This window comes from Choloepus didactylus, chromosome 5 (assembly GCF_015220235.1).
Source record: "Choloepus didactylus isolate mChoDid1 chromosome 5, mChoDid1.pri, whole genome shotgun sequence".
In the NCBI taxonomy this organism is placed as follows: Eukaryota; Metazoa; Chordata; class Mammalia; order Pilosa; family Megalonychidae; genus Choloepus; species Choloepus didactylus.
In genome coordinates this window covers 55,089,446-55,233,624 of record NC_051311.1, presented here as the reverse complement: position 1 = coordinate 55,233,624, position 144,179 = coordinate 55,089,446, and the positions used below count along the sequence as shown (strand labels likewise).

Sequence of the window (144,179 nt, the reverse complement as noted above, 5' to 3'; positions counted from 1 at the left end):
ACATTCTATATTTCCTTTTCCTTATGTCTCAACTGTGTCCCTTTGAGCCACCTGTCCTCTATCCTCCAATCCCATCCAAGTTCATCCTTGGCATTCAATTGTCATCTATTTAGACTGTCCTTTTTTTTTTTTTTTTTTTTTTTCAATTGTGGAGACATATATACAGCCTAAATCTTCCCATTCCACCCCTTCCCTAGCCTTCCATTAGTGGGATTAATCACATTTAGAATGTTGTAATGCTCTTTCCCATCATCCATTACTAGAAATTTCCCTTCACCTCAAACAGCAACCCTACACTCATTTCTTAACTCCCCATTGCCCCTTCCCCCATTTCTCTTAACCCAAACTCTACTTTTCATCTCTATGGTTATATTCTCTGATAATTTCTTTGTGTTTACTGTGGGGCTTAAAATTAACCTCTTAAATCCATATCAATCTTGTTTTTCTTTGATACCACCTTCCTCTATCCTCCAATCCCATCCAAGTTCATCCATGGTGGCTGCTGAGTAGTCACAACTTAGTCTTATGTTGTTTCCTTTGTATGTGGTGAATTGCTTTCCTCTTGCTGCTTTCAGAACTTGCTCCTTCTCTTCAGTATTTGAGAGTCTGATCAGAATATGTCTCAGAGTGGGTTTATTTGGATTTATTCTATTTGGAGTTCGCTGGGCATTTATGCTTTGTGTATTTATATTGTGTAGAAGGTTGGGGAAGTTTTCCCGAACAATTTCTTTGAATACTTTTTCCAGACCTTTACCCTTCTCTTCCCCTTCTGGGACACCAGTGAGTCTTAAGTTTGGACGTTTTATTTTATCTATCGTATCCCTGAGATCCATTTCGATTTTTTCGATTTTTTTCTCCATTCTTTCTTTTGTTCTTTCATTTTCTGTTCTGTGGACTTCTAGGACACTGAGACTTTGTTCAGCTTCCTCTAGTCTTGTATTGTGAATATCCAGAGTCTTTTTAATTTGGCCAACAGTTTCTTTTATTTCCATAAGATCTTCTGTTTTTTTTTAATTTACTCTTGCAATGTCTTCTTTATGCTCTTCTAGGGTCTTCTTTATGTCACTTATATCCTGGGCCATGGTCTTCTTGATGTCCTTTAAATCCTTTGCCATGTTTTCATTCCTCGATTGTAGTTGATTAATTGTGCGAGGTACTCTGTCTCTTCTGATATCTTGACTTGTGTGTTTGGAGTTGGATTCTCCATGTCGTCTGGTTTTATCATATGCATTAAGATTTTCTGTTGTTTTTGGCCTCTTGGCATTTGCTTTGCTTGATAGGGTTCTTTCAAGTTGTAAAAAAAAAAAAATACCTATCTAATTTTTCAGAAACACAGTTTCTCTAACTACCCAGCAGATGGTGTCTGTGAGTCACCTACACCCCTCAAGTCAGTTCTCCACCTTGTCCCCATGGTGTGTGGGAAAATGATTCTTGTGGGGTTCAGTTGGAGAACTCAGTTTGGGTGTGTTGCTGGAGCCGTCCGCCCTGAATGTGGGGCATGTGTATGGGTGGCCAGGGAGGAAGGGCAGCTTTAATATTCAGATCCCCCCGGTTCCTGGAGATTCAAGGCTGCTGCAAGAGTCTAAGCCTTCATTTCATTTCAGCCCCAGACCCTCTCTCTCGCTGTCCCACAAACCACCGGACTTGGCCTAGTGTCCCTGGGTTCTCCGAGTGGGTCCCCCCACCCAGCTGCAATCCTCCAGGACCTCTGCTGAGGGAATGCTGTGCTACACCACCAGTGTGCGCCGTCACTCAAGGGAAGCCCCGGGCCGCTGGTCCCTGCCGGGGCACTTTCAGCCTGATGCAAAGATGGCCAAATGGGGTGTCTCCACATCCCTCTCCTCGCACAGTTCCTCCTTCCCAGCTCCAGGACAAGTGGCGGGGCTCTGGGCTGTGGGCACGGCCCTGGGCAGGAGTTTATCCAGCCCTCCGGGGAGCCAGCTGCTAGCCGTGGGGTTTCTTTCTGCTTCTGGCTCTCCCCTCCGGTCCCCCAGCCCCAAGGGTATCTGCAGCAGGCTATCTTCCAGCCAGACACCGAGAGGCCAGCCCAGCCCCCTCTTGCTGTGTTTTACTGCGTGGTTCCCACTATCGCAGCTGCAGCCGCTCCTGGGTTTTTCCCTTTTTTTTTTTTTTTTTTTAAAAGAGCCCGTCAGTCTCCAAACGCCAAACCCTGGCTTTCACAGACCACCGCATGGCTGCGGGTCTTCCAGCCAGCTTACTCGTTTCAGAATGCAGACTCCCGGTTTCACCAAGAATACAGCCTCTGTAGAACTAGAAGACCTCGTCCAGCTGGTGCATCGCTGTAACTGGTATTCTGGGTCACTTTCTAGTTTTTATCTAGTGTTTTTCATGGGGGTGTATTTTTGCCCTGTCTCACCTAGCCACCATTTTAGTTTTTCCTCCTATATTAACTCTTTTCTACATAGACCACTACTTTGAAATATTGAGATAAGTAAGGGGAAAAGAATGATAGGATAAGACACAAAGTCAAGGGTTATTTTATGTATGATTTGAGTCTTCCTGTTACAATGGTTTACCTGTCTCAGTGGGAGGCTGATGTGGTGCTGCACTCTACCTCCCACACAGCGTCATGCCGTCCGGTTTTTATTCACCACTGCTCATGCTGATCTGATAATCTCTTCCAAGGCCTTCCTACCTCCAGTCCACTTGCTGCAGTACATTCTGCAAAGGCTACCAGGATATTCTCAGCATCCGTTTTTCTTATGTTTCTTCTATGTTTAAAAATGTAAACTGCCCATCTATATCCTATTTTATTGATAAAATTGGGGCCATTATATTTATTTAATCTTATTCACCACCTTTCCCTTCTTTTCTCTTGACTCAGAGAATGACGTGTCCTCTCTCTGATGAAGGCTGATAACCACCACCTGCACCCTAGATCCCTTCCTCCATTCCCCCCTCCTATTTACTCTAGGATATTGCCCCATCATTTATCTCTCCTGGCCTTTATTCAACTCTCTCCCTCTCTACTGGCTTTTTACCCTCAGCAATAACCATATTGTATTTAAGTCTCTTCTATAATTAAAAAATTCCTCAAACAAAATCTTCCTGTGACCTGTTTAGGTCCTGTTTGTTCTCCTTCTATTCTCATTCAGACTTCTTGGAGGAATTTTTTTTCATCACCTCATCTCTAATTCAGTCTCATTATACTGCAATATGACTTCTGTATACACAGTTCTATTGAATGGTTGGAGCTGATGAGTTCCTAATTACCAAATCCAATGGACACTTTCTAATCATTATCTTCTTTTCTGTCAAATTTAACACTATTAATTACTCCTACCTCTTAGAAACTTTTATGTTCCTTTGGCTTCCATGACACATAGAAAATTGTCCTAATTCTTCTCATCTCTATTTGACTACTTCTTTATAGGCTCTATGTTCTCCACCTACCATCTAATTTTTTGTGTACCTCAAGGTTTTGTCTGTCACACGTTCATATTCTCATTATATAAATTCTCTCTGAGCAATCTAACCACTATATGGATAGTGATAACTCCAAAGTTATATCTTCAACACAGACATCTCTCCCAAGCTCCAGGCCCAAATATTCATCTCCTTCTGGATGTCCCTCTGACCTCATCATTTCCTACCTCTGGGATTTCCCGCCTCATTTACTAGATGTTCATGATAGAAGGCATTGAGTCACCTTTATTTCTTCCTTCATTCACATGCTCTATTTTTCTTTAATCATCAAGTCCTATTGATTCTACTTCCTAAATATTTCTCAGCTGATTACTTCTTTATCTCTGTTACTGATACTCTACTTTAGACTGTATCTATTCTTGCCTGGATATCTTCAAAAGGTTTCTAAATACGTCTCCCTGAAAACAATCTTACCTCCAACAAACACATCCATTCAAAAAAATATTTGTAGAGTACCTACCACATGCAATATTCTAGAGACTAGGTATACAATGGTGAACAAAATAGATAAGGTCTCTGCTGTCACTGATCTTGTATTATGGGGAGAAAGAGAGAAAGAGAGAGAGAGAGAGAGAGGACAAATGACTAGAAAAGTAATTTCAGATACCACTAAGTGCTCCAAAGCCTGGATAATGGGATAGAAGTTGATTAAGGGGGTAGACTAAATTTGGATATTCAGGCCTGTCTGAGTAGAGACCTGAATGATGAAAATGAGATGAGCTCACCTTTGGAAGATCTGAAGGAAGAACATTCTCAGCAGGGAGAGCAGGAAGTAGAATGGCTCTGAGGCAGGTCTAAGTTTGATGTGTTTGCAGACCAGATAAAAGGCCCATGTGGCTGGAGAACGTCTCATGAAGGGAAGAATGGTCTGAGATGAAGTAGCATCATTTGGGCTTCATAGGCCGTGGAATAGGTTTGGGAATTTAGAAGTTAATGGGGAGCCATTGGAGGGTTTTCATCAGGAGAGTGGTACGATCTGATCAAACAGATTACTCCAGCTGCAATATGGAGAATGGACTATAGAGGCCAGATTGGAAGTAAGGAAACTAGTTAGGAAATGATTAGAAATTGTTTCCAGGTAAGTAATGATAGTAGATGGGCCTAATGGGGCAGCACTAGAGATGGAAAGAAGTGGACTAATTTGGAGTATAATTTGGTTGCAGAATTAATAAGACTTGAAAAGGAAGGAATCAAGGATGACTCCTCCATCCTCTATTAGTGGCTCCAGAATGATTTTCTAAACATAAATCAAGCCATATCCCTTCCCTATTTCAACAATAAACCCTCAGTGGTTTCTCTTTGCTTATCAAACAAATTCTAAACTCTGTAGTCAGACATACAAGGCTATCTCTGATTTGTTCCTGCTTATCACTCCAGAAGATTTCTTTGGCAGCCCTCTTTCCTCAGCTATTAGGTGCCTTTGTGTGCCCAGCAGCCTGTGCATATGTTAACTCTATCATATCACCAGCCTTATACTAAAATTACCTGTGTATGTATCTATAAGCTCCTCAGGGGCAAGGCCTTTGTCTTGTTCATCAATTTATTTCCACTAGCTAGCTCCTTGCTACTTGAAGTTTGGTGCATAGGCATCATCTGAGAGTTTGTTTGAAATGCAGTGTCTCAGGCCCCTCCCCAGATCCAGTAAACCAAAAGTCTGCATTTTAGCAGCAAGATGCCCAGGGGACTCGTATGCACATCATGGTTTGAGAGGCTGGCTCATTTCCTGGCAGTTATTGAAAGTTGACTGGAATAGGACCAGCAAACCAACAGACAGATTCTCTGAGTTCAGTTATGACTGTTTTTCACCAAAATAGATCTAAGTAACAAATTTAGATCATTGAGGTGAATTAAACCCCACTAGATGCTATGAATACATTTAAAGTGTCTGCCATGACATGACTTGTGACACCTGTTTAAAGTAACATAGGATCAGTGGTTATACTTACTAAGATGGGAACTAAGAATATCAAAGATTTCAGACTGGATTGGCTAAAATGTAACTTTCTTATAGAATACTCTGCAGTTTTTTGAAAAGTCACACATATAATCTAACACCTCATATTTTCTTTTGAATAGTTAATACTCTAGTTAATTAAATGTCATGAACAAACTTCTAATTGCCAAAGGCAGATACTCAGTTCATATATGAACTATTAGCAAACAATGCACAAGTGCTAATTAGCTCATTAACACTTCATCACTTTTCTCTGAGATGCTCTCAATTATTTTCAGCCTAAGTAAATGTATAAGGTCAAAAGTTTCCAGTTTTGCATTATCTTTCTTATAAAGTAGGACAAGTTGCTGCCCCTCTTCTGCCACAAACCATAAAATGGGAGTAACAGTCCATTTGCCACTCATCTCCCCAGAGCCTTCAGGGTGGAGAAGGTTTAGAGATCTCAGATGCAGGAATTTTGATGTGCTTTCCAGACCCCAGTCACCATGGGTCACTCATTGTCCCTGAGGCATGAGTGCTAAAGACCAGAGCACCAGGTAGCTGGGCCAGATCAGCCTGTAGCAGAAGAAGGGGCAGAGACCTTATCTTCCCCGCACCTGAAGGTGCTCAGAGAATTTTGTGCTGCTTGATAGCCAGAGATGTCTCTTTGATATTGATAACCTAAGACTCCAGAAATCTTAACTGGCCTGTTGCCTGGAGGCAGAGGCCTCATCTTGATCAAAGGCTTCCTGCCCAGAACAGCTCTCATTCCCAACCCAGAAATCTCAAGAGAAGCAGGGATATGGCTCTTTCCCATAAAAGCTTTGGGAAATTCTTGAGTTAACTGCTTCTCCAGTTGAGGAAAATTATGGTGAAAATCAAATGTTTTGTTTTTGAGATGGGAAAAGTTACTCCCAGTCCAACAGAGTGAAGGCAGTTACTCTCTTTTGCTTGTTATTGTTTTTGTAGTGTCTGTGTGGGACATTGCAAAGAACAGTGAACTGAAACAAGGGATCTGGCTTTTGTGCTTTTTGCCAGAATCTGGCAGTGTGAAATTCTTGTCACTCCACTTCACAGCGTATCACCTCATGGTATGTCACTAGGTGACTTCCAGCATCCTTTCTAATTCAACATTTTAGGACTCTGTTTCTGTCTTCCCTGTTCTTTTCTTGCGGAGAATTTCACAGTGAAACAGCTCAAGGTTTGACCTTCTCTTAGTGTCTATAAAATTCCAGGGATTCAGTAAACAAGCAGTGATGTGTGCTGGAAAAATTTTAATAACTGCCTCTGATTTGTAGTATTTACCAATTTCTCTGGTGTAAATAATCCCACCATGGCCAATTTCAAGCTATCAAAGTGATGTCTACTGGCTCACAAAATTCCTTAAAATTTAACAATCAGCTCTTGTGAATTGGTACGAGCTGGCTCCAGCACACCAGTGTGAACAAGCCTCCTCCTCCTTGTACGTTATTCCGAGAGGAGCAGGACTTACATGGTAAGGGACAGGCAGGCTCATTTGTCATCTTGGCTCTATGCCTGGCTATGGGGAAAAGTCAGTATGGACATCGGAAAATTGTAGGTTGGCATTGAGATGTGCGGTCAAACACTGAGAATAGGGATGATTCCTATTTATCAGGATGTCTGACAACTCTCCCAGGGCTTCCTGCCAGAAAGTCATCTTTCCTTTATGCTTGTAGAAGGGCATACAATGACACACAGAAATTGGATTGCCAATAAGAATTGTTCCAAGTAGAGAGATGGCATCTTTTCCCATATGCCAGATGGAAGAATGTTTGGGGGTGGGGTGGGACTCAATATTATGTTCAGTGCAGCCTCTTTTATTTAGTCTTGTGCTCATTAACTGACATGAACTTCTAGGCTGGCATCTTTCTTCTAAGTACTCAGTCATCTCTTACTGCTATTTCTGAGGTTAATGTCTCTGCCTTTAAAAATAAATAAATAAATAAATAAATAAATAAATAAATAAATAAATAAAACCCTCTAGTACCCAGGACATGTTCATAGAGGACCTCATATTTCACTCTTATTTAACCATAATGAAAGCATAATGGAAGGTCATAGGTTCAGTTCTGCACAGTCAGGGAGATCTACTGGGAGTAATCTTGTGCCCTGCACATGGGCTAGAGGACTTCAAGGAGAAAAGGTGCTCTGAACACTTTCTGTCTCTTAAGGGGTGTCAGATGAGATCTGGTCCTCGGGTGGAAATGTCAGTGGACCCAGAGTTTTGCAAACCTGTAACGTCAGGACAGAGCTTGGTGTGCAGAAGCCAGACCTTGACATGCATGCTGAGGTGAGGACTGGGTGGGAAGTCTGGGATCATGCACAGCCCTGCAGTTCTCTGTCCCCTTCCCATTAAGGTTCATGGTCAGGGCAGACTGGGAAACTAGGCAGGTGAATTATGGGTCCATCCAAAACTGATTAGCAGGCAAGAGACAGGCACCAAGACTCAAAGGTGAGGAAACCTTGACAAAGCCTCAACCATCTATCCAATAAATCAGTATTGTTGGGTTTGAGGGAGATATGGCAAGACAAGGTGAACAGGCTCAATGAAACCTATCTTCTTACTGGATAGATGCTCCCCTGCCCCCCAAAGGAAAAACACAAAACAAAACACTCATCCTGTCTTTTCTGGAATGTGGTGAGGACCCCAGTAATAATCTTCACATGAAGGATAGCACATTTATGAGGATTTGCCTGAAACAGGGACATGAAAATCAGTTTTTGTGTGAAGAGCTGTTTTAATGAGAAGGGGATTCTACAAAATGGTGCCTATGTTGGGATTATAATTATTGCAAGCTATTTATGAATATGGATAAAATTTGGAAGGAGATGCAGAAAAATGAAAATCCAGGTAGGCTGGGAGGATTAGTCACAATTTTTTTAAACAAACTTTCCTTTCCTAATTTTGTAATGTTGCTTGAATATATTTAAATATTTTGCAAATACGTTTTTCCATCTTCACTGAGCACCAAATGAGCTGGAATTTTCCTGGAGGAATTAAAGTCATACATGAGGAAGAATTTTATGTTGTGGGCTCATTAGATCCCAGAAAGCATTGGAGGAGAGCTGAGAAATCACCACTAGGGAAGGGGTAGCTCCTTTACCTTGTGGAAAGTATTGGCGGCCCATGGTATGGGGGATAAGCCAGATTGCTGGGGGACAACTTTCCCATCTGGAGATTCTTATATTATTCCCATTTTCACAGATGGGGATCCTGTTACATAGTGTTAACTAGATGCATATGTGACTTGATATACTGATAGGAGGGCTGTAGATGGGCAAATTTATGAAGTAGCGAAAGATTAACTTAGGTGACTGCTTCCGATCGCCCTGACACATTCCCCTCATTCCTGTCAGTGATCTGTGTCCTATCAGTGGCCACAGCAGTTAGGCACCAGATTCATTAATCCCTGTCCAGAGGTCAGTCTAACGAGAAATCTGCAGAGGTTCCTGCAGCTGGAAAAATCTTGAACATTCTAAAGGAACACTTCCTGGATGCAGGGAAAGACATTAGGAACACATTTCTAGAGAAGGAAAGAGTCTTCTTGATACCATAGAAGGGGCACCACTTCTATACCACCACCCCCACCTCACCCCAACCAGCCATTCTTCTGCTCCCAGTTCAGTATTCTCCAAAACAACTCCCTTTCTCCAGATGGGGGTTTTTCTTTTGGAAATTGAATTTCTCCATGGACATATCTGGTAAGAAATATGTTACTTTCCTGAGATAGGAGTTTCACCTAGAATTAAAGATCCCTTCTATTCCTATAAGGCAGATTGGGGGCGGGAGGGCGGGAATCCACATCTGGGCTTAGGAAACAGGCAGATTTGGTTTGAAGCTGAGTTTGCAAACTCTGAGCCTCAGTTTCCTCATTTGTAAAGTGAGGATATCAACACCAACTTCACAGGGCTATGAAAATGAAGTGCTCTGATAAAGTGTCTGGCATATAGTAGGCTCTCATTAAACATTAATCCCTTTTTCAGTTTTAAGAGAAAATGGGTACTATACAAGTTTTGTCCTCCTGCATTGTTTCCTGCACCTAGCCATGACTCATTTTCACTGGAGACCAGAACACAGAAGGTGTCAAACAACAGACCTCACTAGCTCTGTAAAAGCCACCTGTGTTGGTGACAGGCACCTGTGGCATGACACTTTGGTTTAGCCAAATATCTCACTAAAGACAGTTACAAGGGAATTGTGAGGGCCTTCTCCCCCAGAGCCACTGTGAAATCCTGCAAATCTAGTTGTTCCTGGCCCTCAGTCAGAGACTACTTGGGGGCATGGTGTTGGCTCTGGGTGCTTGGTACAACCCTTGGGGCAAGATGGCTGCTCTGACTTCAGCACAGGAGTTCCCAGGCTGTGCTGGTAGCAGATGAGGACTGGCAGCAGGAGTGCTGCTCACCCTGCCCAGGGAGCAAACAGTGTGGAGACTGGCAAGCAGGAGAGAGTGGGACACCACAGTTCCTGGAATTGAAGTGCAGTTGGATCTGCAACTTGTTAGGCTGGAAAGGACAAAAGAGTCTATCAGAGCAGAATACCCAAGGTCACCCAAGGAGGAATCAGACTATCCCAGGTTGAGACAAGACCCCAAGATGACAGTTGTGTCTTTCTGGAGTAGTGGGTTAAGAGTGCAGGCTTTGGCACCAAATGACTTCCAGTTTGATATTTGACTTGGCCATTTCCTAGATATGTGACTGTCCTAGTTTGTCAGGCTGTTTTGACAAATGCCACATACTGGTTGGCTTACAACAGAAATTTCTTGGTTCATGGTTTTGAATGCTAGAGGTCCAAAATCAAGATGTTAGCAAGGTCAGGCTTTCTCCTGGAGCTGGTAGCATTCTGGTGATGGTGGGCCTCCATCAGCCACGTGGTGATCTGTCTTCTCTGACTTCTCCTACTTCTGGCGAGAATCTCTGACTACGTAGGAATTTCCTCTCTTTATAAGTCATATGGATCAAGACCCACCCTGACTCAATTTGGCCACCCCTTAACTAATAACATTTTCAAAAGGTCCTGGTTACAAGTGAGTTCACACCCATGGGAACAAAGATTAAAATTTGAACGTGTCCTTTGTGGGGTACATGATTCAGTCCCCAGTAGTGACCTTGGACAAGCTACTTATCCTCCCTCTCTAAGAATGGCTCCTTCTGTATAAAGGGGAATAATAAAAATAGTATTTACCTCATGAAGAGATAACAAGGATCTATGAGGTAACATCCAGCACGCAGTACAGCATATGGCACACTGTAGCAAGCTCTCAATAGATGTTATGTATTCCCATCAGAATCCAGAGACTGAGCTATTTCTATGTTAATAACAATTTGCTTGATATGCTGCTTCATTTTCTTCACCAAACCATGGCTATCTTCTACTTTAATGTTCAGTTTAAAGTACCCATCTTCTAGAAAGTAGTTATGGGGATGGTGGGAAGTGGTCAGATTCTGGATGTATTTTAAAGGCAAAACTGACTGGATTTGCTGCTGGATCAGAAGAGGGGGTTGTTAGTGTGAAAGAAAAGAAAACTCAAGGATGACTACATGGTTTTTGGGTTGAGCAAAATGGAAGTAAGGAGTGGTCATTTGTTTTTTTTTTTTTTTGAGATGGAGAAAACCACAGGAGAGTTAGTGTTTTTGGGAAAATCAGGAGCTCAGTTTAGGACACATTAAGTTTGAGATGCTTATTAAAAATACAAATGGAGATATTGAGTAGACAAGTGAATATTCAAGTCTGGAGTTTAGGTGAAAAGTTCTGGTTTGAGATATTAATTTGACAGTCATCACCATATTTATGTCATTTAAGCCATGAGACTGGATGAGATAACAAAGGAAAAGGGATAAATAGAAAAAATGAAGAAGGGATAAATAGAAAAAATGAAGATTGTCTAAGGATGTGCCCCAAGGCTCTCCAAAATTTTGAGAAAATTCAAATTAAAGAGGGATCTAGGTACCACTCCTGGTTTCAGTTATAATCATTAGCTGAGGTGGTTATTGGTATTAGTCAGGCCAGCAGTACTTTTTGTTTGTCTGTTTGTTTCTTGACTTAGTTCTGGAACTTCTCCTTGGTCTCTTGGCCACTAGATCTTGCTCATCGTGTTCCACTGCTGGGGTAGCTCATAGAGGGCAGACAGTGGAGGCAGCATAGGGTCTTGGAGTCTGAGACCTGACTTAGCCTCAGCAGAGGGGATGCTGAACACAGGATTAATAATCATGTAGTTGCCCTCCTCAGTCAGGGACCAGCAAGTCTTTAGTTTCTGGAGACCAGCCCCGGTGGTTGTGTTAACAAAAGGAGAACCTCAAGTGTTACCAGAGGCCTGGTGACGACCATGAAGTGACCATTTACATGTAAGTCAACCCTGCATGGAGAGGGCATGAGGAGGCCACTCTGTGAGTTGGCAAATTGAGCTGATGTAGGTAAACCTGAAGATGGAGGTCGGGGACTGGCTGAAGGAAACCCTCAGCTGTGGTCCAGAAGAAGAAACCTGCCGTTTTGCATAAAGGACCTCTTTGCTCCTTTAGCTTTGAAAAGCAGAGATAAGCAGTATTTTAAAACCAAAACAGGGTTTACAGCCCTGTCTGGTCCTAGCTGCTGAGTCGGTTGGGGTTCCAGGCTACCTTGTATTCCTGAGTCTTGCCAGAGAGTGGGATGTGGCCTTTGTGTGTCCCTTCAGTGAAGCATTTTCAAGACAAGGAGTCGGTGGAATGGCGGGGGTGTGGGGGTGTAGGTGGTGAACTGAGGTGGCGTTATATCATGTTGACTCACATAGACAATTGGTCCTTTCAATTCACTTTCAATCTTTTCTGTTATATCAAAAGATATATCCGGTGGTGCTGGGGCTGGTCTTTAGCACCTCTCTTATCCTTGCTAATCTTCCTTATAGTAAAAAGAAAGCAGACACTGGGCTCAGAGCCTTAAGAAGCCAACTGGAGCCAGCCAGAACTTGATATCATTACTTTTATTCTATTTATCTTTGCAGTTACCTTCTATTTATCACAAGTGATAACTAGTTTTCCATAATGAATTTACTTAAGTTAAAAAGATGACAATTTAAGAAAAATTTTAAAAAATAGTACAAGTGGGCTGTGGTTTTGTCAGAAATCATCAAGGTAATATATAAATGACTGAAGTTTTGGAAAAACTGCCATAATGAAATGTCACAACTCGTTGCATGGAGTGCAAATGTCTTTAATAATTGTAGAGATTGCTAGGTTGGAAACTATAGTCTCAAAAGACTTTTGCCAACATTGCTCCATTATCTTCTAACTTCCGGAGTTGCTATGGGGAATTTATAAGTCATCCTGGTTCCTGACCCTTTATAAGCAATTTTATTTTCTTCTCTTTGGAAATACATAGTATCTTCTGTTAGTCCTCAGTGTTCTGAAGTTTCATGATTATGCTCCTTGGCGTGGGCCTTTCATCCTTTGTGTTGGGCACTTGGTGTACCCTTTCTCATGTGTGTCTCTGTTCTGGGAAATTTTCTTGAATATGATAATTTATTTTCCATTCTGTTATTATTATGATTATTTCATTATTTTGTCATTATTTTTTGTTATCTTATTCTGTTTTCTCTCTTCTCTATGCCCCCCAACCCCCCCTTTCATTTCTTTTGCCTTCCTTTACATTTTCTGGGTGATTTCCTCAACTTTAACCCTTCTATATGTTGGGCTTCTTATTTATGTTCTCATAATTTTATTTTCCAAGAGCTCCTTTTTTTCCTCTCAATGTTCCATTTCTAGTTTCTAGTACATCCTGTTTTTATTTCATGGATGCTCTATCTTCTTTTTGTCTTTCTTAGGATATACTTTTTTTGTTTGTTTGTTTGTTTGTTTTTTAGTTTTTTCTTCCTAGATAATCTGTTTCCTCCAAGTTGATTTTTTTTTTTCTGTTTTTGTTTGTCTTTATTATAAATGCTTTCCTCAAGTATCTGGTGATCTTCAATTGTTGTCTGTTGATTTGTGAAGAATTAAAAAGTGTTTGGATGCGCTGCGCCCATGAGTGGGGCTTCATGACTATGAAGGTCACTGTAAGGAGCTCTGGTGGGGCCATCTCTCTATGGAACCCTTATTCAGAATCCTTAGATTGAGATTCTTCAGTGAAAAGCCTTCCAAGGTCTTGCTGAAGCATACAAACCTGGCTGCCTATGTTCTAAAAAGCATGTCAGGAAAGAAAGTGGGGAGAAGGAGAGGCTCAATATTCATTGTAAGTTTCCACTGAAACTTCTATTTTCAATATGGCTAACACCTTCAGCCGTGCCTGCTGGACCGTGGTCCAGGGACTCTGTGCCTTACCCTCTCCAGAAAATACACATCCAGTCTGCCACCAGGGGAGGTGAGCAGCAGTCATCTGGCTGGGCAGTCGGGGGAGGCAACTGGAGATGTAAGTGTTTCTTAAACAGATTTCCGTCCAATCCTTCTATTTTTCAGACCTATCTCTATTCTCATTTACAGAGGTTCCTGTTTCTTATAATGTCCAGACCTTTTGGGGAGTCCCGAAGTAAAAAGTAGACTTCTTTTCAGCTTTACCCTCTACAGCTAGGGATTCAGACTTTGTGTGTTGTTTTAATGAGACTTACTTCCTTTAACCCATGCCTGATTTAGAAGCACATCAAGTTTAAAGCAAATTTTAACCATCTTTATGGTTTATTTCTGATTTAACTGCATCATGGTCAAAGAGGCGACTTTATATAGAATCTCTGAAATTTTGGAGAACTTCCTTTGTGATCTAATATATGTTCAACTTTTGTTAAGTGTTCCCTGGTAAACTTTACTTGACCGTTCAAAGTAGGTAAGATGTGACTATTATCCCAGTTTTATAGGCAGGTAAACAGGGGCTCAGAGAATTTTATAGACTTGCCCCAAATCCAACAGTAAAGCTGGACCAAAACTGAAGAATATGAAAGGAAGTAGAGCACAATGGTTAAGAGCATCAACTCCATTCCAGATGCCTGGCTTGGCATCTAGGCCATGCTGTTTTCTAGGCCATCTGCCAACTGGGGATTATAATAGTTCCCACTTCATAGGTTGTTGGAGGTTTACATACATGGTGTATAGTAAATACTCAATAAAAGCTGGCAATTATTATTGCTATTTTTACTCTCCATCCAAGGTTCATGTCCTATCTTACATAGAGGAGTCATGTCTTTAAAGACTATGTCTGTAGAAAATTTGCAGGTACTCCTCACTGCAGCAATTCATAGACTATTCTGGTAAGAGACTATTGTGGTAAGAGAGATTATGACCATAATGCCATAATCTAAGCATAGAAAAGCTCCCTAGACATAATCCATAGAAATGAGACTTAATTCAATTCAGCAAGCTCTTTATCATGAGCCTACAGTGTGTTAGTGCTCCATTATCCTTCAAGAGTTATTTGCTGTCTTCATATATACCTTAAACAAGGTGGGAGCTCAAAAAAAAAAAAAAAAAAAAAAAAAAGTAGCTATCACCAACAGCAACAACAACAAAAGCTTGGAGCTGAAATGTTGAAAGGTTGAAAAGGAGAGGAAGGGGTAAGCCATCCATTTTATGGTGGATCTTCCTAAATAAGAGGAATTATCCAGGCTGCCCAGCCTGTCGGGTGCTAATCCTTACAATAATTAGCCTCAAAGCTCCCAGAGCCACCGAGTCCACAGCTGGGAGGGAGAGAAGCCAGCAGTAGACGTCCATTGGGATACTGATACTAGAATTGTGTCCCCTCTTTCTCTTTTGTGGACACAAACAGCTGACAGTCTTAAAATAAAGGCTCTTGGCCTGCCTCTGAGCTGGGATCTGGAACGAGGCCAATCCACGTTCTCCCCTATTGGGGAGCCTGTGCTCCTCCGCATGTCTGCTTCACTTTAAATCATCCCAACTTCCGGTTTTGCTTTCTTCTTGTAGGGTGGAGAAATTGTGTAGTCACTCCCTTCTGCACGCCTTTCCCACACCCTAAAAAAGAAAATCAGCTCATGATTTACTTCCCTATTCCCACCACTATTGCAGGGAGGGTAATATGAAGGGACATTCAAGAAAATCTTTTTATTTGGAAATAATTGTAGACTTACAGAAAAGTGACAAAATTAGCACAGAGCATCTTCACCCAGCTTCCCTAATGTTAACATCTCAACCATAGTACAGTGATCAAAACCAAGAAATTAACATTGGTACAATACTATTAACTAAACTATGGACTTTATTCAGATTTCACTGGTTTTCTCATGAATGTCCTTTTTCTGTTACAGGATCTTATCCAGGATCCCACATTGCATTTAGCTATCATGTTTTCTTAGTCTCCTTCAATCTATGACAGTTCCTCCGTCTTTCCTTGTCTTTTGTAACCTAAACACATTTGAAGAGTACAGGCCAGTTGTTTTATAAAATATCCCTCAATTTGGGTTTGTCTAATTTTTTTCATGACTAGATTGTGGTTGTGTATTTTTGGCAAGAGTATCTCAGAAATAATGTGTCCTTCTCAGTGCATCAGGCCAAGGGGAACAAGATGTCAATATGTCTTACTACTAGTGCTTTTACCTCCATCGCTGGGTTAAGGTATGTCTCCAAGGATTTTCCACTATAAAGTTGCTGCGTTTCGCTTTGTAATTAATATCTTGAGGGAGAAACTTTTATATTATGTAAATATTCTGTTTCCCCTCAAACTTTTGCCCCATAATTTTAGCATCCAACTGTGTTAAACAATAATTGCACAAAATAATTATTAGTATGGGGTTCTAATGGTGATTTTATATTTCCTTTCTTCCTTCTACATTTATTAATTGGAATTCTTTTGTAAGGAAGAGCTGTACCTTATTGCTAATTTATTTATTTATTCAATTACTCATATCAAAATTGACTCAAGTTTATTTTATTCTATGGGTTACAGTCTAATAATTACTTTTTTATTTACTTTTTTGCTCAAATTGTCCCAGCTTTGGCTATTGGGTGCTCTTTCAGGTTGGTTCTTGTGCCCTTTCAAGATACTGTCAAGATTTCCAGAGCACTTCCTTACTTTCTGGCCCCACAAGATGTTCCAGGATCATCTTGTATGTTTCACGCCATGACCTGGAATCAACCACTTCTTGAAGGAACATGGTTTCTTTTGTTGGAGAATGGTACTTAGAAGCAAAGATCCAGGTGCTGGATGTGCTTGTTGCTCCTGGGGTGTCAGTGATGAAGGGACATGTTTTCCCCTCCAAAAATATTTTTTCTTTTCTCCCACCTGTCATAGTGACTGGAATTCTGGGAATCCTAGAAACCTGTGTTACCCCAAACAACTTACACTCCTGCCATGCTCCAGATAGCTTAGAGATGGGTGTGTGGGTCTGGAAGGTTATTCAGTTCCCTGGTAGAATGAAGCATCCTTGGATTATAGGATGATGTGATGATGGAACAGTAGGTGAAAGCTGGTTCCCTGGGAAGGATGTCCAGGAACAGCTCATGGCTGAAGACAACCATGATATCAGGGACAAGGGAGGAACATTGAAGAGGAAGGGGGTGGTCACCAGGGGCTGTCATAGCTTACTCACACACTTTCCTAAGGCCACATCCATCCTTCATCCTATTTTTTCACATTCTCCAAATAGAAAGTAGGTCTCTTATACTCTCTCGTGGGACTGGGCAAAGTGTTTTGGGTATCTGAGGTCTGAAATAACCTTAGAAGAGAATACTGGCAAAACTAACTAATTAGAGAACTCCTAAATAACTTACGTTGAGCCATTATAGGCCTAGATGTCCACTTTCTAAAGTGTATTCCCTTGTGAAATTCCTTCCCTTACTTGCTCTACTCCTATAATTCTGGTCCTTCAATTGATCTCTGCTCCTCTCATTTCTCTCAAGTGCTTTTGATCAACTATAAATTTCTGACAATCTATCCAAGGTTGGAGACTCCCAAACCACACCCGTATCTCCCACCCACATCCTCTTAGTGGATGGTCAGAGGATCTGTATTCTGAGAGTCAAGGTCAAGGCCAAGGAAGTTCCTATAAGTCCATGAGTGAAGCAAATTCCCAGCTTTTGAGAATGGGGTAGGGGAGGTGAGGTGGGTGAGGGTAGGGGAAAGAAGGGACAATGGCAGGCAGGCAAAGTGGGACCACCATAACCATCCTTTGGGCTCCTAACTCTATGAATGTCCATGAAAACCCCAGAGTCACATCCTCCCCTCCCCATGTCATGCTGTGGCCCCTTAGGAAGTGGTATGCAGAAAAGGTCTATTTCTTGTTGCCCTAAAATTCTTGTTTCCGAGAATCCTCACTTGCTGGGATTGGAAACAGGATGGTTTTAGCTTGCCTAAAACCTAGTATCTCTGGGTACTGGCATCTTGAGGATCTGAATTACTTACCTGCTGAGCAAAGGTCTTCCACCCTGCTAAGGCTCAGGGCATATAAGAGCAAATGGCACAGCTCTCTTGCCTGGAGACTTGTGACAGCACGTTAGCATCTGACCCTATTGGGAAGAGTTGGCACTCTGAATTACCAAGCATCTCTATGAACAGGAAAGGAGAAGAGCTCCCCCAACCTGGCATTTGTAGTGGCAAATCATGCCTTGGAAAAGCTGTCAAGATTCTCAGCATTGACAAAATCCTAGGGAAGGAGACTGGCTAGCTATCATTTATTTATGCTTTCAAAGGACTCTGGAACATGGGTAACAATGGGAGTGGAAGCACAAGCCCTGTCATGTATTAATAAACAAGAAGCCTGACAGCTGGAAGGAGAGCTCTGCCTCCCAATGCTCCCAGAGAACTAATAAAGCTCCCTAGGGCTCTGGCTTGGGGCAGTTCTAATGACTCATTAATGAAGCTATCAAAGAAAGAGAATGGTACTTTTTTTTTTTTTCCTCCTTGCTTATCTTTCTCTGAAGAACTTTAAGGTATTTCATTAGCAAGTTCTCTAAAAGAAGGCAGATATTGCTTTACCTGGGATGGATTCAGACCAGATATGCCTGGAGCCTGGATTTTAAAAATGAATTACTTAACTAAAATATTTATTGAACGGATATGAAATGCCAGGCACTGTGCTAGGCAGTATGGACAAAAAGGTTAAAAAAATACAGTACTTTGCATGTGGCTCACAGCCTACTGGGCTATTCCAGGTCAAGGGTGAAGCAGGTGCAAAAGCTACTGGACCAATTAAGTACTGGTAGAGTATTTATGTGCTCGGGGCGATACAAAAGAAAAATAAGTCACAATCCATTTCTCAAGGGGCTTGTGGACTGATAGGGGAGGTAGAAATAAGCACACTTGTAGGAAGACAGGACATTTTAGTAGAAAAAAGGACAGCAGGATTTTTATGGAAGAAATGATTGCAGGAGGAAATGAAGCTAAGAGAGTAGTCAAAGGTGAAATATAGGTTTTAAACCTACTTGATTAAAACAGTGACATTGCGACACTTACCCAGTTACTTAAATTCAATGAGCATTTCATTTGGAAGGCAAGAAATGTTTCCTTTTTATGCGTGGGTGGGTTGGCAGTGAAGATTATGAGTTTAGTTTTGGGTGTAGATGGTAGTTGGAGGTAAGGGACCAGAGCTTGGGTGAGATTGCAAGAAAGGTGCGGAATTGGAAGTCCTTAACCCAGAGGTGACTGTTAAGTCCGGTTGTGAGAAGATAACTCATTGCCTGAATCCCTGACCTTTCTCTTGGGGTGCTGTTTCTTAGATATTAAGTCTCTTCCAGTTGTGCGCAATTTCTCTCTCCAATAGGGTTGTTTGTTCCTTAAATACAGACACTAGAGATTCTACTTCTGTCATAACACAATGCTTGTAGTGTTTATCTTTTGGTGGCATGACAGTTTTTTGTTTTGTTTTGTTTTGATTGTTTTTTTGTGGGATTGTCTCCTTAAGAGTTGGGATGCAGAAAAGTTCTATTTCCGGCTGGCCTAAAATTCTTGTTTCCTAGAATCCTCACTTGCTGGGATTGGAAAGCAGGATGGTTTTAGCTTTCCTAAAATCTAGTGCAATGGCTTATGCAAAATACATTTTGTGTCTTTAAATATCTTGAAATCATTTCATAACCTTTCTGTGCTCTAAAACTGGCATTATGTCAGGGTTCTTGGTGCTTTCTTCTTGCTTGATTATCCTTAAATATTTTTCACTCCAGTAGTAAATTTGAGTTTAAATCTGGCTAGCTTGTGCTGTTAATCAAAATATTCAGGTTATTCCCTGGAAGCCTGGATGGTCTTAATTGTACCTGTTTAGATCAGTTAAGCATCATTAGGGGAGGGAAGCCGGGTTGGGCAATGAGGGCCTTTTTATTAAATCTTCATTGGTTGGATATGTTTGTGGATACGAAGTGCTTGGTAATTGGTGTCAGAATTGTTTCTTAGCCTCTGGGAAATACTTTTCAACTCAGCCAGCTGAGCACAAGAAACCTGGATAAGTTTCTTTAGGATGCTAGTTCGTCTACGTGCTGAGGACGGACATCTCTCAGAGCGTGCAGGGAAGAACAAGGCAGCACGTAAAAGAGGAAGTTCTGCCTGCTCCGCAGTGGTCAGCGTTAGTTAAACCTGAGGCGGTTCATCATGTCATGTTTGATTTGCAACCCCTCCCTTCTCTCGGACACCGTTAGCCCATCAGCTTATGAAAACGTGTAATTCTTTTTCCTTAACAAGGACACCACAGCACCAAAGAGAAAGAGTGGAGCTAAAAGTATAGAAGTGAATTTTGGCAAAAAGATTGTCAAGTGGCTTCATGAAATGGCCGAACTCTGAACATAATCCTTTTCTAAAAATATATCAAGACGGTCAAGGCAATCTTTAACTCAAACAAATAACTGTGGCTACAGAAAAATAATAGCATACAAAGATATCTTGCTTTTGTTCTACATGTTATAATTTAGCAGACATGTTAAATATGTATTTGACTATTATAATAAGATAGTAAGGGATCAGAACATCTCATCAAAACAAATTTCATCAAATGAAAATGTTTTGGGCTGACTTTAAATATATTTACTCTCTAGTATTCAGTCAATAAGATCTCTTTTTAAAGTATCACACCCTTTAAACTTCTGAAGCAAAAGACTTTTAACTTTTGAAGGATAACGTAGTTCTGTTACACAACTAAAATATTATGCATTTGGTTTCATTATCCTCAGAGAAGAATTCCCTTTTTTCTCAAACCGTCAAGCTATAGCAATACTTCCCGAAAGAACTTTAATTGCCTGTGGCAACTGGGTGGCAGAAGTCCAGGTTTTAATTGGGATTTTTATTTATTATTATATTATTTTACTTATTATTATGATTATGAAAATGATTTCTCATAATGACCAAACAAGAGGTGAGACAGAATAGGATACATGATATGGTACATTCAAAAAGCAAAGGAAGCTGTATAAAAAAGATGAAAAACAGCTCTCCAGTGCCTCTGTGTTTAATGGGAAGAGCAGATATTAAAAAGCACATCTTCCCTCGTTTGATGAAAGCTGGGGACTAGGTTCCTTTTTTTTTTTTTTTTTTTAAATAGCAAATGAGGCCCTGGTCGTCCTCTCCCAGGACCTGGAAACATTATTATCTCCCTACGGAGAGAACCAGGCTCCTGTCCCCTGTGTGATCCCTTTAGAACAATCTAGTTAGAGTGCTCCGACGCAGAACCCATCAGGGTAGGGACCCACTGCTGCTCTTTGATTAATGAGTGCACAGCAGTGTGGAGAGATGGTGTGGAAGCGCTGCTGCCTGCCCCCCCTGCAGGCAGGGTCATTAGCAGGGTGCCAGGCAATTCCCCCGGAGAACCTGTCTGGGCTCAGTGCTGCTGCCACCCTTCACCTCCTGTCCCCTGACTTAGGCTGCGCCAATGTTACACAACACCATAACCCAAAATGTGGGAAAAGTCCAAATGCCAGGAGCTTAGCATACCCGAGGTGAAAACATTTAATTCAAACCCACAAACAGCATGAGAGGCACAAACCTGAATAAGACATAAGCCCTTGGCCTCCGTGAGCAGATTCCTCCTTGCCACGTCACTGTGTGTTTTCTAGCCCAGCTCCTTGTTTATTTCCTTCCCAGTGCTCAATAGGATTTGCAATTATTTTATTTATGAGTATATTTGTGTTTCTGTCTCTCTCTCCCACTAGGATATAAGCCCTATTTGAGCAAGAGCCATGTCAGTGGCGTGTGCCATTATACTTACAGTGTCCACAGCACTGCCTAACACGTACTCTGATGACAATGAATGTTTGTTGAATGACTGAATGAGCTTACTATTTAGATGACTGACTGTTCTCATGGTCCCTTTCTGTTAAATGGATGATGAGCTGAAATGGCCTCAATTTATTCTGAGATTGGATTTTCAGGCATCTAGCAGATATTTTGGCTTGCTTTAATATTTACGCCCCACATCAGCAGGTCTCTCCTTCCCCTGAACTTTATCTTTCCTTTCCTTTATTGTGCCTGCATTTGGAGGTATTTTGGGGCTTTGTGGAGTCACTGTAGGCTGCTCTGAACTGACTCCTAGGGTAGTGGTTGAGAGAGGCCGCTTAGGGATGAAGTGAAAACAGCCCTCCTGTCCCCACCCCTTTGACCTCTCCTTCTCCGGCAGAAAGACCGATGTGGTTGCCCAGCAGTTAGTGTGGGAATCTCCGGTGAGCGTCTTAGCCCTTATGGCTCCCCTTTGCTCCATGCTCTTACTACTTCTCAATTGCTATTAAGCCATAACTTTTCCTCATTATTGTGATGTTCTACCTTAAAGCCAACAGCTTGTCACAGTTATTTGTTTTATTCCACCAGCAGGCAAAAAAGAAGAAAAAAAAAAACCCATCAAGGATGATAGAGATTCTATTCAGTCTGGGCAGATAGAAAGGGACAAAAAAGGGATTCTACAGAAACACAAGACTGCATTATTTATAGCATCTAATCATTTCTAGACAGAAAGGGAAAGGTTTTTGATCTGCTTTTCTTTCCTTCAAGAGTTTAAAGAAAAGGAAATCCTGGGCCCTTAATGGTATTTGCTCAGTATCTCACAGGTATCATTTTTGTTGGGTGGTTTTGCTTTTGATATCCAGATACAATTTCTTGTCCCTGGGTAATGCTATTGTTCCGTTATCAGTAGCCATCCTTCAGTTAGGGTTTTGGGTCAGTTATCAGTTGCAACTTAAAAATCCACCCTCAAGCCTGTTTATTTCCTCATGATTCTGCCATCTGGATTGGGTTCAGTTGGTAGTTCTTCTGCTGGTCTTGCCTGGTATGATTTATGCAACTGCAGTTATCTGAGACGTGCCACGATGGCCTCACTCACACGTTTGGCAGTTAGCTGGGGCTGTCAGCTGGGACACCCAGTACATCATGCAGCCTCTCCTGCTATCAGGATAACCCTGGACTTCTTTACAGGTGGAGTTCCAACAGGGCAAGTCCCACTGAGGAAGCACTTAATCATGTTTTTGCCAGCTTCATGTTTGCTGATGTCCCACTTGGCCTAAGCAAGTCACATGGCCAAAGCCCAAGAGTCAGTGTGGGAAGAGATTACACAAGGGCATAGATCTCAGTAAGCATGATTCATTGGGGACCATTACTATAAGAATCTACCACAGGTATAAAAAGGGGGCATTATTTATGTGCTTGGTTTTTCATTTGCTTCAGCGAACTCGTTACATTCTCCCATGGCTTTACACATCACCCTAGGACTAGTGGCTGGCCAATCCTGGTGGGTATTTCTCAACCTGTATTCCAGTTTGCTAATGCTGCCAGAATGCAAAATACTAGAAATGGATTGGCTTTTATAAAGGGGGTGTACTTGGTTACACAGTTATAGTCTTAAGGCCATAAAGTGTCCAAGGCAAGGCATCAACAATAGGGTACCTTCACTGGAGAAAGGCCACTGACATCTGGAAAACCTCTGTTGGCTGGGAAAGCACGTGGCTGGTGTCTGCCTGCTCCCAGAGTACATTTCCAAATGGCGTTCTCCAAAATGTCTGTGTCGGATTCCAACGGCTGTCTTCAAAATGTCTGTCTCAGCTGCAGCTCTGAGTTCCTTCTGTTTGTCAGCTGTTTTATATGGCTCCAGTGATTTAATTAAGACACACCCTGAATGGGTGGGGTAACACCTTCATGGAAATTATCCAATCAAATGTCTTGCCCACGGTTGATTGAGTCACATCTCCTTGGAAACACTCAATCAATAGGTTCCAACCTAATCAACACAAATACGTCTGCCCCAACAAGATTGCATTAAAGAACATGGCTTTTTCCGGAGGTCATAAAATATCCAAATTGGCACAACCTGTCTCATCCAAACACCAAATCAGGGATTAGCACACTTTTTCTGTACAGGCCCAGAGAGTAAATATGCTTGGCTTTGTGAGCCATAGAGTCTCTATTGAAACTATTCACCTCTGCTGCTAAAGAGTAGAAGCAGACAGACAATACCCAAATGAATGGGTATGGTTATGTTCCAATAAACTCTTGTTTACAAAAACAGGCAGTGATCAAATTTAGCCTGCAGGCCATTGTTTGCCAACTCTTTAATCTATATCATAATTTTCTCAACTGGCAAAAATTGTACATTATAAACAAGTGTTGCTATTTCTTAAATCTGAAAATTAAATGCTACACTTATAGAATCTGATTTCATTATCACAGGGGATTGGTGAAAACATGTCACATCAGATTTTCCACCTAATTGCTTAAAATCATAAATCCATAAGATGTCTTAGTTTGCCAGAGCAAACTCCCAGCCACAATGGGTGGCCTAAAGCAACAGGCATTTCTTGTCTCATTATCTTGAAGGCTAGAAGTCCAAAATCAACATGTCAGCAAGGCCAGGCTTTCTCTGGGGGTCAGTGGCCTTTTGGTGATGGCAGTCCTCTGTCACAGGGTGAAATCTTTGGTCTCCTCCTTGGCTTTTTATGACTTCTGGCTTCTACTCATAAAGCTTTCAGTATTATGGGTTAAGAACCACCTTCATTCAGTCAGCCACACTTAAATATGATTTTCAAGATCCTATTCACAAATGAGTCCACATCCTCACTCATCTCAACATATTTGAAGATACTATTTACAAATGGGCTCACATCCACAGGAACTTAGATTAATAGCTCAGCATGTCTTTTGTGGGGTACATGATTCATTCCCCAACAGATGTTTTCATTTTTTTTAAATGCAATTTTATTGAGATATATTAACACACCATATGATCCATCCAAAGTATACAGTGTCATCATATAGTTGTGCATTCATTGCCATAATAAATTTTAGAACATTTTCATTACTCCAAAATAAAGAAAAAAATAGAAAAGGACACCCAAAACATCCCATACCCCTTATCTGCCCCTATAATTTATATATATGTTTTGTCTTTATTTTTATTACTCATCTGCCCATACACTGGGTAAAAGGTTTTTGCAATCACATGGTCATACAATAAAAGCTGTGTAGTTATACAATCATCATCAAGAATCAAATCTACTGGATTATAGTTCAGCAAATTCAGGTATTACCTTCTATCTATTCTAACACACTAGAAACTAAAAAGAAATATCTATATAATGGATAAGAATAACCTCCAGAATGACCTCTTGACTCCATTTGAAATCTGTTAGCCACTGAAACTTTATTTTGTTTCATTTCTTTTCCTTCTTTTGACCAAGAAGGCTTTATCAATCCCATGATGCCAGGGCCAGGCTCATCCCTGGGAGTCATGTCCCATGTTGCCAGGGAGACTTATACCCCTGGGGGTCATGTCCCACATAGCGGGGAGGGTAGTGAGTTTATTTACAAAGTTGGCTTAGAGAGAGAGCAACGCATCTGAGCAAAAAAAGAAGTTCTCTGGGGATGACCCATAGGCACAATTATAAATAGGCTTAGCTTTTCCTTTGCAGGAATAAATTTCATAAGGGAAAGCCCCAAGCTCAAGGGTTGGACCTATTAAATTGGAAGTCCCTAATGCTTGAGAGACTATCAGGAATTCCCCAGGTGGGAAAGTTTAATATTTCCACATTTCCCTCCCAGTCCCTGAAGGGGATTTTGCAAATACTTTTTTTATTTGCTGCCCAAAATACTCTGGGATTTATTAGGGTATTACATTAATCTGTACAGAATAACAAGATCTCATTCCCTATTCTAGGTTCCATGTAATTAGGTTGTTTAAATAAACTGACCATACAGGTTAAATTAGCTAGTGTGCTGTAGAGAATATAAATTTTGTACCAAATAAACATCTCTTAAATAACAGTTAAAACTCAGGAATAGATGTGATTGCTCTAAGAGCCTACAATCTAGGAACCTTTACAAAAAGCCTTATTGAGTATTCTGTACTCCTGCATCATCAATTGCCCAATCTCTGCCCATGTTATATCCCCTAATAACCTATGTTCCCAAATTCAATTCTCAGTGTTTGCTCATTATAGTTAGTTTACATTAGAGAGGTTTTATAATATTTGTCCTTTTGTTTCTGGCTTATTTCACTCAATTTAACATCCTCAAGTTTCATTCACCTAGTTGCATTCCTTACTACTTCATTCCTTATTGCAGCTGCTCAGTATTCTGTTGTATGTTTACACCACAGTTCACCCTTCTGTTTACACATTGATGTACTCTTAGGCCACCCCTAATAATTGCAAATCATGAATATTGGGGCAATAAACACCAGTGTGCAAATGCCCATTCATGCACTGTTTTCAGTTCTTTCAAGTATATACCAAATAACGGGGTTGCAGGATCATATGGCAACTCTTTACTTAGTCTCCTGTGGAACCACCACACTGCCCTCCAGAGGGGCTGCACCATTTTTCTTCCCTACCAAAAGTGAATATGTATACATCTCTCTCCACTTTTTCTCCAGCATTTGTATATTTTCTGTTTATTCACACACCATATAATCCATCCTAAGTGAATAATCAATAGCTCCTGGTATAATCACATAGTTAGGCATTCACCCACCAGAATCTATAGGAGAACATTTCCATTTATTCTGCATAGAAAGAAGAGGAAAAAATAAAAGAATAAAGAAAAAAAAATTAGAAAGGAGAAACACCACCACCACCACCACCACCACCACCAAGAATCCCATACCTCTCCATTATATCCCCCTCTATTGACATTTAGTTTTGGTATATTGCATTTGTTAAAATTAATGGAGAAATATTACAATCCACTTTTAACTGTAGATGCTAGTTTGCTTTGATTGAATTTTTTCTCATATACCATTCCATTTTCAATTCCTTGCAATGTTAACCTTGACTTGTTTGTTCTCATGTAAAAACTTTCTTACACTTCTACATTTAAACACCATCATTGTCCACTCTAGGTTTTGCTGTTATGCAGTCCCAGTTTTTATCCTCTATCTTTCCTTCTGGTGTCAAAACATGCCCCTAGCCTTCCTCTTTTAACTGTACTCACACTCATCAGAGTACTTACAATATTGTGCTACCATCACACAGTATTGTGCTATTCATTTCTGGATCTATACAATCAATCCTGTTGAACATTCTCTCAGCCTTCAGCATCAGATGCTTGATCCCTACCCTCTTTCTGTCTCCTGATAATCTGTGTTCCCAACTTTAACTTTCAAGGTTCACTCATTAATGTTAACTCATATTAGTGAGGCCATACAGTATCTGTCCTTTTTTTTCTGGCTAATTTCACTCAACATACTGTCAAATGACTACCAGTTTGTCTTTTGGATTTTATATGTCATATCTTACTTTATTTTTTCCCCCCTCTCTCTTTTTTTATCCCTACTGATAGTCTTCATTTCTATACTCTTCTCTAAACCTCTCTCTCTTGTCTTATCTGCCTGTAGTGCTCCCTTTAGTATTTCTTGTAGAGCATGTGTCTTGTTCACAAACTCTCTCTGTGTCTGTCTGAAAATATTTTAAACTCTCCCTCATTTTTCAATGACAGTTTTGCTTGGTTGGCAGTTTTTCTCTTTCAGTATCTTAAATATATTGTACCTCTGTGTTCTTGTCTTCATGGTTTCTACTGAGAACTTTGCTTATAATCTTATTGAGCTTCCCTTTTATGTGATGGATTTCTTTCCTCTTGTTGCTTTCAGAATTCTCTTTTTGTCTTTGACATTTGATAATCTTAGTATTAAGTGTCTTTCAGTAGGTCTATTTGGATCTATTCTGTTTGTGCTATGCTGCCCTTCTTGGACCTGTATTTTGTCTTTCATAAGAGATGGGAAATTTTCAGTGATTATTTCCTCCATTATTCCCACTGTTCCCTTTCTCTTTCTTCTCCTTCTGACACATATATTTATGCACTTCGTGTTGTCCTTCAATTCTCTGAGAACCTGCTCATATTTTTCCGTTCTTTTCCCTATATGTTCTTTTGTATGTAGGATTTCAATTGTCCTGTCCTCTCATTCACTAATCCTTTCTTCTGCCTCTTCAAATCCAAAGTTGTATGTTTCCATTGTGTTTTTCATCTCTTCTATTTTGTCTTTCATTCCTATAATTCTGATTATTGGTTTTTCTATTTCTGCAAAGGAATTGGGATTTTCATTGGTATTGCTTTGAATTTATAAATCAATTTGGGTAGAATTGACATCTTAACTATATTTAGTGTTCCAGTCCATGAACACAGTATGTTTATTTAGGTCTTCTTTGATTTCTTTTAGCATTTTTTGGTAGTTTTCTGGGGATAGGACTTTTATGTCTTGGTTAAATTTATTCCTAAATATTTGATTCTTTTGGTTGCTACTGTAAATGGAACTTTTTTCTTGATTTCCACCTCATATTGCTCTTTACTAGCATATAGAAACACTACTGATTGTTCTATGTTGTTCTTGTATCCTGCCACTTTTTTGCACTGATTTCTTATAGTTTTGCTGTAGATTTTTCAGGATTTTCTACATATCATGTCATCTGCAAAGAATGAAATTTTTACTTCTTCCTTTCCAAGATGGATGGCTTTTATTTCTTTTTCTTGACTAATTGCTCTAGCTAGAACTTCCAGCACAATGTTGAATAACAGTGGCAGCACCAGGCATCCTTTTCTTGTTTCTGATCTTAGATAGAGGGAAAGCATTCAGCCTTTCCCCATTAAATTTGATATTGGCTCTGGGGTTTTCATATGATTCCCTTTATCATGTTGATGAAGCTTCCTTCTATTCCTATCCTTTGAAGTGTTTTCATCAAGAAAGGATGTTGAATTTTGTCAAATGTATTTTTTGCAACAATCAAGATGATCATGTGTTTTTTTCCCTTTGATTTATTGATGTGGTATATTACATTAATTGATTTTTTGTGCATATTGAACCACCCTCACATATCTGGAATAAAACACACTTGGTCATAGTGTATAATTCTTTTAATGTGCTACTGGTTTTGTTTTGCAAGTATTTTGTGGAGGATTTTGCATCTATATTCACTAAAGAGATTAGTCTGTAATTTTCTTTTCTTGAGGTATCTTTGTCTGGGTTTGGTATTAGGATGATGCTGGTTTCATAGAATGAGTTAAGTAGCTTTCCATTTTCAGTTTTTTTGAAGAGTTTGAGCAGGATTTGTACTAATTCTTTCTTGAATGCTTTGTATAATTCACATGTGAAGCCATCTGACCATGGACTTTTCTTTTTTGGGAGGTTTTTGATGCCTGATTCAATCTCTTTACTTGTGATTGGTTTGCTGATGTCTTCTATTTCTTCTTGAGTCGATGTTGGTTGTTTGTGCTTTTCTAGGAAGTTGCCAATTTCACCTAAGTTGTCTAGTTCATTAATATCTCCTTTCTGTCTTCTCAATATCTCCTTTATGTCTTCAGGGTCAGTAATTATGTCCCCATCCCATTTCTGATTTTATTGATTTTCACCCTCGTTTTTTCTTTGTCAGCCTATCTAAGGGTCAATTGATTTTATTGATTATCTCAAAGAAACAACTTCTGGTTTTGTTGATTCTCTCTATTGTTTTCATGTCCTCAATTTCATTTATTTCTGCTCTAATCCTTATTATTTCTTTCATTCTGTTTGCATTGGGGTTAGTTTGCTGTTCTTTCTCTAGTTACTCAAGGTGAGCTGTTAAGTCATCTAATTTTGCTCTTTCTTCTTTCTTAATATAAACTTTCATGGCAATAAATTTCCAGCCCAGCCCTGCCTTTGTTGCGTCCCTTAAGTTTTGATATGTTGTGTTCTCATTTTCATTTGCCTTGAGATATTTGCTAATTTCACTTGCAATTTCTTCCTTAACTCACTGGTTGTTTAGCTTCCATATATTAGTGAATTTTCCAGCCTTCTGCCTGTTATTGATTTCCAACTTTATTCCATTATGATTTGACAAAGTGTTTTATATAATTTCAATCTTTTAAATATATTGAGACTTGCTTTGTGTCCCAAGATGTGGTCTATCCTTGAGAATGATCTATAAGCACTTGAGAAAAATGTATATCCTGCTGTTTTGGGGTACAATGTTCTGTAAATGTCTTGTAAGTCTAGTTCATTTATTGCAATATTCAAAACCTCTGCTTCCTTATTGATCTTCTGTTTAGATGTTCTATCTATTGATGAAAGTGGTGTATTGAAGTCTTCAAATGTTATTATAGAGGTGTCTACTTCTCCCTTCAGTGTTTTCAGTGTTCACCTCATGTATTTTTGGGCACTCTGGCTTGGTGCATAAATATTTAGGATTATTATGTCTTCTTAATGAATTGTTCCTTTTATTAATACATAGTCCCCTTCTTTGTCTCTTTTAATTGCTGTACATTTGATGTCCAATTTGTCTGATATTAGTATCACTACCCCTGCTGTTTTCTAGTTGTTTGTGTGAAATATCTTTTTCCAGCCTTTCACTTTCAGCCTATTTTTATCCTTGGGTTTAAAGTGTGTCTCTTGTGTACGGCATATAGATGGGTCCATTTTTTAATCCATTCTACCAGCTATGTCTTTTGATCAGAGTGTTTAACCCATTAACATTTAATGTTATTACTGCAAAGGCAGTACTTTCTTCTACCATTTTGCCTTTTGGATTTTATATGTCATATACCATATCTTATTTTTTCTCCTCTTTTTATCCTTACTTATATGCTTTATTTCTACACTCTTCTCCAAACCTCTTTCTCCTGTCTTTTCCTATCTGCTTGTAGTGCTCTCTTTAGAATTTCTTGTAGGGTTGGTCTCTTGTTCACAATCTCTTTCAGTGTCTGTTTGTCTGAAAGTATTTTAAACTTTCCCTCATATTTGAAGGACAGTTTTTCCAGATATAGAATTCTTGGTTGGCAATTTTACTCTTTCAGTATCTTATATATGTGCTACCCCACCTTCTCACCTCCATAGTTTATGCTGAGTAATTCACACATAGTCTTATTGAACTTCCCTTATATGTGATGGATTGCTTTTCTCTTGCTGCTTTCAGAATTCTCTCATTGTCTTTGACATTTGATAATTTGATTAGTAAGTGTCTTGGAGTAGTTCTTTTTGGAACTATTCTGTTTGTGGTAGGTATGCTGCACTTCTTGGATCTGTAATTTTATGTCTTTCATAAGAGATGGGAAATTCCAAGTGATTATTTCTGCCGTTATTCTTTTGACCTCTTTTTCCTTCTCTTCTACTTCTGGGACATTGATAACATGTATATTTATGTGCTTCATGTTGTAATTCAATTCCCTGAATCCCTGTACATATTTTTCCATTCTTTTCCCTATCTGTTCTTTTGTGTATAGGATTTCAGATGTCTTGTCCTCTAGGTCACTAATCCTTTCTTCTGCCTCTTTAAATCTGCTACTGTATGTCTCCATTGTGTTTTCATCTCTTTTATTGTGACTTTCATTCCCATAAGTTCTGCCATTTGTTTTTCAAGCTTTCAAGTTCTTCTGTATGGTCCCTCAGTGTCTTCTTTATATCCTTCATCTCTTTTTGCCACATTTTCCTTCAACTCATTGATTTGCTTTAGATTTGTTTGAACATCTTTAATTAGCTGTTTCAACTCTTGTGTCTCATTTGGAGTGTCAGTTTGTTCCTTTGAGCCATATCTTTGTGCTTCCTGGTGTGACTTGTGATTTTTTGCTGGTGTCTTAGCCTCTGATTTCCTTGATTTGTTTTCCTGGAGGTCATTTTCTCTTTTGCCTTGGGTTTTCTTATTGTCTGGCTTTGTTCTCTATCTATTCTTTGACATTCAGTTCAACTTATTACTGGGCTCTAGGACAACTTGTTTAACTGATCAAATTTTTTCAGCTTTTAATTTTATGGTTCTTGCCCTGTCTATATGGAAGTGTTTTTTTGTTTTTTTTTTTTTTTTTTTTAATTTCTTTTTGAGGAGGGTCTCCCCAGATAGAATTGACCCCAATCAGATTTCCCCGGACAAGACAGACCCAGGACTCAGGAAGAGTGTGTAATCAGTATTAAGTTTCCTTGGGAATGAGACCCAGCATGTTGCCAGTCTTTCCTGTGAAGCCTCTTGATTCTGTGCATGCTTTTGCTATTCTGCCCAGCAGGTGGCACTTGTCAGCCTGCAGCTCCCCATTGGTGTAAAGTTGGCATGGTGCCTTTAATTCTCAGCAGACCCAGCCTGTGTCAGTGGCATGGTTGGAACAGAGGCTGAGGCAGAGGGTGGGCTTAAACTGTTTCTGTTTTCCGGTGCCTGGGACCTGAATTCTCTGAATGATAGCTGCCACTTTAACTTGGCTCTGCCTGCCCCCCCACCCCCTTTCTTGGGGAAGATATGCCCTTCAGGGAATTATCTACTTCACCTGCCTAGTTACTTTGTCTCTCAGATATTCCTTAACTCTGCCCTTGCCTGAGGCAGTGTGAAAACTGGAAAAAGCCTGCTGCTTTCTTTATGTTAAAAAGTAAAAAAAAAAGAAAAAAAAGAAAAAAAAAGAAAAAGTCATTTTCAGAGCTGGTCCCCAGACCCCCGTTTGCCAGTTAAGAGCCGGAGTTGGTACGTGGTTCTATGTACCCCTTTTCTTGGGGCACAAACTTTTTCTAGTAATTCTGCACCCAGTCAACTCCAAATACCTGTTTTTTTGTTTTGTTTTGTTTTGTTTTCCCCATCATCCCCACCTCCTCTCTACAGCAGGAGTTATGGGTTCCTTTCATGCTTTCTCTGGGTTTATCTGTGCTCAGAACCTGTATTCAGCAGTCTGAATTTGTTAATTAAATCCAGAATTGGGAGCTTGGTTGAGCTACCTTCCTTTTCACCTAGTGGAGACTACTTCTTTTTCCCACAGGGAAGTGATTCCACACCAACCTTCCATGTTAATGGGGGAGGGGTGCCAGCCTCCAAGCTTGGGAGACTTACAGTTCTGCACTGTGATATTGGCCCTTCCATCCATTCCAGACTGGTGTACAATGTGTGACTGGTCATGGAAGTCCCCCAAATAGTTGTACCAGACAGCTCCTGGCTGTTTACTAGCTTCCCTTGAGGACAAACAAAATTTCACACCTCCCTACCCTACCATCTACCCAACAGATGCTTTATAAGTGTCTTTTTAAGAACCTTAGAAAAAGCTGTGTTCATAAAATAAAATGAGTTGTGTCTTAGTTTTCCAGTTCTCTATGACAAATACTATACAATGGTTTGGCTTAACAATAGGAATTTATTTGGCTCATGATTCCAGAGGCTAGGAGCCTTGCCTCCTCCCAGTGTTGGTAGAGTTCTGGATGGCAGCAATCCTTGGGTTCCTTGACTTTGCTGTCACATGGTGATGTCATCTCCTTTCTCTCGTGGGTTCCCACCAACTTCTGGCTCCCCCCTGTGGCTCTCTTTGTAAGGCCTTCGGCAACAGGATTAAGACTCACCCTGATTCAGTTGGCCACCTCTTAACTAAAAATAATGTCTTAAAAAGTCCTATTTACAATTGGTTCACACCCACAGGAATGGGATTAAAAACTTTTTTTTTCCCCCTTTCTGGTCTACATAATTCAAACTGCTACAAATTGGTTCAGTTGGAGAGGCAATAGAATATAGGTATAAAGAACACACACTTTACAGCCAGATAGCCTGAGTTGAGAACCTGGGTTCTACCACTAACTAGCTGTGTGACCACAGGCAAGTTACTTAAATTACCTGAAATTCAGTTTCATCTGAAAATAGGGATGGCAATAGTCCTGTCTCATAAAGTTATTCTGAAAATTGAATCAATTTATATAAAATGATTAGAATATTGCCCAGATCATAGTAAATACTTGTTAAAATGGTGGAATATCAAAATATCAAAAAAAAAAAAAAAAAAAAAGAAAAAAAAGAAAAAAACCTCTCCCTTCTTTAAATAATTTTTGACAAGCACAGCTATAGGTAGAATTCCCAGGTCCATAGTATGGTGGTACTTTCAGAAACTTTTAATTGTAAAATTGGTATAAATTGGCTTAGGTATGAGTACTTTCAAAATGAATGAAATCTGACTAGTGAATTGTAAGTGGTGGTAAGAAAGCTAGATTTTGTTCACGTTGCAGGGGACATGCATAAGCATATAGAACATATGTACAGAATGTAGAATTAGATATTGGGAAGAGGACATGTAGAATACATAATGAATTTTCAGATGTTAGTAAGACCTTGTGCTGGTTTGGATGTATTATGTCCCCCAAAACGCCATTATCTTTGATGCAGTCTTGTGTGGGCAGGAAACTATTGGTGTTGATTGGGTTGGAGACTTTTGATTGGATGTTTCTGTGGAGATGTGATCACTCAACTGTGGGCGAGATCTTTCAATGGATAATTTCCATGGAGGTGTGGCCCCCCCACTCAGCATGGGCTTTGATTAGTTTACTGGAGCACTGTATAAGCTCAGACAGAAGGAGCGAGCATGCTACAGGCTAGAGGGACACTTTGAAGAATGCACAGGAGCTGAGAGACGAACTGCAGTTTACAGAGACATTTTGGAGATGGCCTTTGAAAGCAGACTTTTGCTCCGGAGAAGCTAAGAGATGACAAACACCCCAAGAGCAACTGAGAGTGACATTTAGGAGGGAGGTTGAAGCCTAGAGAGGAACGTCCTGGGAGAAAGCCATTTTGAAACCAGAACTCCGGAGCAGATGCCAGCCACCTGCCTTCCCAGCTAACAGAGGTTTTCCGGACACCACTGGCCATCCTCCAGTGAAGGTACCCGATTGTTGATGTGTTACCTTGGACACTTTATGGCCTTAAGACTGTAACTGTGTAACCAAATAAACCACCTTTTATAAAACCCAATGCATTTCTGGTGTTTTGCATTTTGGCAGCATTAGCAAACTAGAACAAACCTTAAGAAAAAATATGGTTTCTTTAAAAAATTATTTTGATTTTGTAGTAGTATCCTCAAAACAGTATCTGGTGGCTAGGAGCCATCTATGTATTATTTTCCTTCATTTGACAAGATGCCGTTGCTAACAACATTGCCAGATGTGTGACCCATTATTCTATCTAAATAATGTAATGAGACAATCCTTGCTGCTACATCTGCTGAGTGCATGAAGTAGCCAGGGTAGCCAGACAATCCTTTGTTCTACCCCATTTACAGCTCTTATTTAATAGCTTTCACAATGGCTCAAAGTGACCCCCATTTGCCCTCATGATCAGCATTTCCTCAATTAATCATTGTACCCCAGTGTCTTTACCTCATTAATTTGGGTTTGCAGTATCAGTAGTGCTTATGAGGCTATTTGGCCAATATTTGGGTCCTCTTAGGTTGCCTCATGGTCCTATGAGCTGGTCTTCTCTTAAGCAGGATTTACTGTACAGTGGATTGACATCAGTAGTTCAGAACAAATATGGTGAATGTCTACTATGTTCCAGGTGCTGTTCAAGCTGCTGGCCAATTTTATTCTTAATGAATAATTACATTACAATGAAGTAAAAGCCCTGAAGACAAACATACTTTGGCTGTGGTATGTTTACCTGGCTGGTTAACTGGAAACGATAGCTGACCTGAAACAGGAAATGTTTAGATGGATTAGGTGACATCTGTACAGAGAAGGGAAGAAAAAGGGGGTGGCGGGAAGGGCCACCCAGCTAGGTGGAGAAAGTGGGGATACTCTCTCCCAAGGAGCCTGGCACAAAGGCTGTTGTTTCTGAGCCAGTGTCACTGGAGGGCAGGGGAGTTGAGAACAGCATCCAGTCTCCCAGACAGCAGCTCTCTCCTGGTGAAGGACTTGGAGGCAGAGGCCACCAGGGACAGGGAGAAGTGACTGGAGCAATCCTACATGACCTGCAATGTGGAAAACATGAGATAAGGAGACTGTAGTTCATGACAGTCCCCTTTGGAATTCAAGGGAACGACTTGGGTAAGGCTTATGTCTCAGCAATTCAGCTAGAGGGACTGTAACCCTGGGCTACTGTGGATTAGAGAAATATTCTCCACAGCAATTGATATGATACATTTTAGGGGAAAAAACTAAAATCAACTAAGAATAATACAGGGCCCTATTCTCACCACTGTTACATCTTACCCTGATTTCCTTTGCCCAGAACATAATTTTGAAGCTCATTTTCAGATTTTCTTGGTGTCCAGAGCTCAGAACTCTCAGAGTGTTGTCTTACGTGCTACAGGCTTCCATTTACTTCCTTCTCTAGGGAGCCAAACCTAATGGCATCCCATTTATAAGACTTTTAACTTTATTTCTGTCTTTCCTTATGGTCTTGTATAATGGCCCTCACACTTTAAACTTTGTTAGAACATATTGCTGGGTCTACTCCTGGAGTTTCTGACCTCAGTAGGTCTGGGCTGGTATTGAGAATTTGTACTTCTATCAAGTTTCCAGGTTATGTTGATGATGCTGGTCCAGGTATCATACTTTGAGAATCACTGGTTTTGCAGAAAGAGGGGGATAAAATCTTATGGTGGTCTGAAATACTGTGCTTCATTAAAGTTCTGCAATAGTTCTCTAATCAGAAAAGATTTTTACAGTAATTTGCTTTCCTCCATACGCATGTTTTGCATTTACATACACTAGTCTGCTCTTCAATTATTATATAAAACGGGCTGTTTCCTTTTAAAACATATTTAACTACACTTAGAACAATTTCTTTATAGACCCCAGTTCTTAAAAACCATTCCCATCTAAAACCACACCCCACCCCACATTTATATTTCAGTTAACATGAAAGTTCTAAAAGAAAGTCTTTGCAGTAACTTAGCATCTGTATATATTTTTCTATCATCAATGTACCATTTCAAAAGTAAACTATGCAAGAGTCTTACACTATTGGTAAGATTACAACAAAATCAAACTAATTTTATATATAATCTTGTTCAGATTTGAGGTTCACGGTGACAAAATGTTTTAGAGATCATTAAGCAGGAAAATTTGTTTTGAAAAGTACACCCTAAAAAAGCATTCATGGTCAATTGACTTCTGGAAAATATGGATCTCCAAATAACATGCAGCAACTCAAACGAACATATTAATTAAAGGATCAAAGAGGCTTACCATGACCTAGTAAGATCCTGATGTTTTTGGATATGCTGGTTTAACTACACCATGCTCTCATTTAAATTGGAAGGGTTATTAAACAATTACAGTGAAACAATCAAAATCAAAACCTTTCAATAACTAGTAAGTACAGTTTACTTCAATTATATCTTTGGTATATGTTTATTTTCTTTCCATTAATTTTTTTTTTCTAGAAGTGGAATACATGGGAAAAGTTAGATTAATTAAAAGTTTGAGTCAATCAAAATTCTGGTATGGTTGTAGAGAAGACTGGAAAAGGGAGGTGATAATAACTGAGGGAGAAAAATGCAGCTGACACATAAGCTGTAGCACAATTCAAGTTTATTCCATTTGTTCTTGCAACACAAAACTTAAACACAGTATTATTTAGCATTCGGATGTACATGAACTGGGATAATATGAGAAACCCAATTATGTCAAAAGTATTATACTGTGGAAAAAATGAACTCAAATATATCAAAATGCACAAAGCACTAGTTTTCTTCCGTTACTGCTTAGAAAGATATGATTGTTTCTCCATTTACAAAATAGAATCAGGACAATTTAATTTCTTAAAATTTTGCATGCAAAACACTGCAACTGCTTATGTAGGAGGGTGCTCTCACCAGTTTCTCCTAAACACAATTGAGTATATAATATTGCATGGAAGAAAACAGCAGCTCAGTTGAAGTATTAATTGTAATAAAGAAATTTCAACTAGGTATATAGAGATTTAAAATCCATTATCTGGGGAAAGAAATCAACGAACAAAGAGCCTACTACTTGTTTGCAGCTTCTGTACAATGCCACCTACCTACCTGTCCTCTGTGCCCAACTGGTTTAAGAAAGGTGTGCTATGCATACAACTACTTGGATATATTCAGGTGCTGAATTTGCACTATAAGTCTACAGATACCAGTGTGAAGCTGCAAGGGGTAAATTTGTTAGTATACTAATGTAAACAGGTAAATCACCCTGTTTTTACTTGATATAATGCATATGAAATGACTGATTTAGTACAAAACTACAGAACATGCAAGATTTTTCTGAGATGTTAAATATTACTTCAATGAACAAAACTTACTTGACCTTTCACTAATGCATTGATTACCAAAAAGCAGACATGGTTTTAGCTTCCTCTACTCAAAGTATGAACATTAAGTGTTGTGACTTTTCTCTGCCAAGTGGTTCAAAAATACATTATAAATAACCTAGTTAAAAAAAAACAAAAACAGAAACAAATGTTAAAACCATCTTGGTCAGTCTATTCTATTCTATGTTCTATATGTTATTTTCTCAAGCAATCGCTTCATAATTATGGGGTTTACAAAATGGCTGAGAAAGAAGAGGAGGGCAAAATAGCCTCTACTGCATTATAAGGAACATCAGGAAAAACTGTACAAAGAATCACATGGTTTGTATACCACAATGACTGTAGAAAGCAGACCAGGTTTAGGAATGATGAGACAATGCACTCTCTGCAATAGCCAACTACAACAAAACACTTTGAAAGTAAAGGTGGAAATCATGTAAAGGGCAAAATTCAAGCTTTTTAAATAACATTATGTTAAGAGGTGAAAACAAAGATAAGAAAATACCTTGTTGCCTACCGTGATAATTACAGACTGACAGAGTGCCCTCCATTTCCAATGAGGATGTCTCCATAGTTTGGTTCAGTGATGTAACAAAGTACTGATTACTGACTTTTAATCCAATTCTAATAGGCAGCAGAATTAGCCAGGTATGTGAAAGTATTTACACCACTATTTTGTGATTTTCTTGGACTCTGAAAAATTACAGGTTTAGGCTAGTTTTGAGTGAAAAAGCCATGGGTTAAGAAAAGGATTCCTGAAGAAAAACACACAACACATAAACCCATATGCCAACCAGTGAATCAGCAACTGATCAGTAAGATTTGTCATTAGCTAGGCTGATGGTAAGTTTAACCCTGCTGTAGAATGCTACATTGCCTGAAAAAATGATTATTAATTCCTCATTATCCACAATCTGAATACAATTTCCTAACCCACCGTTTTCCCCCTGTTCAAGAATTTGAAGTATATTCAATTACTGCAGGACCTGGCTAAGGAAAAACCCTAATATTTTTAATAAGCTTATATGGATGGCAAGTCAAAGGAATCTTAATGTTTTAAAAGCGATGTATCAAATTTAAGGGTATATGTATTAATAATTAAGTTACACTACTTATGAAATAAACATTTGGATGTGTCCAAATATTTTCTGTTTCGTAAGAACATCATTTTAGGGCATTATATTCTAAGAATGCAGAATACAATTTGAAGGCATCACATTTTATGCAATGCAAGATTTATAGAAGAAATAAAAATATATTATGAGAGGGGTTGACATAGGATCAGCAGAAGTCTATCAACAACTCAGGAAAACCTGGTTAACAAGCATCGTTTCTGAAGGGATGAGGTTAAATTTGTCCAAATAGTAAATCTCACCCTAGTGAAGGCTTTGGTGCAGTAAGTAATCAGCATCCAAGATGGGTCTGAGAGGCATTTCAAAGAATGTTCCTTGATTCTCCAAACACAAGTGAGTTCAATCCACTCAAACAGCAAATGAAGAAAATCCATAGGTACTAAGACAACTGCTCTCTTTTTATGAAACAAACAAGCGTATGGCTATGATTCTATTTTTAAATCCCCTTTTACTACCAGCAGGAGTTTGCAAGTGTTTCAATGTTACATAGATGTCTGAATCTAGAGGAGAAAAAAAATACTCATCCTGGAATGATTTCTCCTTTAGACTTCCAAAATTTAAGATTTTTTAAAAATAAAACTAGTCAGTATTATCTAAAGATACATGAAATCCATGTGAAAGGGGAGAGGAAATCCAAGGTTCAGTCATCCAGCAATTTGGGAGTGTGCCCCTCCTCATCTTAAGTGAGCTTTCACATAAAGCTTAAAGTCACTGAGGAAAGATTTGGTCACCAACCACAGGTAGTGTTCTTAACTACGCCAAGAAATCTCCACTTGAGTGCATTCTTAAGGCAGAAGGCTGTAGCTAATTGCTTATCTCAGCACCCTAAGTTTACATCACAGCAGCCACTACTGCTTGCACAGTTAGGGCTACTAAATATGTATAGTTGGCCTTTGTATAATCGGACCTTCAACACAATCTAATTAATAAATTAGCCAGGGAGCTGAAAAGGTCAAATGTCAATGGTGTATTTTGTCTTTGCTCTCCCTTGGGTATAAGCTGTATATTTTATTAGAAATGGAAGAGGCAGACTTGATCAGGAATCCTGGTAAAAGCCCGATCGTGTTTTTTCCCCCTCTTCCAAAACATTTTCTTTTCTGGTAGCCTGATTTGTTATGAATTTCTCTCTCCCCTCACCCCTCTTAAAGTATTTAGCTGAAGAAGCTGGCAGATAGAGAGTGACAGACAGACAGGCAGCAGTGTGAGGCCACAGGAGAGTCATTCCTCAAGAGTTATCAGTCCATTCATCCATCACTGAAGAAGAGCTTTGATTGCCTGGTTGTCAGTGGCTTCAAAGGCAGTTAATCCATCTGGACCTTTCACAGTCTTATCAGCACCCTGGAAAAGAGAGGTAAGAGCCTTCATCATTAAATGAGCCCACAACTGGGAGTCGAGAAAATAAGACTACATTGCTTGGTTTAGGCTAATGTATAAATCAAGAATTAAAAACTCCTTTACTAATGGAGTCCATTCTATTAAGGAAAAAAATTGGAAGTGTTATGGATTAAGTTATAAAGTGCCATACTCTCTTTCAGACACCAGAAATCACAGGCTACAAACACACACTTTTCATGAACATAAGCAATGACTCTGGATTGCCTATCACGTATCTACCTGATGTACTCAGCTTTAAAAGAGAATTTCCCTACGTAGCATGAAGTTGGGGGGAAAATCACTTTTGCTAAAGAAGAAATACTCCCCTGACAAAATTATTCACGTTTCTTCTTTCCACCACTTTCCAGAAAGTGCAGAAGTATTCAGACCTCCTTACAAACTTAATTTTAGACCGATTTCCTAAGAACATGTACAATATTGGTCATATTACTTGTGAAAATTTAGCTGAAATGACTGGGATTTGGGTTCTGAAAGGAAGTTGCTCGAACACTTAACCCAGAGTACTGTCCTGGAACATTTTATTTGGAATCTGGCATTCGACATTTGACAACATGTGTATGTACTTTGTGTCTCTATATTGTTTTATCTGTCTTTCCCTTCTAGAATGAAAGCTCCATGGAAGAAGGACTTATGTTTCCACATTATTCACCATTGTATCTCCAGCACTAGAAACGCGCCTAGAACATTGTAGGTGTTCCGTAAATATAAGCTGAAAGAAATAATATTTATCAGTGCTTTGCTCCCAAACTACAACTTACCTCTTAACTCCCAGAGACAACCATGTGCCACCACCTGAGGGTTCTGTTAGCTAGCTCTAGCCCCAACCAATATTTACATATCACATAGACTCTAGTGTTCCCTTCTCCCTTTGCCAAATCTCATTCCTTTTTCTGTTAGTTCCTAAGGTCGACAGAATTAAGTATCAACTTGGCATATATGGTCCTTTAGAGACTAACTGTAGTCAAACTCACAGTCTCTTCTCCCATTAATCTTTCTGTTTTCTAATCATATGGAATTTCTCACCAATTCCTGAACATGCTTTAAACATCCTGGGCTTTATATAGAATGCCTTAGCCCTTTTCTTTGGCAAATTCATTAATTCATTCAAGAAATACTTACTCAATGTTTGATGTGTAGACAATATATTAGCGCAGCAGATCAAAGAAAAACAACAGAGGATCTGCCAGTCTGGCTAGTGTGAAAGATAGAGAAACCATACAGCAGAGTAGGATGAGTGCAATAATACAGATGTGTAGAGGGACTAGTGCCATGTAAACCAGAAAGGGATGTGGCAGGAGGGTACCAGAGAGAAAGTCTTCCTGAGTGAGGAAATGCTTGAGCTGAGTCTTAATGAATAAGTAAAAGTTGGTGAGGTGAACCAGAGAGATGAAAGACAAGCTAGAAAGTGTGAAATTATCAAAAAGTCCTCAGTATCACTATAAAAGTCTCTATTTCCTAATTTTCTAATTAAATTTAACTGCTTTACTCACTCACAAATTAGATACTGAAGTTACCTCATGGAAAACAAGGGGTGCACAGATGGTGGGAGAGAAATCTGTGAGAATTTCAATTCAAAGTGTTAAGTGCTGCAACATAGGTTAAGTGAGAATAATTGAGATCACTGCATTAAAAATAAATGATTTCTTATTCATTTAGATGCTCTTCTTTATGCCTAGGATTGTAAACTATAATTCTGCATTAATGAAAAATTAAATATTATAGTGAATATCTGTTACTTTTTAGTTGCCAGACTTCATTTCCTTTCTTTTGATAACAGCATCCTAATTTCATTTTGGGTTCATTTCTTCCCAATCTATGGAGTCCTGGAACTATAAATCAAGGTGCCACTTTCCTTGCCAAGTATCAAAGATTTATTTGATCAAGCTAGACAATGTGGAGAGATGCTCACCACTGGATTTTGAATCTTGACTTAAAAGAGACAAAGAAAGAAGGAAAAAGAAGTTACAGCTAATTTATTCCCATGACATAAACCAAATGAGACGGCTGAGAAGTTCTTGCTACCTAGAGCCCTGTAGGTGCTGTAGTTCTGGCCCTTTCTCAACCTGGTCCTCCAGTTTTCTTATTGATTCTATGATTAGTCCTGCAGCTTTCCAAAGATTTCTTTTCTATTTGTTAGAATCAATTTCTGTCATTTGCAACCAAAATCACCTAGTTGATAAAAAATTTTAAGAATTTACATGAATCATGTTTTTTCTTTTTATAATACAAATTTATCACAGAAAATTCAGAATACACAGATAAACATAAAACTCATAATTCTATAAGCCAGAGATAACTAGAATAAACATTTTAGTGTTTCCTTCTACTCTTTTGTTCTAAATACGGATACATGTGTATTACTTTTGGAAATAGATGAGTAAGCATAAAAGAGTGGCCATATATAAATCAGACAAAAGTGACTTTAAAAATTATTATTAGAGACAAAGTGGGACATTTCATAATGATAAAAGGGTCAGTATGAGGAAGATAGATTAATGAGAAATGCATACACATCTAAGAACAGGCCCCAAAATACATGAAGCAAAAGGTGACAGAACTGAAAAGCGGAATAAAAAATTCAACAATAGTTGCTGATTTCAATACCCCTCTCAATAAGTGATAGACAGAAATTGAGAAGGATATTGAAGACTTGAACAACACCATCAACCAGCTTGAACTAAGTGACATTAATAGAACACTCCAACCAAAGACCGCAAAATAAACTTTCTTTTTAAAGAGCACATGGAAAATTCTTCAAGATAGACCCTAAGCTGGGACCCAAAACAAGTCTCAGTACGTTATGGAATGTAGTTAACACAGCATTTAAGAGGGAAATTTACAGTTTTAAACGTCCATACCAGAAAAGAAAGTTTCAAGTCAATGATCTAAGCAATCATTGTAAGAAACTAGAGAAAAAGAGCAAACTAAACCAAAGAAAGCAGAAGGAAGAAAAGAACAAAGATTAGAACAGAAATGTACTTATGATTTTACATATTGGTTTCCTTTTACACTAAATATGTTGATGGCAGGAACCAAGCTTAATAGTTTTTCCATTCCCAAGGTCTTGTACAGGGCTAATAACAGGCAATACATATTTAAATTAATTGATATAGACAAGTACTACACACACAGCAGGGGCCGGACAAAACAATTAAAATAGTATTAATCTGTGACAAATCACTGATATTGGCGTTGCTGCCCAAGAACCAAATACTGTCCTGAGATTGCAGCTCTTACAGGCGCCTGTGTTGTCTCATTTAATTGAGCAGCCACCGCCACAGCACCACACCACCACTGCCACAACAACTGCAAAAAAGGTGAACAGCCTTTGCCACTGCCAGCCAGTCTCAACAGTTCCTGGGCGGAGCTACCGATGAACAGCAGCAATGGCAATGACAATGGCAACAGGAAAAATGGGGGCTTGAACATGTACCTTCCTCATCCTCTATCCACAGTGGAGACATGGAGAAGATTCTTTTGGATGCACAACATGAATCAGGACAGAGTGGTTCAAGGCGCAGTTCTCATTAAGACAGCCCTTCCCCACAAAAAGATGGATAGATGGTGTTTGATGTGGAAATGCACACCAGCAGGGACCACAGCTCTCAGACAGAATAAACTGGAGAAGTACAGAAAAAAAACTGAGGGTTTGAAGAAAAGTGAAGACTGGGTATCCAACTGGTCCAGCAGACCTGAAAACATTCCATCTAAGGAGTTCCACTTCAGGCATCCTAAACGTTGTGCTTCTTTAAGCATGAGAATAAGTGGAGCCATGAAGAAAGGGGGTGATTTCCCTGCAGAATTTCTTACGGTGTTCATTCCATCTCTCTTCAGTTCTCATGTTTTGGCTTTGCAGCTAGGCATCTATATTTGAAAACGACTGAGCACACCTTCTGCCAGCACTTACTGAGGGAAAGTTCCTGGAAATGCATGACCTGTGAAGTGGTGCTACTGTTAAATTAGTTTATTTGAACCTCACTGAGACTACTGTAAGCATGACCCAATCTACCGCCCTATTTTTACATATCCAAGTTCCAGTATTTTATTCACTGTACTGAGGCCTTTTACTAAGTGTGCCAGTTTGGATGTATTGTGTCCCCCGACACGCCATTATGTTTGATGCAATTTTGTGGGGCAGAAGTATTAGTGTTGATTAGCTTGGAATTTGATTGAGTGCTTCCATGGAGCTGTGACTCAATCAACTATGGGTGAGATCTTTCATTGGATTACTTCTACGGAGGTGTTGCCCCACCCATTCAGGGTGGGTCTTTATTGGATCACTGGAGTATTTTAAAAAAAGCCACACAGGCCTAGACTCAGAGCAACTGAGAGTGTCATTTTGAAGAGCACCATTTTGAAATGCCACCTGGGAGCAAGCAGACGCTAGCCACGTGCCTTCCGAGCTAACACAGGTTTCTGGACGCCGATGGCCATCCTTCAGTGAAGGTACCTAATTGTTGAGCCTTACCTTGGGCACTTTATGGCGTTCATCAAAGCCAATCCATTTCTGGCATTTTGCTTAACAGCAGCATTAGCAAACGAGAACACTAACCTCATTCCCTTTTTGGCCTGTAAGACACTTTAGAATTTCCCAACAGAGTTTAATATTGCTTAGAAATTTGCAAGGGCTTCTTTTCTGCGAATGCCACCAGCAGATTATAATTTTGGCAACAATGCTATTGTCTCCATTTAGTATCACCAGACCTAAACCTGAATCATTCATGGTATAAAGTTTACTCTTGCAAGGTAACTACCATCCCTCTCTTAAAACGAGATGAGGTTAGGAGTGGGGAGTTGGAGTCTGTGCCCCACTTTTGGGGCACGATTTACGGGAGGCTGGAGTACAGTCATTGCTGTAGTTACACCTCCGTGCCCAGTGGAGTCAGCCGTAGCGCAAGGTGTGTCAAGGCTAGGGCTACTTGGGACTCTCCACTCTGCGAATCCCACCGGGCCTGCCGCTGAGTGAAAAGGCCCAGTCTGCGCCCGTGTGGCTTGAGTTTGGGATGTATGTGGCTCCCAGAGGCCAGCAGCCCTGTTAGGGGAAAGAAGGAATTTAAACCTTCTTTCAGAAGTGTATGGTAGAACTAAAGAAGACAACCAAGAGTCATCTGAATTTGTGATTGGCTTTCTAATAATCCCAGGACAAAGTCAGAGATCACGACTCAAGCCTAAATTTTCCTAAGACTGCTACAAAGATGTTTGATATAAAGGCTTGGGCTGAGTAGGTTGTGGAATGGGCTGCAAAGGACCCACATGGCTTCCTTATAACAGTGATTTTGGACCTTACTCCCCTGTTCCTAGCAAGTGCTGCACTGTCCTGGAAATTGACCAAGATGATTGAGGCCAGGGAAAAGAAGAAAAACAAAAATGTCAAGAAAATACTGCAAAAGCCAAACGACTAAAGGATTGGAAGAAAACGATAGGCTCTGAAACCAGAGGAAAAATCATTTGGAAAATTATGCAGCTTTGGAAGGACTCACTAAGCTTTCTTCTTTGGATTTTATGACAGTATTATATAGTGAACAAAGTCTGACCATATGGAAGAATTATGTTAGTTAAGACTTCAGTACTGTAGTAACTTTTAGGTTTGGATATAGAAATATGTTGTTATCTGTTGACAGTTATTGGGTAAATTAGCATTTATTCTACAAAATCTTTATAACTGACTTAGTCATTTGCCATTTTGTAGCCTACCTATTGAAATAAAAATATCCTATGGGGAAAAAAATAGAGATTATGAACTCTATTCAAATTATAGCTTCAAATGAGTTCTATTCTGGACAAAGAAAGTAAAAGTCAGAATTGTCCCCTGTAAGATGAAAAGTATGTTTGAGTTTTAAAAAGATAGAGTGTATCAATCACATCTTTTGTCATTATTGCTTGTTTCTTGGAATATAATCACTTTTGGTTTCTCAAAGCAAATATTAATCATTTAAATATTTTCTATATAGTTTGATTTTTTAGCCTTTATACTGGTAAGATAAATATCAGACATTCTGCATTTTTTTAACCTAATTTTATAAAGAGTTCTCTTGACAAGTAGAATACTACCTGCTGGATATAACAATTTTTTTATTTACGAGCACAGCCATTTTCTTCGACATGACTAGTTGGGCAGAATAAAATTATAATTTAAAGCTTGCAGTACAAATGCCAAACACTGTAGTACCTTGGAACCTCTTTCTTTTTGCTTGTGCTAAGTAGAAATTTGAAACAGTTAAAATTCGTATAAGGTAATTTGCTTATTAGATACCACTTTTGTTTTTCACTCCATTTTTTGTTTAACTCGTGGTAGCGATGGTCTATACTTTTTGATCAAACAACAGAGTTCTTGTAAAGAACTCATAAGATGAATAGTTAAGTCATACTTCTTAAGTGGTAAGGAAAGCTTGGAAAAATTTTGTTGGGCATAGTAGTAATTGGGATGAAAATAGATAAATTATGTCAAAATGAGAATGTTACATTTAGAAGTCAAGAGCTAAAGAATATTTCTCAGTAAGTAGCATAACTGGAATTTTTCCTATTAAAAATTGCTTTTGTAAATATGTGGTCCAAAAAACTTTTTCTTGGTCAGTCTTTAATAGCTTACTAATGTTTTCCCCACTTTCTTATACGAATTTTAAGTTACAAAAAATTGCCCAACAGGTCTAATTTAAAAATGAAACTAGATATTAAAATAAATTTGATATTTTTATTAAAAAAAAAGACACGAGGTTAGTTGTTTTTTGTCAAGACAAAAGCAAGCTTCCCTAAGTTTGATTTAACAGTTATTTAAAAAGAACACAAAAACAAAACAAACAAAAAAACAAGACATAAGAAAAAAAAAATCACTGTGAGATCAACAAAGCATTTCCACTGTGAACAGGTTGTCCAATAGCAAGTGGAAATAGCTTCACTGTAAAAAACACTCCATTCAACTGTTAAGCTGAAAAGGAGTTCAGACTTCAATTAGAGATATGAATAAAGTGGATCTGGCTAGGACTAAAGCAAATCAGGCCATAAGGTAAAGGACAATACTGACTGTGTTTTAAAACTTCAACTTCTGTTTGAGACCAAGGGAAGAGATGTTTATTTGGTACAGGATCTATATTTTCTGTAGCACACTAAATAATTTAACTCGTATGGTCAGTTTTACTCAAACACCTATTCAAATTACATGGAACTTTGAATAGGAAGTGAGATCTAGTAGGTTTATACAGGTTAGAGTGAAATTCCAATACATCCCAAAGTAATTTAGGCAGAGAATAAAAATGTATTTGCAGGTGTTGTCCCCACCCCCAACCTCCCCCGGAGGAACTGGGAAAAAATGCGGAAATGTTGGACTTCCCCATCCGGGTTATTACTGATCTTCTCACAAACACTGAGGACTACCAATTTAGTAGGTTGAGCTCTCGATCTAGGGGCTTTCCCTTATGAAGCTTATTACTGCAAAGGAGAGCCTAAGTCTCCTTATAATTGTACCTAAGAGTCTCCCCCAGAGAGTCTCTTCATTATTCAGATGTGGCCTCTCTCTCTAAGCTGACGTGGCAGGTAAACTCACTCCCCTCCCCACTACATGGGACATGACTCCCAGGGGTGTAAATCCTCCTGGCAACATGGGACATGACTCCATGGGATTGAGAAAATCTTCTTGACCAAAATGGGGAAGACAATGAAACAAAATAAGGTTTCAGTGGCTGAGAGATTTCACATGGAGTTGAGAGGTCACTCTGGAGGGTATTCTCATATGCTCTATAGATAACCCTTTTTAGTTTTTAGTGTGTTGGAATGGCTTCAGGGAAATATCTGAAGCTGTCAAACTGTAACCCAGTGGCCTTGATTCTTGAAGATGACTGTATAACTATGCAGCTTACGCGGTGTGACTGTGTGATTGTGAAAACCTAGTGTCTCACACTCCCTTTATCCAGTGTATGGACAGATGAGTAGAAAAATGTGGACAAAAATTAAATGAAAAATAGGGTAGGATAGAATGTTTTAGCTGTTCTTTTTTAATTTTAATTTTTTTTTGTAGTAAGAGGATAATGTTCAAAAATTGACTGTGGCGATGAATGCACAACTATATGATGGTACTGTGAATGACTGTACACTGTGATGACTGTAGGGTATGTGAATATATCTCAATAAAACTGTGTTAAAAAAAATATGCTATTACTCTTCGGGTAATGGGAAGACCCTTCAGTTCTGACATCTCATTAGGATCAGGACTAGGTTCATTTGCCTATATTTAGACAGCAAGACTCAGGAGTTAAAAAGTTTTCTAGGGGTTGTTATGGCCAAGTAAATAAGAACAAGTGAAGTGGCCCTAGCTGTTGTCATTCTAGGGAGTAACGGCTTTAAGGTATTACAAGTAATTTACTGATCTTCAAAAGTCACACTTTTAGATAATCAAGTATTATTTGATAATACGAGCTAGAATATGGGGAATGTGAAAAAATTTCAAGTCATGCTATGCCTGCCCTTGATAGTTTAAATGTAGCTGGAAAGACAAGATACATAGGCATGAAACAACAAACTTATAATCTTTAATTCTTAGGTCAGGTAGCCTAATTCTGCTTTATCACCAGTACATGTTCATACAGGCCAAGAAAACTGGATTAGTAACATTTAAAAAATGAAACTCTTAAACTTCTAATGAAATTATTTAACATTATCTTGACAAAAGGCTTTTGTAGTGAAGATGCTGATTATTACTATGATAATTAATTGCCAATATAACAAGCAGCTTTTATCAATGCAAGTTTGTAAGTTCAATTAAAAAATTAGCACTTGAATATATATTATCTAGCATTTAAAACTCTAAATCCTCAATTCACACCAAACGGGACTTTTTTTTTTTTTTTTTGGCACTGTATTAAACACTTTAATTCCAATGACTTTACTTGGAGTCACTTTGTCAGCATAATCACTGTATATATTGTAATTTTCATTCTAGTAACTTAGATACAACCTAAAATTTCCACTTTTAACCACATCCAAATATATAATTCAGCGCTGTTAATTACGTTCACAATGTCACGGTACCATCACCACCATCCTTTACCAAAACTTTATAATCAATCAACCCAAATAGAAACTGGACAATTTAAGCATTAATTCCCCATTCCCTAATTCCACTCTGACCCCTGGAAAAATATATTCTAGGTTCTGACTCTGAGCTTACTTATTCTAATTAGTTCACATCAGTGAGATCTTATAATATTTGTTCTTTGTGTCTGGCTTATTTCACTCAAGAGGATGTCTTCAAGGTTCATTCATGTTGTCACATGTATCAGAACTTCATTCCTTTTCATAGCTCAATAATATTCCATTGTACGTATACACCACCCTTTATTTATCTATTCATTGTTTGATGGACACATGTTGCTTCCACCTTTTGGCAACAGTGAATAACGACACTATGGACACTGATAATGCAAATATGCTTGAGTTCCTGCTTTCAAGTCTTTTTGGTATACACCTATAAGTGGGATTGCTAGCTCATATTAAGTCTATATTTAACTTTCTGAGGAACTGCCAAACTGTCTTCCACAGCAGCTACATTATTTCACATTCCCACCAACAATGAATGAGAGTTTCAGCTTATCCACATCCTTTCCAACACATGCAATTTTCTATGTGTTTCTTTTAATATTAATAGTAGCCATTTAGTGGGTGTGAAATGGTATCTCACTGTGCTTTTTTATTCATTCGGACCATCTGCGTATTTTGATTGGGAAGTTTAATCCTTTAACATGCAGTGTTATTATGTAAAGGCAGTACTTACTTCAGCCATTTTGTCCTTTGTTTTTTATATGTCCTATCTTTTTGGTCTCTTCCTTTATTGTAGCTTCTTTTTGTATATAGTTGATCTTTTGTGAGGTATCTGATCGATTCCTTTCTCATTTCCTTTTCTGTATATATTTTAATTACTTTCTTTGCTGTTTCCCTGGGATTTGTATTATACAATCTAAGTCTATAACTTACTAATTTGAAAAGATCAACTTAGCTTCAATAGCATACATATTCTCTGCTTCCATATCTCTCAGTTTTCCCTCTTCACGTTGTCTTCATCCCACATTACCTCTTTATATTTTGCATTGTCCATTATCAGAAAATATGACTATTTCTTATTCAGTGTATTCTATTATAGGAATTAAAAAGCAGAGTTATATATTGAGGATACAGTGCTCTTCCTGCCCCAAACACAAACCCAATGCCTGGACAATCAGCAGTCATCTACTGAATTTTTCAATTCAATTATTATACTTCTGAGTTACAGAATTTCCATTTGGTTCTTCTTTATAATTTGTATCTCATTATTAAAACTCTCATTTTGTTCATGAATTGTTTTCCTGATTTTTAGTTCTTTGCCCATGTTTTTCTTTAGCTCATTGATCCTATTTATGAGAGCTGTTCCAAGATTTCTGATTAGTAATTTCAGAAACTGCATTTTCTTTGGAATATTTTCCATTGAATTCCTTTTTTCCTGTGTCTGGGCCATACTTTCCTATCTCCTTATATGCTTTGTAATTTTTGGTTGAGAAGTGGACATTCTGAGCATTATGTTGTGGTCACTCTGGAAATGTAGCTCCTGCTCTTCAGTCTGCCAGAGTAAGAACAAGATGACAAAAAAGAAAGAAAAAAGAAAAGGAAAAACAGGCATATTGGCTCTTTATGTTCCTGGTAGATTCTGGTGTTAGGACAGAAGATACTGCTTCTGAGAGAAACAGAGGCTAGCATCTCACTGGGACCTCAGGAATCCACCAGACTAAACAACCCAAGAAAAAGAAGAAACCCAACCAATGAAAAAATGCACTGGATCCTTGGTAGATGTTAATGTGAGGCCAGAAGCAAAGTCTATGCTTTGCCCTCAGCCATCTGCCAGACCAGGAAACAATCACACACAGCTGGAAAAAAAAAAAAAGAAATAACCACTAGCTCTTTATGTCCAGGTGGATGCTGCCAGGAGGCTAGAAGTGCTGCTGCACAGTGGGCCAAAACTGAGGTCTATTTCCACATTGGTCCCTCATGGATCCCCTAGACCAACCTCAACCCTCTCAACTCCAACTTTTAGTGGAGGTTTCCCCTGCCAGCCCTGGCCCCAGCTGGCCACTTCTGGAATCCAGGCTGCGCTGCTCCAACTTCAGCTGTTTCTGTAGCCACTACCATGAATTGAGCAATGGGGACTAGTCGCTGGTTCATGTGTTCGCTTACAAAAGCCAAACTCACGGCAGCTTCTGATTTCCTCTGGTATTCGTATAGTTGTTCTAAATATCTACTCTGGTTCCAGGGTTAATTCCAGTTTCTTTTTCTGTCATTATTCTAGAGGAGGCAACGATTTGTAAAACTTTCTACTCTTATCATTTTGTGTCTGGACACTCTATCTTAAATTTTTTGAAGCCAGACTTGCCGATATTATATGGACTAGAACCCTGGGGGTCCTAAGTAATTATAAAATGCATGGTTGACAATATGTGAAGGTTTTACGTTTTATTGGGGAAGGGGAAGTGAATAATGCAGGAAAAATATGTTGGTTCGATCTGCAGCATACCAACTTGCTTATGCTGAAAGCCCTTATATCTTAACCATTTGGTTCTCAATTCAAGAAGCGAAATCTTCACCAGAATTTGAGAGGTTTTCAAGTTTTATCATGAACTGGTTGCTTAAGTAAAATAATATATATATCACAGAAAATACATTATCAGATAAAATAATTCCCTATATTTCTCTTAGTAGACCTGTTAGCAGCTGAAATTTTTAGCATTTTTACATAAACAATTCTAACGGGACATTAAACCTTTTCACTTCCTTTTTATAAAATGAAGGCAATGGAGTAAGCCTTTCCTTTTTATCAAACTCATTTATCCTACTCAACAAACCAGGAGCAGTTAACTCTCTAAATGATCTGAAATAGTTGTGAATCACTAAAAATAGTGTTGTAGGATAACTGGTATTTATATTTGATTTTTTTTTTCCTTGCAAGGTTACAGTTGACTTACAGAAGAGATATTCTTTGACAGAGAACTGTCAAATGAAGCAGAGGTGAAAGAAAATAGAAAAGCGAAATTTCTTTCGGACTTTTTTTCTCTCACATAAAGCTTGGTATGGTAACATCATTAATATTAGCATGAGAGTTTATAATAGTGATTTTGCAATGTAAGTATAAAACAGTAATTATAATGTTTTTAAACTTTCATTAAGTTTTAAATTAGTGATGTTGATTCTCACATGCTGAGGTATAACTTTTCCTATTAAAGAATTCCTGTTCCTATAGAAGGCTGTATATATCATGCATGGGGAAGGGGCAGAGTGTAAACACAAACTAGGGTAAATGACTGAAAGTTTATCTGATTATAGCATATAGAATATCTAAAAAAAAACTGATAATAGAAGTAAACATTTAAATACACTCCCCTCCCCCAACAATATCCTGTAGTGTTTTCCTTATGATTAGGAAACAAGAATACTTCTGAAGATCCTTTATTATCAATTATATAAATTATAAGGAATTTTAAAAAGTTGAACTTTAATATTAAAGATATTTTGATATTTATTACATATTTTGATAATATTAACATTACAGGAAATGTTCAACACGATGGTTTATTAATGCTATGTGAAAACTACTAGTATTCGTCCTAAGAATTACATTTTTAACCACAGAAAATAGAGTAAGATATCAAATTATATATAAGTATGAAAAATAAATGAGTTTTGGAGTTATGAAAGTCCTTCAGCTAACAATATGATAACTCAAGATTACCATTTCATTATTGATTAACCCTCTTCTTAATAATGTTTTCAACTTATATTGTGCTGTAAAGTCAAGATTAAACTGGGCTGCGAAATTCAGGTTACTGTTTCATGCAACATTGCTTCTATTCAGGTACTAGAGATTTTAATCAGAAAGACCAGTTCAGTAGAGGACAATGAAGAAAACCCCAGATCACCGTCCCATAAACTCCTGCTTGGCTAAATTAATTGATAATAAAACTTTTCAACAAATAACCACTAGTATGGTCTAATAAAAGCATCCAGAATGATGCATGGTCACCTTGTATCATTTAGGAAGGCTTATCTTACCACTAAGGGTTAGGGTTTTAAAATTATGTGTGATAAATTCCAAACTATTCATGACCATGAGCAGGGGAGGGAAAACTATAGCCCATATGCTTGTTTTTGTAAATCAAGTTTTACTGGAGTGCAGCCACACCCATTCATTCATATACTGTCTCCAATGACCGAGTTATGACACAGAATGTTAGCCCATAAAGCCTAAACTATTTATTGTCTGGCCCTTTAAAAAAAGTTTGCGATCTCCTCAAATTAGAGGATATTTTATACTACATTTTAAGTATCTCCTTTACTCCAGAAATTTCTGCGTAACACTTCTTAGGGCTGTAAAAGTAACCTAATTTGCTCTTAACTGATATAATTTAGATAGTACAATTTTAAATGACATTGGTTGCACAGTCTGTTCTTGCTGTGATAAAAACAGGCTGAAGTGTACTGGGTTTGGCCTTTTTACTGACTGTTGAGCTGTTCAGTTGGCACTTTTTCCCTATCATGGACATCTGTTTCGCACTTCACTTTGGCTGCTTCTTACTCCTCTGCTACTGCTAAACTTCCCAGGATCCTTCTTGAGACTGCATTTTTACCTGTTTCATTTGCCTGTTTTCTCTTGTTTCTCCTCACTACTTTCATTAATGTTCCTCATATATTCTGGATTTGGTGAAAGCAGCAAGAGCTTTGATCAACCCCTTTCCATCTTACATATTATTATTTACTAATTCTGTAGTTCTATCTTATTTTTAAAACATCGTTTGCTTTAAATTTTAATATTTGCTTATATTTATTCACATACTAATTTTTTGCTTACTATTTCTTTTGCATCTCAGTCTTTCTGGGTTCAATTTGCTTCTTCCGGAAGTGTATGCTACTCATCACCCATTTGCTGCTCAAGGATACTGACCACCTCAGGGCTTGGAGCAGCCTTAGATCAGTGTCTACATTTTACAATACTTGATTGCTCATGTTTGAGAATATTTGCTTCTTCAATATTTTCCTGCCTGCTTTCTCTCAAGGATCCACTGCAATTCCTCATCTAACGAAACCCTTCTTGTGGGCCAAAGCAGATTTTAAAAACATCTTTTCTGTTATTGTAGGAAAAAAAGAGGATACCACTGCATGTGCTTTGACCTCAATCTTGAAATGGATGTCCCACATCTGTTGATCTCTACAGTTTTAAATATTAGGCCAAATGTCTTTTACCTGAAGAATGTATATGTTCCATCTCTAATAACTTTTAGAGTAGAAGCCCCTGACAGCAATTCTAAAAGGCAGTCTCAAGTACTAGAAAGAAAATGGACTTTCGAGTCACAGATCTTAGAAGAAATCTTGATTCCATTAAAATAACCTCCCTGAGACAATGTTTTCCTTTTCCATAAAATGAAGATGACAATACCTATGCAGCTGTGTTGAGAATAAATTAAAGGAGATAACACAAACATATTAGATTTTCTATAGATGTTTCTTCTTTGCTTAAAAGGACAACCAAGAATTGAACATTCTAAAATTCCTATTTATGTCAGAAACTTCACCTTTCATTGCATTAAGTTAAAAAAACAAAAAAAACCAAAAAACTAGTCTAGCAAGCAATATAGCATATCACTTAGTCTGATCTCAAGTATTTTAACAATCTTCTTTCGTTTTTGTGATTTTTCTTTTTTTCCATTTTAGTTAAGATCATACTGAGTTTCTAAATTCCTGTTCATCATTTTATTTTTTTCTGTGATGATACTTCAGATAGCTAAAATATTAGCAATGGCAATATAAATCTGGAAAAGTTCTTAAACTAAATACTTTAAGAATGAATTCATAATAATCCACAGGGATTCTACTTCTAATAGAAGGTAGAACAAGCCTGACTTCACAATGCAAACACCGATTCTAACTTTTAAAAAGTGTACTAGAATAGCTCAATTTTAGCAATTAAGGATCTTTGAAAAAGAATAATCAATTTCCAAAAAAATCTGACTAACAAAACTACAGGGTATAAATATTGAAGGAGTTTATGCAGTAATAAAATCAAAACAATTAATTTTGAAAAAGCAGGACTCAATTTTACTGAGCTGCTTTTGAAAAGGTCAAAACAATCCTTTTTTCTCATCTAAAATAAACAACTCAACATGCTTAGAATTGATCCATCAACAACATAGCTATCTCTGAATGTCAGTTATTTGGCTACAAAAATCAAGGCTTAGACACAAATAAAAGAAAAACATTATGTGTACAAGTAAAAGAAAAATCAAACTGGATAAATGCCAGACAATTCAATTCCCAAACAATAATTTAGTAAAAGAGTACATATTTATAGAGAACCTTCTAGGATATATTTAAGCATAATAAACACACATATCAAACCAGATTTTCAGGAGCTCATTTAATGTAGAAGAGTACTTTTTCAACTAACAATAAATCCTACAACCACAAGGTGTCAATGACCTGGAATATCATGTTTTGGGGATAAGGAGTATAGAACAATGGTTCAGGACCTCCCTAGCATAATACATATATATATATATGTTTTCTCCCTAGGAGGAAGGAGAAGCCTAACACAAAAGGAATATTGTTCTGATCTGCAGTTCAAGATATGGCTAATAAGAATGAGCAAGCTTAGGGGCATTTCCTTTAGTAAGTGACTGGAGGCTTAGGCAAAAAAGGATCCCATAGAGGTTTTTATTTTCAGAGAACAAAATCCTAAGTAGAAAATGTTAGGGAAAGAAGGGAAGGAAGGAATCGTTCCTTTTACTGTACATTTAGCTACTTTCCATAAAGGCAGGATCTAGATCTTATGGCTGAGATAACAAAGAGGGAAATAGAGAAGGCTCAAGTTCATAAGAGGTGAACCCAAGCAACTGGAGTCTTCATTATCTTGCTTGGTTCTGATATGTGTTTTCAAATGGTAAATATACTGCAATCCGAAAAGTATTTAAATTTTCTACCACAGCTAGGTAAAACTATCAATGACCAGGGTAAATGTAAAGGCATGGATTTCCCAGGGTGGGAGAAAACAACTGGATGGCTGTTGTAGTGGATTCAATGGATGGCTTACTAAGGAAGCTTACTATAGCAGGCTTAAGAAGGTGTTGATTCCACCACTCTGCCACACAGACCTATAAAACAAGCTCACTCCTCACCCACTGATTAATGTTTTGGATCTTATGTATCAGTCCATACTGTTCAATACCACTTAGCATCTCGATGAGAAGGAGAAAGAGGGGTTGGGGTGGGAATAAGAGTGGACTGGGGAGTCCCGAATAGGGAGACAGATGTGTCATTAGCTTCCAATTTTCCCTAAATATTACCACTCTGGCTTGTTCCCCCTAGTGATCCCACCCATAGGTAAAAATAGCTGGGCAAGGGGACAGGAAACAGCTTTAAAGTTGATAGGTTTTATAAAAGTAAAGCATTTCAAAATAAAATAATTTGTAAAGCATTTCAAAATAAAATAATTTAAATACCACTGGTTTTGAGAGGCCCTTAAAAAAGATGAAGAAAATCCCAATGGCAAAAGTGACCCTCTCTGTGATGATAAAGTAAAAGCCAAAATTTAAGTGACAGATGTTGCATTCTGCCATACAATTTGGTCATAAAAAATTATGCCAAAAATGTTACTGTTTAAGAATTATAACTTAAAACTTTGATAAATAAGATTTTAAAAACTTAATTGATGTCTAGTTTAACTTTTCAGAGACACAGTTTTAAAGCTTTCTCTAACCCTAATTAATTTTACTTGTTACTGATTTCAAGTCAACATGCTTAATAACTTATCATATCTGCCTTGAAATTCAAAGACCAATTTCTAAGCTGTAGGGCATGAATAATTGATCATTCTTATTCATTCAGACTCTTTACAAATTTGTCATTCTGTTTTACATTAGCTATTTCTATTCTTAGATTCAGTTGCATGTTATGGCCAAATAATTCTGTTAAATTAAAAAAATGATATCTTCATTCTCCTTTTACCCCCAAATATAAAACTTACATCTTATATGAAACTGAGGATAGCCTGGTGGAATCAACACTATTTTATATATGATCTTAAATGTAAAATAATAATAGAGAATACAGTCAAGCTAATTTATGGGGGGTGGGGGGTAGAGACAATAAGCCTAGATGAATCTATTTTAGTCAAAATTACACACTATTTTCTCTTCAAGTATCACTTCTTGGTTAGAAGTTGTATTAGACATTTGTCCAATCAATCAACAAATGATTGCCTCTATCTTCCTGACCTTGTCTCTTGCTAATAGAACCCTGATTTCTTGTTGGAGAATTCAGTCATTTCCCTCATGCTATTAGGGAAATTAACCCCAACCCCAGATCCAAGGTAGAGCCCAGGTTGGCTTATTTAATAGCCACAGTAACTATTTCAGGGATAAGCCCACAACTAATTAGAACCAATGAGGTACAAGGAGATATTTGCAGGGGACAAGGAAAAACAGCCTGATTCAAATATCTGACATGAATAATGAAGACTTCAGAAGCAGGAATATAGTATCTGTGTAGTTTCTGGATATTCTTGATACATACTGAACTAAAAAATCACACATCTAAAAAAAACCTAGTAATTGTGTTCAATATGAAGCTCAGAAAAGAAAAATTCAGGTCCACTAAGAATAGGGTTAACTGCTTTTAGAATTGTATCTTTAAAAAGTAGTCAATAAAGGGAAGGCTGGGCAAGATGGCAGCATAGGGAGGTGTGGGATTTGGTTAGTCCCCTAGAACAACTAGTAAATAGCCAGGAACAACTAGTAAATAGTCTGGAACAACTGTTGGGGGACATCCATGACCGGACACACATCATACACCAGCTTGGAATGGGTGGAATGGCTGCTATCACAGCTTAGAAATGTAAGTAAAACTCCCCAAACTGTGGAGCTGGCACCCTTCCCCACTGGCATGGCAGGCTGAGCTGTAATACTTCCCTGTGGGAAAAAACAGCAGTCTACTAGGTGCAAGGGAAAGTAACTCAACCAAGCTCCAGTTATGGTTTTAATTAACAAATCTGAACTACTGAATACAAGCTATGAGCACAGAAAAAACCAGAGCAAGCAGGAAAGGAAACCTGAAGTCTCCTGGTAGAGAGGAGGCGGAACTGACAGAAAAAATAATAATAAATAAAAACAGAGGCTTTTGGAGACAGCTGAGCTCAGAATACTGGAAAATGGCTGTGTCCCAAGAAAAAGGGCACAAAGAATCGGGTACCAATTCCAGACAACTGGTGAAACTGGGGGATTGGGGACTGGCCTTGAAAATGGGATTTCTTTCTTTTTTCTTTTTTTTCTCTCATTCTAAGGAGCTCATTGGAGAAAGCCTCAGGCATTTTCAGTTAGCCCTGAAGCAGGCAAGGGTGGAGTTGAGATAGACAAAGGAAGAAGTTAAGTGTGGGAGATAATTCCCTAAAGGGCTTATTTTCCCTAAGAAAGGGGGGGGCACGCAGGACCCAGCTCAAGTGGCCGAACTTCCTCAAAGAATTCAGACCCAAGGGCCCTGGGAATAAAGAAAAACAAACAAACAAACAAACAACAACAACAAAAAAACAGAAAAAAACTTAAGATTGGCTTCTGACACCCTTGGCCCTTAGCCGGGAGAGGGTCTGCTGAGAATTAAAGGCACCACACCTCTTTACGCCAGTGGGGAGCTGTGGGCTGACAAGCGCCCACCTGCTAGGCAAGATAGGAAAATCACAGAGTCTAGAGGCCTCAAAGGAAAGTCTGACAACCTGCTAGGTCTCATCCTCAGGGAAACTTGATACTGATTATACCCTTCTCCTGAGACCTGGGTCCGTCTGGTGTGGGAAAATCTGACTGGGGTAATGAAGGAAACTAGATGCCTACACAACAAAAAATGACAACTGACATTAGGAAAAATGAAGATATGGCCCAGTCAAAGGAAAAAAACTTTCACTTTAAATGAGATACAAGAATTGAAACAACTTATGAAAGATGTTAAAACAAACCTTATAAATCAAATCAACAAGCTGAAGGAAAATGTGGCATAAGAGATGAAGGATATAAAGAAGACACTGAGTGACCATAAGGAAGAATTCGTAAGCTTGAAAAAACAAATGGCAGAACTTATCAGAATGAAAGGCACAACAGAAGAGATGAAAAACACAATGGAGACATACAACAGCAGATTTGAAGAGGCAGAAGAAAGGATTCATGAACTGGAGGATAGGACATCTGAAATCCTACACACAAAAGAACAGATAGGGAAAAGAATGAAAAAATCTGAGCAGGGTTCCAGGGAACTGAATGACCACATGAAGCAGTTGAGAATTCTGAAAGCAGCAAGACAAAAGCAATCCATCACATACAAGGGAAGCTCGATAAGACTGTGCAGATTTCTCAGTAGAAACCATGGAGGTGAGAAGGCAGTGGTGTGATGTATTTAAGATACTGAAAGAGAAAACTTGCCAAACAAGAATTCTATATCTGGCAAAACTGTCCTTCAAAAATGAGGGAGTGACCCTGGCAACATAGGATATGACTCCTGGGGAAGAATCTGGACCCGGGATGGTGGGATTGAGAACAGCTTTTTGACCAAAACGGGGATGCAAAATGAAACAAAATAAAGCTTCAGTGGCTGAGAGATTTCAAATGGAGTCGAGAGATTACTCTGGTGGACATTCTTACATACTATATAGATAACACTTTTTAGGTTTTAATATATTGGAATAGCTAGAAGTAAATACCTAAAACTACCAAACTCCAACCCACTAGCCTTGATTCTTGAAGATGTCAATGTAGCTATAACAATGTAGCTTAGAATGGGTGACAGTAAGTGTGACTGTGAAAACCCTGTGGATCACACTCCCTTTATTCAGTGTATGGATGGATGAGTAGAAAAATGGGGACAAAACCTAAACGAAAAATAGGGTGGGATGGGGGGGGTGATCTGGGAGGGTTTTTTTTTTAATTTAATTTTTTATTTTTTATCCTGATTCTGATTCTTTCTGGTGTAAGGAAAATGTTCAAAAATAGACTGGGGTGATGAATGCACAACTATAAGATGGTACTGTGAACAGATGATTGTACACCATGGATGACTGTATGGTATGTGCATATTTCTCAACAAAACTGAATTAAAAAAAAAATGAGGGAGTGAGAGACGTCATCAACATGGTGACGTAAAAGCTACTGAAAATTTCTCTCCAGAGATTCAACGAAAAAATGGACAATGCTGAATTGTTTGAAACTCTGGAGGAGGATATACACTGGGGAAAGACCTTGCAAATGCCATACTGAAGAAAGAGAAGAAGTATCAGGTAGGAATCTTCCGTCCCAGACCAGCCAGTCCTCTGCCTTCCCCCTAACTCGGTCTCTGTATGGGAAAGGCAAAGAATCAGCAAATGGGATGCCTCCCACCAGGGACACAGATTTTAAAATCTCTCACAGCACTGAAAAATACTTTTACTTCTTGAAGACCCAGTGGACAGGGGAGGACATTTCAAGGCCCAGATCAGTGAGGGACAAAGAGACTGAGAAACATGAATAGAGACTTTTCTCAGCCCTGGGTCTGAAAGCCCTTCCTCTACCCTTGAGGGAAGCAGCAGACAGCTGGGAATGCTGGGTTGGCTATGAGCGTACTTTGCCACAGGTGGAGCCCCACATCAAGCCAGGTTTTGGCTAGCTAAGTGAGGGCATAGGAATCCTGCAGTTTCAGCCCTGCTGGTCAGACACAGCCTATGCTCAGAGGCAGAGCGGCCTTTGAGGACAATCAAGTTACTAAACAGTGCCTTCTGCTGGACAGTCCAGAAAGTGCAAGGGAAGTAAGCTACTTTTTAAAAGATGCCTCAGACCCTTTCTTAGGAACACAGGAGCTGGTTTACAAGCCCTGTATGGAAACCTGGCCCTGATCTGGCTGAGAAAACAACTGGTAAGCACGGCTCCAAAACAAACCCAGGTCATGCTAGCCAGTGGAAAACAGAGCACCACCAGAAGCCAGCAGATCTGTATTACCACATACAGTGAACTTTCTGGGGTGCCCAGTGCCTACCTCCCAACCCTATGGCAGGCTATGGTGTGTGCCTGATTATGGGGGAAAAACTGGGGGGCAGAGCCAATCTGACAACTGGCCAGGGAGAGAAACAAAAAAAAAAAAATAGAGATCAAAGACCACCAACAAGAAAACTTTGGGGAAAAGAGAGAAAACAAACTCCAGAATAAACCAATCAAGAAAATCAGATGCCTAGACAGCAAAAAAATCATGGGCCACATCTGGAAATGGTACAATACGGCCCAGTCAAAGAAAGGAACTAACACCTCAGTTGAGATTCAGGAGTTGAAACAACTAATTATAGATGTTCAAACAAATCTTTGAAATCAAATCAACAAGTTGAGAGAGAATGTGATGAAAGATATGAGGGAAATAAAGACTGGGTGATCATAAGGAAGAATTCGTAAGCTGGAAAAAACAAATGGCAGAAGTTGTGGGAATGAAAGGCATAACAGAAGAGATGAAAAACACAATGAAGACCTACAGCAGCAGACTTGGAGAGGCAGAAGAAAGAACAGTGAGCTGGAGGACAGAACACCTGAAATCCTGCACACAAAGGAACAGATAGGGAAAAGAATGGAAAAATATGAGCAGGGTCTCAGGCAACTGAATGACAACATGAAGTGCACAAATATACATGTTACAGATGTCCCAGAAGGAGAATGGACAAGTGGCAGAAAGAATAGAGGAAATAATCAAGAGAATTTTCCAACTCTTATGAAAGGCATAAAATTACAGGTCCAACAAGCACAGTGTACCCCAAACAGAAGTGATCCAAATAGACCTACTCCAAGATACTCACTAATCAGACTGTCAAATGTCAAAGACAAAGAGAGAATCTGAAAGCTTCAAGAGAAAAGCAATCCATCAGATACAAGGAAGCCTGATAAGACTAAGTGCAGATCTCTCAGCAGAAACCATGGAGGTGAGAAGGCAGCTGTATCAGCTAGGGTTCTCTAGGGAAACAGAATCAACAAGAGACATCTATAAATATAAGATTTTATTAAAGTGTCTCATGCAACTGTGGGTATGCATGAATCCAAATTCCATAGGGCAGGCAGCAAACTGGCAACTCCAATGAAGATGTTTGATGAACTCCTCAGGAAGCGAACTGGCAACTTCAACGAACATGTTTGATGAACTACTCAGGAACAAACTGGCAACTTTGATGAACTCCTCAGGAAATGCTTTGCTGGTTAGCCGAAGAAGTAGTGAAGATCCTCTATCTGTCTCATTTACAAGTCTTCAACTGATTTAATTAAATCCAGCTGATTGAATTCTCTCATTGTGGAAGTCACACCTTTCTTTGATGTAATCAGTCACAGCTGCAGCCAACTGACTGCTGATTTAATAAACTAGCCTTCTGGTTTATTAACCAGCCACAAATGTCCTTACAGTAACAGTTAGGCCAGTGCTTATTTGACCAGAAACCTGGACACCATCACCTGGCCAAGTTGACACATGAACCTAACCATCACAGTCCACCTCTTGTCAACTTGGCAGTTATACACATCACCTTAAACCATACTTTATCTCTAAGTAGAGAACAATAACAGACATATATTTTGCCTAACAATAGTCTGCTGTCCTGTGTACAACTCGAAAGGCACTAAATCTCTCCAGAATAGGGTGCAAGTCCTTCGGTGACATTAACTCTTAAAATTGATTTCTTTTAACTTAAATACAGCAAAATGAACAACACAGCTTATGTCATATGATAAGATGATAAGATAGAGAAGAAAGCAAAGATATTTGCTTTATAGACAAACACAAACATAACAAAACAAGGAGGAAATATTCATGCTATCAGAGTCCTTGTTTCTGTAACTGGTTACATGGTCGCAGTTCATATTTATCACTACCTTCTTCCACTACCCATTCCATGTTCCCTTTACCCTCAGCAAGCACTTCAGCTGACCATGGTTCTTTGCCTGGTAGGGTAATGCAAATCTTCATTCCTGAAGCTTCTTGGACATTGGTAGTCCTGTCTGGATTGGGTTGTTGCAGTTTTCCACTGACTTTAATCACAATGCATGGTGGTACTAAGAGATGCCCTAGGGGATCCACTGTATTCCAGGAAAACTCTTCTTTACCTCCATTGTGTAGCTGCAGTGCTATTTCCCCCTGATAGTCAGGATCAATCACCCCAGCCAGTACAGTAATCCCCTTCGTTGCCTGTTGATTCAGAGGCATTAAGAAGCCCAAAGTGGCCAGGTGGCAGTCTTAACTTCCAGCTCAATGGAATTATTGTTTTGTTTTCTGGTGGAAGCACTCCTCTTTTTGGAATTAAGACTTGTAAACCAGTAGAGCTTAAGCTTGCACGGACAGGAAGCAAAAATTTTCCTAGTGGATCACTAGGAAGCAAAAATTTTCCTAGTGGATCACTAGTGACACTCCTGTTTCCACCCCTTGATTCCTGGGACCTGCAAATCCTGGCTATGGGAGAAACAGTACCCTAGAGTGGATGCTGATTCAGAGCATACATAGCCTCCTGGAGAACACTGCCCCAGCCTTGCAAGGTATTGCCGCCTATTTGGTGCCGTAATTGAGTCTTCAACAGGCCATTCCACCGTTCTACAAATCCAGCTGCCTCTGGATGATGGGTAACATGGTAAGACCATAGAATTCCATGAGCATGTGCAGATTTCCACACTTCATTTACTGTGAAGTGGGTTCCTTGGTCAGAAGCAATGTTGTGTAGGATAACATGACAGTGGGTAAGGCACTCCGTAAATCCACGGATGGTAGTTTTGGCAGAAGCACTGCGTGCAGGGAATGTGTCTATTCCAGTAAGAACAAATCGCTACCCCTTCCATGACAGAAGTGGTCCACTGCAATCAACCTGCCACCAGGTAGCAGGCTGATCACCTCGGGGAATGGTGCCATATTGGGGACTGAGTGTTGGTCTCAGCTGCTAGCAGATTGGACACTCAGCAGTGGCTGTGGCCTGGTCAGCCTTGGTGAAGTAGAAGTCCATGTTGCTAAGCCCATGCATAACCTCCATCCCTACCATGACCACTGTGTTCATGAGCCCATTGGGCAATGACAGGAATGGCTGGAGAAAGAGGCTGAATGGTACCCACCAAATGGGTCATCTTAACCACTTGATCATTAAAATTGTTTTCTGCTGAAGTCACCCTCTGGTGAGCATTCACATGGGACACAAATATCTTTGTTTTTTGCCCACTCAGAAAGGTCTATCCACATACCTCTTCCCCAGACTTCTTTGTCACCAGTTTTCCAATCATGTTCCTTTCAAGTCCCTGACCATCCAGCCAAACCATTAGCAATAGCCCATGAATCAGTATACAAATGCACCTCGGGCCAGTTCTCCTTCCAAGCAAAATGAACAACCAGGTGTACTGCTCGAAGTTCTGCCCACTGGGAGGATTTCCCCTCACCACTGTCTTCAGGGACATCCCAGAAAGAGGCTGCAGTGCTGCAGCTCTCCATTTTCAGGTGGTGCTTACATATCGTGCAGAACCATAAGTAAACCAGGCCAGAGTTTTCTCTTCCTCAGTCAACTGATTGTAAGGAACTCCCCAAGATGCCATAGCTGTGGGCTGTGAAAGAGAAGGTAAGGTGGAAGGAGTGGGGGCCATGGGCATTTGGGCCACTTCTTCATGTAACTTACTTGTGCCTTCAGGACCCGATCAAGTTTTATCTCATGTATACCATCTCTATTTTATGATGGAGTGCTGCTGTGCATACTCAATTTTATGGTTTGGTGGACAGACAACACCCAGCTCATGATAGGTAACTCAGGTTTCATGGTAACTTGGTGGCCCATGGTTAAGCATTCTGTCTCTACTAAGGCCCAACAGCAGGTCAACAGCTGTTTCTCAAATGGAGAGTAGCTATCTGCAGATGATGGTAAAGCTTTACTTCAAAATCCTAAGGGCCTGCATTGTTATTCTCCTATAGGAGCCTGCCAAAGGCTCCAAACAGCATCTCTATTTGCCACTGACACTTCCAGCACCATTGGATCAGCTGCATCATATGGTCCAAGTGGCAAAGCAGCTTGCACAACAGCCTGGACCTGCTGCAGAGCCTCATCTTGTTCAGGTCCCCACTCCAAACTAGACGCTTTTCTGGTCACTCGGTAAATGGGCCGGAGTAGCACACCCAAATGAGGAATATGTTGTCTCCAAAATCCAAAGAAGCCAACTAAGCATTGTGCCTCTTTTTTGGTTGTAGGAGGGGCCAGATGCAACAGCTTATCCTTCACCTTAGAAGGGATATCTTGACATGCCCCACACCACTGGACACCTAGAAATTTTACTGAGGTGGAACCTAACCATCACAGCAGTGGTATGATAAATTCAAGACACTGAAAGAGAAAAACTGCCAACCAAGAATCCTATATCTGGAAAAACTATCCTTCAAAAATGAGGGAGAGTTTAAAATATTTATAGATAAACAGACAGTGTTTGTAAACAGAAGACCTCCTGTACAAGGAATACTAAAGGGAGTGCTACAAATAGATAGGAAAAGATAGGAAAGAGACATTTGGAGAAGAGTGTAAAAATGAAGATATCAGAAGACAGAAAGAGGGTAGAGATGGGGCATTTGATGATGAAAGAGTATAGAATATTCTAGAGGATTGGTTGTATGGACCCAGAAATGGATAGCGCAATACTGTGTGATGGTAGCACAATACTGTAAATATACTGCAAAAAAAATGACTGTGAATATGGCTGAAAGAGGAATGTTAGGGGTATGTATGACACCAGAAGGCTGAAAGAGGAATGTTAGGGATATGTATGACACCAGAAGGAAAGATAAAAGATAAGTAACTTAGTGAAACCCAGAGTGGTCAATAAGTATGATTAAATGTAAAAATATAAGAATGTTTTTGCATAAGGGAGCAGCAAGAAGGAATGCAGTTGTGAAGAACCCAACTAGGTGAATGGAATGGGAGGACAGCAGGCTGAGTGAAATAGGCCACTAATTTGTACTAATATGTACCAATAATTATGTGTAAACTCAGAATTGAACCTGGGAGCATGAGTTATCATGAGAAGGCTTATGTAAAGGTTCCTAGATTGTAAGCTCTTACAGCAGTCACATCTGTTCATAAGTTGTAACAGTTATTTCTAAATTTTGAGATGTTGAGCTATTTGTGTGTGATGTGGTCAGTCCCTGGAGCTTTGGGTGTCTGTGTAGTGCCTGGGACTCAGAGCCAGACTTCAGCAGCTTGTGAGTGTTGGCACTGCCCAATGAACCAACTGTTAAAGAGGCTGAAAAAGAGACCAGACTTTGATTGGAGATATGAACGACATGGACTTGATTGAGATTGGGGTAGATCAGACTAAAGGGCAGAGGGTGATATTACCTGTATTTTAAATCTTTGGCTTCTGTGTGGGACCAAAGGAAGGGATGCAAAATCTGTATTTTCTGTAGCACACCATATAATTTAACTTGTGTGGTCAGTTTACTCAAATACCATAATTACATAGAACCTTGAATAGGGAGTGAGATCTTATTGGTTTGTACAGGTTAGCATGAAGCCCCGATACAACCTAGAGTCATTTGGGAAGAAAACAAAAAGTATTTGCAAAGCCCCCTTGAGGGACTGGGGAAGAATGTGGAAATATTAAACTTTCGCAGCTGGGGAACTCCTGATATTCTCCCAAGCATTGGTATCTACCAACTTAGTAGGCCAAGGCTTAATCTTGTGGCTTGCCCTTATGAAGCTTGTTACTGCAAAGATAAGGCTAAGCCTACTCATAATTGCACCTGTGAGTCATTCCCAGAGAACTTCTTTTGTTGCTCAGATGTGGCCTCTCTCTCTAAGCCAACTTGACAGGTAAACTCACAGCTCTCCCCTCTACTTAGCACATGACTCCCAGGGGTATAAATCTCCCTGGCAATGTGGGATAGGACTCCCAAGGATGAGCCTTGCCCCTGCACTGAGTGACTGAGAAAGCCTTCTGGATCAAAAGGGGGAAGAGAAATGAAACAAAATAGTTTCAGTGGCTAAGAGATTCCAAATGGAGTCAAGAGATCATTCTGGAGGTAACTCTTATGAGTTATATAGATACCCTTTTTAGTTTCTAATTTATTTGAATAGTTAGAAGGAAATATCTGAAACTGTTGAATTGCAATCCAGTATTCTTGATTCTTGAAGGCGAGCATATAACTATATAGGTTATATGGTGGGATCACGTGATTGTGAAAACCTTATGTTACCCACTTCCTTTAACTAGTGTATGGACAATGTGTATAAAAATGGGGAGAAAAAGTAAATGAATAATATGGGGGAGGAGGGGTATGGGATGTTTTGAGTTTTTATTTTTATTTTTATTCCTAGTTTTATTTTTTTGGAGTAATGAAAATGTTCAAAAATTGTGGTGATGAATGTACAACTATATGATACCGGGAATAATTGTTTTCACTTTGGATGACTGTATGGTATGTGAATGTATTTCAATAAAACAGAAAAAAGCATAAAAAAAGCAAAAATGAGGGAGTTTAAAATATTTTCAGACAGACATGGACCAAGTTTGTGAACAAGATACCTGCTCTACAAGAAATACTAAAGGGAGCACTACAGGCAGATACAAAAAGACAGGAGAGGTTTGGAGAAGAGTATAGAAATGAAGACTATCAGTAAGGGTAAAAGCAGAGAGAAAAAAAATTAAAATTAAGATATGACACATAGAATCCAAAAGAGAAAGTGGTAGATAGTAGACATTACGTTGAGTGAAATTAGAAACAAAAGGACAAATACTACTATATGGTCTCACTAATATGAGTTAACATTAAGAATGAACTTTGAAAGATAAAGATGAGAACACAGGTTATCAGGAGATAGAAAGAGAGTAGAGATCAAGCATCTGATGATGAAGGGATACAGACTGTTCAACAGGATTGATTCCATAGATCCAGAAATAGATAGTACAATATGTGTGATGGTAGCACAATATTGTAAGTACACTGAACAAAGATGAGTGTCAGTATGGACGAAAGAGGAAGGCTAGGTGCATTTATGATATCAGAAAGAAAGAGGATAAAGACTGGGACTGTATAACTTAGCGAAACCTAGAGTGGTCAATAATGGTGATATAGTGCACTAATATAAGACTGTTTTTACATGAGGAAGAACAAATGAATGTCAACATTGTAAGAGTGTTGGAAAACTGGATGGTAGAGGGGAAAAAATACAATCAATGCAAATTAGAGTCTATAGTTAATAGTAAAATTGTAATATGCTTCCATTAATTGTTAGAAAGGCAATATACCAAAGTTAAATGTCTATTAGAGGGGAATATAAGGGAGGAGTATGGGATTCTTGGTGCTGCTGCCGAATGACCTTTTTCACTGTATTTCATTTTTTTTCTTCTTCCTCTTTTCATTGCGGAAGAAATGGAAATGTCCTCATATAGATTTTGGTGGTAAACGCATAACTATGTGATTATGCTGGGAATTATTGATTGTTTACTTAGGATGGATTGCATGTGTGTGAGTAAAACTGTTTAAAAACATAAACAGAGGGATACAAGTGCTGCAGAAAATCTGGGGAGAGGGATGTACCTATTCAATGTTGGCGGGAAAGCAGAATGGTGCAGCCCATCTGAAGGGCAGTGTGGTGGTCTAACAGGAAGCTAAGTATGAGGTTGCCATATGGTCCTGCAACTCTGTTACTGGTTGTATATTTGGAGGAACTGAGAGCAAGGATATGTTTGGACATTTGCACACTGGTGTTTGTGGCAGCAGTATTCATGATTTGTAATGGATGGAGGTGGCCTAAGGGTACACTGACTGATACACAGAATGGTGAACTGTGGTGTACATATACAATGAAATATTGAGCATGAAGTTTTGAAGTAAGCAACTAGGTGAATGGACCTTGAGGTAGGTTGAGTGCAATAAGCCAGAAATGAAAAAGACAAACAGAATAATGCCTCACTAATATGGACTAACAATAATGTGCGAACTCTTGAGAATTGAATCTGGGAGCATGGGTTATCAGGGGAAGGATTATGCAGTGGTTCCCAGATTGTAAGCTCTTACAGCAGTCACACTATTCATAAGGTGTAACAGTCATTTCTAAATTCTGAGATGCTGAGCTGTTTGTGTGTGACCTGGTTGGTTCCTGGAGCTTTGGGTGTCTCTGTGACACCTGGGACTCAGAGCCAGAGTTCAGTAGCTGTGAGTGGTGGCGTTGCCCCATGCAGCAACTGTTAAAGAGGCTGAAAAACAGATCAGACTTGGACTGGAGTTATGAATGAAATGGACTTGGTTGAGACTTGGTGTTCCAGTTTGGATGTCTTATGTCCCCCAAAAAGCCATGTTCTTTGATACAATCTTGTGGCGGCAGATTGATTAATCCTTTTGATTAGGGTGTGACCTTTTGATTGGATGTTTCTATGGAGATATGACCCACTCAACTGTGGGTGATGACTTTGATTGGATAATTTCCATGGAGGTGTTAGCTCGCCCATTCAGGGTGGGTCTGAATTAAATCATTGGAGCCATATAAAAAACTGACAAACAGAAGGAACTCACAGCAGCTAAGAGTGACATTTTGGAAAGCAACTGAGAATGACATTTTGAAGAGGAGCTGCAGCTAAGAGAGGACATAACACCCCAAGAGCAACATTTTGGAAAATGCCATTTTGAATGCAACCTGGGAGCAAGCGGACACCAGCCACATGCCTTCTGAGCTAACAGGTTTTCTGGATGTTCTGTGAAGGTATCCTATGGGTAACGCCTTAGCTTGGACACTTTTATGGCCTTAAGACTGGAACTTTGTAACAAATAAACCCCCTTTATAACAGCCAATCCATTTCTGGTATTTTGCATTCTGGCAACATTAGCAAACTGAAACACTTTGGTAGATCAGACTGAAGGGTAGAGGACAGTATTAACTGTGTTTTAAAACTTTGGGTTCTGCATGGGACCAAAGAAAGAGATGTTTATTTGGTGCAAAATCTATATTTTCTGTAGTATACTATATAATTTAACTTCTATGGTCAGTTTACTCAAATACCATAATTACATGGAACCTTGAATAGGGAGTGAGAGCTTACTGGTTTGCACAGGTTAGTATGAAGCCCTGATACAACCCAGAGTAATATGGGTAGAGAATAAAAAGTATTTGCAAAGCCCCTTTGAGGGACTGGGCAAAAATGTGGAAATATTAAACTTCTGCAGCTGGGGAATTCCTGGTATTCCTGCAAGCACTGGGGACTACCAGTTTAGTAAGGTGAGCCCTTTATCTTGGGGCTTGCCCTTATGAAGCTTGTTACTGCAAAGGAGGGACTAAGCCTACTACTTATAATTGTGCCTGAGAGTCACCCCTAGAGAACCTCTTTTGTTCGTCAGATGTGGCCTCTCTCTCTAAGCCAACTTGACAGGTAAACTCACTGACCTCCCCTCTATGGGGACAGGACTCCCTGGAGTGTAAATCTCCCTTGCAGCGTGGGACATGACTACTGGGGATGAGTCTGAACCTGGCATCGTAGGATTGAGAAAGCCTTCCTGACCAATAGAGAGAAGAGAAATGAAATAAAATAAAGTTTCAGTGGCTGAGAGATTTTAAATGGAGTCGAGAAGTCATTCTGGAGGTAACTCTTACATGTTATATAGATATCCCTTTTTAGTTTCTAATTTATTAGAATTGCTAGAAGGAAATATCTGAAACTGTTGAACTGTAATCTGGTATCCTCGATTCCTGAAGACAACTGTATAATAATATAGCTTATATGGTGTGATCATGTGATTGTGAAAACCTTATGGCTCGCAGTCCCTTTACTCAGTGGATGGACAAATGTGTAGAAAAATGGGGACAAAAAGTAAGTGAATAATGGGGGTGGTGATGGTGGTGGTGGAGGGGTATGGGATGTTTTGGGTGTTCCGTTTTACTTTGATTTTTATTCTTATTTTAATTTTTTCGAGTAATGAAGATGTTCAAAAACTGATTGTGGTGATGAATGCACAACTATATGATGATGTGGTAAACAACTGTTTTACACTTTGGATGACTGTGTGGTATGTGAATATATTTCAATAAAATTGCATTAAAAGAAGTAGTCAATAAATTATTGAAACAAATGCTATCTTCTTTCCCAATTTTCCTCATACCCTATAAAGAAATATCCTTTTCATTCTCAGTTATGATAAAAGGTACTAATTATTGGGCACTTATTTGTCAGGTACTGTGCCAAATGGTTTATATACATTCACTTATTTAATTTCTATTTTTTCTTTGCTTCTTTTAGTGAAGCTCATTTAAAAATCCAAGTGAAGCGTTATAAACAGCACTTTATCGAGGATGGTCTTGAAATGATAAATTCTAGATTAATATACATTTGCAGGTTCCATCAAATATAGCTAAAAAGGTAGCAATTGTTTGGTTGATTCCTGAGGCTGAAATTTGAACTTCATCTAAATGCTTACAGTGGCAAACACAAAGCACTGAAAAACTCTAAATTTACTATTATCTCATCATGTCATGAAGCCACATGACCTGGAAAGTCCTTACTCACAGAGTGAGCTACATTTGGTAATCATGTTCAGTATGTGCTACAGAAAATGAAGCTTACAAATTTTAAACCAGTACTACTCAAAGTAGTGAACTCAAAATAGTCTGTGAACCTGCTACCAGTATGCAATGTCATGATGACATTTTCTGCATCACTAAGTACACTGTTTAGTTCAGCGAACTTTTTTGCATAGCAAGATTTTCTCAATGAAGCAGACAGTGTGTTGATTTATATTCTAGCCCAAGCTCTTTACCCATCATGAACCGGTTATTTTGAGTAACACTGTTCCAGACTTCAGTTTTGGATACTATGTTCTTCTCTGGTTTTCTGTCTCTGCTGCCACACAAAATTCAAATCAACAACCAAATATGTAAATTAAATAGTCACACAATAATGGAAAAAGCAATAAAAAAATTAGCAATTGACCTCACCTTTGACAGAAGCAATTTCACGCAGGAAACATGACCCTCATAGACAGCAGACAGAAGAGGAGTAATATGATGTTTATCTGGAGCCTACAAAATGATAAATAAGGAGATAAATAACCTTATCACCTTACCCATATAGTTCTTCATTTCTTCCTTCTTCCTAGATCTAATTAGGGAACTCTTGTTAATATTTCAAAATCAATATTTACCTATTTACCCTTCCTCACAAAATTTATCCCCCAGTCACAAGTTTCTAGTCTCTTAGAGGGGTACCAGAGGCCAAGCCCACAATGTGTCTCCTTGGGAATCAGTGTAATTACCTCAGCTCAAGTCTAACTCTGCCACTTACTGTGTGACTAGTATTTAGCCTCTCTGAGCCTCAATTCCCCATTATTGTAAAAATGCCAAAGAAGTCCAGAAAGGGAAGAGAGGGGTTGAATGTAGCCAATGAGGCCAGGTGATATGGTATCCCCTAAAACGCAAAAAGATCACTTCACTTGCTGTCATGGTTACTTAAAACATTCTTCCAAAACTCTGAAATGAAGAAACCACAAAAGGCTAGATTTAGGATATGACTGCACTTTTCTGATCCCTGCCTACTGACCTTTGTCCAACAATCCAGCTTAAATTTATCATACGATTGCAAAGTCCTACATACATAAGTGATAGCCACTTGTTACCTGTAACTAGTGCTAACTCTGCAAGCTTTGAAACTATAAAAGCAATAACCAAGGTGGAAAACTCCTAACCCTCAGTTTTATCAGCTTAAATATATGTAAAAAAAAAAAAAAATGTATTTGAGTCATAAGCTTTAAAGGAACAAACTCCTAAAAATTAAACTGCAAGACAAATTCTTTGACCAATTTTTAACCTAACAAAAAACTTTATCCTGCTTATTTTTAAAATCCCAATTATCTAAGCTATAGGAAATATTATATAATTTCATACTGTATTCTTATTTAAAATGAGATTTCCACAAGTAACTATTTTACAAATCTACAGAAAACAATTACTCAAATAAAACAACAGGAACTTTTTTTCTAGAATGATGTTTTTTACATACATTAATATCTGCTCCTTTCAGCAGCAGAAATTCCAGGATTTCAAGCTGGCCACAATCTGCTGCATAATGAAGAGGCTTCCTTCCACCTTCTAATGTCCGGTTGACATCTTCTCCCTTATAAAGGCAGCCAAACAAAAACAATGTTTCTATTGATGGCAAACTGAAGAAGGGAAATGAAGCCCCTGATATTTTTAGTTTCTAAGTCACAAGAATTCCATGAAACAATTACATTTCTTGCAAAGTGAGATAAATGGCCAAAATTTGAAATGAAATTCTGCACAACAGTTAACTCCCAGTATGATAATTCAAGGCATAATTAGCATGATCAGTCAGGCTGAGAAAAATACACAATAATGTTAAATGTAAATGCAATATATTACTGTTCTCTATTTCTAAGGCATTCACTCAGAATAATAATGTCAAGATGCGGTCCTATACGTCTGGTGAGTTCAACTATTGACATTTTGTACAGTTCTTATAACATGTTTTCTAATTCTGCAAAGAAAACACTACTTTGAAAGAGGTGGCCATCATTATTACAAGGTAATCTCAGTATTAGCTAATAAGAATTTATTCCAGTCATTCAACAAATTTAACTAAGGCCCTATTCTGCACTAGGCAGTGTACTGGGCAGTAGGGATACAATGGCAAGCAAAATCAGACATGGCTTCAGACTTCATGGAATTTACCATCTAGGGGAGGAGGCAGATATTAATCAAATAATCACATACTCAAATATATAATTTCAAAGTACAATTAAGTGTTAAAAAGGAAAGGAACTCAGTGTTAATACAATTTCACATCAGAAAAACAAGATTTAATCTTGGTAATGGATGGGATACAGTATTAGAAAATGAACTTAATCCCTCAAAACGTAGTTTTTATTCATTGGGGAGTCACAAATATTAACAATAACAATACGACTACCCTTTACTGATCAGCTATAGTACATGGCACTGCACAACACACACTATTTCTAATCTTTGAACAACCCTAAAAGATAATTTCCATTCACTCTATGAACAGTGTGAAGGGTTAAGTAACTTTTTAATATGGCTTAGTTATAACAAATTAGAGATCTATACCCATGCTCTTTCTAACCATACTACATCTATACCCATGCTCTTTCTAACCATACTACATCTAACTCAGTATTTGCCCCTTCCATCCTTAAGGAGAGTTCAGATTTTACAGTGGCAAAATGTCTCAGAGTTTGTTTTCTCAACTACTGTACTATACTATTCATTCAGCTTTGTTTGGTGAACCATCAAGTAATACCCTGAATCAAGATGTTCGGAACCCTATCATTTTATAGCCACCACGGACTCTTTTTTTCAAATACATACTCTAAATTCTCCCTCTCTCCCTTTTTATTTATGCCTGCTACCTTCATCCTTCCCAATGATTGAAATACTATAGAGTTTTCAAGTCCCAACCAAATTCAATTTTATTCTGTCTATGAAATCTTCCATGGTAAGACCAGGTTAAGTTGAGCTCTCATTCCTTTAAAACTCACAAAAATCAGTACTTAAATTTACAGGGTCCTTGTGACTTTTTCTGTGTGAATTTCTTCTTTCCAAATAGAATGCAAATGTCTTGAGAGTAGAGATTATATGTTCTCTGCTTTATATCTCTTCATGAAGTAGTAACAGAAAATAGAGAAAAATTAATGAAATCAAAAGCTGATTCTTTGAGAAGATCAATGCAATTGATAACCCTCTAGCCAGAGTGATCAGAAAAAGAAGACAGAAGATACAAAGAGTCACTGTAAATGTTTACTCTGGAGACTGGGAGAATTTAATTTCCTAGAGCAGTTTGTGAACTGCATGTGAAATGGGGAGCAGGAATGACATGCAACACTCACATGAAGCAACTAGCTGATGACACTCTGAAGTGACTATCTTTAACATCACAGGGATAACACTTTGAATAAAGCAGAGATGCACAAATAACTGAACTTAGAAGCAGCAGTATATTGGCTTTATGTAAAAAAGGAAGCATTTTTTTTTTTAAAAACATCAATTGTTTAGACCTTCCTGAACAATCTGCTTTTGAGTCCACTGATTTTTTTTCTCTATTATTTTTCTGTTTTCTATTTTATCTCTCCTTATCAGGAATGAGAGAGGTGGTAGCACTATAGACTCTACATATATGAGGTTAGCATTTCTCTGATACTTAAGCCAAAGACATTACAATAAAAATACAGACGAGGCATCCTCAAGGACATAGATGCAAAAATTCTAAAAAAAGTTTTAGTGAGTTTTATTAGCAAGATTGCAGGAGACAAGATCAGTATTCAAAAATAACTGCATTTTTATATACTAGCAATGAATAACTGCAAATCAAAGCTGAAAACAGTATTATTTACAATAGCATTCCAAAACGTGACACAGTGAAAAATATGCCAAAAAAATGTGAAAGACCTATATAGCAAAGACTACAAAATACACTGAGAGAAATTAAAGAAGACTAAAATAAATAAATAAATATATCATGATCATAGGCTGGAACTCTCAATATTATAAAGATGCCAAGTCTCCTCAAACAGACGCACATTCATGCAATATGCTTCAAACCCCCAGCATACTTTTATGGAAACTGACAAACTGTCCCTAAATGTCACATGGAAATGCAAATGACCTAGAATAGACAAAACAACTATGAAAATGGAACAAAGTTGGAGGATTAATCTGATTTCAATAGTTATTAGAAGTAATAAGGAAAGCATTTTATTGCTGTGAAATCCTTAAAAATGGAAACTAACGTGTAGTTATAGAAAGCAGATCAGTGGAGGTCTGGAGACAGTTATGCAGGGAAGTTGGGGAGGTGGGTTGAAGATATGGCAGTAGGATAGTGGGATTACAAAAGGGTACTTGGGGGGTAATGGATATGTTCATTATCTTGATTGTGGTGATGGTTTCATAGGTGTATACAAGTCAAAGCTTATCACATTGTATACTTTAAATATTTGCATTCAATTATGCCTCAATAAAGGTGTTAAAAATGAAAGAAGAGGAGATGGCAATTGAAACCAAAAGTGATAAAGTTAAAAAAATAAAAAAATATATAGACTGACTAAGAAATATATTGTGGCAATTATGAAGTATGTTACGGATTCAGAGTATGGGAGCTATAAGAACATATTATAGGGTGACATGATTTGTCCTGGAGGTCAGAGAAAGCTTTCATGAGGAGGTCATTTGGGTTGGGCAGGAAGGGGAGTGAAGGTTACCTAGATGAATAAAGTGTGGGTGGGTGGGTGGCTAGTAGAGAACAGTACGTGCGGAGCTTTGAAGTGGAATAGCGAGGAACTAAAGACAACCAGTATGACTGGGCTATAAGAAAGAAGGGTGAAAGAAAACAAACAAAACAAAACAAAACAAAAACAAAAGTGAAAGGCATAAGACAGGACCTGGTCCATAAAGTAAATCCACTCTCAGCCCATACTCCTTTCCTTTAGGTTCTTTCTAACACTGGCTTAATTTGGAGAAAGAGCAATGACAACAGTTAAAGGGTTGCAGTAACTAGGCAAGTGCCTAATCAAGTAAACACACTGTCACCACTGTTATTCAATATTGTACTGGAAGTTTCAGCTAGAGCAATTAGACAAGGGGAAAAAAAGGCATCCAAATTGGAAAGCAAGACATGAAACTTTCCCTATTTACAGAGTACGTGATCCTACACAGTATATAGAAATGACGTAAGGGACTTAAAAATGGAAAACTACAAAACACTGCTAAAGGTACTCTAATGACATCCATTGCTCTTAGAATAAAATCTAAATGACTTAACATGGTTTAGAAGGTTTGGAGTTACCTGAACTTTTAGCATCTTTCCAAATTCAGTTCTTACAGCATTTCTTCTCTGCTGTTGGTCTGGTTAACTCCCAGTAAATCTCCAGAAACCAGCTTTAATAAAACTTCCCCTGGAAAGTCATCCCCAACCACCTCAACTCTGGGTAACGTGACTTTCAGTGGTGTGCCCAAAGCACCCTCCTGTATCACAACCCTCACCACATTTTACTCAAACTGCCTGTATCTATATCTTCCAGGAACATATCACGTCTCTATTACTGACTTTTGCATCTCCAGTGCTTGGTATCATGACATGTAGCAGACATTTATATAATAAAAGCTTTTTTTTTTGACTACACAATGAGGTTGCTCAAGCGACAGATTTGGCAGTCATCTATGACATCTTCCATTTCAAGCAAACATCAATAATGGATGAGGTATCCAGTAATAGCAATGGTAACTTGAGAACCAATGGGATTTTTACCAACGTGAGGAGTTTGAATGACAATTTCACCAGGTTTTAAGTAGTCGGGATAGGCGAAAGCTTCAGTAGTAAGGATGTATGTGGTAGTGAAATGGGGGAAGGAAGAGATGTTCTAGTGCCTTTCTCACCCACCCCCCATATTCTAGGTATTAGTGACATCACTGGAGAGGAAGTTTAAGACACCTAGTCTGTAGCCTTAATTCTAACTTTATGAAACACTACAAACTACAGAAAAGATTCTAATCCTAATTTTGGTTTCCAGATTCTGGGGATAGGGGAGAGAGATGCATCTTCTCAACCGGTCCCTTTGTATTACATGACAGTCTTACCATGTTTCCCTTTTTATCTTGCTCTGTGACTTTCCAGAGGCTATTTTAAACCTTCTACTTTTTATAGACTTCAGACTTCTCTATCTTCTCCTTCCCCTTCATTCTCAGCAGATGACCTCATATCCTTCTTTACATGGAACACTACCTTTAGACATAAACTCCATCAGGAACCTCTCACCACCATACCTTGCTGCAACTGATCTATACTTTCCTATTTAAAGCCTATCCCCCTTCATATGTGTTTTGTGTATCATCCTTTCTTGTTTTCTTGGAAAACTTGTCTCTTTGCTTATCCCTTTTCTTGCCTGAGTTTTCAACCTTTCCTCATCAACCGGCTTCTTCGCATCAGCATATGACATTCAAGACTCTTCCACTAAAAAAAAAAAAAAACAACAATGCAAAAACCTCTCCTTGGACCCAACATACACCTTTTAGATATTGTCCTCTCTCCTTCCTCTCATGGCTAAACTTTGCAAGAGTTGTCTGTATTTCCTATCACCAATTTCTCACCTCCCATTCTAATTTGGCTTGTACCCTCAACACTCTACCATAACCAATTCTGCTGAGGTCAAGGACCTCCATATTGCTAAATGCAAACATTATCTTTTAGTACTAAGTTAATTGACCTCTCAATACTGACAAAGTTGATCATTCCTTCCTTGTAAAAATATTCTCTCTTCTCTTGGCTTCAGCAATACTACATTATCATAGTTTTCCTCCTACCTCTCTGACTTCTGCTTTTCAAGTTTCCTCTCCTGACTCATCTACTTCTACTAGATGTTTAAAACATGTCTTTGGGCTGGTGGTTATGATTTCAGATTGTCATCATACATAATTCTAATGGTGGATAAGTTTGGTTATCTTTATACAGTCTTATAATAATATCTATATAGATATGATTACAGACTTTTTAAAGGAATTATACGTCTGTAAAGATAAAGTTTATATATGTTTTTTAAAACATCATCATGCAGTACTATCATGTGCCATAGAGCTTGGCAGCAATATTTTTACCATGATATGCATGTAAAAAACTCTGCACACAGCTCCATATACAGCTGAGGTAAAACAGGCTGACGTAAACATTTAATTGTGAAATCAGCAGTGCTTGTTGTCACATCACAGGCTTACCTAGCTTTACCTTTTCCCTTCTGACAACAATAATTTAGCCAGTTGAATTCTATTTTCTTTGAAACTTTCCTTTCATTGTAATATGAAGCCTGTCAGTTGTTAAATACACAAGATAGATTTTATTAAAATTGTACATTTTTTGTATAAGCTGTTTTGAAGCTTAATTTCTCCAAATATGGTAAATTTTAGATATGTAATTTGTGGCTGAGGGGATTAACTAATATCTTATTATGGTATATGGAATTCCCATAGGCCAACTGGAAATTTGGGAGGCATTTATTTGGTAAGCAACTACCACATAGTGCTATTGTGAGACAACACTGAAGTAATTATAAGATGCTTGGCACACAGCATGCACTCAATAAATGTCAAACATTATTAATACTATTAGAGTTCTCACTTGAATAACTTTCTATCCAATTGCTCCACTTGCAACTGAACAAATGTAAATCACGTAAATGAACGTTCCTAAAGAGTAACATGATCACACAACTTCCTCTCAGAAAAAAATGTCAACTGCTCCTTTAGGTTAAGTAGAAATTCCTCATTTTGGCACTCAAGTCAACTTCAGTTTAACACCAAATTTTCATTCTGACCTTTTTACTCTCATACATATCATTACTCCCAACACACAGTGCTTTCCCATGTCTATGCTTTTCCGCATGTTATTGCCTTTCTTTGGCACTATTACCCTATCTCCACTCAGGTTTTGATCTACTGAAACTCTACTCACACATCAAGATATATTTCCTTCGTAATTTTTTTTACCTGATATTCTTGATGGACAACTTGCTCCTTTTAATCTTTATAGTTCTTGTTTACATCTTTTGTTAAATGTATCTCATTCAAGTGCTTACTTATTTACTTCCATGAAAAGTCCAATAAAGAAAGGCAATTCCTTATTTACATATTGTCTGCAATGTCAATGAGTGATTCGTGCACAGTAAAGTTAATGAATTAGTTTAGCCATTTACACCATGTTTATCACAATGTTTAACCTTTTGCTTGCAAAAACAACTAATAATTTTGTATCCACCTCACAAAGGGATATTTTTAGAGTACTAGTTAAGAGTCTTTTAAAGGCACACAATCTCAGGGTTGTAGTAGACTCTGAATGTCATCTAATCCAACCACCTATTCTGTTTGAATCCTTGCTCATGCATGCCGAATCATCAAGTGAGTATCTCTAATGAAAGGCAATTCAGGACTCTGCTGATCAGTCCATTTCTACTTTGAATGCTGAAAAAGTCACTGTTAAATGGTTTTGGTTCTATCCCTTGGGGACACAGAAAACAAGTTTTACATTAGATTATTAATTGTTTTTTAGCAGCCATATCACACTGTAACTAAAACTAAATCTTTACTGTAAGGTCATTTTACATTCATTGCTATTAAATTTCATCTTCTAATAGTCATTTTTTTCCAGGCTGTCAAGTTCTTTCTCGATCCTTATTATCAAAGGAATTTGCTAGTCCTCACCACCTGCCGCTTGCACCTCCCACACCCCCATCCCAGCCCCTTGCTTCTCACTTATCTACATAATGCTCATCCAAGACACTGATTTAAAAAAAAAAAAAAAGGAAAAGGAAAAGACTGAGGAACGAGCCCCATCACTGTTAGGAAACTCCCTTCAGTTTGCACATAAAGAGAGATCTATCATGTATTTGGCTACTACCATTCAAATAGTTGTGAATTTAGTTCAGGAATTAGCAAAGTTTCACTATAAAGGGACAGATAGGCCCAGTCTGCTGATCCCTGATCTAGTTCATTACATTCTTACCCAACCATGCTTTTTTATCATTCTCCAAAGCCTATCATTCAAACATCCACATTTCAGTGAAATGTCTGAGATTTCCCTTATCTAACAGTCTAGGAATTGCACAAAAAGGAAATTATTATAGCATGACTCATTTCTAAGTGATCACTCGCTAAGTGTTACAAACCACCCCACCACCACCACACACACACTTAAAATAAAATTTGGAAAATAAGAGAAGTTTCTCCTAGTGAGTCCCTCCATCCAAACACAACCATTGTTATTACCTTGCTGTACTTTCATTAAATTTTTTTTTCTACAATAGTCATTGTTTAAATAACCAGTACTCATACTATACCATAGTTTATTTAAATATACTCCTAATTTTTGGACATGTAGATTGACACCAAACACCCTTTAACACTAAAAGTTCTTAGTTCTTAGTTCTTAGAACATAATAAAACTATATTTCATCAATCCCAAAGCATACATTTTCCTCTATTTTAACATCTCTGAAATAGGTAACAAAACAGAAAGAAAAAATGTCTTATCACTTTGCTTTGGTGATTGAGGGTAAGATACTTATGGGTTGATTATGTGCTTTGCAGAAACACAGTCATTGCCTATGCCTGGCTTTGCTACAGAGCAGGTCAAGATGCTGAATGTGAAGTACAGAATTAAGATTATGCTGAATATGGATAACTAAAATGCTGAAATTCATTGAAAATAATTTTAAACCTGTCAATCTTATTCTCAAAAACTTTGGTGAGAGTGCCATCAGTTATTTTTAATCTAGAAAATCAACATTTAGAACACGTCTCTACAACAGATGCCACTAGCTATACTTACTAGAGTTCAATTTATGTCAACCAGCTTTCACAACTGAGTCAGTTATTTGCTTATTTAACAGTATTACAAGCAAGGGAACATTTTTCTAGTTTGTCAGTACTGTTTAGGGGGAACATGTTTTTCTTAAGATCAGGACAATCTAAGTCTATTGCTTTCTTTTTGCCTTAGTGTGACAACAAATAAAATTAAACCATGGTGATAAAATTTCCTCCTCCAAGTGCCCATTTTTTCCTCCAATATTTTATGCTTTCCTAGGTTTTGTATGGTTTATTCTAATATTTTCCCAAATATATCAATTTGATTATTCATTCATTATTCATGAACTGGTGGCTTATGATGTTCCAGGTATTCTGGTATGCATCTGAATAGCAATGAAAACAGTCACTGCCCACAAGTAGCTTGTAGCCCTAAAGGGCAGGACAAGTAAACCATTTATAATATCATGTGATTATATATTTCTGTATAAATAGTTATATCATTTGATAAAGCTATAACACAGGCTGTGAGCCCACTCTAAGAACACAGAAAGATATCTAGCTCAGCCTGGAAGGAGGCTGTAAAGCTACCAAGAAGGAATGCTCTTCTTTCACTTTTATGGATTTCATATTTTTAATGATACGTAATAAAAAATACTAAACAATTTAAACCACAGGAACATGTTAAACCTGAATGCTAATATTAAATGCTTTAAAGTTCCAGAACTAGAGAAATCTTACCTTATCTGAATTGTCTGCAAACTGACTCACTTTCCCTGACATGTCTGCTCCCAATTTTCCATGAAAACAAACAGAAAAGACAACTCAAAAAAATCTGAAAAGCAAGTATAGTAGACAACTACTTATACATTCATTAACTATAGTGTGGTCTTCTCGCACTTCACCATACTGCACTACCACAACAGCAGAGATAATTACTTAATAATCGATCTACCCTTCTTAATCAATAGAATCCTGGAAGGATGGCAACGTGCCCAAATACTTGGTATGTAGGGATAGCCAAAAGTTAAGAAAAGTTAAGTGCTTCAGGGATTACCTCTCCTCTAATTCCTCTAATTCCTGTTTGAAAATGAGGGTAACGGCTGAAACTCTAGCATTCATTTTGGACTATAAGGTGACCTTGAGGATGGAAGAATTCACAAAGGACAGAGGGGCAAAATGAGAGGAGACTGAATACCTTATGACCATAGAACACAATACCAGCCCTGGACAGACTGCCTGCTTCTTGATTTCTTTTACAAGAGAAAAATAAATCTCTCTCTTATTAACTCATTTAAATCATTAAGTTCTTGGTGTTGAGCACAATCCTAAATAACACAACAGCCCTTTGGGAAGCAGGTAGTAAGAAAAAGAGTTTCTTCTCTGTTGGGGGTGTGTGTGATCCTCTTCTATCTCTATCCACGACTACTTTATGTGATATGGAGTCACAAAGAGTCCTGAGGCATATTGTTCCCTGAAACTGGAGTTTTACACAGTGTATTTCACACAAGAACCAGAATGTTTCAGGTTTTTAAAATATAAAATGTATCAGAACTAGGAAACAGAATACAAAAGATCTCACATCAGGCCAACAAAGCCACCAGAAACTAGGATTCTTGTCATGTATACTTAGGTTTTAAGTGTAGTTAAGGACAATCCACACACCTGTCTGTTAGCCTACACCGGATCTGGATAGCTTTGCTCCCTTTAAATAAATAACAGGAGAAAACCAATATGGGGTGTATGAAAAGTACCTGTATAGTACAAAATAAATAATATACTGAAAACTCTAAGGAAGAACATATCTCTGAAAATGATTTAATATGAGATATATTTTAATTTTAAAATGTATCTGCAGTGATCACAATGGAACTCAAAACATATGGTCCCTCTGAAAAAGGAGGAAAGAACAGGGAAGTGAACAAACTGAACAAACAGAGATGCAGGCAACTGGACAAGGAAGATGGCCAAGAAAGTGAAATATAGCAAGGAAATTAAAATTGCAACTGCAAAATTAAAATCTGTACCAAAGGCAGTAGAGTTGGGTAATACTTCTCAAATTAGTAAAGAACTGAGAAACTCAATTGGTAAAGAATTGAGAAAAGCTTAAGAAGTTCTTCTAGAATACTGAGGAGATAAACAACAACAAAAAAATCAGTAAAAAAGAAAAAAAGATGATTGGCTTTTATACATAACCAGAATGAAGGGAACAGAAACAGTTACAAAAGAAAACAATTTTTGAATTCAAGAAAGACCCCAGCATGCAGATCGTAAAAGTCATTTTATCACAGAGAAAATTCAATAGCCACCCCCACCCACAGCTCACTCCCTTTGGCTTCGTAATTTCTGATTGACAGGGATAAAGAAAAAAAAACATTAAAAAAAAAACCACATTAACACTAAAGAAAATTAGATTAGACAGGTCTTCTTTTTTAAAACAAAAAACAAAAAACAACAAAACAACAACAACAAAAAAAAACAAAACCCTCCACGACACTGAATTCTGGAGGACAATAAAGAGAATCTATCTACAGTAGTGACATTTGGAGAGGGTAAGGGGATCATGTATAATCCCTTGAAGAGAGTTACTGACACTAATAATGGAAGATGTGAAGTATCTTGTACATATGATGCGGGCAGGAAGAAGAGATTGAAAATCTCTGATCTATAGAGTTTGGAGAAAATAAGTTAGGAATCAAGAATTCTACACCAAGAAAATCAATATCCATACGTAAAGAAAGTATTGGGTACAGCATATCAGAAAATATACCACCCATCTTCCCTTGATGGGGAGGGGAGTACCTCAAGACCTCCAGTGAGGTAGTTCTTAAATTTTTTGGTCTCAAGATCCCACAGCTTTAGTTTATGTGGGTTATATATAACAATATTTATCAAATTAGAAATTAAAACCAAAAACCTTTAAAATACTTATAAAATACAGCTGGATTCTCATATCTGTTTCCATATTTCATCTATTTTGATGTTGTCTGGGGTAAAATATATGAAGAAAATTTGGCTTCACAAAGATATGTAGTTGGAAAAGTAAAGAACATTTTAATGTACCTTTCAGATAATTATGGATAGTTTTCTTTGACACTACACCAAAACTCAACAAGTGGTAGTTTGTTAACTGTTATTTGCAGTATGGAATCTGAAATGATATCAATGAACTTCATATTCCGTTACATGAAAATCCATCAATCAATCTTGCACTTCAAACAGCAATTTTATCCATGCATGACTGTGTAACACTGGTCATTTGGAAAATATTGGTTCACAGAGTTATGCAAATCTTTGCAATGTTAAATTTACACAATATCAAAAAACGACATTCATTAATATCACTTCAAATCTGATCAGGAAAGTCTAAGTACTGAGAGGTGTCAAGTTCAAAATGGCAGACACAAATTTTCCAAAATTCTAATTTTTACTTGCAAGCTCAAATTTTATCATTAACATTATTATCAATTGTCTTCCTTGAACTGACAGGCTCACTTCATTCATTTTCAAGAAAATATCTGTCATATATTCAAGTCTGAATAACCAAATTTGTAATGTACCAGATACTCTTTCAAATAAAAACGCATTCCATGAAAAAAGGAGCTAGTTCAGCTCACAACTCCATCAGACACAGAAGTGTTATCTTCTAAGAAAACCATGGTATTATACATGTAGCAGAATTGCTTTATATTCACTTTCCATTTCCTCAAACAGAATATCAAAGAAGTACATTCAATAGTCAATATTTAATAAAAATGAATTTATACAGTCTCATCAAGGGCATTCTTAAGTGAAACTGGCATATATTTTAGCTGCTCATGTGTTGTGGTGAAGTTCATCCTGACTAGGGGCAGTATGGTTTGGTGCCAATGCCTTGATTCATTCTAAAGATGAATCAAGTTTTAGCAGTTTTGATTCATGCTAAGGCCAGCAGTTTGATTTTGATCAAAATCAAAAGCAGCTTTGATTTGCTTTTGCACAATCAGTAAAAACATCACCAAAGTGAAAAGGGCAAATAACATTTTAATGCTATTACAAAAATAGTTCTAATCTCATGGACCTCTTGAAAAGATCTCAGGAACCCTCAGAGATCCATGGACCATACTTTGAGAACTATTACTCTAATGAACAAAAGAGATGAATTCAAAATTAGAACATAAGAATGGGGCATAAAAGGACTAATGATAAAAGTAAAGCCATGCCTAAACAGTCACTGTAACTATGACTAAAAACCAGATGCAAATATCAAAGATAAGTCTTGAAAGGGAAGATAGATACGTAACAAGTCTATAAAATCACACATTTATATGAAATAAAGTAACTGGGGAAATAAAAACATTAGATTCTTGAAAGATATAGGGCCTTCAGTGACACATTCACAATGAAATATAGTAAATGAGAGACTGGTTAAATAAATGATGGTATATCCTCCATTGAAATACTATGTAGAATCATTTAAAATGATGATGAAAATGGCTTACACTCACTGAATGCTAACTATGTGCCAGGCAATGTTATAAGTACTTTACAAGTATTAATTTGCTTAATTATCACAAAATCTTTATGAAGTTAGTACTATTAACAGAGGTACAGAGAGGTAAACTTGCCCAAGTTCAGCATTGCTGACATGGGGAAATGACCATGGTATTAAATGACTAAAGTAGGTTACAGGATCATGAGTAACAGTTTGATTCCCATTTACTTTAAAACTTTGAAGAACATGTTCATATATAATCATAAACTCTTAAAGAATACACGTAAGTTTATCAGACATCTTTAGAGAACAGAACTATGCAGATTCTCTCATTTTCTGAATCTCAATGATATTTACCTTTTTAAAAAACATTATTTGTATAATCAATGAAAGCAGTACAAGTTATTTATGTTTTGAAAAACTAAAACAAACCAAAGGATACTGCTTCCTTGCTGACAGCAAAATTTAGACTCAAACATGTTGTTGATGAAACTTAAGTTCTAATAGACCTAAAAAACGATGTGTACCTTTTCAAGTAATGGAATGAAGCCAAGAAAACAAGTCCCACTTCAGTCAATGAAAATAAGTCTAAGCAAAGTAAAATGAAAGTCTAAAACAGAAAATGCAAATTTATCAGTTATGCCAATAAATGTGAATAGGTTTAACTACCAAATTTAAATATAAAGAACGAATCTCAGATTTTGTTACACATCAACAAAGAAAAATCCAACTATAAGCTGCTACTGAGAGATAACTAAAAACAAAATGACAAAGAAAATTTTAAAAAATATAAAAGATTGGGCAAAAATATATCAGGTTCACAAACCTTTAGAAGACTAAGAATAGTAACATTAATATATAACAAAGTAGAATGCAAAGCCAAAAAAAAAAGGAAATGAGAAAACTAAAAATACGTATAAGCAAGATACATCAAAAATATGTATAAGCAAGTCATGAATCCTTATCTGAAGAACAGCGAGGAAACAACTGACAAAATATCCTTATAATGAGAAACTATCACAATAATCTCAGTCTTTATCAGGTAAGGATATAGCAGACATGATTAATAACTAATGAGACAATGAATATGTCAAATCTACACTCTATCCATATCTTCTTTAATATTTTCATTGAATATGATAAAACTTTTATAATAGACCAAAAGAAACCCGAATACATTACAAAGTTAAAAACCTTACAGAACACAATCTCCAAAAATAACATGCAAAACAAAACATATACACAACAAAAATACAGACAGACACACACCCCAAAACCAATTCTAAATGCCCTACATTGCTGATGGAACAAAGAACAACTCAATACTAAAGACTATTTTGAAAGTAAAGGTAAGACTATTATAAAGCTAAACCTATGAACAGAACCAAAACTGACTGGGAAAGTTAGCTTTCTCACAGGTTAGCTTTTGTGAGATGGTTAGTCAAATCAATTTGAAATTACATGGCTATTTAAAGACTGCCACAGTTCTCTTACTTTACACTGGACACTGAAAACATTTATAATGCTGCCTAGGTCTTGCAACAATAAAAATTTTTTCAAGTATACTAATTCTGATTACTTTTTATATTAGCTAAAAGGTCATGACAATTTTTATAAATTTAAAAATCCATTTAAAAAAAAATCTGGGAGGGCAGCAGTAAAGATGGCAGCATAGACAGGAGTGGAGTTGAGTTAGTCCCTGGAGCAACTAATAAACAACCAGGAACAACTAGTAAATGATCTGGAATAACTGCTGGGGGACAACCGTGACTGTCCACACATCGTGCGCCAGCCTGGATTGGGTGGAATGGCTGAGACTGAAGCATAAAATTTGCAAGTAGAAACAGTGGAATCGGAACCCTGCTGGTGGCTCCCTACCCCCCAAAGCAGGCTGAGCTGCAAAACCTTGCTGTAGGAGAGACCAGCAGTCCCAGAGCGAGCAAATATAGCTCAGCCCAGCTTCAACTGGTGTTTTAATTAACAAATGTGGACTGTGGAATACAAGCTACAAAAACAACAAACAGACATAGGCTTTTAGTGATGACTGACCTTAAAGAGCCAGAAAACTCCTGTATCCCAGGAAAGGGAGTTCAGAAGACCAAGTACTATCTCTGGCCGACAGGCGAAACTGGGGGGCCATGGACTGGCTCCGAAAGGGGGTTTTCTAACCCTTTTTCTCTCTCTCAACCTGAGTGGCTCAGTGGAGAGAGCCTTAGCCATTTTCAGTTCGCAGTGCAGTGCTCTGACCCAGACAGGGGTGGAGATAAAAGAGTCAGAAAGACAAAGAACAATTCAAATGCAGAAGATAACTCCCTAGGGGGGTGTATCTTCCCTAAGAGAAAGGAGGTGGGGCAAGCTCTTTCTATTTGAATTCCTCCTACTCTGGTATTATTATAAAGTTGGCTCTAGATCTTTTATGACTTTAAAGTTTCAAAGATTTTTAATTCATTAGTTATTTATTTCATTAGCCATTCATTCCAAAAATATTTATGAGCTCCTGCTATTTTAAGTGGTAGAGATATGGCATTGGATTAAAAAAGACAAAGTTCATCAGGTCAAATAACAGCTATAAACCACTCTGAACAGCTTGATTATGGTTGACAGTGGTTCTGAAAGTTTCTCTTTTGACAATAGGTTTGTGCTAAGTCATAAAAAGAAAAATTCAAATTCCATTCTTTCTCTGTCCCATCAATCTAGTAAAAAAAAAAATACTCATGTTTGTATAGTGGGGAGGGGGTGTAAATTTTCTGAAAATTGTTTTCCTGTTGCTGTTGTTGAATGACAACTTGAATATATATTTTTTCATATCTTTTATTCCTGACAGAACTGCTTGTTTCACTGTTCTCCAGTATTGTCTATTACAGAGAATCATCAAAATCAATGTTGTTGCTATTTTGCCTAGAAGTGCAGAGATTTTTTTTTAATCTCTGAAAATCATTTTAGCTAGGATGTGTCTTGGTGTTCAGTGTGGGGGTCCTCTAGTTCTTATCTTGGGTCTTCTTTTCAGTTCTGAAAACTTCTATTTTGCATTTGATTATCAGTTCAAATTTGTATGTTCTTTCCCATTCTTTACTGGTTCAAGCTGAATGCCTTATCTACTGTAAAACTCCATCTTCAATTTTTTCCCATCTATGTATTTCATGTGTAGTTCTCAAATGTTTCACTGCAAAATGGTAGAAAAAGAACATTCTTTTGCAATGAGTCAGATTAGAGTTCTAATCCTGTCTTCCACTTACTAATTGTATGATCTCAGGTAAGTTACTTCATTTCCATTTCCACAACTATAAAAAGGGGATAAAGTTTACCTGAGAGACCAACTGTGAGAATTAAATAAATGTGTATGCGTGTGTATATATATATTTATTATTATATAGGGTTGTATCTAGCATACGGTAAATACTAAAGAGAAGGTATTCTGTTCCCATTCTTCCAATCTGAATTTGATAGCATATAGTGTTGGTTCTCCTCTATATGGCAACCAAACGACTTTATCATGATTTGCAACAGTTTATTCTTTTTATATAGTCATATATCTTCTTAACATATCTGTATAGAAGCTTTCTAAGTTTTATCCATATTTCATGTATTAAATAAGGGAAATAATTTATTCAGAACCCATACAACTGCCTTATTTGCTTTTTGTCCTGTACATCCTTTTACTTGAACCCAAGACAAATCCTCAGAAGTATTATGCATTATTATATTCCCATGCCCATGGAATAGGGTGTCTGGCATAAAGTAGGTGCTCAAATGATATGGATGAATTATGAATGAATCAGTTAACAGGTGTGCTACCAACTAGCCTTCCCTTTTATGCCTGGAGTTGGAAATCAAGTCAGGTCACAGGCCTGGTAGTACGGTTCCACAAAGAAGAATTCTGGAACACTTTTGGTGAAGGATGACCATTGGCAGCCAAAAAGATTTTGCAGTATCCCTTTTCAGTTTAAGGATTTAAATTATTTCTTGTTTACATATTTACAAGCAATGATTTCTAATTTTCAGAATAATTCTAGCCCTCTTGCATAAGATTCAAATTTAATGTATAGATTCTACGCTTTTTCTTTTAGAGAATTTCATTCAACCTAACTCCTTCTTTTCTCCTATCCACACATGACTTTCCATGCCTTGCTTTTTCTCACAGTTCAGTACCATAAGATTCTGAATTATATATTTGGAAATGCTGATCCAAAGTAAGTTTTAATATTTGTTCACCCACTTTAATTATTTTAGATCTCAAAAACCTTCAGGGGAAAGAAAGGAAACTTAGTTTATGAGACAACCTACTTTTTCTAACCTCAATGTTATATAGAGAAGACCAAACTATGGCCTGTGAACCAAATCTTGTCTGCTGCCTGTTTATGTGAATAAAGTTTTATTGGAACACAGCCATATTCGTTTGTTTATATATCATTTATGGCTGCTTTTGTACTACAACAGCAGAGTTGAGCAGTTGTGACCGAGACCGTATGCTTCACAAAACCAAAGTATTAACTAGCTGGCTGCGGGCCTTTTACAAAAAAGTTTGCCAACCCGTTACTGAGCCATGACCACTTTAAGTCTTCTCTTATGAAAGGATCTATACAGATGACAATGCAAACAGTCAACATTTATCATTCACTTGCACTGTGTTCAGCACTTCTTTTTGAATTTTACATTTATTAGCTCTTCTAAAAATTGGATAAACATACGAATTGGATATTGTTATAATCCCCATTTACAGATGAAAAAGCTCAAGGTTAATAAGTAAGTAGAGCTGAGAATAAAACAGGTCTGGGGGACATCAAAGTGAAAGCATAATTAATATTCTACAGAGGGCTTTAAAATAATAAACAATATTTAGTGTTTTCTAAGGACTTGGTCTGCAGCTAGAAAACTTTCAATGTTATTGGTTTGATGGTCTATGTATTTTTATATTGTTACAAGTGGCATTAAGTATAGGTTTTAATATTTGTCCCTTAATAGCAATAAAGAAAGCACTGCTGGAAATGTGCCGGTGACCACGGGGGCACACACACCTGGACCCAGCTGCCCCACCACAGCCGCTGCAGACTGCGGGTCACGGGCAGGGAAGCTCGCTGCCACTCCAAGGACCTGCCGCCACCCTTGGCCTTTCAACACACAGGCTCCTTGAGCTGCCCGCTCCAGCCTCACCCAGTCTTTCTGGACAGACTGCCCCACATGGAGCCCTTCTCATTTCTCACAAGGGAAAAATAAGAACAAAAACTATCTTTATTTTTACTGAGACTCCATGGTTTAAAAAAATTCTTACCTGAAATTCTAAACTGAAGGGCATGAGAGGTTAGGGGTGGAAACTGGTGTTATAGTTATATAACTATTGTCACCGGAATATTATGCAAAAGTTGGGTAAAGTTCTTTGAGTGTAAAACAATAAAGAGTTTTCAAACTAAGCTATTTGTAAGAGAGGGAGTGAAAGAACATTATTTACATAAGAACATCTGTCACAAAGAGTTATACGGTTAAACAACTTTGAAGACAACAACGGAAGGGCTAGTCTCTGGAAATACCAATTCAACCCAAATTTAACTAAACTATATGGCAGGCAATGCGATAAATATTAGGAATACAAAGATTCTCTCTATCTTCAAAAAGCTCACAGTGCCAACAGGGGAGGTAGGCAGGTAACAAAGAATGAATATGGAGTTCTTAATTGCAAGCAATAGAAAGCAATTTAGGTTAATGAACAGAAAAGTAATGCACTAAAAAGATACTAAAAGTAGCACCCAGAACTGCTGGGAAAGCTGAAGAACTAAGCTCAGTAAGCAGGAACCAAGGGAGGGTTAAAAGTAGGAAATAAAATAAAAATCTGTCACGGGAACCACCTGGGGACAGAAGAGAAGCCACAACTGGCACACCAGTATTTCTGCTGTTTATGGAAACCGGATGCTACTGCTGCTGCTACATCTTTTAACTGTCCTTTAGTGTGCCTGCATCTTTGTTATTAATTCCAGACAGAAACATCAAATTGGCCAAATTTGGGTTATGGGTCCATATCCTAAATGTGGGCAGGAAAAAGCAATTTATTCATCCTTTTGTTGTGGTGGGTGCCAAGTATTGTATTTCATCAAGATTCAAACTATATAGTAGGAACCCCTCAAATACAGGAAGGGGTTTCAAATGTTGGGAAGCCCCTCTGCCCCCTCCCACCCCCACCCCACCAAGACAAATACAAGTAATGTATCTTAAATCAAGATCTGCAGAAATTTTTTGGGGGGGAATTTCTGAGTTCTCATGTTTGAAAAGCACTATTCAAACGTTTAGATGAAGCCTATCTCCACACATACAAATTTATCTTCGTTGAATTTTTTTTAACCAGTCATCAAAACAAAACTCTTCTTGAACAATCAAAACTTAAAGATACATTATGCCACAGAGAATGATTTGAGTTTCTGAATCCATTGTTTTCAAATTCAAGTTGATGGATGTATTCTCAGGAGCCCATAAACTCTCAAGTTTAAGAAATGCTACAATAGGGCATGAATATAATAAGAAAGCTCTATATTAAACACTGCCCTGGCATACAGAAGGGATTAACTGTGCAAGCAGCCAAGGAAAGCTATGCAGAACAAAACAGACATGAACAGAAACTTGAAAAATAAGCAGCAATTTACCAAGCAGAAGGAGTGAGGCCAGGAAGAATATTCCAAGTAAGGGTAATAGCAAGTATTAAGTACTTCATCAGAAAACACCATGGGCAGTGAATAAAGCACCTGTTCAAGTTCAAGAAAACTGAATTAAAGTCCAAATCCTAATTAGCAGTATGATCCTGGTCAAGGCCTCTAACATCTAACTTTTACTCATTTACAAAATAAGGGAGCTTGGACTAGATCTTCAGGTAGTTTTGTGTCTAAACAAATTTATGATTATTATTTTTAGTAATAAAGGCTAAATTTACTGGTATTTACCATATGCCAGGCAGGATGGTACACAGTTTAAAAATATTAAGGAGGTATCATGATCCCCCTTTTCCCACTGAGGAAACTGAAGTTCTTAGCAGTTAACAAACTTACACAAAGTGACCCAGCTGGTAGGAGGGCCAGAGCTGGAAGGTGTACATCCAAAGCCTGTATGCTTAATCTCCTAGTTTCATCAATAATGCAATTCCAAATTTCCACAGGACAGTGTTATAACAAGCTTCTATTATACTACGGGTGGAGCTGTTTATTGCCTACAACATTTTTTGTGTGTTTATGTGTGACTGCTAAGTTTTTCAGATGGCTAAGAGTTTAGACCTAAGTATCAAAATATTTATTATTTTTTATATGTCAAATAGAAATCTTTCCAAAATATATTACACGTCTCTGATTTTTTTTTAAATAACAGAAAGTAGACCAAATATAAACTTTTCTTAATGCTCAAGGCTAATTTATGCATTATTAATTTCTGTATGGGTCTCTGGAACTTTAACGTAAATGATTCTTTCCCTTTCATTTCCTTGGGTCAGCTTCTTGTGTTTTCGTTTCTTCTCTCACTGCTTTCAATAATCAAAACTCCTCCCCACCCATGTAATTTTCTATGGACTTAAAAAAAAAAAAATCAAGCTTCCAAGCTTATTAGAACTATTTATATAGGAAATATACAGTTGCAAAAATTACTTTTAGCCATATTTCCTATTACATGGTAGCCTTTGATATAAAACGATTAAGTAATCATTCTGAATTGTGCTGAGATCTGATTATCTAAACACCTTATCACTGTTTCAAATACATTGCTATGGAATATTTCCATGCTGTTCCATATACTCATATCATAAGACACTTCATAAAGAATTAAAAGCTAAAACATTATGTTCTTCAGATTATATAATGCCAGTATTCCAAAGGTGTGAGGGGAGCTATGTTTAAAGCTTAGTAAGACATCTGGGTTAAATGTGATGTAGGTTTAAACCATTCTCATATTTTTTCATGAGATGATAGGGAAAAAAAATAGTCCTTAAGAAACCATCCACAAAAATTCTAAAGACTATATGAGAGGAGTGGCTCTACCATATACTAAAACACATTACAAAGCTAAAATCATTTAAATCAATCTAGAGTGGACAGAAAGAGTGAGAAATGCAAACACACACAAGGATTCTGTTTAAGATAAAAAATGGCAATTCTGTGTATAATAGGGGATTAGTTAAGTAAATTATGATATATCCATAAAATGGAATACCACACAGCATTTAAAAACATGAAGGGATAAATAAATCTCAATGTAGAAAATTCCCGGACATAAATTATTAAGGAGGAAAAAAGCAAAGTGCAGAAGTTAATATAGATTTAAGTAAGAAAATGGATGAATAGATGAATTTCCAATGTTTTTCTGAAATTTATTACGTGAATCTGTTAAGAACGGTTACCCTTGTTCACAGGGGGTAGAAGGGGGAGGCCTTCACCTTTCATTTTGTGCAAACTGTTACATTTTCTAATATGTACCTGAATTAATTTAATTTTACTTTTTAAATTAATAGAAGTTATCTAGGTGGTAGAATTATGGGCCAACTTTTGTCTTCTTTATACTTTTCTATCTTTAAAATAAATTTTATAAAGAAAGAAACCACTTAGGTAGGAAGAATAGGCAATGGGACACTTTGTTTCACTTTATTCTATTCAATACAGCTTAATTTTTATAACAACAAGCAGGTATTTTTCTAACTGAAAAGTCAATCAGATAGCTTTAATTCAATAATCTTTTAATTATTTGCACAAATGGAAGGCTAATGTGTAAAATCCCAAAGAAAAATACCATATATAGGCTCTGGACATCCAATGCAAAAAAGAAGACCTCCTTTATTTTATATTAAAACAAAAAAGACTAAAAGCCTAATAGAAAAATATCTTCACTAAATTTTCTATAGCTACTGAAGGCATTTAAATCTTAAAACAAGTTGATACTGGCTTTCTGACTGGGTCACCAGCTCTGCTGCAGAAAGGGTAACATATACTGATAAATTTTCATCCTAAGAAGGAAACTCATAACTTAAAAAAAAAAAAAAAAAAAAAAAAGGAAACTACCTAAAATACCTAAAACCGATAAATGCAAGACAGAACCAAATCAGGACCTCTTTTAAATAGGCTATTTTATTAGGAAAGTGAAAAGTGACTCTCATTACATCTTGAAATTTCCAAAGATAAGAGGTGATACCTTTCTCATGTTCAAAATATCCTATCGCCTCTCATATGGTGCACAACTGTTGCGTTTCAAACCTATTGGAGTGCTAAAGGCGATGTAATTAGAATGGGGGATTGGGAGGGAAAGGAAACCACAGAGAAAGGGAAGTTAGAGAACTGACATATAGTATTTCACAGCAAGTGAAACAGAAGCACATGTAAACAAGAGAGTACATGTATCAGACCTGCTGGAGAGTACAAGGGACTACTTATCAATACAACTCATAAGCATTCTCCTGTAAGAGAACTGGATTCTCAAAATCTACCACAAATGAAGGCCCTGGTATGCTGAAAATGTTAATAGCAAGGAGCTTTAGAGTTGGAAAGACTGGGCTGAAAATCTCAGCTTCACTACTCAAGATCTTTATGATCTTGGGCAAGTTTTGAAATCTTTCCCTCAATCTCTTCATCTTTAAAATGGGATCAACAATAGTAATTATGTTTACGGGTTGATGTGATAAGTAAAAGAAATTATACCTGTATACTGCATCACAATGCTTAAACATACAAAGTTAAGAACAGGTTCTTTTAAAAGATGCTTAATTTAAACCATTCTGAATCAGTATCTCAGGACTTTAGTCACTTTTCTTTCTTCCTAAGGCAAAGAGACACAATTTAACCTTTTCTAGACTGCTTAGGATCATATTTAAGAACTACAAAGTAATACCAAAAAGTTTCCAAAGCTATCAAACAGTCACTTTACAGATACACTTTGAGCAACCTCTGAATTGAATGTAGGTTTATAGATGTTTGTGTACGTTAATTATTTCTAAATTGTTATTTTTAAAAATTAAAAAAGTATCCATTTTTCTATCTCAATCAGCACTAACCTTGTGCCTGCCTTGTGCAAGTCCCTTTTTCATCTTCTTAATATAATGAATGATTCTAAGCTGCTGTAGCTAAGAAATGAGATAACCATTTTGAGGCAGACTGGTATGGTGAAAAAATATGGCTTGTAGATTTAGATAGCCCTGGGCTTAAATCCCAGTTATACTACTTATTTTGTGACCTTGTCAAGTTACTTTACTTCTCTAAACCTCAGTTTCTTCATCCTTAAAATGGAAATAATATTACCTATTATTGAAACTGTGGTAAAAAGTCAATGAAAACTTAAGTAAACATCTTGTAGAGGGCTTTCTAGTACCTAAAAATATAGTCATCCAGTGAGCTGTAATTATTTTATTTAACTCATGAAGTATACTGAAACTATAGCTAAGAATAAACAGACTTTCTTACTAGGAACATATGCTTTTAATGTATGAAATTCCTTGACACTCTACTGGAGATACGAAGATGAAAAACAATATAGTATCTACCCTTCAGAGGCTCAGAGCCTAATGAAAGACAGACATGTAAACATCACAGCAATTTATAAGGGCAACAGTAAAAGAAATAGCACTCCATTTGAAGTCAAAAGAGTTTTTCTGAAGGAAGTGACATTTAAGCTAAGAAGATAAAATAGGAGTTCACAAGATTAGCTGGGATTGAGGTGAGCAGGCTTGGTCCAGCAGGATAGGACAGCACATGTAAAAATCTGCAAGAAACAGCACGGCAGCTTATGGAGCAGAGTGCTTACCTAGAGGTGAGTTTAGAAAGGCAGGCAGCAATACAAGCCACCTAATATGCCAAACCAAGGCAAAGTGCAGTGTTGAAAAACTTCAAAAATTTGTTTCAGATAACATTTTAATTTACAGATGAGCTTTTAATTTGCAATAATCTAAATTCTTCTGTAAGTGTTGCTCCTCTCATTTAGAAACATTCAATTTTCAGTCATTTGGGAACTCTGAACTAACTTTTCAGAGTTCTAGAACTCATCTAAAAACAACACTGATTGCTATCCATACCTTAAGACTTCTGTAGAGAAGTCAGAAGCAGGTAAAAGCAGTACAAATACTGATTTTCTAAATATTAATTTTAAAAAGTAAAAATACAAAAATGCTTCTGTTACAGGTACATTTCTTAGATGTTAACAATGTGAGAGATTTTCAGAGAAGTAATGAGGATAGTATTTCAAAGCTACCCCTTATGATGAAAAGTAGACAATTACAAATGTTTCTTCTCTATGTACTTTCTTTGTATATACCTACTCAGATCAATGTACATTACATAAATTCAGAAAATAATGAATGTTTATCAATTGGTGGATGAAAAAAGTGAGCCAAAGAATAAGTGGGGAAGATGGCTACTGAGCAGAAGAAACTAACAAGGGCTTGAAGTGTGATAGACACAACAAGGGAGCTCAACCAGTAAAAACTGGAGCACTAGTTTTTTTGGTTTTTGTTATTTTTCATAAACAAAGTAAAAGATATTTTAAGGGTCGCAAGTTACTCAATAAAAACCAGGAAAGAAAAAACCTCAATCATCTGTTCATAGGATTACATTACAGTCAAACCTTTTTGGATAAAGGAGTTCTTAATACTTTCTCTTACTTTTCTCTGTCTATCCTTCCTCTCATCCACATCTTTCTTTTTAATGAGAGTAGGCAGTACGGTAGTAGTAAGAGAAAAAAAAATCAAACTGAACATAATGACCTAATTATGAAACTACCTAAAAATAAACTAATCCACCATTATTGGCACATATTTTTACATAAACATTTTTGTGTGATTGAGAATTCTTTGTTTATAATTTATCTGCCTGGATGTAAACCTTGGGAATGTCCTAGTAGAAATCTCGACATTATATTCTTTCACAGTTACGCTTTAGATTGTGAGAGACTGCACTGAGCAGTCAGTCTCAGTTTTGGAGTCAGCAATTTAGTTCTGGCTTCACTATTTATTATCTCTGAAACTTGGGACTCTTTTTCTTAAATATTCTGCATCTCAGTAACTTTACCTGCAAAATGCGATCATTAGGACTTATTTCATGACTGATGTGATGATGCAAAACAACGTATCAGGAAGACAATACAAAAATTGTGTAACTTTTATAGATGTAAACACAGTATTTATCAACTTTTTAAATTCCAAGTATATCAAATAACCTAGGTCACACCATGAGAGGAAAACAAAAGCCCACTCACTTCCAAAATACTGCAGTGCCCCACCTGTTTGAAGTGTTTCAAGTTAATTTCTTCCCTTTAATCTTACATGGAAAAAGCCAATAAGGCAGGTTTCAAACTGCCACTAGGTAAGAAGCCACATTAATATAAAGTAGCCTGTACTAAAAATTAATTGCAAATAGCAACTAAGCAGATAAGCTGCACACAAACAGTCTAACTGGTAATGGTATTAAACAGAGTAAAAGTATCAGTGGTCTGCCTTGCACAACCCCATAAGTTTTAAGAAATGTTGCTTCTGCTTATTTAAGAAATGTTGCTTCTGCTTACTTGCTTCCTGACAGAGATCTCTGAAGCAAAAACATTGCAGCATACTAATAGTCATATCCTTTTAAGAATTAAAATCTGAACCCAGCTCTCACACTTTCAGAAGGTGAACAAGATGCCCTCCATGGTTATGTCATAAAATTATACTTTTGTTTTGGAATATTTTTCTTTAGATTTTCACCATATTAAAATCACATGCAAGTCCTCTCATAACTACAAATGGCACAGTGGAAGGTCCAAAGGTAGGCCAGCTTGGAATTTTAAGTTTACCACTCTACCACAACGCAGATTCAGTTTTATATTTTAGGCTTACATTTTAGATTTGCTTTCTTCATCATGATTTTACCCCTAAATATACCGTGAATAAACTGCATTACTATTTATTGCACATGTAAGCATTTCAGATGGAATCAAAGGATGGAATAATCAAAGTCAACATGCATGTTTAATAACTACTCAGGTATCTTAAACACTCTCAGAAGCCAGTTGACAACCTTACCACTTGAAGCAAATATGTATCTGTTGTGGTGGGGGACAGGAAAAAGGCCACACCCAAAGTTAAGAGTCCACAGTGAAGTGATACAAGTTTCAGAATTTTAACTATTGCTATTTTCGGTACTCTTTTTCACGGTCACTGAATACTTCAAATTCATGCCAGGCCCAAAGTCAAAGAAAATACTCCTCTGATCTTAATTATCTGGGTTACTTAATGGGCAAGTCCAAGATGGAGAATTACCTCATTCAAAGAAAGATTTAAGTACTTTGCGTAGTAGGTCAAACGCAAACGATCAGGGATCAGAAGTACTTTTACCAAGCTGGGGTTCAGAAGTATTTACAAAGCTTCCCCTCCCCCAAGGGTTCAGGAAGGCAAGTAGAGCCCGGTTAAACCTTGCCGGACAGTATCAACACAGTGGTTACCAAACTCAAAACACGACCGTGGTATCTGGATCGTTCTCTCTCTTTAGACTCTCCCTTGACTTCCCTCTCTCCTGCTGCCACCTCCACCCAGGCTCTATCTCCACCTCCAGCTTCTTCAGCCTCATCTCCATCCTACCTCCGTGCTCTCGCCTACTCCACTCATCCCCGCTTACCTTGGCCACATAGTCTTTAACCTCGTCCAAGTCTCCGTTTTTCAGGGCCCACATGAACTCCTTGTCGCACATCACTGCAGCGGGGCGGGCCAGTTGGCCGGGAACAAGACGTGGAGGCGGTGACAACAGCAAGCGGATACCGCCAGGAGATTGGAAAACACGGCCGCGCAGAGCCGGACAGGATGGGAAGAGATGGCGGGTTAGGTTGCCAGGCGGGTGAGGCAGTTGGCCGCAGCAACCGTTGGGGCGGGAGAAAGAAAGTTTTTCTGCAGCCGCCAGGCCCAGCAGAGCAGGTTCCGCCTGCGCGAGAAGAAAGTGGAGGGCTTACACTTCCGGTTCACTCCCAGCTACGACCCTCCCCCTACTTCCTCTTCCCTTTCCCCTCCGCGGAACGCCCAGCTCTGGACCCCGCCTCTACGGATCGCGGCACGAGCTCGCCTTGCGCGCAGGTGCGGAGGCTAGTCCGGGTGAGGTGTGGGCGTGAGTGGGAAACTGAGTGGAAATGGTTCGAGACCGAGAGAATTGGGATGTTCTAGATGGTACCCCGACATTTCTGCCCCACCATTAATGGGAAAACTTTTTTTGTTTTACGTAAACATGGAAGGCATCTTGCTCACGTTCTGAAAGTGTGTAACAGCAGTTCTTAATTTGAATTAATTTCTTCTTTCCTTCCTTCATTCCATTACCAAGCCTCGCTTGGGCTGCTGTTGCGTCCCAGACTCTCCTAGGCACTAAGGATACAATAAAAAAGATGGAGTAAAGTAATTCCTGCCCTCAAGGAACTCTTCACTACTTACTACAACGATGTGAATTTAAATGTGCTAATACTATGTATGAAGTTCTGTGCGGGGTGGGGGTGGGGAAACCTTAGTGTGTGGGGGGGCAAGATTTTAATCATCTCCCTGACCAGCAAATGATGCCCAGGGCTAGGAATTCGGTTTGATGGCGTAAGGCAAAGCAATCTTAAGTGCCTGGTGCAATTTGATTTTTTTTTTCCGTTTGATTTTAGTTGTTTGAAACTTACTTTAAAAGTCTATTATTAGTTATCTTTCACTAAACAAATGAATCAAGCTACTTTACTACCGTTGTAAAGTAGTATAGGATAAGAACATAGACTCTGGAGCCAGATTGCTTACTTTTAAATACAAACCCCACCCCTACTAACTTTGGGTCAAATTGAGCAAGTTACTTAATCCTTTCATGTTATAGTTTTCTGTATGTGTAAAATGGAGACAATAATAGTGTTAAATAAATGTAAATAAATTTTTACTGTAATTTGGAAATGGCAAAAGTTTCAAATCAAGAGACTCTAAATATTTAACACCTAAGTTGTTAGTCTATTAATTTTACTTCTTGATAATTAGAAATACAAATTCACATACAGAATGATGATACATATCCTGAAACACTTCTCAGGGGGGAATTTGTTGGGCAAATCCTGAAGTCCCCATCTCTTCTCACTCGTACTTCAATATGCATAATGGTAATCTCTGTGTTACATCACACTGATAGCTCTTGATTTATGTCTCTAGCTGGACTTTTATGTGATCCATCTAGTCGTCTGTCAGTTTTATGAAAAACCAAGCTCACTCCACCATAGAACCTTTATGCTGTTATTTCCTTTCTCTTCAATGTTCTTCATCTCTCTTGCTCACCCCTTCCTACCTTTGAGGTGTCAATGCAACTACTACCACTTTGGAGAGGTCTCCAAAACCACAGGCTTTACATAGGCTCGCTCAATTACTACTATCCTAGACACCTATTTTTTCCCCTTCATAGCACTTATCACGGTTATTTTCATTATTTGTTTGTGTACCTACTGTAGTTCACAAAATATCCCCTTTTGTCTGACATTCTGTGCACAAGAGAAGATTTCTCTTCCTGGCTTCCTCATGGTTAAGTAGTGACATGTTACTAATTTTGGCCTATTAGTTATGAGTGATAATGTTATGAGTCATTTCCAGGCTTGCCAATTTAAGACCTTTAGAGCTCTTTTTTGTTCTGGTACAGCAACCAGCAGCAGTTAAGATAATGGCTACACAGTCAGTTTGGGTTCCTGAGTGACTAACTGAACAGAGCTCTCCTTCCATCCTAGGATGAGTTTGTTGTATGAATAAGAATTAAACCTTTGTTTTTTTAAGCCACTGAGATGGCTTAAACACCAAGCCAGTCTTGACTGATACAGAATTTGTTGTCCAAAGTGGGATGGTACTACAAGAAAAACCTTAAAAGACATGGATTATTAACTTAGGGGCTGGCTAGCGGACAGCAAAGAAAATGATATTAGAAGCCACAAGGCTGGTCATTCATATTCACTGTGGTGAAACATTTTGTAAAAGTCTTTGTGAAAGCATGGTGAAATATGGAAGGCAGATAATGTACCAATAAACTCGTTGCTCTAGTGGATGAGGCTGGAAAACAAAGTTGGTGGCATGTGTTTTAGTAACTGTTGGCTACATAAGATACTAAGGAAAGGACAGGTTCAGAAAAGAGTTGTCCAACTTGTATTCAGAAATGAAAGAGATTATAGAGTCCAGAAATTATGAGACTTGCAGGATTTGTAGATGCAAATGATTCTCATCCTCAGTCAGTAAAAACAATACTGAGATGAGCAACAAAAGCTGATTAGAACTCAGCCTTGTGGCAAAGATCAAATTAAGGATATGACTGTCACACCCGTAGCTGAAAACCTCTGAATGGAATAAAGCAGTGTCCAGTACTTTTTTTCAGTTGGAGAAAATGGTGCAGTCTCGCATCAAAGCCTGGTAGGCTCAAGGTACTCACAAGAAAGAAGTAAAAGAGAAAGTTTTGCCTTAGAAAGTGTCTTTTACTATGGCACATGGAGCTAACTTGAATCAAATGGAGAAGAATCTGCCTAAATTTTTGAGAGTTGTGCCAAAACATCTACTCAGGGCTAAAGAGAACTTTGAGACTTCAAATGACCCTTGGGCCTCAACCTTCTGTGTGCAGGAAGCAGCTTGAGAAAGTGGCTCAACCCCCAAGGATGACATATTCTCCAAAGCTCACTTACGATAAGGACAAGGAGGATAATGGAAAAGAAGGACTGTCCCTTGCCCCGGCCTTAGAATTGGGGACAAATTAAAGGACATTCCTCACCCTCATGTAGAGGACCCTTGCAAAGTCTGCCCAACGGAATTCCAGATTTGCCATGACTCATGATTGTTGTCTAACCCCTTTTTGAATGGGAGTATTTATTGTGGTCATCCTGTTCCCACTCTACCATTATATGTTAGGTTTGTGAGGGGGGTGGAGTTGGGGACACATACTTTGTCTATTTAGTTAGTATGTGTCCAGATCAAAAGAAGACATATCTAGAGACTTTATTTAGAGATTACCATGCATCATTCACAGTAGAGACTAATATGAGATTCTGGACTTTGAGCTTCATATTGTGATAGGACAGAAATTTGGGGGCTATTCCCCTGGAAGAGAGTATGCATTTATATTGTGTGTGGGAAGAAGGGTAAACCCAATATCTAATGACCAGAGGAGCAGACTGTTGTAGTTCACTGGTGTTGTTTGCTCTTGTTTCTCCCTTTGGGGCACTTTCTGCCCCCCTAGTAGTCAGTCACATGGGGCCATGTGAGGAGTTCTGGCAAATGAGTTTTGAACATAAGTGAATCATTTCCAGGCCAGACGTTGGATTGCCGTTGTGAGTCTCGCCCATACTCTTTTTCCAATAGTGTAGCAACCATCAGCTCAAGTTCCTGAGTAACTATGATTAGCAAACTCACCTGCCAATCCATGATAGTCATGTAACATTGATGAGAAATAAACTTTTTATGTTTGAAACCACTGAGATTTTGGGGGTTAGATGTTACTGCAGAGTAATCTAACCTATTTGAATAATAAGGTCTATTTGTTGTCTGTCTCTTGCATTAGAAAGTAGGCTTAAGGAGGACAAGAATCTTGTCTATCTTGCTATGTGTTACATACTAGGTACTTATCACTACACATGGCTCATAGTGGATGCTCAATAAATATCTGTTGTGTTAATGAACTGGTGGATTCTCTTAGCATGATTAAGGACCTTGATTAACAAAGACTCATGCCTGAATAGACAGTCATCTCAGCTTTTCGTGGTGCTGAGCCAAGGACACAGGCCCACCACCTGCAAACCAGGTCTAAATATTCTTCAGAAACAAAAAAAAGAATTTTGATGTCTGTTTTAAAACACAAACCCGAAGAATGATCTTACAGATGGCCATGCCAATTCTAACTGAGATTACATTAGTTTATTTACGTATTACAAAAATAATATATGAATGCATGCTTGTTTTTTAAAATTGAAGGAAATGTTGCATATGGAAGTCAAAAGACCTTCCCTCATACCCTTTATCTATCACCCCCACTTACCTCCCCATAGATAACCACTGACAGTATTCACTGATGAACTATGGAAAACACTTCTAATTGACAAAGTGAAATCATATAAAAATGACTTTGTAATTATATTATATATATATATATATATATATATATATATATATATATATAGGTACACATACATACTTAGAAATAATACTAGAAGGAATCAAATACCAGTCACACCATTCTCTGAGTTTTGAGGTTATGGTTAATTTCTTGCTTTCTTCACTACATTCTTTTACATTTTCTAGTTTTCTATAAACATATTAATTAAGAATCAGAAAAATAATGTGTTTAAGAAGTTTTCATATATCTACTTAGAGCAGAACTTCCATTAAATTCAACTGAAGGAGTTTGAAATTATTACAATAGAAGGTTTTTAAAAGTGGTTTGAAAAGAAAGATTACTGAGGTTGGCATAGCCCTAATAGATATTTAAACATAATATGAATTTACAATAAATGATTCAATAAATATTTATTCAGTGCCAGACAATGTTTTCGGCGTCAAGAAGAAAGATGGATAAGATCCCAGTCTCATGGGGGTAATACTCTAGTGGGGGAGACAGATGGTAAATGAGTAAATTAATAAGATAATTTCAGGGGGCATTTAGTGCTCTGAAGAAAATCAAGAAGGGTGTTATAATAGTGAGTGTCTGAAGTTTGAGGGAAAACACTAGCTAGACAGAGTGGTCAAAGAAGACCTCTCTGAGAGGGGAATATTTGCGCTCAGACTTGGATGAGAAGGGTGAGCCCCTCCACCCTCTGGAGACAGAGCATTCCAGGCAGAAGGAACAGCAACTGCAAAGGCCAAGGCAGGGTTAGGCTTGGTGAGCTGAGCCAGTAGGGACGTGTGAGTGAAAAGTCAGGGCACGTCCTGACAATAATATGGACTTGCTGAAAGCATTGTAGAGATTTGCTTGGGGGTTGGGGGGGTATGACCTAAAAAATGTTATTGACAAACTTTTCAAAGGTAGTAAGAATAATGCAGTGCTAAAATGGCATTAAAACCACATAGGGAAAAAATAATAAAATGAAAAACAAACAAACAGAAAACTACATAGTAACTCAAAATGGATCAAAGACCTAGATACAAGGGCTAGAACAATCAAACTCCTGGAAGAAAACATAGGGCCATATTTTCAAGACCTTGTGTTAGACAATGGTTTCTTAGACTTTACACCCAAATCACAAGCAACAAAAGAAAAAAATAGATCAATGGGACCTCTTCAAAATAAAAACTTTTATACCTCAAAGGACTTTATCATGAAAGTAAACAACAACCTACAAAATGGGAGAAAATATTTGGAAACTACATATCCAATAAAGGTTTAATATCCAGAATATACAAAGAAATCCTTCAACTTAACAACAAAAAGACAAATAACCTAATTAGAAAATGAAAAAAATACTTCAATAAACATCTTTCCAAAGAAGATATACAAATGGTCAGAAAGCACATAAAAGGATGCTCAACATTATTAGCCACCCGGGAAATGCAAATCAAAACTACAATGAGGTACCATTTCATACCCATTAGAATAGCTACTATTAAAAAAACAAAAAACAAAAAAACAGAAAATAACAAGTATTAGAGAGGATGCAGAGAAATAGGAACACTCATTCATTGCTGGTGACAATGCAAATGGTACAGCCACTTTGGAAGATAGTTTGGTGATTCCTCAGAAAGTTAAGTATAGAACTACCATATGACCCAGCAATCCCACTACTAGGAAAATACCCAGGAGAATTGAAAGCAGGAACTTGAACAGATATTTGCAAGTAGGATTTCATAGCAGTATTATTCAGAATTACCAAAAGATGGAAGAAACCCAAGTGTCCATCAACCGATGGATGGATAAATAAAATGTTGAATATACTTACAATGGCATATTTTTCAGCCATAAAAAGAAATGAAGTCCTGATATGTGCAACAACATGGATGAACTTGAAGACATCCTATTGAGTGAAATAAGCCAGACACAAAAGGACAAATATTGTATGATCTCACTGATTTGAAACAATTAGAATAAGCAAACCCATATAGTTAGAATCTAGAATATAAATTACCAGGGGCTGGGGTGGGGATAGGGAATGAGAAGTTAAGGCTTAAAATGTACAGGTTTCCTATTTGGAATGATGGAAATGTTTTGATAATGGATGGTTGTGATTGGAGCACAACATTTTGAACATAATTAACAGCACTGAAATATATATAATTAAAAGGGGAAATGTTGGATTGTATTTTTATGGTAACAGAATAAAATTTAAAAAAAATCCATGGACCTACACTACACAAATGGGGAATTCTAAGTTAAATCATGGACATTATTTAATAGTACAATTATTAAAATTGCTATCATCAATTGTAACATACATTCCACACCAATGCAATGTATTGGTGGTGGGGTGGTATAAGGGAATCCTGTATTTGATACATGATTGTTCTATAAACCCACAACTTCTCTAATTAAAAAAAAAAAAAACATAGAAAGTCTTACATGAGTATAAAATCCAGTTTCTCATTTTTCTTGCTTCTCTCAAATTCTTATTTAGATTATGTACCTTATGTAGATTTAGTTTCATGAATGCCTAAGACCCTTATAGTTAGTTAAACAATTTAAAGATGAGGTTTCAGAAAATCCTGTTCTTTATTATGCCCAGAGTAAATTCCCTAAAAGTCATGCAGAGTGTCAGCACTGATAGAGGCAGTGTTGGGGGAGTTGAGGCCACAGACTGTTATATCACTTCCAATATGTGGTACCCCAATATGCTTCAAGGTTTATGGTCCAGATTCATTTCCTAGAAGTTCAAGCCAGGCAGAATCACATGCTGAGGGTTAGGTTTGTATCAGGGTTCTCTCTGGGTACTGGTGGCAGGTCACAGTGAACACAAGTAGCATCAGTGTGGTACACCTAAAATAATTTGGTGATGGTGGTGGGGAGAAGAGAAGATTTGGCACTTTCAGGTGTTCTGCACCATTAATTTTCTACTAAAATCTATTTTTTTCTCCTCACCCTGGGACACTGATGACTCTTGTCCAACCTTTCTAAGGGCTCATTGTTTTTATGTATTTTTAATTTTTAGGTTGGTAAAAAATGTAATTTTCTCCATTCTTGTTGAATAAATAGAAATATGATTTATTTTATGGTATACAGGGCTGATTTCATGCACTTTGGGTAGTTTCATCATGCTTTTAGCAGTTATAAAATGTTTCTGCTTTCTGAAAAGATGGCTTCCACCCTAAACGACTTTTATGCTGGGTGGTGCACTGGCCGCAAGGACTTACTCAGCAAAGGGTGTAGATGTTCCAAGCAGGATGGGATCTGTCCGGAAAGGTGTTTGCTCAAAGGGACACAAAATACTATAGTTAAGGAAGCAGGTTAAAAGTTAGAGTATAAAAGCTGAACCAAGTGTTAGCCCCAAAAGGCGAGCTCAGGTCAATCAAAAGGAAACAGGTATGGAGTCAGGAGCTGAAGGATACAGGTTGGGTCTCATGACTTGGTATGGAGAAAATGGTCAAGGTGATTTGTTGAGTCCTATTGTCAGTGGGTATCGATTGTGTGGCACAGGGCTGAGTTTCCAGCCTAAAGGCACAGAGCCAAGATGAACAGAGTTCACAGTTTAATCTGTGTAGGAAGAAGAGATGAATGAAACTCAGGGCAGGAGAGTGGGTAGAGTGTTTCAGATCTGTGACAAGTACAGATGTTGCCATGGGAGCACAACTTGGAGCCATGTGGGTCTTCAGTATATAACTGAATAAATAAATGAGTGGGTGATTGAACAATTCATGTAGGATGATTTGATTCTATGGTAAATTATTCTGATCTTTGCTTTAGGTTTAATTGACCTTCCTGGCTGCAAGGATGGCATGTCAGCAGAGGTTGGCTTCTTTCTAGGTGATAAAGGGTGAGGTTACTGCAGAGGACAAACTAGGTCTTTTTGGAGCCCCCATAATTTCAACACACTGAGTTCATGTTGCTCACCTGCTAAAGATGATTATTGGCAAATTAAAACATTACTCAAAATTGAGTCAGAGGTATTTCTTTGGGAACTCAAGGTCAGTAGCTTAGAGGAAACAAGTCCAAAGACAAACACAAAACCTAGACATTTCTATGATCATAGGGGAAAACATGACTAGTAAGAAGGTCTCATGAGTTCAGGGTCATACATAAGAAAAGGTTAATTCTTCCAACAGGAACAGGATTATTCTTGAAGACTCCGAGTACTCAAAGAGAAAGAATGTATTTTAGTTTCATAAAGTTAAGGGATATGCCAAATAGCCCATATAGCTTGATGTTCAATCCAGGACAATTGAAATACTGGTGGTAGGCAAGAATAGATGGAAAGGAACTAGGACTTGGAACTAAACCCTCTCAGTAGAGAAGGGCAGGCACCAAGAAACATGGTTTCCAGTTTAGTTGGAAAACAATGCAAGGCATCAATGAAATTTAGCAATAGCAAATCACTATTGGGGTAGTAGGTTAGCAATAATGGACCCAGAAAAGAATTCCTCAAAGTTATGAGAAATAAGAAAGCTAGAACAGATGATCCTCAGAACTCCCAGTGGCTTGCAGTTGGCATCAGGACATCCTGATAGCATAAATCAAGGTCTATCACTGGACAGCAATTTAGGAGCAAGCCTCTAACTGCTGGGAAGTGGCATGGCAAGAACAAATAGATCTCAGTTGTAGTATTCCCATAACAGGACTGACTATCTAAAAAGAGATTGAGGAACACACATCATGATGCTTTTGAGAACCAGGCACAAAGTTTGGGCTGGCACACAACTGGAATGACTGAGTCTGAGACTAGAGCTGCCAACATATCACCACTTGAAAGGATCCGGATTTGTTTGTAGAATGGGAGTAGACTGCACTTGCAAGTGGGGGAACCCAAACCGCCCCAGTTGTGGAAGATGAAAAGTGGCTGAGGTCAGGAAATCACAGCCTCGCTCTTTCAGAAACTCCCTGCCAAGCTTTGGGTCATGGCAGCAGCAGCGGACTCAGAGTTGGTTGGCTTCCCTGAGAGAAGTTGAGCCATTTTCAGAAGATGATTAAATGTGACCAAACAGGAACATTTCGGTCGGAGATATAAAAAGATCCTGACTTACTGTAGAAGATTACTGATGAGAAGAACTTAACTCTACTGAGATGTGAATTTCTTCCTCATTCTAAATTGCTTCACTTTTTATATTTAATTTTTAAAGAAGGATTCATTATAATAAATGGTTTATAGAAACACATAATGGTTATGGACAAAACAAAATTGGTCGGAAGCTAAGCTGTTTTTCTTTTATTAATAAATGCCTATGTGCGTTCTAGTACCAGGTATCACTAGTCTCCTTTGGCAGTAACTGAATTTTATTTCACAGGCTGGGTTGAGATGAAAAATCTTTGAAGTATTACCTTTGCACCTCCAAACCTATGATGAAAAAGACAAATATCACTCCGCCACAAGGGACAGCAGTTGCTGCAAAGAATCCATAGGGAACTCTACCAGACTAGATGGATTAGGAGACAGGTTTTAGCTTGCAAAATCTGCCACAATGAGTTGAACTCAATTAAAGACCTTTTAAGGAAGTGCAAAAATCTCATTGGACTATTAAGAACAATTTGTCTCATAAACAGGCTCATGAAATGGCATGAGCACCCAACTGATGTAATCAAGATGCAGTATTTTATGAAGTTACTGATAACCTTTGCAGGTGACATAGTTAGAAATTAAGACTGCATAACATTTCCTCTCTTAGCCTTTTTTTTTTTTTTTTTTTAGCCCGAGCTCTCTGGAATAGTGGTTCTCAAATTTCGTTTGCAGCAAAATTATCTGGGAAGCCCGTTGTTCCAATTTGCTAAGGCTGCCAAAAATGCAATATACCAGAAATGGATTGGCCTTTACAATGGGGGTTTATTAGTTCACAAATTTACAGTACTAAGGCCATGAAAATGTCCAAATTAAGGCATCAAGAGGTAGATAGCTTCTCTGAGGAAAAGGCCGAGGGCATCTGGAACACCTCTGTCAGCTGGGAAGGCACATGGCTGGCGTCTGCTGGTCCTTTGCTCCCGGATGGCATTGCTTTCGGCTTCTGATTCCAGTGGGCTTCTCTTTAAGCATCTGTGGGTTCTCTCTTAGCTTCTCCAGGGCAAACTCTGGGCTTCATCTCTTAGGTTAGCATCTCCAAACCTGTGGTTTCAGTGACTGTCTCCAAAATATCTCTGGGCATTTTCTCTCTAAGCTTTCTTTATGTGACTTATTTTCCCATACAATGTTGAAGGATAGAAAGGAGGGGAAACTCAAGTTCTTTGGGAAAGCTTCAAATGTTTACAGCCTGTAATGCCTGTAGGAATAATGGTCTCAATGTTGAGAAGCCCTCCAAGGTAGATGGAAAGAGTTTGAAGTTTTCTGTTAGCTTTAGAGAAATTTACAAAAAGAAAAAGAAGATAACAATTAAAACTTCCACAAATTGTGTTTTAATAAAACATAAACTATCCAAATCATCAATAAAAAAGTCATAAATTTTAAGAGTAACAAAAATATTATGTGTCAATGTATACAGCACATTCTTGTTTATTTTATATGGTTTGAAGCATAATTTTATGGTTATACAGATTAGATTGTTGTTTCTTTGATCTATCTGAGGCCAAATTCTTGTTCAGCCACAAATCATAATCTTACAAATCATAATTCTTATGAGAAAATATGTTTTATGATTATTCATTTTATTTTCTATCCCCGGGCACTATGCAGTAAAAATCCTGAACTACTTACAATTCTTTTCTGCTAAATTTGGGGAGGGTCCAACTGAAGTAGAAGCCCTCATCTACTCTTTAAATCATGTGAATATGCAGAATCACTGTATATATGGGTAGAAGCAAGTGTCATAAAAATGCATGTTATAGATAAGCTTAATTTGTTGCTAAATGCAAATGTTTAACTCATATGCTATGTGAGGTTCTTGTCAGGGAGGCATAGATATATTAACCACAGGGGAGTAGGGTATGGAGAGGAGTTATGGAGAAAAAGAAGAAGAATGGTAAAAACAGACATTCTTCTGCTTTGTAGCTTATTAAATATTTCTGCATAATTTCATCTAATCATCAAACCTACCCTATGAAATTGGTTTTGTTATTATCTCAGTTTGCAGATATGGAAAAGAAGCTAGAAGAGGTTATGTGACTTTCCCAAGGACCCATAGACTGTAGGTGAAGGAGCCGGATGTCCATGAGGTTTTAGGCTTATACGAATTAGAAAAACTGGGGACAGGAATGCATGGTGGGGTGAGAACAAGGGTTCAGTCTGTTAAACTCCCAGGTTCAAATGCACATAAGCAATTAAAAGCTCTCAGAAAAGGCTCAAAGTCAAGTTGGATTTACTGAGGTAAATTTGTTCAAAGTATTTTAAGAATGGGAAATCAGGTTGTGGCTTTATCTTCCTCAGTGCAGGCTCCACTTTAGGATAAGATCTGGAGCAACCACTCAGAAAGTTTCTTGTTTCTTTAGAGACACTGAGAGCCAGAAGAGATGTGTTTAGGCCAGAAGGGGGTAAGAGCTATGGAGTGAGGAGGGAAAACAGAAATACCTAAGAACATGATCATGTTAACATCAGGGTTTCTTAGTCTTGGCAGATAATTCTTTGCTGTAGGGGCTGTCCTTTACATTGTAGAATGTGGGATGTTTAGCTACATCCCTGGACTCTACCTATTATATGCCATTAACATTGCCCCTTCCCACCCCTAGTTGTAAAAGTCCAAAATGTCTTCAGACATTGCTAAATGTTGCTTTAGGGACAAAATTGCCCTCGTTGAGAACTATTGTTTAAAGTGAATCGAACTGAATTAAGTAACCAAGATTGTATACTTCCAGTTTACTACCTGTATATGGATTTATTTCAACATTTTTCTCTCACACTGTTGTAAATTATTTTATGAAGGAATGAGATCAAATTGTCAAATGTATGCTTATTGGGCAAATTTCTATAGATGTGTAGTATTAGGGAAAAATACGAAAGAAAAATTATGGTCTCAAGCTAAAAGACTTTGGGGAGAAATTCCAAATTCCTGAGGAAAGGCAAAAAGAATATTACCAGAACAGAAAGTTCCTGAGTCTCTTGCTTTTACATCAAACGAAGCTGTTGGTAAGTGTGTAAAATGGCACGATCTTCCTGGAAGATCATTTGTCCTTGACATTGATGTCAAGAACTCCTCTTGTTTGCGGAGGTGTCTCTACCCATATCAAGCTCACTGGTTCCAAACCACAAGGACCCCAGAGCCATTAATTCTTAAATCTCTGATGGGAGAAATTCTCATGACTGTCTCCTAGAAAAAGATAATAAAAACACCACAAGCAATAAATTTTGAACTTCCTTCAAGGAGGTTATGTATACCAGACAAGTCAATTTTTAACTGGTAAGAGGCTTATAGTACCACAGCTTCTGAATGCTGAAAGGCCACAAGGCTGGATGGAGAAATATAATATGCAATTAATGATTAGCTGAGGAAGGAAAATAAGTCAATGAGAAAATAATAATGCCAAAGAAATCAAACAATAGTATTTGTACCAGTCTTTTATTCCAGCTCATGCCAAAGAAATCAAACAATAGTATTTGTACCAGTCTTTTATTCCAGCTCAAAGAGTACCATTTGGACTTAGAAAGGAATATAATGAGGCATATAAATCCTTGAGGGAACTTTTCTTTGGGAACTTACTAAATTTTTAATACATGGATTAAAAAGGCATGCTCATCATAGAGAAATCATTAATGATTACTCTAGTGGACGTTTGCCTTTAAAAATTATTTTTGGCTGTCCAGCATTGGAATGCTCATCTTATGCTTTGGAAATTTCCATCTAATGAATCTTGGAAGGAGTCAGGGCCTGTCTCCATCCTACAGAAGAGGAAAATGCTAAACACTTGCTCTTCTAGCATCCCTGGGAGACCTAGACTCCGTCGGTCAGATATACCCAGCTAAGAACCCAGATCTAGTGATGCGGGCACTGTGAGGCTTGCACTCTTGTCATAGTGGTGTTTGCAGGAAGACTGAGTTTTTTAGGGCAGTTGACCATAAGCAGCATCTGGGACGAGGAGTGTCGGTGGAGCAAGCTGTAGCATCTGAGATTCAGAGGTGGCGGTGGCAGCAGTGGGGAAAGAGGGGACAGGAGGTCCTCACCAGACAAGTTTTTGCCTCATGATTTTGAGTATTGTTATCAGCCATATAGCCTGATGCCAGTTCTCCAGTTCTTCCAGTGATTCTGGGAGCCACCCACTGTGCTTTTATTACTAGAATATTCTATTTTTTTCTGTAAGTCAGCTGGAGGTGATTGTTTTTTTCTTGCAACTAAGAACTTTGATGATAGAATCGTTAACTTGTAAGAATCACATTAACAGAGATAGAAGTGAGAAATGCTTTCAACACAAAATTCCAAGTAGTAGTAGTAGTAACAACAACAATAATAATAATAGTTAACAATTCTTGGGTGCTTACTCTATACCAGATAGTGTTCTAAGCATGCTATATTTGTTAACTTGTTAAATCCTGACAGCAACCTTATAAGCAAACTGAGGCACAGAGAAGTTGAATGTACCACTGGTAAAAATGCAGAGCTGGGTTTTGAATCTGAGCCATTTCACTCTAGAGTCCATGCTCTTATCAATTATCATGCAAAAATCTGCCTGCTTTGCTAAGAAGCTTCCTTTTCCACTGCTCCTTTAATTTTTCAGATTTCATTAGGAAAAGATTCTCTATGTCTTTATTGATAATTTCTAATTCAAGAGGTTTTACATTCCACCATGAGGAAAACAGGTGCTACTCAGCTAGGAGAGAGTAGGAACTTCACTCATCCACTCATTCATTCCTTCTGCAAATATTGATAACCACCTGTGGCAGGCCATCTCCTAAAATGGCCCCAAATGATCTCTGCCTCCTGGTATTTACGACCTGTGTGTAATCCTCTCCCTCTGAGTGACTTGTTTCTAATCACTAGCATACAGCAAAGCTGATGCAATGCCACTTCCATGAAAAGTTTACATAATATTGTAACTTCTGTCTTGCTGGCAAACTCTCTCTTACCTTCCTGACTTGCACATATTGTTGAAGCAAGTTGCCATGTTTTGTTTGCCATGTTGGAGATGCCCACATGGCAAAGACCGGAAGGCAGCTTCCTGACAACAGCTAGCTAGGAATTTAGGCCTTCAGTCCAAAAGCCCTTGAGGAACTGGACTCTGGCAATAACACGAGATTGGGTGCAGATTCTTCCCGAGTCCAGCCTTTAGCTGCCCAACGCTGACCAATATCTTGACTGCAGACCTGTGGAGACCCTGAGGCAGACATCCCAGCTAAGCCATGCCCAGGATTTTTGACCCACAGAAATGGAGAGAGAATACATGTGTGTTATTTTAAGCTACTGCTTTTGTGGTAATTTGTCATGCAGCAATAGATAACCTATACAGTTCCTTTCGTATGTTCAGCATTTCTTCTAGGCAGACCAGGACTCTGCCCTCATGGAATTTTTGAAAGAAATGAGTGTGCTATTTCAGGTAGCTATTATTGCTCTGAAGAAAACAAATATTGTGATGGCACAGAGCTGTTCTCTCCAATAGGGTGGCCCTTATCTACACATGGGGTTACTTAAATTTAAGTAAATTAAAATTAAATAAAATTTAAAATTTAGTTCCTCAGCTGCAGTAGCCATGTTTCAAGTACTCAATAGCCACATGTGGCTCATGGTTACTGTATAGAAAAGCACAGATTATAGAACATTCCATCATCACAAGACATATTATCAGCGCTGTGATTGTCACAAGACATCTCAGATAAGCTTCTCTCAAGAGGAAGTATTTGAGCAAAGACCTGAAGCACAAGAAAAGGCCAGACCTTCCAAGATTTAGGGACCAAGGAAGCTCATGGAGGGAACAAGATGTATGAAGAGTAAGGTGGGAACTGTCATAGTGGGTTTGAAAGACTGAAGAAGGCCAGTGTGGCTGGAGTTTAGGGATAAAGGAGGAGAGGAGGAGAAAATGTGGCAGGAGAGGGAAGTGGGGGGTCAGGTGGAGTTGGATCTTGTGGTCTAGATTAAGGGATTTGAATTGTATTCCAAGTGCAGAAAGAAGCCACTGTGAGTTTTAAGCAAGGGGGTAACATGATGTGACTTATGTTCTCAACAGATTGCTTTGGTAGCAGTGTAGAGAATTGATTTGTGGATTGTTGGGAGGAAATCAGTAGACCCTTTAGGGTAGTTAGGTGGCCCAGGTGATTGTGCGTTGACCTAGGGGTATGGAGATAGATAAATAGACTGGTTAAAAGGGATTTTTCAAAATGAATTACTCACAAGACTTGATGGATTAGTTGTGGGAGGGCATGAAAAGAGGAGGAATCAAGAATTATATCTACAATTTAGATATAAAGAAAAGGTTAGATGGTGGTGGGAAAGATATGAAGATAATAAAACTGGGGGTGGGTGGGGGAAGAACATGTTCGGAGGATTAAAACCAAGAGCTGTCTTCTGGACATGTTAAATTTGAGACGCCTACTTGACATCCAAGTAGTGAGGTAAAGTGGGCTGTTATACATATATCTGGAGCTCATTGAGGTCAGAGGTGGAGAAAGAAACTGGGAATTGCTGGCCTATAAATATTATGTAAAGCCATTTGACTAAAGGCGATCACTAGGGAAAGCCTGGAGACAGGACAGAATCCTTGGAGCACACCAACATGTGAAGAGAAGGAAGAAGACAGAAAATGATGTTTATCACAGTCCATCCCTCTTCTCCCCCTCCTTATTCCATGAAGACGGGGATTAGTAATAACAAGATTAATTCCTAAGATGGAGATAAACTAGACTTTTGTGCAGCAGTAGTTGTCTTGCATTTAAAAACAAAGCCAGGGGCTAGAGATCGAAGTAGGAGGTAGGAGGGAGAGCAATTAACATTACAAGAAAAATCCAAACCATTTACCATGGACGGCTAGAAGGTTCACCTCTCTAACCTCATGTTGTGCCACTCCATATCTGGCTCAGCAGGCTCTAGCCACAGCGGTCCTTCAGGCCTGCAAACATTTTAATTTTTCTTGCTTCTAGACCTTTCCACATGCTCCTGCATCTGGCTACTTCCTTTCTTCCCCCTTTCCTGAACACTCTATCTAAAGTAAGTCCCCTTGTTTTTCCATCCCAGCAATATTTTATTCCTTCATAGTACTTACTACAATTTATATCACTTTATTTTTTTTTGGCTGCCTCTCACAGTAGAATATAATCTTCCAAAATGTAGAAACAAGTTATATCTTGTTTATTCTTATATCTCTGGTGCTTGAGGATATAAATACTCATATGAATGACTTTATTTATTGTTAGACACTCTAAGTTGTTTAAGAGGTTTTAGCTTATTTAAGCTACTCTATGGAGTAAATATTGTATACCCAATTTACAGATTAGACAACAAAGGCTGAGAAATGCTGAGTAACTTGGTAAAACTCATATAGCAAGTGAGTATAAGAGGCCACATTTGAAGCCAGATCTAGGCACCCTAAAGTGTGTCTAATAGAAGGTAGCAAGAATATGGGGCAATCTGGGGAAGAAGAAAGCTGGAGCAATATGCCAAGACAACAGGACTCAACAAGGTCAAATAACTGCTGTCCAAGGGATGGAGTCCAAAGGAAATGCTGACCTAGAAAAACCAGGGCAAGGGCAGAGCTTCAAAGGGGTAGTGCTGCAATGGTGGAAGCCTGAGATGTGGGTTGCACTGTTTAACAGAGCTGTTCGGAAACAAGGTGGGAAAGAGTGGGAACCAGGCCTTCACTTGGAAATAGGGCAGAAAAGAATGAGATAAGCAAGTTGGTACTCGTTCACTGACTGAGCTAAGCAAGCTGACTCCTTCCTGTCACCTGGAAAAATTGAGATACTGCAGGTATGAAGAAATCTGGTAGATAGGCCCAAGGTTTTCATCTCTTATGCATTTATATCATGTTTATTATATATTTGTGAGATTATTTGACTGTTTGTCTCCCTGGAGATTCCATGAGGGCCGTTTGTTGTTTGTCTTGCTTGCCTAATAATTGTCTTGCTAATTATTATGTTGCCTAGCATGATAATGTCTGTAGACCTCAGTAAAAAGTTAACAAATGAATAATAACAAAAATGATAGTAACAATAATAGGAAACTCATTTGGTTTATGCTGTGCCAGGCAGTGTATAAGTACTTTACACATACCAATTCAATTATTTGCTTGCAACAACTATATGAGATAGGTTCAGTTATTTCCTATTTTACAGATGAGGAAACTCAGGCACAGAGAGATTAAGTCAGTCACCCAGGGTCACAAAACTATTAAGTGGCAGAGTTGGGAAACTATTAAGTGGCAGAGTCTAGAGACTGTACCAAACACTTTTCTACACACACTTTGCTACACCAACCCTCAATGACTGAAAACATGCCCAAATAAATGCTCTAAAGACCTGCCTGCCATCTCTGCTTTTGACAGGGAGCATTCCAAGGCAATTTTCAAAGGCAGATTTTTCTTTTGTGGTTGAGGATGACTGATACCATCTGCCTGGCCTTTCATTAGTTCCATGAAGGGCTCAGTTTGGTTTGTAGCTAATTGGCTGCTCAAAGCAAACAGTTGGGATGTGGCTGGAATGGGGGGCAGGGACTGGCAAGAGGGGCCCCCAGCAAACAGCAGACTTCTGAGTAAGGAAATTCTGAGACTGTAGTTCAGTACTGGTGTAAAAGCAGAGGAGATGGCTGTAGGGGACCTACACATTTGAGACAGACCCATAGAGTAGGAAAGGACTTGGAGTTGTAAATTGAGTAGCATTTCCTAAACATGAAATTACTTTTCCAGACACGAAGATAAGAAGATATAGGGTAAAAGAAATTCAATTTTAAGTTAGTATCAGAATGAACACATATGCATTTTATTTCTTGGTTATAAAAAAGAAAAACTTGGATAAAAAAATCTACGTTTAAAAACATGTTATAATAACAGAATACCTCATCTAATTTTATATAGAAATACTCTGGAATGTGATTGATAATCTTACTTCAATAACAGGCTGTCGTAGTCTTCATTATGGTTATAGCATAATGATAGTTTTAGGTCCAATGCTTTAAAAATTCATTTTCATTTTTTTATGACTATACTTCCATTTCCTGATCTATTTCTGATATTGGGAGTTTTACCTGACTAAAACCCAATTCAAATAATATAATTTAGTATGAAACCTAAATTGAAAACAAAAATTTCTGAAAAGCAATTACATGTTTTGTGCTTATTATTTTCCCCTACATTATTGAAAAAGTTGAGTGTTTTGGATCAGAGAAATGAATTTGAAATCATTCTTAGCTAAATTTGCTGTTCTTTGTACTTGCTAAAATGAGTAAAATAAAATGGCAGGAATAATAGAGTTTTGGCATTTTTATTGTATGTTTTGCAAACTATGAAAATTAATATTTGAAAATTCCTTCAATTTATTGACATGCTGTTATTGCTAGCATTAATATAGGTGGAAATATGAAAATATTCCAGATGGTTACATCTTATAAAAAAGTGCAAAATCATATAAATAAACAGAAGGCATAACAATAATTATAATGCTTATATAGGATTTTGCAGATATTTTTCACATTTATTGTTCTTATTTAATATTTATAACAACTCTAGAAAGTTGATAACATTATTATTTTCATTCTAGGGCTGAGGGAATAAAGATCTAGGGAATAAGTTATCTATGATAATACTTGGTGTTTTGGTTTGTTAAAGCTGCCAGAAGGCAATATACCAGCAATGGGTTGGCTTTTACAATGGGGATTTATTAACTTACAAGTTTACAATTCCAAGGCCAAGAAAATGTCCAAATTAAGGTGTGAACAGGACGATACCTTCTCTGAAGAAAGGCTCCTGGCATCTGGGTTTCCTCTGTCACATGGCCAGGCACATGGTGACCTCTGCTGGTCATTCTCTCCCAGGTTTCATTGCTTTCAGCTTCTAGCTTTAGTGTCTTCCTCTCTCAGCTTTTTTTTTTTTTTTTTTTTTTTTTCCCCCCTGTCTTTTATCCTCTTAATCCAGTAAAAGGATTAAGAGCCACCCTGGGGCACTCCTCAACTGAAATAACCTAATCAAAGAGTTCTGCCCCCAACAGGTCTACACCCACAGGAATGGATTAAAAGAACATTATCTTTTCTGGGGTACATATGATTTCAAACTACCACACATAGTAAAGTCGGAATTAGAGCTCAATTTTCTGACTTCCTACCATGTACCGTTTTTGTTACATGATGCTGTCTCTGTGCAGGAACGCTAATGGGTTTGGATTTCAATATTCAGTTTGAGATGATTTTAGGATTTTCAAAAATAAGTGTTTAGAAAGTTGGTATAAATATTTGGTTTGATATTTAAGGGAATTGTTAGAAGAGGAAATAAAGAGTCTTATTACCCCAATTGCTTTTTATTCTTTTCAGGTAGAAGTCACAGATCCATAACCCAGATATCTTCCTTAAAGAGGGGCATGACCATTAAGTGTGGCATTTGAGAGTATAAACTCTGGAGTCACTTAGGGTCAAATCCAAATTCTGTCACCTTCTAGCTAAATCACCTTGAACAAGTGACTTCTCTAAAACAATTTTCTCATCTTCCAAAGGTGGACCAATAAAGTCCTATAAAGAAGAGATTTTTTTGTGAGGGTGAAATTAAATAGGTTATATAACCATGATCTTAATGCCCCATATTTGGGGGCTAAAAACTCTCCAAAGAAAGTAATTTGAGTGCACATGCAATATATTAATAGCTTATGCATTAAAACACTATCTCGGTAAACTGAACATGTCCAAGTCCACTTTGGCACAAGTAGTATTACCTCTAAATTTTCTGAGGATATTAATTTAAATATTTGGTCTCATTGTTTCCATAAGTAAACTTATTTTTAATTCAGGGAATATGATTGCTATAAACCTCTGAAACTCTCCCTTGACACACTGAAAATCGAACATGTGACTGGTTTCTGGTTGAAAAGATGCAGAAGACAATCCACAAAGACTGTTGGGGCCAGTTTTGAATTTTGAACATTTGCCAATAATGACTGTCTGCCCTCCAATCTGGGGCTATTTTGAGTGACTGCTGAGCTGCTCAAAGCATCATAAAGAGTTTCAGCAGGATTGAGGAAAATGAATTCATTTTTGCCATGATTGATAAGTTGAAACTAGTTTTAAGATCTGGATACTGTATGGAAATTGTTGCAATGGGTATTTTTTTTACTCACGGGTTTGATAAACACGTCTACATTTTGTTTTTTAATAGAAGTATGTACTAGTGGACTCCTTGATGAGTTTCTTCATGTTCTTATTATTTGAACCCAAAGACCCCTTATGATTATGCAACTACAAAGTGAAAGATATGTGCTTCATGACAGCATTGAATCTCCAAGAGAGCACAGAACTTCTGGGTATTTATTGAGCCATTTAGACTCAATTGAGACCCAGTGAGACCCTGGGATTTTGGGAGTGTTTGGAATTTCTGGGTTGATTTGTGTTGCTATCATATGGCTGAAATCTCTCTTTTTTTTTTTTCGAGTTTGTATTTTCCAAATACACTTATTCTTTAGATGTGGAGCACTGGCTAAACTGAAAAAGCCTTCCAAAGATTAAAATGGCCTGAAAGACAGCTTTTCTCACAGCTGCTCAGGGGTGGAATATTCTTTATTTTCTTACCTACAGCTAAAAACTTCTTTTGGGAACTGGAAATACTTTGCGTCTTTGTACATCAGTGCTTGTCAGATTGATCTGTAATAACTTCCAATTTAGCATCACATTTTAAGATCTGGATGGGATTTAGCTGAGGATGTTAAGAGAAACTATATTATCTGGATTGAAAAAATGAGAATGTTTATCTTGGGAAAAAGTACAGGGTTTTATGATAATTATTCTTAAATAATTGCAATGTAGCTCTTCATATAGTTACAGACAACAAAACCAGAAACAATGAGAAATTATATTTGGATTCTGTGTAAAAATTTTACAATAAGAACTCTTAAGGATGGAATGGGTCCCTTGGAGCGGTGGAGTAAATCAACTCTGTTACTGCATGGATGATGTCCTGCCAGGTGAGCTACTGAAGGGGCTTTCACTTTGGGCATGATGTTAGTTTGGTTGACTTCCCAAGATTCATTTGAACTTTAAGATGCTATGATTTCATGATCTTCTAGAAACAGTATGTAAAAACAAGATGCCCTCAGAATTCACTGTGTAACATGGACAGGTCCTGTAACCTCTCTGGGCTCTAGGTCTCTTATCTGCAAAATGAGCTGGTTAGACACTAGATCATTAATGTGCATCCAGTCTGAGAGCTAATGTTAGGAAGAAAGATTGGAAGCTGCCACCATATTTTACCTCTCAAATATGTCCAGATGATAATATTTTAGTGGTTCATATAACAGTGTTAATCTTTTCATTAGCATTTTAAAATTCGTTAAAGTGGATACTCCAAGTCATAAGAATATTGTTTACCCCCATAAGACTCAATAATGTCATTTCATTTGGGAAGAAAATAAAAATGTAGTCTGAAAATATCTTGATTTTTCTTGACCAGGTCCTTGTACGAAACCATTTGACTACCAGTATATCAGATGATGTTTTTGGTCTCTGAATCTTGAATGTTGTTTCTAATTTCCTTGTCTCTCTTAGAATAATAGATTCAAGTCTAGAAATTTGAAATTTTGGGCACAAGAAGCTTCTACCTCTAGATTAGTCATTTCTTCTCAGAATTCAGCATTGGTTGGATTTCAGGTGAGAGTATTGTAGGAGCAGGGACAATTTCTTTTCTGGTTGCAGGAGAGAATATATTTTTCGGAGCACAGAGGAGATCAAAGCCAAATTTAATGCATATGCAAAGCCTTTTCCAAAGTACTTATTTTCCCTGCAACTAGAATCAGCCCTCTCCCTCCATGTATGTCTTGGTAATAACTGCTTTTACTTAGAAAACAATTTTTATTTCTAGTGGAGGTAGCCACAAAATTAGATACTGGATTCTAAGTTCCATGAGAACAAAGACCTCCCTACTGTATCCCTGGAAAATAACACAAAGTCTGGCAGTTAGTAGGAATTAAAAAATATCTTGGTGAATGAATAAATGAGTGAGTTACCAACTGAAGGGATACTTTTTCAAAACTTTTGCCATCTATGCTTTCAATGGTGACAGAGCCCCCTGCTGGAAGAATGGCTGTTATATACATCATCTGTAGCTGGGAACATGGTACTGAAATTATTTCAATTAATCACTGCTGTTTCTAGACCAGGTCACAGAGAAAGAGTGGCACCTTATTGGACAGGATATTGTAAAAAGCTCTGTGAAGAATCACTGGATAGAACAGGACTAAATTTGCACAAATTGTACATGTTATAGGTCAAACAATGCACTTCCAAACTGAACCTATACACTAAAAATTCTAATGTGAACCTGTAACTTGGTATTGCTCTGTGGTTGGACATCTGTGTTAGAAATTATTATGGATATGTTAAGATAACATTCCCTATTAATTCTTTAAGTTGTTAGGCATGACTATGTTTTGAGCCCCAAACTGTGAATTTGTAATATGAACAATATAAGCAGCAGTGAGCATCACCATCAAGTGAAATTTGTAAGGTAATCTGATATGTTTATTGATATATATACATATATTCATGCAGCACAAAAATGTTATATATATAGTCTTCAAAGTGTATAATAATTAGTAAATGATATGCTTATCATTCATGAAAATTACTTGGTACTGATTTTTACAGAGTCAAGACAAAATATTACAGTTTTTCTTTCCATTAATTCTTCAATAATAAAAATCACTACCACTTTTAACACATGCAGTTTAACACGCCCACACACATATGCTCTCAATCTGGAACTTGCCTCTCAATTTTTATATTTATAGTTCCTGGTGCATTTTCCTTCTCCCTACTTTCATTCCATGTCCCCCTTTGCACCTAGAGGTTTGTAACAGACATTTAAATGTTCTTGATGCTGCCATGCTTTGGGAATCCTGGACGCTGGAGGGCTAAGAGACATACTGGGTCTAGGAGGCGGGAATGACCTTTCCAGAAAGCCAAAGCACTTATTACTACATTTTTGGAGGAGGGTAGGATGGTGGTCCAAGAGACTTAGGCAGCAGCTTATATCATGAGGGAGGAGTAGGGGTGAGGTAGGGCTAAGAGCTTAGTGAGATGGTTGACTGGATCCTGGTAGCTCAGGCCTGAATGAGGAGACATGAGAACTTAGAGAGAGTGAATAGAAGGGGGTGATTTTCACCAGGGAATGAAAGAAGCAGTATAGGGTTGGAAGGAACTGGAAGTAGGAGTCAATCAACCAGGAGAGCTCCAGGTCCTCCAATTAGGAACACTTCCTATTATCCAAAAACCCATATGAGGAGGCCTTCAGTAATCACCAAGTGCCTACAACAGGGGTTTGGCTGCATTTTGGAGTCACCTGAAGAACATTAAAAACCTGTTTCTGACCTTTAGAGATTCTGATTTAATTGGTCAGGGCTGTGGACTGGGTGTTGGGAGTTTTTAAAGCTTCTCAGTTGACTCTACTCTGCAGTGAAGGCTGAGCATCACTGGACTGCACTCTGGTGAAACAGAATTTTTAAAATTAGGTGTAGCGATTTGAGTTGATTGGCACGCTATTATTTCTGGTTCTTGACCCACCCCCTCTCACTCAAATTTATTCTTTTCCCCTTTATTACTGTGCTAGCGGAATAACACCCCCCATCCCAAAGATATCCTCATCCTAATCCCTGGGATCCTGTGAATACGTTATCTTATATGGTGAAAGGGGCTTTGCCAGTGTGATTGAGTTAAGAATTTTGACATGGGAAGGTTATCCTGGATTATGTGGGTGGGCTCAAATGGAGTCTCAAGGTTCCTGTAAGTGAGAGATGGAGGCAGGAGAGTCAGTCAGAGAAGAAAATGAAAAGGGGAGCAGAGGATGCCGTGTTGAGATTGCTGGGATAGCAGATGGACTCTAGCAGCTGGAACAGGCAAAAATGGAATCTCCTCTCAAACCTCCAGAAGGAGCGCAGCACTGCCTTTCTTGATTTCAGCTCAGTGAGACCCATTTTTGGATTTCTGACCTCCCGAATTGCAAGATAATAAATGTGTGTTGTTTTTAACCATTAGGTTAGTGGTGATTTGTTACAGCAGCAACAGGAACCTAATGCAATCACCAATCCCACATCCCAGTTTTCTGCACTCACCTCATCCTGCTTCCAGGAGCAGCCACTTTAAGAGGTTGACTATATATCCTTGGATATGCATGGATCCTTGAAAAATATATATGTTTAATCTAAAGGACTAACAGTATGGTTATGGAGGCTTTTCCTAGGCTTTCCACTTGGCTTTCCAAAACCTTTAATAGAAATGAAGACTTTTTCTCCTCAACTTTTAAATAAAAATTCAAGATACAGATGCTTGGAATGAGCCATGGCTTATTTTTACTAATGCATACCAAACAAGTGTAAATGAATGCTGTCAACTTCCTGTTTTATTGGGGGAAGTGAGGATGGAGGATTTCCAAGAGCAGAAGAACAGGAAACATGAAAGTCTGTAAGGTAGGGGGTAAGGAAAAGAATAAGAAAAGATGGGCAAGGGAACCCGAAGTAAACTTCCATTGCTTCATTGTTAACTATCTTCAGTTGTATGCAGATGATTGGAGGGTGTGTGCAGAAATATATCTCCAAGCACACATGCACAGAATTTAGCAGGAATGCCAGCATGCACAGAATAATTACTCTCTTACTCAACATTGAGTTCTTTTTTGATCTGCCTTGGTTCACTAAATATAAGATTATTTCAGGAAAGTTGTGTGTACATTTAGTGGTGTGTACATTTTTTAGTGGTGGTGGGGAATGTTGAATGTGGGTGGAGGAAGGGAATTTAGATTTAGAGCAAAGGAAAAGTATTGCCTACTTATAATACTACCCATAAATCAGTAAGTGGCAACAGATGGAGTAAAATATAGGACTCATTTAAAATGTAATTCACTAACAATTAAAAACTTGTATATATAAATACCAGAATCAAAGGCAAATTTTAAGAGGTGGGAATTTAAAGTTGATCAGATCTCTCCCTCTCCTTCCCTCCTCTTCTACCTTCCCTTCTTTCCTTTCTTTCTTTTTTAATTGTGGTATCTATCTGAAAATTGTTTTGGTGTAGTAAGTTTGGTGTGGCTCCAAGTTATCTATCTGCATATTTAAATGAAAATTTTATTGGGATAATTGTAGATTCACATACAGTGTAGTAAGAAATAATACAGAGATCTCTTGCACACTTTGCCTAATTTTCCCAAAGCAAGATTTGCAAACCTGTAAGATAATATCAGAATCAGGATATTGACATTGATACAATTTACAGACCTTATTCAGATTTCTCCAATTTGACCTGTTCTCCTTTGTGTGTGTTGTTGATTTATTTTTTTAATGCAATTTTATGGAGATATATTCATGTAACAGATAATCAAAGTGTACAGTGGTTCATAGTATCATCATATAGTTGTGCATTCATTACCCCAACAATTTTTGAACATTTTCATTACTGCGAAAAAAAAAAAAAAAAAAAAAAAAAAAGAAGAGAAATAAAAATAAAAAAAGAATACCCAAAACATTCCATACCCCTTGTGTTGGTTAGGTTCATGTGTCAACTTGGCTAGGTGATGGTACCCAGGTGTCTGGTCAAGCAAGCACTGGTCTAACAGTTACTGCAAGAACATTTGTGGCTGGTTAATAAACCAGAAGGCTTGTTTATTAAATCATCAGTCAGTTGGCTGCAGCTGTGACTGATTACATCAATGAAGGGTGTGACTTCCATAATGAGGGAATGCAATCAGCTGGATTTAATCCAATCAGTTGAAGACTTTTAAGCGAGACAGACAGAGGACCTTCACTTCTTTGGCTGACCAGCGAAGCATTTCCTGAGGAGTTCATCAAAGTTGCCAGTTCATCCCAACAGGCCCTGAAGGGTGAGGTACAAAGTGTGACCCATGAGGAAGTATGCTATACTCCAAAAGAATTGTATGAGTTTTCCAACTTATGCAGACAGAAATCAGGGGAGTATGTGTGGGAATGGATATTAAGGGTGAATTTACTGATATGGGTCCACTAAGCAGAGATTCTGCATTCAATGTTGTAGGTCAAAGGGTTAAAAAGGGCATTAACTGTTTGGGTGGCTGGCTGAAACATGGATCAAAAGGTGGCCGATATTACTTGAGGCTGAAATGCCAGAACTGCCCTGGTATAATGTGGATGAGGGGATTCAAAGGCTTAGAGAGATTGGAATGTTAGAGTGGATTTATCATGGAAGACCTTCTCACACACCCCTGGAATGTCCAGAGGATACACCTTTTACCAGGACTGTGAGGAATGAATTTGTGAGAATAGCTCTGTCATCCCTGAAGAGCTCTGTAGTTGCCCTTCTCTGCAGGTCAGATATTACTGTGGGAACTGCGTCACTGAGCTGGAATCCTTAAACACGATGGGGATAATTGGATCTCAAGTCAGCAGAAGCCACATGGTAGGAGTTAATCATCAAAGACAAGGTGGGTGTGGCTACCATAATGGAAAACAGGTTCAAGGCAGCAGTCAAAATAATCTGACTTGCGGAGACTTATGGCATTGGCTAGTAGATCATGGAGTACCTAGCAGTAAAATAGATGGGCAGCTTACTAATTTCTTGTTTGAGCTGTGTAAGCAGAAGAATTCTAGGTCAAGTGAACAAAAGTCAACCTTGAATTACAAAAACAGAGAGTCATGGCCCCTTAATCAATTCCCAGACTTGAGACAGTTTACAGATCCAGAGCCCCTTGAAGGAGAGGAAGGTCTGATACACTTTGGGAAAGACCCTGTTACACTGCCAAAATTTATACCGTTAATCTTCCTCCCAGCCTTCCCCAGGGGGACCTATGGCCTTTTACTAGGGTAACTGTATATTGGGGAAAAGGAAATGATCAGATATTTGGGGGATTATTAGACACTGGTTCAGAAGTGACTTAATTCCAGGAGACCCAAAACATCACTCTGGTCCACCAGTCAGAGTTTGGGCTTATGGAGGTCAGATGGTCAATGGAATTTTGGCTTGGGTCCATCTCACAGTGGGTCCAGTTGGTCCCCAGACCCATTTTGTGGTTGTTTCCCCAGTTCTGGAATGCATTATCAGAATAGACATACTCAGCAACTGGTAGAATCCTCACATTGGTTCCCTGACTCTTGGAGTGAGGGCTACTATAGTGGGAAAGGCGAAGTGGAAGCTGCTAGAACTGCCCCTGCCTAGCAAAGTAGCAAACCAGAAGCAATGCTGGATTCCTGGAGGGATTGCAGAGATTAATGTCACTCTTAAGGACTTGAAGGATGCAGGGGTGGTAATTCCCACCACATCCCCATTCAACTCTCCTATTTGGCCTGTGCAGAAAACAGATGGGTCTTAGAGGATGACAGTGGATTATTGTAAGCTTAACCAGGTGGTGACTCCAACTGCAGCTACTGTTCTGGATATGGAATCATTGCTTGAACAAATCAACATATCTCCCAGTACGTGTCATGCAGCTATTGAGCTGGCAAATGCTTTTTTCTCAATAGCTGTTAGTAGGGACCACCAGAAGCAGTTTGCATTCAGCTGGCAATGCCAGCAGTATACATTCACTGTGCTACCTCAAGGGTACATTAACTCTCTAACCCTATGTCATAACATTGTCTGCAGGGATCTTGATTGTTTCTCTCTCCCACAAGACATCATAGTGTCCATTATACTGTTATCATGTTGATTGGACCTAGTGAGCAAGAAGTAGCAGCTACTCTATATTTGTTGGTAAGGTATTTGCATGGCAGAGGGTGGGAGATAAATCCAACAAAATTCAGGGACCTTCCACCTCAGTAAAATTACTAGATGTCCAGTGGTGTGGGGCATGTGGAGATATCCCTTCTAAGGGGAAGGATAAGCTGTTGCATCTGGACCCTCCTGCAATCAAAAAAGAGGCACAATGCTTAGTTGGCCTCTTTGGATTTTGGAGACAACATATTCCTCATTTGAGTGTGCTACTCCAGCCCATTTACTGAGAGACCAGAAAAGCATCTAATTTTGAGTGGGGACCTGAACAAGATGAGGCTCTGTGACAGGTCCAGGCTGCTGTGCAAGCTGCTCTTCTGCTTGGACCATATGATCCAGCTGCTCCAATGGTGCTCAAAGTGTCAGTGGCAAATAGAGATGCTGTTTGGAGCCTTTGGCAGGCTTCTATAGGAGAATCACAACACAGGCCCTTAGGATTTTGGATAAAGCTTTACCATCCTCTGCAGATAACTACTCTCCATTAGAGAAACAGCTGTTGGCCTGCTACTGGCCTTAGAAACAGAACACTTAACCATGGGCCACCAAGTTACCATGAGACCTGAGTTGCCTATCATGAGCTGGGTGTTGTCTGACCACCAAGCCATAAAGTTGGGCATACACAATAGCACTCCATCATAAAATTGAAATGGTATATATGAGATAGAGTTTGAGCAGATACTGAAGGCACAAGTAAGTTACATGAGGAAGTGGCCCAAATGCCCATGGCCCCCACTCCTGCCACCTTACCTTCTCTTTCCCAACCCACAGCTATGGCATCTTGGGGAGTTCCTTACAATCAGTTGACTGAGGAAGAGAAAACTCAGGCTTGGTTTACAGATGGTTCTGCATGATATGCAGGCACCACCCAAAAGTGGACAGCTGCATCACTGCAGCCCCTTTCTGGGATGTTCCTGAAGACAGTGGTGAGGGGAAATCCTCTTAGTGGGCAGAATTTTAAGCCGTGCACCTGGTTGTTCACTTTGCTTGGATGAAGAACTGGCCTGAGGTGCATTTGTATACTGATTCATGGGCTGTTGTTAATGGTTTGGCTGGATGATCAGTGACTTGGAAGGAACATGATTGGAAGATTGGTGACAAAGAAGTCTGGGGAAGGGGTATGTGGATAGACCTTTCTGAGTGGGCAAAAAACATGAAGATATTTGTGTCCCAAGTGAATGCTCACCAGAAGGTGACTTCAGCAGAAGATTTTAATAGCCAAGTGGATAAAATGACCCATTTGGTGGATACCATTCAGCCTCTTTCCCCAGCCACTCCTGTCATTGCCCAATGGGCTCATGAACAAAGTGGTCATGGTGGTAGGGATGGAAGTTATGCATGGGCTCAGCAACATGGACTTCCACTCACCAAGGCCAACCTGGCCACAGCCACTGCTGATCGCCCAATCTGCCAGCGGCAGAGAGCCACACTCAGTCCCCCATATGACACAGTTCCCCAGGGTGATCAGTCTGCTGCATGGTGGCAGGTTGATTACATTAGACCACTTCCATCATGGAAGGGGCAGCGATTTGTTCTAACTGGAATAGACACATTCCCTGCATGCAATGCTTCTGCCAAAACTACCACCCATGGACTTATAGCATGCTTTATCCACCATCCTGGCATTCACGCAGCATTGCTTCTGACCAAGGAACCCATTTCACAGCAAATGAAGTGAGGGAATAGGCACATGCTCATGGAATTCTATGATCTTACCATGTTCCCCATCATTCAGAGGCAGCTGGGTTTATAGAACTGTGGAATGGCCTGTTGAAGACTCAATTATGGTGCCAAATAGGTGGCAGTACCTTTCAGGGCTGGGGCAGTGTTCTCCAGGAGGCTGTGTATGCTCTGAATCAGTATCCACTCTATGGTGCTGTTTCTCCCATAGCCAGGATTCACAGGTCCAGGAATCAATGGGTGGAAACAGGAGTGTCACCACTCAACATCACTCCTAGTGATCCACTAGGAAAATTTTTGCTTCCTGTCCCTGCAAGCTTAAGCTCTGCTGGTCTACAAGTCCATGTTCCAAAAGGAGGAGTGCTTTCACCAGGAAATACAATAATTCCATTGAACTGGAAGTTAAGACTGCCACCTGGCCACTTTGGGCTTCTTAATGCCTCTGAATCAACAGGAAAGGAAGGGGATTACTGTACTGGCTGGGGTGGTTGATCCTGACTATCAAGGGGAAATAGCACTACAACTACACAATGGAGGTAAAGAAGAGTTTTCCTGGAATACAGGAGATCCCCTAGGGTGTCTCTTAGTACTACCATGCTCTGTGGTTAAAGTCAAGGGAAAACTGCAACAACTCAATCCAGACAGGACTACCAATGGCCAAGAAACTTCAGGAATGAAGGTTTGGGTCACCCCACCAGGCAAAGAACCACAGCCAGCTGAAGTGCTTGCTGAGGGTAAAGGGGACATGGAATGGGTAGCGGAAGAAGGTAGTGATAAATATGAACTACGGCCACGTGACCAGTTACAGAAATGAGGACTATGATGGCATGAATATTTCCTCCATGTTTTGTTATGAGTATGTTTGTATTTGTCTGTAAAGCAAATACCTTTGCTTTCTTCTCTATATTATCATCTTATCATATGACATAAGCTGTATTGTTCATTTTGCAGTATTCAGGTGAAAAGAAATCAATTTTAAGAGTTAATGTCACCCAAGGACTTGTACCCTATTCTGAAGTGATTTAGTGTGTTTCTGGTTGTACACAGGACAGGGGAGTGTTGTTAGGCAAAATATATATCTGTTATTGTTCTCTACTTAGAGATAAAGTATGGTTTCAGGTGATGTGTATAACTGCCAAGTTGACAAGGGGTGGACTGTGATGGTTAGGTTCATGTGTCAACTTGGCTAAGTGATGGTACCCAGGTGTCTGGTCAAGCAAGCACTGGCCTAACCATTACTGCAAGGACATTTGTGGCTGGTTAATAAACGAAAAGGCTTGTTTATTAAATCATCAGTCAATTGGCTGCAGCTGTGACTAATTACATCAACGAAGGACATGTCTTCCACAATGAGAGAATTCAATCAGCTGGATTTAATCCAATCAGTTGAAGACTTTTAAGCAGGGCAGATAGACAACCTTCACTTCTTCTTTGGCTAACCAGTGAAGCATTTCCTAAGTAGTTCATCGAAGTTACCATTTCATTGAACATCTTCATTGGACTTGCCAGTTTGCTGCCTGCTTTATGGAATTTGGACTATGCATACCCACAGTTGCATGAGACACTTTAATAAAATCTTATATTTATAGATATCTCTTGTTGATTCTGTTTCCCTAGAGAACCCTAATACACCCCTTATCTCCCCCCCATTATTTATTCATTTTTTGATTTTATTTCTTACTCATCTGTCCATAAACTGGATAAAGGGAGTGTCAGTTGTGAGGTTTTCACAATTACACAGTCACACCATAAAAGCTTTATAGTTATACAATCATCTTGAGAATCAAGGCTACTGGATTACAGTTCAACCATTTTAGGTATTTCCTTCTAGCTATTCTAATACACTAAAAACTAAAAAGGGATATCTACATAACACATAAGAATAACCTCCAGAATGACCTCTTGACTTTATTTGAACTTTCTCAGCCACTAAAACTTTATTTTGTTTTATTTCTCTTCCCCCTTTTGTTTCCAAGAAGACCTTCTCATATCCATGATGCCAGGGCCAGGCTCATCCCAGGGGTCATGTCCCACATTGCCAGGGAGATTAACACCCCTGGGAGTCATCCCAAGTAGGGGGTAGGACAGTGGGTTTAACTGCAGAGTTGGCTTAGAGAGAGAAGCCACATTTGAGCAATAAAAGAGGTTCTCTGGGGATGACTCAGACATAATTATAAGTAGGCTTAGCTTCTCCTTTGCAGGAATAAGTTCATAAGGGCAAGCCCCAAGATAGAGGCTTGGCCTATTTAATTGGTAGTCCCAGCGCTTGCAAGAATGTCAGGAATTCCCCAGGTGGGAAATTTTAATATTTCCACATTTCCCCCAGCCTCTCAAGGAAGCTTTGCTTGTCTTTTTATTCTCTGCCCAAATCACTCTGGGATATTTGGGGGTATCACACTAACCTGTAAAAACTTTCTTTCACTTTCTATCCAAGGTTCCATGTAATTATGGTGTTCAAATAGACCATACAAGTTAAATTACATACTGTGCTACAGAAAATATAAATTTTGCACCAAATAAATATCTCCTCCTTTGGTCTCATACAGAGGTTGAAGTTTTAAAACACCATCAATATCATCCTTTACTTTTTAATCTTATTTACCTTAGTCCTAACCAGATCAGCTTCATTCCTATCTCTAATTGAAATCTGATTTCTTTTTCAAATTTCTGAACAGTTGTTGTATGGGGTAATGCTGACTTCCATTGCTGCAGAAAGCGAGCTCTGAGTCTCAGGTGTTATACAGATACCTGAAGTTTCAGGGAATGACCAGGTTATGTACAAAGAGCTTAGCATCTCAGAATTTAGAAATAATCATAACAACTCAGGAATAGATGTGACTGCTGTAAGAGCTTACAACTAGGTACCTTTACAATAAACCTTCCCTTGATAACTTACACTCTTGAATTTAATTTTCAGAGTTTGCAAATTATAGTTAGTCCATATTAGTGAGGCATTTTAATATTAGTCTTTTCATTTCTGGCTTATTACACTCATACTGCCTTCAGGTTTCATTCACCTAGTTATACACCTCACAACTTCATTCCTTTTTGCAGCCACTCAATACTCCATTGTATGTATACACCACAGTTCACCCTTCTGTTCATCAGTTCAATGTACCCTTAAACCACTCCCATCCATTGCAAATCATGAATACTGCCACTATAAACACCAGTATGCAAATGTCCAGTTGTGCCCCTGCTTTCCCTTCTTCCAAGCCCTGCTTTTCAGTTCTTCTAGTTCAACCTAGTATTTATTTTTATGTTTTCTTTTTTCTTGCAATTTTATTGAGATATAGTGACATACTATACAATCATCCAAAGTGTACAATCAGTTCTTCACAGTATCATCATATAGTTGTGCGGTCATCACCACAGTCAATTATTTTTAATTTTTTAATTTTGAAATAAATTCAAAGTTATAGGAAGAGTTGCAAAAACCAATACTAACCCCATACACAGAATTCCATCATACCCTGACCCACCTCCCCAGATAGCTCATTCCACCAACTTTAACATGCTGTCACATCGCTATTTCTTTCCCTTCCTCCCTCCCTCCCTATCTATCATGCGTCATCTATTGCTCTGTCTTCTGAACATATGAGAGCTAGCTGCACACATCCTTGAACAAACACTATAATTCACGTATACACTTCCCATGAACAAGAACATTCTTTTATGCAATCCTATTAAGTGCAGCTAAGAAGTACAAGAGATTCAACAGTGATACAAAGCTTACATTCTATATTTCCTTTTCCTTATGTCTCAACTGTGTCCCTTTGAGCCACCTGTCCTCCATCCTCCAATCCCATCCAAGTTCATCCTTGGCATTCAATTGTCATCTATTTAGACTGTTTTTTTTTTCTTTTTTTTTTCAGGTGTGGAAACATATATACAGCCTAAATCTTCCCATTCCACCCCTTCCCTAGCCTTCCATTAGTGGGATTAATCACATTTAGAATGTTGTAATGCTCTTTCCCACCATCCATTACTAGAAATTTCCCTTCACCTCAAACAGCAACCCTACACTCATTTCTTAACTCCCCATTGCCCCTTCCCCCATTTCTCTTTACCCATACTCTACATTTCATCTCTATGGTTATATTTTCTGATAAGTTCTTTGTGTTTATTGTGGGGCTTAAAATTAACCTCTTAAATCCATATCAATCTTGTTTTTCTTTCATACCACCTTCACTTCAAGAGGACACATAAACTATGTTCCTATACTCCTCCATTCCCCCACCTTTATATAGTTGTCTAAAATTACATATTTTACATTGAGTTCAAAACCACTGATTTGTCATTAGAGTTTGTGTATTGTATATCATATAGGAAGCAAATAGTGGAGTCACAGTTCAAAAATTATTGACTTCTATTTGTATTCCATTGTGGTTGGAGAATGTGTTTTGCATATATTCAATTTTTTTTTTTTTTTAATTTCTTGTGGCTTGTTTTATGTCCCAGCTTATGGTCCCTTCTGGAGAAAGATCCATGATCACTAGAGAAAAATGAGTGTCCTGGTGATTTGGGATGAAAGGTACTATATATATCTGTTAAAATTCTCTATATCTCTTTCTCCTTTCTTTGTTTCTCTGTTGGTAGGGCTTCCTTTAGAATCTGAAGTAGGGCAGGTCTTTTACTGGCCAAGTCTCTCAGCATTTGTTTGTCTGTCAAAAATTTAAGCTCTCCCTCAAATTTGAAGGAGTGTTTTGCTGGATAAAGTATTCTTGGTTGGAAATTTTTCTCTCTCAGAAATTTAAATATGTCATGCCACTGCCTTCTTGCCTCCATGGTGGCCACTGAGTAGTCACAACTTAGTCTTATGTTGTTTCCTCTGTATGTGGTGAATTGCTTTTCTCTTGCTGCTTTCAGAACTTGCTCCTTCTCTTCAGTATTTGAGAGTCTGATCAGAATATGTCTTGGAGTGGGTTTATTTGGATTTATTCTATTTGGAGTTCGCTGGGCATTTATGCTTTGTGTATTTATATTGTGTAGAAGGTTGGGGAAGTTTTTCCCAACAATTTCTTTGAATACTCTTTCTAGACCTTTACCCTTCTCTTCCCCTTCTGGGACACCAATGAGTCTTAAGCTTGGGTGTTTTATTTTATCTATCATATCCCTGAGATCCATTTCAATTTTTTCAATTTTTTCCTCCATTCTTTCTTTTGTTCTTTCATTCTCTGTTCTGTGGACTTCTAGGACATTGAGACGTTGTTCAGCTTCCTCTAGTCTTGTATTGTGAATATCCAGAGTCTTTTTAATTTGGCCAACAGTTTCTTTTATTTCCATAAGATCTTCTATTTTTTTTATTTACTCTTTCAATGTCTTCTTTATGCTCTTCTAGGGTCTTCTTTATGTTGCTTATATCCTGGGCCATGGTCTTCTTGATGTCCTTTAAATCCTGTGCCATGTTTTTGTTCCTCGATTGTAGTTCTTTGATTAATTTTGCCAGGTACTGTGTCTCTTCAGATATCTTGATTTGTGTGTTTGGAGTTGGATTCTCCATATCTTCTGGTTTTATCATATGCATTAAGATTTTCTGTTGTTTTTGGCCTCTTGGCATTTGCTTTGCTTGATAGGGTTCTTTCAAGTTGTAAAAAAAAATTACCAGTCTAATTTTTCAGTAACTCAGTTTGGTGGTGTACACTTTCTCTAACTAACTGGCAGATGGCATCTGTGAGTCACTTATGCCCCTCAAGTCAGTTCTCTACCTTGTTCCTGCAGTGTGTGGGGAAATGATTCTTGTGAGGTTCAGTTGGAGAACTCAGTTTGGGTGTATTGCTGGAGCCGTCCGCCTTGAATATGGGGAGTGTGTACGGATGGCCAGGGATGAAGTACAGTTTTAATATTCAAATCCCCCAGGTTCCCAGAGATTCAAGGCTGCCGCAAGAGTCTAATCCTTCATTTCAGTTCAGCCCCAGACCCTCTCTCTCGCTGTCCCGCAAACCACCGGACTTGGCATAGAGTCCCTGGGTTCTCTGAGTGGGTCCCCCCTCCCAGCCACGATCCTCCAGGGCCTCTGCTGAGAGAATGCCATGCTACGTCACCAGTGCATGCTGTCCCTCAAGGGAAGCCCCAGGCCACCGGGCTGTGAAGCTGTGCTTTCAACCTGATGCAAAGATGGCCGAATGGGACGTCCCAACCCCCCCTCCTCACACAGTTCCTCCTTCCCAGCTCCGGGACAACTGGAGGGGCTCTGGGATGTGGTCACGGCCCTGGGCAGGAGTTTATCTAGCCCTCTGGGGAGCCAGCTGCTAGCCGCGGGGTTTCTTTCTGGTTCTGGCTCTCCCCTCCGTTTCCCCAACCCCGAGGGTATCTGCAGCAGGCTATCTTCCAGGCTAGACACCAAGAGGCTGGCCCAGCCCCCTCTTGCTGTGTTTTACTGCGTGGTTCCCACTGTCACAACTGCAGCTGCTCCTAGGTTTTTCCCTTTTTTTTTTTTTTAAAGAGCCAGTCGGTCTTCATACACTGAACCCTGGCTTCCCCAGACTGCCGTGTGGCTGCAGGTCTTCCAGCCAGCTTACTCACTCATTTCAGAATGCAAGCTCCTGGTTTCACGAAGTATATGGCCCCTCTGGAACTAGGAGACCTCGTCCAGCTGGCACATCGCTGTAACCAGTATTCTGGGTCACTTTCTGGTTTTTATTTAGTGTTTTTCATGGGGGTGTTTTTTCGCCCTGTCTCACCTAGCCACCATCTTAGTTTTCCTAGTATTTATTTTTAAATAATTAGTTTGTTTACTTAATAATCCAGTTCTTCTTTTACCCTTTGATTTGAAATGAAAGAGTGTGGTGGCAGTAGAAGCCACAAGAAAAAGGTGGATGAAGAGGTAACTTTTTTTTTTTTTTTAATTTTTAAGAGGCCTGGACAGAAGCTGCAAAGATTCTTAATAGCTAGCCTCAGAAATACCAGAATGTCATTTCAGTCACTTTCTATTAGTTAAGAGAAGCAAACTCAGACTTAAGGAGAGAGATTTTAGTCCCCATCTCTCAAAGTATTAGAAGAGTATTTGTGACCATCTTTGATCTACAACAATATTTCCTTTCCTCTAATTTTGGGTGCAGAAGTGCAGAGTGTTGAGTTAATTATACTTCTTAGTTCAATACACATTATCATTTTTGGCCTTTACACTGCCTATTTATTTATTTACACATCCCTTTTATCCTCCACCATAGATAACTACGGATAACTTGTTTAGTATATATATTTTATTTGAATGTTTTGCTGAAAAAATGTGTATTGTTTGAGGTAAATTTATTTTTAATTAGCATAAATGGTACTGAGTTAGAGATTTCATTCTTTTTCTTCCTTTTGTCATGCAAACTTTATGCTTTAAGAGCCATTCCTTCTCTCCATGTGTTTATCAATGTGCTGCATAGTACTCAGTGGTGGGAATCCCTTACATTTTATTTTTAAATTTGATTTATTGATTTTTTGTTGTTGTTGTTTTTTTCCTTGAGGATGGATATTCATGGGAGTATTAAGTCTCATCATCCTAGGAAGTGAAATTAAAATTCTTTGTCAGGTCTTTCTTTCATAGTCTTCTTTTTTTCGTTAATTGGGGATATTTGTAACTCTGCATATCTTTTTTGTTTTTTTTTTTGTTGCATTTTTTTTACTGTGATTGTTCACATACCATACAATTATCCAAAGGTCTAAAATGTACAATCAGTTGCCCCTGGTACCACCATATAGCTGTACATCCATCACCACGATTAATTTTTTTTCAATTTTTAGAACATTTTCATTACTCCCGAAAAGAAATAATGACAAAGTTCTGTTTCATGAAAGAGATTTCTAATATTTGTACAGTTAATCATGGATATTGCCCATCACAAGGTTCACTGTTTTATACATTTCCATCCTTTAACCTCCAACTTTCCTTCTGGTGACATACATGACCCTGGGCTTCCCCTTTCCACCACATTCATGCACCATTCAGCACTGTTAGTTATTCTCACAATGTGCTATCATCACCTCTGTTCATTTCCAAACTTTTAAGTTCAATCTAGTTAAACATTCTGCTCATAAAAAGCAACTGCTCCCCATTCTTTAGCTTCATTCTATATCCTGGTAACTTATATTTCATGTCTATGAATTTACATATTATAATTAGTTCATTTCAGTGAGACCATGCAATATTTGTCCTTATGTGTCTGGCTTATTTCACTCAATATATTGTCCTTAAGATTTCTTCATCAACCCATTTTTTTAAGATGGTTTTGTTCACACCCAATACACTCCATCCTAAGTAGACAATTGATGATTCCCTATATAGTCACATACTTATGTGTTCACCACCCTCACCACTATATAAGGACATCTCCATTTCTTCCACAAAGCATGAGGAAGAGTCAGAGAAGGTAGAGAGGCAAAAGAAAAAGAAAAAAGAAAGAGAATAAAAATGAAAAAAACAAAAAACATGACAGCTAAGAAGCAGCAAAAGGAAAGATAACCTTAAACTATAGTAGAATAAAAAGTCAGACAACATTACCAATGCCAAGAGTCCCATATCCCTCCCTTATGCCCCCCTCTTATATGCATTTAGCCTTGGTATATTGCTTTTGTTACATTAAAGGAAGCATAATACAATGTTTCTGTTAATTATAGTCTCTAGTTTACATTGATTGTATTTTTCCCCCAATGGCTCCCCATTTTTAATACCTTGCAAGGTTGACATTCATTTATTCTCCCTCATGAAAAAACATATTTGTATACTTTATCACAATTGTTGAGCATTCTAGGTTTCACTGAGTTATACAGTCCTAGTCTTTATCTTTCCTCCTTTCTTCTGGTGTTCCACATGGTCCTAAACTTCCTCTTTCAACCATATTCATAGATATCTTCATGTTCTAAATTTGTGTTCCAAACTTCTCACTCCTGTCTTTTCCTATCTGTCTGTAGTGCTCTCTTTAGTGTTTCCTGTAGAGCAGGTATCTTGTTCACAAACCCTGTCATTGTCTGTTTGTCAGAGAATATTTTGAACTCTCCCTCATATTTGAAGGACAGTTTTGCCAGTACAGGATTTTGGCTGGCGATTTTTCTCTTTTAGTATCTTAAATATATCACCCACTTCCTTCTTGCCTCCATGGTTTCTGCTGAGAAATCTGCACATAGTCTTAAGCTCCCTTTGTATGTGATGGGTCACTTTTCTCTTGCTGCTTTCAGGATTCTCTCTTTGTCTTTGACATTTGATAATCTGATTATTAAGTGTCTTGGCATAGGCCTATTCAGATCTGTTCCATTTGGGGTATGCTGCAGTTCTTGGATTTGTGATTTTATGTCTTTCATTAGAAATGGGAATTTTTCATTGATTATTTCCTGCCCCCTTTCCCTTCTCTTCTCCTTCTGGGACACCCATGACATGTACATTTCTGCATTTCATTTTGTCCTTAAGTTCCCAGAGACATTGCTCATATTTTCTATTCTTTTCTCTATCTGTTTTTTTGTGTGTAGGCTTTCAGGTGTCTTGTTCTTCAGTTCCTAAGTGTTCTCTTCTGCCTGTTGAGATCTGCTGTTGTATGTTTCCATTGTGTCTTTCATCTCTTGTATTGTGCCTTTCATTTCCATAGATTCTGCCAGTTGTTTTTTTGAACTTTTGATTTCTGTCTATGTACGCCAGTGTTTTCTTTATAGCCTTTATCTCTTTTGCCATATCTTCCCTAAACTTTTTGAATTGACTTAGCATTAGTTGTTTTAATTCCTGTATCTCAGTTGAAGTGTAAGTTTGTTTCTTTGATTGGACCATAACTTCATTTATCTTAGTGTAGGTTGCATCTGGTTTCTTTTGTTACCTCAATCAGGTTTTCCCAGACCAGAACAGGCTCAGGTCCCAGAATGAAGAAATATTCAGTATCTGATTTCCCTGATAGTGTGTCTTAGAGGATTGACACACCCTGTGCTTTTCTGCCCAGCAGGTGGCACCTGTCAGCCTGTCACTCCAGACTGGTGTAAAGAGGTGTGACCTGTGACTGTTTTCCCCCAGGCTCTGCGGTCTGTTCTGAATGGAAGGTTGGTAGTAGAATTTGGCACCACCTTCTTCCTCTTAGGGAAGATATGCCTCCTAGAAAGAGATCATTTGCACATAAATAGATTCTTTGTTTCTCTAACTCTGTTATCTCCACCCTCAGCTGGGTCAGAGTGTTGTGAGTTTAAAATGGCTGAGGCTTTCTCTACTGCAGAGCACTGTGAGCTGAAAATGGCTGAGGCTTTCTCCGCTGAGCTACCCAGGTTGAGAAAGAGAGAAAGGGACAGAAAGCCTCCTTTCAGGGTCAGTCTATGGCCCCCAGATTCACTCATTGGCCAGAGATAGCACCCGATCCTTTGGGCTCCCCATTCCAAGACAGATATGTCTCCTGGTTCTCCAAGGTCAGTCATCACCAAAAGCCTCTGTCTGCTTGTTAAGGATTCATAGTTTGTATTGAGCAGTTAACACTGAAACCCCTGTTGGAGCTGGGCTGAGGTATATTTGCTTGTTCAGAGAGTGCTGCTCTCTATCACAGCAAGGCTTTGCAGTTCAGGCTGCTGTGTGGGGGGGGCTCTCAGATCAGGTCTGCAGTTTTTACTTACTGATTTTATACTGTGATCTTGGGCATTTCTCCCAATCCATATTGTTTCACGATGGACAGTCATGGTCATCTTCCAGATCTTTTACTAGTTGTTCCTGTATAGTTGCTCTGGGGGACTAACTAACTTCCACTCCTCTCTATGCTGCCATATTCTCTCTCTGCTCATGTCTTATCTTTTTACTTTAGCTTTCTTCTATTTTTAATTTTTATTTTTACAGTTTCCCTTGCTTTGTCTCCCTCTCCTTGCTATTTCTAGTCATCTCTTATAACACCATATAAATTTTGTCTTTATGTGTCTTACTTATTTCACTGAGCATAATGTTTTCAAGGTTCTACCAAGTTCCCACTGTCTCATAACTTATTTTTTTCCTATGGCCAAATAATATTGCATTGTGTGTATGTGTCACATTTTGTTTACCCATTCATTTGTTGATGGGCACTTGGGTATTTCCAGCTTTGGGCTATTACGAATAATGCTGCTATAAACATCTGTTTGTAAGTATCTAAGACCCTCTTTTCACTCTCTTTTGGTATATACCGAGAAGTGAGATCGCTGGGTCAAATGATAATTTTATACTTAACTTTTGGAGGAACTGCCATATTGCTTTTCACAGAGGCTGCACCATTTTACACCCCCACCAAAACTATATTATGGTTCTGTTTCTCCACATCCTCTCTAGCACTTGTTATTTCTCATTTTTAAAAATAATAGCCATCCCTATGGGTGTGACATGGTATCCCATTGTGATTTTAATTTCCATTTCCCTAATGGCTAATCATGTTGAACAACTTTTCATTTGTTTGTTGGCCATTTGTATATCTTTTTTTTTGACAAATGTCTATTCAAGTCCTTGGCCCATTTTTAAAAACCAGGTTGTCTTTTTGTTGTTGCATTGTAAAAGCTCTTTATGTGTTCTAGATAGTAAATCCTTATCTGATATATGGTTTGTAACTATTTTCTCTCATTCTGTAGGTTGTTTTTTTCACTTTATTGATAATTTCCTTTGATGCACAGAAGTTTTAAATTTTGATGAAATCAATTTATCTATTGTTTCTTTTGTTGCTCATGGTTTTGGTGTCATATCTAAAAATCCATCGCAGAATCCCAGGTTGTGAAGATTTGTCTCTGTGTTATCTTCTAAGAGTTTTAAAGCTTAAGCTTTGATACTTAGGTTCTTGATTCATTTTGAGTTGATTTTTGTACATGGTGTGAGGTAGGAGTTCAACTTTATGCATATGGATATCCAGTTTTCCCCAAGTTGAAGAGACTATTCTTTCTCTACTGCTTGTACTTAGCACTCTTGTCAAAAAATCAATTGACCAGTGATATGTAGGTCTCTCTCTGGACTTTGAATTCTGTTTCAGTGATCTATTTTGTCCGTCTTTGTACTGCCTACTTTTAAGAAGTTCAGTGAAATTAGAATAGGGATGCATTGAGTTTATTTCACAAAACTAAAAAGTTAAAGACAAATATGTGCGTGTGTGTATATGTATCATCCATTGCCAGCATATTGCCTAATGGTGAAAAATAATTCAATTAAAAGTCAGAATGAGGTAATGATGGTAACTCTTACAGTTATTATTTAATGTAATGGATTGGTCAGTGAATTTATACAAAAGGAAGAAATGGCAATTTCATAAGGTTAAAAGACTTTCTATTATTTTTATTTGAATTGCACTAAATTTAAAGATTAATCTTAATGGAATTACATCTTTGCAAGCTTACATTTTTTTGTTGTTGTTGTTTTGTTTTTTTAATTAAAGAACAGGCATGTTTTTCAATTTTTTAAAGCCTTCTTTTATGAAGTCTCTTTTAGAGAGAGAACATTTTCTTCAGGAAGGTTCTGCTCATTTCTAGTTATATTTATTCTTCAGTATTTAAATTTTATTCTCTGTTGCTACTGTAAACATAATATATATATTTATTTACAAGACTATTTGGTCTAGTTTGCTAATGCTGCTGGAATGCAAAACACCAGAAATGGATTGGCTTTTTTATAAAAGGGGTTTATCTGGCTACAAAGTTACAGTCTTAAGGCCATAAAGTATCCAAGGTAAGGGGGTACCTTCACTGAAGGATGGCCAATGGTGTCTGAAAAACCTCTGTTGTCTGGGAAGGCATGTGGCTGGCATCTGCTACTGAGTTCTGGCTTCAAAATGGCGTTCTCCTGGGACATTCCTCTCTAGGCTTCAGCTTCTGTCCAAAATGTCACTCTCAGTTGTTCTTGGGGCATTTGTCCTCTCTTAGCTTCTCCACAGAGAAAGTCTGCTTTCAAAGGCTTTCTCCAAAATGTCTCTGTAAGCTGCAGCTCCTCTCTCAGTTTCCATGCATTCTTCAAAGGGTCCCTCTCTACTATAGCAAGCTCACACCTTCTGTCTGAGCTTTTATAGGGCTCCAGTGAACTAATCAAGGCCCACGCTGAATGGGCAGGGCCATGCTTTCATGGAAATTATCTATTCAGAGTCGTCACCTACAGTTGGCTGAGTTGCATCACCATGGAAACACTCAAAAAATTACAGTGTAATCAACACTAATAATCTGCCCACATGATTGCATTAAGGATAACAGCATTTTTGGGAACATAAAACATCCAAACTGGCACACTATTTTTAAAATATGTATTTTATATTACATATTTAAATGATTATAGGGCAGAAAGACTGATAAACACCTAAGAATATATGTAACTAGGAATGAGCAGGTCTTCCTGAAGATAGCCCTCACATGTGCCCTCTCTGTCTTAGAGGGATACAGACATACAAAACTGTTTTTGTATATGGGGAAGCTACTGATTTTGGTATGTTAATTTTGTAATCAGCTACCTTTCTGATATTTAATACATTTTGGTTCATTTTCTTGTGTTTTTCTAAGTGTAAAATCTTACACAGTTTTGCCTTTGCCATACCAATTTTAGTATTCTATTTCTTTATATTGTGAATACAGGAGGCAATATAGGGTTATATTTAAGACCATGAACCCTTCAGTGAGACTGCCTGAGCCCAAATCCTGACTCTGCCATGTATTAGCTCTGTGACATCAGGCAAGTTACTTAACCATTTTGTTGTGGTTTCCCTTTCTGTAAACTGGGGATGATATTAGTACACATTTCATAGGGTTAGTGGGAGCATAAAATGAGATAATACATACAACAGATTTAGAATAGTGTCTGGCAGTAGGATTCAATAAATGTTAGCTATTATGATGATTAATAATTGCATTGGCTAGAACTTATGGGGAATTCTTACTATTGAACTAGCGGACATCATGGTCTTGCTCTTTCTGAATTTAATGGCAATACTTCTAGCATTTTACCATTTAGCGTAACACTGACTTTTGGAGATGTACAAGTTCAGTTTTAATTATTTTGAATTATATCCATTTAATCTAGATTTTCAAAGATAATAGTTGAATCATATGAAATTGCCAAGATTTAACTGTATTTGATCTAAAAAAATGGTGATTTCATATACTTCAACCTAATATTTTCATGAAGTGTTCTATAATTCTTTTCATTTCCTTTGAATTTGTTATGGCTTTTGACAATTTTCAGTTTCTTATTTTATGTTGTACTTTTTCTTCTTTTCACTTTTTTGATTAGGTATTTTATTTTTTTCTCAAACAACTAGTTTTTCAATGTATTTGTCAGATCTATCATTTCTCTTATTTAATTAATAAATTAAGCCATCTTCAGGAGAAGACAATATTTAATCCCACTGTTGTTCATAACTTTAAAAAATGCAGTAATGGATGTATATGTAGAGAACAAGCCACCAATTATAATAATATATAATAGTTTCAACTCTACTAATATGTCAAACACTATTTTAATCTGATTATTATGGTATGAAAATTTCCAAATATTTATCAAATATGTTAATATTTACATTTATTTTAACTCAAGAAAATGTTTTCACTCTTTTACGAAAGGATTTGGTATAATTGATTTGTATTGAGTTAGACTAAATGGACTAGTAGAATATCATAGGAACTTCTCAGACACCTTAGGTCACAGTTAAAAACTCTTAGTAATTTCTTCTTATTTTCTTAGT

The 144,179-nt window shown here is 38.2% G+C and overlaps 2 protein-coding genes and 1 pseudogene across 2 annotated transcripts; 1 reads left to right on the top strand and 2 right to left on the bottom strand.

Moving 5' to 3' along the window:
• Nucleotides 1-36,955: 36,955 nt before the first annotated feature.
• LUZP6 (leucine zipper protein 6) lies at nucleotides 36,956-39,230 on the bottom strand. Its single transcript, XM_037837738.1, is given in 5 exon segments — nucleotides 36,956-37,505; nucleotides 37,507-37,568; nucleotides 37,570-37,605; nucleotides 37,607-37,654; nucleotides 39,099-39,230. Coding segments are annotated over 5 exon segments (339 nt in total). The 3' UTR covers nucleotides 36,956-37,444.
• On the bottom strand, nucleotides 36,956-99,989 carry MTPN (myotrophin). Its single transcript, XM_037836085.1, has 4 exons — nucleotides 99,659-99,989; nucleotides 73,278-73,391; nucleotides 72,218-72,301; nucleotides 36,956-40,194 (listed from the first exon to the last, which is right to left on the bottom strand). Exons 1-4 carry the CDS (start codon nucleotides 99,728-99,730, stop codon nucleotides 40,108-40,110), a joined length of 357 nt encoding a protein of 118 aa, XP_037692013.1. The 5' UTR covers nucleotides 99,731-99,989; the 3' UTR covers nucleotides 36,956-40,107.
• Nucleotides 43,503-44,161, top strand: LOC119534056 (annotated as a pseudogene).
• Nucleotides 99,990-144,179: the final 44,190 nt, after the last annotated feature.

Coding starts and splice junctions, on each gene's coding strand:
- MTPN (XM_037836085.1), bottom strand. CDS start 99,730: ATGTGCGACAAGGAGTTCATGTGGGCCCTGAAAAACGGAGACTTGGAC. Junction 72,302..73,277: donor TGAAAGGAGCAGATATTAAT/GTATGTAAAAAA, acceptor ATCATTTTGTAG/GCTCCAGATAAACATCATAT. Junction 40,195..72,217: donor TGAAATTGCTTCTGTCAAAG/GTGAGGTCAATT, acceptor TCTCTTTTCCAG/GGTGCTGATAAGACTGTGAA.